Source organism: Leucoraja erinacea, chromosome 23 (assembly GCF_028641065.1).
Source record: "Leucoraja erinacea ecotype New England chromosome 23, Leri_hhj_1, whole genome shotgun sequence".
NCBI classification, from domain to species: domain Eukaryota; kingdom Metazoa; phylum Chordata; class Chondrichthyes; order Rajiformes; family Rajidae; genus Leucoraja; species Leucoraja erinaceus.
Window position 1 is genome coordinate 11,029,517 of NC_073399.1, and position 106,717 is coordinate 11,136,233.

General features: G+C 43.3%; 4 protein-coding genes and 2 long non-coding RNA genes across 6 annotated transcripts; 4 read left to right on the forward strand and 2 right to left on the reverse strand.

The window, feature by feature from the left end:
* The first annotated feature begins 10,546 nt into the window (after positions 1-10,546).
* LOC129708228 (synaptogyrin-2-like) lies at positions 10,547-31,435 on the forward strand. The gene is made up of 4 exons (XM_055653862.1): positions 10,547-11,062; positions 22,718-22,955; positions 28,475-28,611; positions 30,998-31,435. Exons 1-4 carry the CDS (start codon positions 10,964-10,966, stop codon positions 31,178-31,180), a joined length of 657 nt encoding a protein of 218 aa, XP_055509837.1. The 5' UTR covers positions 10,547-10,963; the 3' UTR covers positions 31,181-31,435.
* Positions 31,436-31,606: 171 nt separating this feature from the next.
* Positions 31,607-37,172, forward strand: LOC129708230 (uncharacterized). The gene is made up of 2 exons (XR_008725308.1): positions 31,607-34,359; positions 34,463-37,172. It is a non-coding gene; the product is annotated as an uncharacterized LOC129708230 (long non-coding RNA).
* A 1,462-nt stretch (positions 37,173-38,634) lies between these two features.
* tk1 (thymidine kinase 1, soluble) lies at positions 38,635-48,710 on the reverse strand. Its single transcript, XM_055653860.1, has 7 exons — positions 48,396-48,710; positions 48,058-48,089; positions 45,948-46,061; positions 42,922-43,015; positions 41,741-41,830; positions 40,439-40,558; positions 38,635-39,425 (listed from the first exon to the last, which is right to left on the reverse strand). Exons 1-7 carry the CDS (start codon positions 48,462-48,464, stop codon positions 39,189-39,191), a joined length of 756 nt encoding a protein of 251 aa, XP_055509835.1. The 5' UTR covers positions 48,465-48,710; the 3' UTR covers positions 38,635-39,188.
* On the forward strand, positions 48,096-92,579 carry afmid (arylformamidase). Its single transcript, XM_055653858.1, has 12 exons — positions 48,096-48,370; positions 61,730-61,787; positions 65,788-65,878; positions 67,462-67,566; positions 72,214-72,262; positions 73,173-73,258; positions 76,665-76,737; positions 77,567-77,664; positions 78,621-78,699; positions 82,245-82,380; positions 88,492-88,596; positions 90,187-92,579. The coding sequence occupies exons 1-12, from the start codon at positions 48,339-48,341 to the stop codon at positions 90,214-90,216; spliced, it is 942 nt and encodes a 313-aa protein (XP_055509833.1). The 5' UTR covers positions 48,096-48,338; the 3' UTR covers positions 90,217-92,579.
* On the reverse strand, positions 68,438-95,252 carry LOC129708231 (uncharacterized). The gene is made up of 3 exons (XR_008725309.1): positions 95,140-95,252; positions 78,851-78,926; positions 68,438-68,600 (listed from the first exon to the last, which is right to left on the reverse strand). It is a non-coding gene; the product is annotated as an uncharacterized LOC129708231 (long non-coding RNA).
* Positions 95,253-95,304: 52 nt separating this feature from the next.
* Positions 95,305-104,995, forward strand: birc5a (baculoviral IAP repeat containing 5a). Its single transcript, XM_055653863.1, has 4 exons — positions 95,305-95,538; positions 99,727-99,836; positions 102,461-102,578; positions 103,575-104,995. Exons 1-4 carry the CDS (start codon positions 95,431-95,433, stop codon positions 103,656-103,658), a joined length of 420 nt encoding a protein of 139 aa, XP_055509838.1. The 5' UTR covers positions 95,305-95,430; the 3' UTR covers positions 103,659-104,995.
* Positions 104,996-106,717: the final 1,722 nt, after the last annotated feature.

Here is a 106,717-nt window from a genome sequence, read left to right on the forward strand (position 1 = left end):
ATCCGACACGTCACCGCCTCGCGTTGCGTCGCGTCCCATTGGCGGACACTTTCTTCTTTCCTGCGATTCCCATTGGCCGAAGCGGGGGCGGGGGCGGGGCATAAGCGACTTCCGTTGCTAGGCAGCGCCTGGGCCTGGGCCGCGCCTGACAGCGGGGCAGCTGCTCACCTGCTCCCGGTGGTGAGTTACCGCCGGTTACCGCGTACCATACCATACGATACGATATAACTTTATTTATCCCAGGAGGGAAATTGATCAGTGGCGTCTGGGCCTCTGTGGGGTGAGAGTGAGACAGAGAGAGGGAGGGGGAGAGGGAGGGAGAGAGGGAGGGAGGGAGCGGAGAGAAGGGGGAAGGAGATACGCACTGAAGTGTGCGGAGCCTGAGCTTCATGGAAACATAAAAACAATAGGTACAGGGGCCCCCTCGAGCCAGCACCGCCATTCAATATGATCATGGCTGAACATCCAAAATCGACCACGGCGACCTCTGCCACTGGGGAGGGTTGCGGAGGATTGCAGTCCCCGTGACTCACACTCCTGACTCGGAATCACCCCGGCCGGTGCTCTGAACCTCGCCAGCGATCCACCCTCACTCCCTCCCTCCACCAGCAATCCCACACCAGAAGGACGACACGCAGGGAGATTCAAGGTCATCCCACCACCAACCTCCTCGAGTGCAAATGAGGAAGTCCCTTGCTGCCGCCTTCATCTTGTGTCTGCATCAAGGAGAAGGTCAGAGGAATAACATCGAAGATAAGACACAAAATGCTGACGTAGCTCAGCTGGACAGGCAGCATCTCCGGAGAGAGGGAATGGGTGACGTTCCAGGTTGAGACCCTTCTGGGACCCAGTCTGAGGACCCAGAAGGGTCTCAACCCGAAATGTCACCCAGATATAGGTGAAATGCAGGCAGGTGGGACGAGTGCAGCAGGCAGGTGGGATTCTTGATTAGTAGGGATGTCAAAGGTTATGGGGGGGAAAGCAGGAAGCTGGGGATGAGAGGGAATGATAGATCAGCCATGATTGAATGGTGAAGTAGATTTGAAGGGCCGAATGGCCTAATTCTGCTCCAAATACTTATGAACTTAGATGGGCATCTTGGTTGGCTTAAGCAAGTTAAGCTGCGGAGTCTATTTCCGTGCTACATGACCATGACAATGATTATAAGCACAATCGTACATAAGGAAAACTACAATTAAGGTAATGTTTAAATCGAAATGGGAAGCACTTCCCCCATAAGGCCACAAACCCAAACGTACTACTCGGTTTGAGTCAATGGCATTTGATTCTGTCATTCACTCTTCTGGATATTAGTGTAAGCTAAGTTGGGACTGGTCTGGGCGAGGTTTGTTTGACCAAAGACCTCAATGTTTGGGAAATCAGGTTGGCTGAATTTCCTGTGTGATGCCCCAAAGTAATTCCCAACTTCTGCAATATTGTGGTTTGGCAGAATCCTGCTGGTCTTCTGGTCACATTTTATTGCACTAGAATTGCCAAATGAATTTGGTTAACTGCCAAGACAATTTGGCAGGAAACCAACCTCTAGGTTTCAAAAGCTGGTAAATCTATTAGGCTGTGCTATTTCACTTAATCATCAGCCAGAATGATACAATCACCTATTTGTTGATAGATACAAAATGCTGGTGTAACTCAGTGGGTCAGGCAGCATCTCTGGAGAAAAATAATAGGTGATGTTTCTTAGGACTCTCAGTCTGAGAGTTACTGGTACTTTAAAAGGGACGGGGGAAGAGTATTGGATTGTTGATTGACTGACTGACTGACTGACTGACAACAATAATGAAACTAAAATCTCTCGTAAATGAAAACCGGAAAAAATGCAGCTGTTGGAAATCTGAGACAAAAACAGAGAATGCTGGAAAAACTCATCAGGTCAGCCAGCATCTAGGAAGGGAAACAGTCAATGCCAACAATTCATCACCAGAACCCAGAAAGAGGGGGTTGCCAGTAAATTGGCAGTTATTTGGTGGAAATGTGAGAGAGGATGTGAGAGGGAGTGTTTGTGAGAGGATGACTCAAATGGCTGAATGGGAGCAGTTCCCAGCACTGGCTCTTCTCAGTCTACATAATGAATTGTTAAATCGTAAGGTGGTGGGATCTCTTGACAGGCTATACGTGCATGTAACATAAGAAAAACTGAGCTAAAGTGGTATGAAAATGGAAAATGCTGGAAAAGCAAAGCAGATCAGGCCACACATGCGAATAGAGAAATAATTAATGTTTCAGATGAAGAATCCTTCAGATCTGAGAAAAAGGGAAATAATTAAGTCTGGGTGGCAGCAAAATATGGGTGGGACCAAGGGTGTGTTTCGGGTAGTGATGACGTGGCAGTCGGGATAAGGTATAATGGTTGCGACACTTTCATATGGAGGACGAAAGAGAAATAAATTTGCATTCATCTAGCTGGTTAGATGGTCTCAGTGTAAAGAGACAAGAGTGTTTAAATGTCCTTTGCATCTCTCTGAGGGATAAAATGAGTCTTATCCAAAACGCAGTAGAAACAAGAAACTGCGGATGCTGGGCTTTATGCAGAAAACCACCACATTCAACGGTGCAGTATTTCATAAGTGCTGCATTGGTATCGGCCAAACTTTCAGTTACTAGGATGGGTCTTCAACCCACACTCTTCTGCTAAGCCTAAGCTTTTCACTGTGCCTCGGTACACGTGATAATAAACTAACTCTGAAACTGAAGCCGTAACTGATACCGAAGATAGACACAAAAAGCTGGAGTAACCCAGTGGGACAGGCAGCATCTCTGGAGAGAAGGAATGGGTATTGTTTCGGGACAAGACCTTTCTTCAGACTAGAGTCTGGGGAAAGGGAAACGAGACCTATTCCTTCTCTCAAGAGATGCTGCCTGTCCCACTGAGTTACTCCAGCTTTTTGTGTCTAACTTCGGTTTAAACCAGCATCTGCAGCTCCTTCCTACTCATAACTGATACCACTGAGGGTAGAAAACAGAAGGCTGGCTAGAAGTGCGTTGGTATAGTTTTGAGTTAACAAAGACATGACTGAATGTTTCAACAGAAGATAAGATCAGGGTCAGGTGGGATTAGAGAGATAGTCTATTTCTGGTGATGTAAAGAGACTCGATCAGCCTCTATCAGTTGCAAGGAAGATGACGAAAGACAAAATGCTGGAGCAACTCAGCGGGACAGGCAACATCTCTGGAGAGAAGGAATGAGAGACATGTCAGGTACAGACTTTTCCTCAGACTGAGTCAGGGGAGAGGAAGACTAGAGATGTAGAAGGGTAAGGTGTGAAAACGACAGATCAAAGCAGACGATGCTCAATAAATTATATATTTAAGAAAGAACTGCAGATCCTGCAGAAGGGTCTCGACCCAAAACGTCACCTATTACTTCGCTCCATAGATGCTGCCTCACCCGCTGAGTTTCTCCAGCATTTTTGTCTACCATCAAGAAACTATAGAACGGTTCATTGGTGGCTGAGGGGAGGTGACTACGAGGCATACAATCAGTAAAATTAATCTGGACGGTGAAACTAGTGGGTGTGGGACGGAGAGAGAGGGAAAGAAAGGATTACTGGAAGTTAGAGAAATCATTATTCATACTGCTGGGTTGTAAACGGCCCAAGTGAAATATGAGGTGCTGGAAGATGATGGTTGGGAAGTGGAGTAGGTGGGGACAAAAGAGGGTGGTTTGGGACTTCCTAACATTTAGTTGGAAAAAGAAAATGCTTCCCAACATTGCTGTATGTTGGACAAACCAGGAGACAATCTGCAGACAATGAAGGAGTCAAGAGAGATGAAGGAGATCACAAGCAAATATTGTACATTACAGCCGATGCAGTGAGCAATAATCTTCCCTTCTTTCTTCCTCAGGGAGTGCTTTGACTACTTTCGACACTTTTCTCCAGTAGGATCAGGTGGATGCCAAGCTTGCCTCTTTCATTTTGCACATCTGGACTTGTACGATCTCTGCAGGTACTATCCTCTTGCCGAACTATCGCCAACAGCAAACGTTTTTTTAATCACTTCACAAACCCGAACTACACAGAAAACAAAGAAAACACCCAGACCCATCTTAAACATAAAGAACTAAAGAACGGGGGGAATGATCAACTTGGGGTAAAATGCAAACATCTGCCAATACCCCCCACCTGGTGCTGTGAGAGGGGGTGCCACAACTGTGTATGGATTTCATATGCAGAAGAAATGTCAGAATACTACCAGGATGCTGGACTAAAAGTCGACAAGGCCATTGACGAACACGTTAAAGATGAAAATCTGAAGGCGTTTATTAAAATGGAAATAAAATTGCAACAGAAATTGTAATTCTAAGTATCGGAGCATTTTTAAGCGTATATTTTATTTGAATTGCAGTGTGGCTCAAGTGAAGTAGGGACGTTGGATTTTACTGACTGCATGCCTTGTAGTCACCTTCCCCTCAGCGAACAACAACATGTTTTATAGTTTCTTGAGCATTGTCTGCTTTGATCTATCATTTTCACACCTCACCCTTCTATATCTCTAGTCTCCCTCCTCTGACTCTCAGTGTGAGAAAGGGTCTGGACCTGACACGTCTCTCATTCCTTCTCTCCAGAGATGCTGCCTGTCCTGCTGAGTTACTCCAGCATTTTGTCTATTGTCATCTTCTTCCTCGCAACTGATAGAGGCCGATCGAGACTCTTTGCATCATCAGAAATACACTATCTCTCTAATCCCACCTGACCCTGATCTTATCTTCTGCTGAAACATTCATTCATGTATTTGTTAACTCTAAACTATTCCAACGCACTTCCAGCCAGCATTCTGTTATCTACCCTCAGTGGTTATGAGTAGGTAGGAACGGCGTGTCGCTACACTTTTCCAAGCCACTGCATAATGCAGCGGCGGAGGACACTGTGTTTGACCGGGCCGACCCTGCAACGCCCGCCAGGGCAACGGGCCATCATGGTCAGGTCAAGAACCTTGCACTTATAACAATTGGAACTGGAAAATGGCGCCAAACTGGCGACTGCATACAGTCCCTTCCCATACTGCTGCTATACTCTTGTACTGTATCAGAGATGTTTATCAAAGATGTATGTAAGTGCTTATCTACAGTGATACTTGTACTGAACTGTATACAAAGCTGAATTTCACTCGAACACAGTCTTCTTGTCGTGTCGCTACTCTTTTCCAAGCCAGTGCATAACGCAGGCTGTGGCACATGGGTTGAAGACCTTGAGATCTTTTGGTTTGCAGGGCTTTGGGAGGAGGGGCAGGTACATAGGTGTTCCATAGTTTGGGTTGCCTCCTCGCAGTCATATTCGGTTGGTCCACCGTTATTGTACTCCCACTTCTGCATGAGGGCTTTGCACCGTCAGGCAATTGAGGCAGAGCCAGACTGGCCATGTCTCTCGCTCCCAATGGACTCCACAGGGTGTGGTGTCAGTGTGTGTGGGGTTTTGCTTGTAGGTGTGTCACCCAAGCATCTATCCTACAGGTGCGGGGATTATCATCCAGGGGTTGAACCATGTAGGAAGCTATTTCTAGATTTTTGGTGCCTGGACATGTTGGAAGAGTGGGTGACGAGGGTGATGCTTGTGCTTGGTACGTTCCACTTTTGAGGATACACTCTATCGCAGTACATGTGAAAAATAAAATCCCACACCATTACACTGATGAGATTGCATGGTGATCAGCATCTGAAAGTGAAAGCTAAGCTAACACCTTTCAAAACAATTAGAACCACACTTTAAATCAGTGAAGAGAAATCTACATTGTCTCTGGGTGTAAGAGAACATCCATGAAATAGAGAATAGGGAATTGATAAATGCATTCTTAAAGACAAAAAATGTAACCGCATAAGGAGTGTCGTGCACAGAAGCAATTATTGCACTTAACATACCAAGAGCTCGATGGATTCAAGATTCAAGAGAGTTTATTGTCATGTGTCCCAGATAGGACAATTAAATTCTTGCTTTGCTTCAGCACAACAGTATATAGTAGGCATAAATAAATACAGAACAGATCTGTGTGACCATATACCATTGAATAAATATATACAAATATATTCGAAAGGACAGAATAAAGGTTTAAGTTGTTTTCGTTTTGATGCTTTTAATTCATGTCATAAGGAATAGTAGAATTAGGCCATTCGGCCCATCAAGTCTATTCCACCATTCAATCATGGCTGATCTATCTCTCCCTCCTAACCCCATTCTCCCGCCTTCTCCCCATAACCTCTGACACCCGTACTAATGAAGAATCTGTCTATCTCTGCCTTAAAAATATCCACTGACTTGGCCGCAAAGAATTCCATAGATTCATCGCCCGTTGACTAAAGACATTTCTCCTCATCTCCTTCCTAAAAGAACTTCCTTTAATTCTGAGACTATGACTAGTGGAAACATCGTCTCCACATCCACTCAATCCAAGCCTTTCACTATTCTTTGCTATTAATAGATTGGGATGAATTTCAACAAAGTACATAAGTCTGGTTCTTAACTTTCCACAGTCCCTGATAGAACTGATCTTATCTCAGAGAAGGCAAGATAGCTCCGGATGTGGCAACACTTTGTGTGCTAGTCCTAGAGGATGATCTACTATCTGATACAATAGCACTCTTTTACGGGTCCGTCTGAAGAAGGTTGTCGGACAGTGCAGGATCGCTGGTCGGGGCGGACTTGGTGGGCCGAAGGGCCTGTTTCCGTGCTGTATCTCTTAAAAAAAGGATCCTGACCTGAAATGTCACCAGAATCTGAAGAAGGGTCCCGATCCATTTTTTAGAAATACCTAACCTTTTCGACCATAGATTTTGATCTTGGCTGGCCAGTAGCATGTTGGAATAGTTTACATATTAATAGTACAAATGTACCTATTAGTTATGGTTTAAATATTTATGTAACAATTTATCATTCATTGCCACAGTAGCTGCAGGGGAAGTTTTTTAAGGGGGATTTAATAGAGGTGATAAAACCACATACACTTGGTTCGAGTAAACAAATGAAAATAGGTGCAGGAGGAGGCCATTCGGCCCTTCGAGCCATTCATTGCGATCATGGCTGATCATCCCCAATCAATAACCCATGCCTGCCTTCTCCCCATATCCCCTGATTCCACTAGCCCCTAGAGCTCTATCTAACTCTCGTTTAAATCCATCCTAGATGGAGAGAAACTGGGTCCACAGGCAAGATGGCCAGAAACAAGAAGAATTGGGCTTAAACTATTTGAAACATAAATCCATGGAAAACAATGGGTTAATAAATAGTGTTTTATTGTCATATGTCCCAGATCGAACAATTAAATTCCTATTTCCTGCAGCAGAACAGAATATGTAAACATAGTACATATAAACAATATAATAAATGAGAGGGAAAAAAGTTCAGTGTGAATTTATGCACACATACATACACACAAAAAACAGACAATAGTGCAATCATAATAATAATAATAATAGTCTATTGTAGTTCAGAGCTTATTTGAAGTTGTAGTGAACAGCCTGATGGCTGTAGGGAAGAAGCTGTTCCTGAACCTGGACGTTACAGTTTTCAAGCTCCTGTACCTTCGTCCCGACGGGAAATGAGGGTGTAGCCAGGATGGTCTGGGTCTCTGATGATGCTGGCTGCCTTTTTGAGGCAGCGACTCTGGTAAATCCTTTCCATGGTGGGGAGGTCAGAGCCACTGATGGACTGGGCAGTGTTCACAACTTTTTGCAGTCTTTATCGCTCCTGGGCATTCAAGTTGCCGAACTAGGCCGTGATGCAACCAGTCAATATGCTCTCTACTGTACACCTGTAGAAGTACATGAATGTTATACTCTGCCGTGAATATTAGGTACTGCAACATGACTAGATTAGGCACTTAGAGCATGTGACTCGGGACTCGTTGCTTGTAATGGATTGCAGCGGGTGAGGCAGATAAAGCAGACTCTAGTGAATTGAATTGAAAGACACAGCATTAGAACAGGCCTTTCAGCCCACTGTCCATCGATTATCCGTTCACATTAGTTCCAAGTCATCCCACGTCCTCATCCACTCCCTACACTCTGAGGACAATTTGCAGAAGCCAATTAACCTGCAGATCTGCACATATTTGGAGGGAAAACCCCGCAGTCACAGGGAGAACGTGTAAACTCTACACAGACTTAAGAGATGCAGAGCGGAAACAGGCCCATCACCCACCGAGTCAGCACCGGCCAGCGATTATCCTGTACACTAACTATCCTACACACTTAGGGACGATTTACAATTTTACCAAAGCCAATGAACCTACAAACCTGTGCGTATTTGAAGTGTGGGAGGAAACTGGAGCACGCTAGGAAAACCTACAGGGTCACGGGTAGAAGGTACAAACTCCGTACAGACAGCACCCGTAGTCGGGATCAGACCTGGGCCTCTGGCGCTGTGAGGCAGCAACTCTACCACTGCGCTACCGTGCTGCCCCCAAACTGCAAACAATACTCCAAATGCAATTTCACCAAAGAGCTATAAAGTTGCAACATGACTTCCTGACTCTTACACTCACTGGAAACGGTATTCTACAGTTAAATGTTGGAACAAACCAAATGCTATGAATCTGAAGCAAAGAGAGAAAATGTAACAATGCCCTGTTTCCTTTATTATCATCACTTTTTTGCACATCTTCCTCATCTGTTCTATAATCTCTCCCTCTATATCTCTTGTTTCCCTTTCCCCTGACTCTCAGTCTGAAGAAGGGTCTTGACCCAAAACGTCACCTATTCCTCTTAGAGTCATAGAGTGATACAGTGTGGAACCAGGCCCTTCAGCCCAACTTGCCCACACCGGCCAACATGTCCCGGTTACACTAGTCCTACCTGCCCGCAGTTTGGTCCATATCCCTCCCAACCAGTCCTATCCATGTTCCTGTCTAACTTTCTTAAATGTTGGCTCAACTACCTCCTCTGGCAGCTTGTTCCATACGCCCACCACCCTTTGTGTGGAAAAAGTTACTCCTCAGATTCCTATTAAATCTTTTCCCCTTCACCTTAAACCTATGTCCTCTGGTCCACGAGTTTCTCCAGAGATGCTGCCTGACCAGCTGAGTTACTCCAGCTTTTTGTGCCTATCTTGAGAGAAAATGTTGGACATATTCTGGTCAGGCAAGAGAGACATCTTGAAAATCACTGTGGGCCGAAGGGCCTGTTCCTGTGCTGTACCGTTCAATGCTCTAACTGGAAGATTGGTGGAAAACGTGGATTGAAGCTGATTCACAAAATGGGTCAAATTGCTTCTCACTGACTCCTATAAACCGCCGCGAACACAAAGTGCTCTGTTTTCATCTCACCTGTTTCAGGACTAAAGCTTCCCCCCCGCTATTCAACTTAACGCCAGAAGCCCAACAGTTGAAAATGTGATTCACAACACTGGGTTCTTTGTCGGCTTCAGGTACATTTAAAAGCTATGGTCGATTACAATATCAAATACTCAAAATGGAAACATACAACAAACACTTATCAATATCAGGAATGTGTAGGGATGAACTATGCAGATGCTGGTTTAAACCAAAGAGAGACTCAAGATGCTGGAGTAACTCTACTGGGCAGGCAGCATCTCTGTGTAGAAGGAATGGGTGACGTTTAGGGTCGAGACCCTTCTGAATATCAGGAATGCTTTGTTAAATGCAGTCATTTCTATACTCTGCAGTAGTGCGTCTTCTTTTAGACGGACAGAGACATGGACACTGGGGATTAATCGCATTTACCATAAGCTTTAGAAACAAAGAACTGCAGGTGCTGGTTAACGAAGAAGGACCCAAAGTGCCGGAAGAACTCACCGCTGGGGGAACACAGCGGATCAAGCAGCATCTGTGGAGAACGTGAATCGGCGACGTTTCGGGTCGGGACACGTCTGCAGACAGTCGAGCGAATGGACAGACCAGTTTTCGTGTTGGGACCCTTCTTCCGATTGTTCCTTCCCACCATAGACGCTGCCCGACACGCTATGTTCCCCCAGCACTTTGTGTTTCGCTCAGGATTGCAGCATCTGCATCCTCGTGTCTCCATCTCAATTCTCTTATTTCTTCCTTCCACGTTGCTGCTATTTCCACGCCTATTCTCGCTATTCCTGTGTGTGTGTGTGTGTGTGTGTAGAATTTATCCTCCCTCATGCATTTCCTGGGGGCACGTTAACCATTTCTGCTCCCAGAAAAGCAGGAGAGGGGAAGGCACGACAGGTCACACAGTCATACAGCATGGAAACAGGCCCTTCGGCCCATCTTTCCCCACACTGGCCAACACGTCCCAGCTACGCTAGTCCCACCTGCCTGCGTTTGGCCCATATCCCTCTAAACCTGTCCCAATCCATGTACCTGTTTTAATGTTTTTTTTAATTCGTTGCGATAGCCCCTGCCCTCAATTACCTCTTCCGGCAGCTCGTTCCATACACCCACCTTATGTGAATAAAAGTTACTATTTTCCTATTCCTATTAAATCTCTCCCCCTTCACCTTAAACCTATGTCCTTTGGTTCTCGATTCCCCTACTCTGGGCAAAGAGACTCTGTGCGTCTACCCTGTCTGTTCCCTCCAGTTGTAATGGAGTATTTAGACCATGTCGCTTCTCCTGCTTCTGTTTACTCTAGATAGACACAAAACAAAGCTGCAGTAACTCAACGGAACAGGCAGCATCTGTGGAGAGAAGGAATGGGTCGAGACCCTTCTTCAGACCCGAACGCAACTGTTTACTCTAGTTCAGGTGCCGTCATGTGATGTGATGGTCCGGCCCTTCTCTCTCTCTCTCTCTATTTCTAAACTCTCTCTCGCCCTCTAACTCTGTGTGTGTAACTCGTTCAGTGCACTGACGTGTTGCGGATCATTGCATTGCGATCCGGGAGCTGCTGAGCAGAAGGACTGGCCTTCCACAATCCCTGGTCTCGGCCCGTTGCCCTTGCTTTCCCCCCTCCATCGCCGAACAACAAGGGGGGTAACAAGGTGAAACTCCAGCTTAAAACATCCTGCAGCAGCAGCAACGACGGGAGATGGAAGGCAACGTGTACGGCGCGGCCATGTCGGGCGGCTCGTTTGACCTGAGCAACTTTTTCCAGCAACCGCATGTAATCGCTCGGGTCGTGAGCTGGGTGAGTGTGAGCAGGGCGCGTGTGAGCCGGGTGCGTATGAGCCGGGTGTGTATGAGCCAAGCGTGTGAACTGGGTGTGTATGAGCCGAGTGTGTGAGCCGGGCGAGTGTGAGCAAGGGCTGGGTGAGTGTGAGAGAGGGTCGGGGCTACACTGAGAGAGAGGGTTAGATTTAGCTCTTAGGGCTAAAGGAATCAAGGGACGTTGCCATGATCATATTGAAAGGCAGTACTGGCTCACAGGGCCGAATGGCCTACTCGTGCTCCGATTCCTCGATGTTTTCTATGACTGGTGACCACAGCGAGGGTGACCGCGGCCCGGGTTGGGCTACAGGTTCAGTCTCGGGGAACGTGCAGGCACTCCAGCGTGTTGTGTCTAGCGTCAGTTTCAGGAAACATTGGCCACTTCGGGCAGTTTTAAAATTTCAGGAAGTGAGAGCGGCCCTTTGTCAAACTTCCAAAGCTGCGGGATATAGGGTTGATTCAAGGGGCACTCTCTATTATTGTGTTGTTTTTGTTTCCGCGCAACGTCAACTAGTTTTGGTTTATATGGCCCATTAAACCCAGGCCCGGCGCCGCGGCCACATCCGCGTTGCTCCAGTTACTTCCGCGTTGGCCCCCAACGCGCCTGTTACATGTCCCCGGGTCAACTCCACGGCCCAGACGGGTGGGGGAAAGGAGTGTAGAGAGAGGAAGAGGGTAAGGGTGGGAGGAGGAAAGTTGACAAGGGAGGGGCAAAAGGGGGAGAGAGAAAGGGAGCAATGATGCGTGCAGGGGAGGCAGAAGGTTAGCAAGAGAGGGGGGAGAAACAGGGGGGGGGGAGGGAGAAGAAGGGAGATAGAGGAAGGGGGAGGGGTGCAAGCTGTCTGCTTTCCAGCCAGGGTTACCGGGAAAGCAAAGGGAAAGAGAAAGTTAGGAAAGCAAAGGGAAAGAGAAAGTTAGGGGTGACATGTACACTGAGCGCTTGCCCCGGTTTCATACAGCATGAAAACAGGCCATTTAGCCAAACCTGTTCATGCCATGCAAGATGCCCCATCCACACTGGTCTCACATGCCCGCGTTTGGCCCATATCCCTCTAATCAGCAGAGGATGGGTCTTGACCCGAAACGTCACCCATTTCTTCTCTCCAGAGATGCTGCTGTCCCGCTGAGTCACTCCAGCATTTTGTGTCTTTCCCTGTAAACCATTCCTGTCCACGGATGCCCAAATGATTTTTTAGAAGTTGTTATAATGAGGTGTTGCATCTTGGGACGTCTAACAAGGGCGGGACCTACACAGTGAATGGTAAGTTTCTGTGGAGTGTTGTAGAGGAGAGGGATCTAGGAGTGTGGGTGCATGGTTCCTTGAAGGTGGAGTCGCAGGTAGATAGGCTGGTCAAAAAGGCTTTTGGCACTTTGGCCTTCATCAGTCAGAGTATTAAGTATAGAAGTTGGGAAGCCGTGTTACAGTTGTATGAGACCGCATTCAGAGTATTGTGTTCAGTTCTGGGCACCATGTTATGGAAAGATATTGTCAAGCTTGAAAGGGCTCGGAGAAGATTTACGAGGATGTTGCCAGGACTCGAGGGTCTGAGGTATAGGGAGATGTTGAGTAGGCTGGGTTTCTATTCCTTGGAGCGCAGGAGGATGAGGGGGTGATCTTATAGAGGTGTATAAAATCATGATCGGAATAGATCGGGTAGATGCACAGAGTCTCTTGAGTAGGGGAATCAAGGACCAGAGGGGTGAGGTGGGTTAATAAGAGGCAAAAATAAAAGAGGCAACACCCATCAAATGGAAAATTTGGAACAAGAAAAAAAAGAGTTTCTGATAGCAGGCAGCAGAGAATGCACAGCATTGTGTTTAACTTCTACCAGAATATGTTGTACAATGTCCGGTCCTTCTCTCTCGCCTCGATGGACTAAGCCGAGGTGTTCAGTGAAACGATCGGCAAGCCTGTGCTTAGTCTCGCCGATATATTTGAAGATTTTCGAGGATTTTGTCAGGTCTAGATGGTCTGAGCTACAGGCAGAGGTTGAGTAGGCTGGGACTCTATTCCTTGGAGCGCAGGAGGATGAGGGGTGATCTTATAGAGGTGTATAACATTTTGAGAGGAATAGATCGGGTAGATGCACAGAGTCTCTTGTTCAGATCGAATCGAATTCAACTTTATTTAACTGGCATAAAAAATATGTAGAAAACAAGAACTGTGCAAAATTCCTCCAACATTCTCTGTGACTGTACAAACTGTACATTTGTATTTGGTAATGTTCCCTAAATACATAATTATACCCCTCTTGTGGCCCCCTGGAGAAGTTGTTTCCACTAGTGGGAGAGTCTAGGACTAGAGGTCATAGCCTCAGAATTAAAGGACATTCTTTTAGGAAGGAGATGAAGAGAAATGTCTTTAGTCAGAGGGTGGTGAATCTGTGCAATTCTGTGCCACAAAAGGATGTGAGGCCAAGTCAGTGGATATATTTAAGGCAGAGATAGATTCTTGAGTAGTACAGGTGTCAGAGGTTATGGGGAGAAGGCAGGAGAATGGGGATAGGAGGGAGAGATAGATCAGCCATGATTGAATGGCAGAGTAGACTTGATGGGCCCAATGGCCTAATTCTACTCATATCACTTATGATATCCCTTCCCTTGTTTGATGGGTGTCTCCACTACACGCTGCCCCTCAATATCCAGCAGGGGAAGGACCCTAGACTGTGGTCCTCCCCCAGAGAGCCTTGGCATTGGCTGCAGCGAGCTTCTGTGCGTCCCTCAGCACGTACCCCTGCAGTCTGGAGCGGGCAACATTCCCCGATGGTCATCGATGACTCTATGACACAAACTATCCTGAGCTGAAGCAAATAACCCGAACATCACCAAGACCAGTTCCTCAACAGTCCTGAAGAATTGTTAAAAAACAAGTGGAGCTCGATGACCTTTTGAGACCAAGTGTGTCGCGGTGAGATTGTGCTGAGAACAGGAAGGGAGTGTTTCCTGTCCAATGACTTCCGACACTGCTCTGCAAGGAACTTCTATCTCTTTGATAAGCAACTGGTGTCTTCTTTTTTTTGTGTGTTTGCTCGCATTGTGAAGGGTCTTTTAGTGTGAGTGTGATGGGAACAGTGCTTCTGTTTGGCCGTGGAGCGGAGTTTGATTCCAGTGATGAACGCAACAGTCCACACTGCAGTCATCTGTGAGGGGCAATAGGTGCAGGATGGAACTGCAGATGCCGGTTTAAACTGAAGACTAGAGTCCAAATGCTGGAGTAACGCAGTGCGTCAGGCAGTGATATAGAGAGAGAGATATAGAAGGATGAAGAAGGGTCTCAACCAGAAACGTCACCCATTCCATCTCTCCAGAGAAGCTGCCTGTCCCACTGAGTTACTCCAGCTTTTTGTGTCTATCGTCTGCTGTGGCGTTGCTCTTTATTGTGTTCGGATGAATTAAGCTCCCATTCCTTGTTGGACTCTTTGACATTGTTCGTGGTATGGATATAAAGTGTCTTCAGATCTTGCAAAGAAAATACTGTAGAAAGGTATTAGAGTAACTCAGTGGGTCAGACAGCATGTCATAGAATAATAATGTGTGGAAACTGGCCCTTCTCTCCCACACCAGTCAACAATGTCCCAACTATCTGGAGGACATGGAAAGTCTGAAGAAGGGTCTTGGCCCGAAACGTTGCCTATTTCCTTCGCTCCATAGATGCTGCCTCACCCGCTGAGTTTCTCCAGCATTTTTGTCTACCTTCGATTTTCCAGCATCTGCAGTTCCTTCTCAAACATGGAAAGTGTTGTTTAGAAACATAGAAACATAGAAATTAGGTGCAGGAGTAGGCCATTCGACCCTTCGAGCCTGCACCGCCATTCAATATGATCATGGCTGATCATCCAACTCATTATCCCGTACCTGCCTTCTCTCCGTACCCCCTGATCCCCTTAGCCACAAGGGCCACATCTAACTCCCTCTTAAATACTCTAAATTAGTTTAGAGATGCAGCGCCTTGTGGCCCATCGAGTCCACACTGACCAGCGATCCCCGCACATTTACCCTTGTCCTACACTAACTCGGGACAATTTACATTTACGCCAAGCCAATTAATCTACAAACCTGTACGTCTTTGGCGTGTGGGAGAAACCCACGCGGGTCACAGGGAGAACGTACAAATTCCGTACGGGATCGAGTCTCTGGCACTGTAAGGCAGCAACTCTACCACTGCGCCACCCGATAGGTAATGTTTCAGGTCAGGACCCTACTTCAGACTGATCAATCAGGGTCTCGACCTGAAACATCACCTGTACATGTTCTCCACGGATGCTGCCTGACCCGCTGAGTTACTCCAGCACATTGTGCCCTTCTTTGCAAACCAGCATCTGCAATTCTTTGTTTCCAAACTTCATAGTTAACTCCAGTATCCCTTTCTGTTTACATCCAAATGAAGATGCAATGCATCCAACTGTGCTGTTTGGCTTGTGTTCAGTGCTGGCAGCTTGTGGGCTTAGTGGACCATGTACGGAAACGCAGGCAGCGATGTGTAAACCGAGATGGAGATGTAACGTAGAGGGCGTGTTGCTCAAGTTCAAATCTACAAGGACCAACAGAGGTCACGGCCTTGGCGGGCTGAGATACCGGCCCGCAAAGTCGGCCGCAGAAGTCAGCAATGGGAACGGCCGGAGTACCACAGTCTCAACCGCATGGTGGCAAATTCCACCCGCCAATTGGTGAAGAAGACCCGATGAGGTCAGGATCGGCCGCCTGAACCGGCCTGGGCACCACATTTTTGGGGAGACTTCCAGGGAGGGGTGGGGGGGCAATTTTGTCCGGATTAAAGGCGGGGTAGGGGGGCTCCACCAGTTGCCAGAAAATGGGTGGTGGACCTGTAGTTGAGAGCTTCAACTTCCTTGGGCGGTAACATTACCAAAGATCTATCGTGGAGCAATCACCGCTGCCAAGAAGGCAGAGCAAGGCCGTTGCTTCCTGAAGAACATGAGGAAACTGCAAATGCACCACAGAGAGCATGTTGTCGCATTGTAACACAACTTGGTTTGCGGAACAGCTCTGCTCAAGACCACAAGAAATTGCAGGGTTGTCGATGTAGCCCAGTCCTTCTCACAGACCGGACTTCCCAACATTGGGTCCGTCTGTACTTCAGCCTCCCTTGGAAAAACAGCCAAAATTATCAAAGGCTTGCCCCACCACCGTCAATCCCCCTCCTCTCTGCTTCCAGCCGTCAGAAGGTAGAGAAGCTTGAAAGCGCACACCACTAGACTGTGGAACAGCATCTTCCCCTCTGTTATCAGGCTTCCGAACAGCAATTGCGGACATTGCACTTTGTCAATGGACCTGTTGCGCTACAATGCTAAGAACGATATTCTACATCTATATCTTCCCCTTTACAGATGAACTTGATTGTATATATATGTATGTGTATATATATGTATGTGTATATATATGTATGTGTATATTTTTTTTTTTGAGTTTTAGTTTTTTACTTAAAGATGATAAACAGGCCATTCTTCGCTAGTGGCTAGGTGAAAACGAGTTACAGGCAATGAGACTCACCAAGACGACTTTGAAGCTTGAGCCATGACCAGGGTGGGGGAGGCGGGGAATGGAGAGAGGGGATGGGATGCAAGGGTTACTTGAAGTTAGAGAAATCAATATTCACGCCGCTGGGTTGTAAACTGCCCAAGCGAAATATGAGGTGCAATTCCTCCAATTTACGTTGGGCCTCACTCTGATAGTGGAGGAGGCCCAGGACAGAAAGGTCAATGTGGGGAACGGGAGGGGGAGTTAAAGTGTATGGCAGCCGGTAGATTATGTTGGCCCATGCGGACCTGAAGGTCTGGAGAAGGGTCTCGGCCCGAAACGTCACCCATTCCTTCTCTCCAGAGATGCTTCCTGACCCGCTGAGTTACTCCAGCTTTTTGTGCCTATCTTCGGTTTAAACCACCACCTGCAGTTCCTTCCTACACATTGACTGTATTTGATGCGTCTACTCTGTGAGGTTAGCATGCAAGACAAAGCTTTTCACTGTACCTCGGTACACGTGACAATAATAAACCTATACTTAATAATGATCATTTTAGAGTTTTGCGTAGCCTTATAGACCATTATGCAAGCTCTTTTCCCAGAAAATGGGTGGTGGACTGTAGTTGAGAGCTTCAAGTTCCTTGGGCGGTAACATTACCAAAGATCTATCGTGGAGCAATCGCATGAATGCCGCTGCCAAGAAGGCAGAGCAAGGCCGTTGCTTCCTGAAGAACATGAGGAAACTGCAAATGCACCACAGAGAGCATGTTGTCGCATTGTAACACAACTTGGTTTGCGGAACAGCTCTGCTCAAGACCACAAGAAATTACAGAGTTGTAGATGTAGCCCAGTCCTTCTCACAGACCGGACTTCCCACCGTTGGGTCCGTCTGTACTTCAGCCTCCCTTGGAAAAACAGCTAACATAATCAAAGGCTTGCCCCACCACCGTCAATCCCCCTCCTCTCTGCTTCCAGCCGTCAGAAGGTAGAGAAGCTTGAAAGCGCACACCACTAGACTGTGGAACAGCATCTTCCCCTCTGTTATCAGGCTTCCGAACAGTCCGACAGCAATAGCGGACATTGCACTTTGTCAATGGACCTGTTGCACTACAATGCTAAGAACTATATTCTACATCTATATCTTCCCCTTTACTCTACCGATGAACTTGATTGTATATATATGTATGTGTGTATATATATGTATGTGTATATATATTTTTTTGAGTTTTATTTTTTTACTTAACGATGATAAGGAAACAGGCCATTCTTCGCTAGTGGCTAGGTGAAAACGAGTTACAGGCAATGAGACTCACCAAGACGACTTTGAAGCTTGAGCCATGACCAGAGTGGGGGAGGCGGGGAATGGAGAGAGGGGAAGGGATGCAAGGGTTACTTGAAGTTAGAGAAATCAATATTCACGCCGCTGGGTTGTAAACTGCCCAAGCGAAATATGAGGTGCAGTTCCTCCAATTTGCATTGGGCCTCACTCTGATAGTGGAGGAGGCCCAGGACAGGAGGGTCAGTGTGGGAACGGGAGGGGGAGTTAAAGTGTATGTCAGCCGGTAGATTATGTTGGCCCATGCGGACCTGAAGGTCTGGAGAAGGGTCTCGGCCCGAAACGTCACCCATTCCTTCTCTCCAGAGATGCTTCCTGACCCGCTGAGTTACTCCAGCTTTTTGTGCCTATCTTCGGTTTAAACCACCACCTGCAGTTCCTTCCTACACATTGACTGTATTTGATGTGTCTGCTCTGTGAGGTTAGCATGCAAGACAAAGCTTTTCACTGTACCTCGGTACACGTGACAATAATAAACCTATACTTAATAATGATCATTTTAGAGTTTTGAGTAGCCTTATAGACCATTATGCAAGCTCTACTGTAATGGTATTTGGACCATCCGGTTAAAAAACAGACGTGGGTAAATATTTTTAGTATAATATCCAAAGTAACCAACACACAACTGGAACCAAACTCAAAATTAATAATACTCGGAATATTAGAATTAAATCAAACACTTAGCATAACACAAAGAAACTTTATCGATTACAGTTTAATAACAGGAAAAAAATTAATCCTAAAATTTTGGAAAGGCCCTACGGCCCCCACAATCAAAATGTGGATTATAGAAATGACGGAGACCTTAAACATGGAAAGAATCAGATTTTCCCTGTTGGATAAACAGGAATTATTCGTTGGAACATGGTCTCCTTTTATTGATTACTTAAAGGGTCAGAATAGTTCAGCACAGGAACCTGACTAGCACCCGGACTAAAGATTGGATGAAATGCTATACTTCGAAATGTACGAACATATCTCGAATGATGTTTTTAAACTCTAACAAATTTTTCCATTCTTCTTCAATTACCTCTTTCACTCCTCTTCCTTTTTTTTTTATTTTAGTTTTCTTTTTCCTTCTTCCCTCTCTCTATTTCATCTATCCCTTTAGCTCTATCTAGTTATAAAAAAAAAACGAAGAAAAATGCAAAAAGTATTGGAGACAATGTAATAATAACTGACAATATTATCAATTTAAAAATGATGTAACAGTAATGATGTAATAGATTATGTACCTATCTCCAATAATAAAAAAATTAAAAATAAAAAAAAAATTAAAAAAAATAAATAAATAAATAAATAAATAAATAAATAAATAAAAAACAGACGTCGTCTCTCGGCCAGTAAGTTTTTATTATGGACGTTATTTTCTCAACTTTAAAGCATGCTAAACAGTTCCTTCATTTAGGCTTTGATGTCCTTATCCCATGAATTGCAATTGGTCATAATAGAATTATATTGTGGTAATGAATTTAACTTCTGAAGAAATTATATCTCAATCATAACTTGGCAGTTAGGAAAGTTTAATTCTTTCAGTGAGGTCCAACTTTTAAAGTCCTTATAAACCCTTTTGACGTGTCTAATTATCTTAAATATTTCATGTGATTGAAATAATAATTTGAGGCCTGTACTTTTCATCTTTTGAAACGATATTTTGTGGATGGTGCTGTGCACATTCAAAGGAGTAACCTCTAAATGGGAAACAAACCTCTTAGTTTAGTTTCGAGGTGCAATGCAGAAACAGGCCATTCGGCCCACCGAGTCCGTGCCGACCAGCGATCCCCGCACATTAACAATATCCTGCACCATAGGGACAATTTACATTTATACCAAGCCAATTAGCCTACAAACTTTGGAGTGTGGAAGGAAACCGAAGATCTTGGAGAAAACCCACGCAGGTCACGGGGGGAACGTTCAAACTCCGTACAGACAAGCACCCGTAGTCAGGATCGAACCCGGGCCTCTGGCGCTGTAAGGCAGCAACTCTACCGCTGCGCCACTTTGCAGCCTGTCATCTTAGTAAAAGATTAAATCTTTGAATTTTTTTACTAAGATTTAATTATACAATAATCCTCAAGCAAACTGTCATATTTGTAAGAAAGACCTACGTCTCTTCCATACCCCGCAACACTGCTCTCTCTCCCCATCCCCGCACTCGCAACAAGGGCCGAGTCCCCCTAGTCCTCACCTTTCACCCCACCAGCCGTCACATACAAAAAGTAATCCTCCGGCAGTTTCGCCACCTCCAACGTGACCCCACCACTCGCCACATCTTCCCATCTCCCCCCATATCTGCCTTCCGCAAAGACCGCTCCCTCCATAACTCCCTTGTCAATTCTTCCCTTCCCTCTCGGTCCACCCCCTCCCCGGGCACTTTCCCTTGCAACCGCAAGAGATGCAACACTTGTCCCTTTACCTCCCCCCTCGACTCCGTTCAAGGACCCAAGCAATCGTTCCAGGTGCGACAGAGGTTTACCTGCATCTCTTCCAACCTCATCTATTGCGTCCGCTGCTCTAGATGTCAGCAGATCTATATCGGTGAGACCAAGCGGAGGTTGGGCGATCGTTTCGCCGAACACCTCCGCTCGGTCCGCAATAACCAAGCTGACCTCCCGGTGGCTCAGCACTTCAACTCCCCCTCCCACTACGTCTCCGACCTCTCTGTCCTGGGTCTCCTCCATGGCCACAGCGAGCAGCACCGGAAATTGGAGGAACAGCACCTCATATTCCGTTTGGGGAGTCTGCATCCCGGGGGCATGAACATCGAATTCTCCCAATTTTGTTAGTCCTTGCTGTCTCCTCCCCTTCCTCAGCCCCCCTGCTGTCTCCTCCCATCCCCCAGCCTTCGGGCTACTCCTCCTTTTCCCTTTCTTGTCCCCACCCACCCCCGCCCCCGATCAGTCTGAAGAAGGGTTTCGGCCCGAAACGTTGCCTATTTCCTTCGCTCCATAGATGCTGCTGCACCCGCTGAGTTTCTCCAGCTTTTTTGTGTAAACCTACATTTTTCTGGCGCCTTTCATTATGTTCTAAGGTGACTTTCAGGTAATAGGAAACTTTTGAAGTTTGGTCATTGTTGTACTGTGGGAGATGCAGTAACTAATTTATTTCGCCCTCCTACCATGGCCTGCACGATTATAGTCTAGTTTACCAGGTATGGCTGAAGAATGTGCTATATATTTATTTGTTACGGTACTCCATTCAATGTGTTTGCAGATAATGAGTTGGGAGTTTACAGAAGACATGTAGCAGTCCCACGTAGAGAAAGACGTGTACAAATTACATTTAAAGACATTGAGTGCTGGAGTAACTCAGCGGGTCAGGCAGCATCTCTGGAAAACATGCATAGGTGACGATTCAGTTTGAAACTCTTCTTCAATCAGAAGAAGGGTCCTAACCCCAAAGTTGTCTTATCCATGTTCTCGAGAGATGCTGCCTGACCTGCTGAGTTCCTCCAGCACTCTGTGTCCTTTTGTGTAAACCAGCATCTGCATTCCTTGTTTCTTTTCCTTGTTGTAAGGTATTTCGTGGCTGTATTCACTGGGATATTTACGTTGGTGGTACATTCTGGCATGTCGGTGAGTGCCAGTTTCTATTTGACTTGGATTCAGTACAGAGTATACTTTCAGTACATATATCGGAAGAATACACAGAAGAGTATACATGAGTCGAAGATAGACACAAATAGCTGGAGTAACTCAGCGGGACAGGAGGCAACTCTGGAGAGAAGGAGTGGGTGACGTTTCGGGTCGAGATCCATTTTCAGACACCAGTTTAATTTAGTTTATTGTCACGAGGTACTGAGAAAAGCCATTTTGTGATATTTGCAATCAGCTGACGAGTCTCTTTGCTCTCTTAATAAAGGCTTACTATTAGTGCAGTGATTTAATTGACTTAATGAAATGGCTTGATGCACTGCCACAACACTCTTGACAACGAAAACAGACATAAAAAGCTGGAGTAACTCAGCGGGACAGGCAGCATCTCTGGAGAGAAGGAGTGGGTGACGTTTCGTCAGTCGTCTCAACCCGAAATGTCACCCACTCCTTCTCTGCCTGTCCCGCAGAGTTACTCCAGCTTTTTGTGTCTATCTTTGGTTTAAACCAGAATCTGCAGTTCCTTCCCACACATGAGTCGCCAGGTTTTGGCACTATTTTGTGGTAGAGATGCATCAGAGTGTACCCTAGCTTTAGGAAGGATGATTGAAAAGCACGATAGAGGGGAAGAAGTTCGCCCTGAGTCTGATGGTGCTCATCTTTTTAAGCCTCTGCATCTTCTGCCTGACTGAAGCGAGGAGCAGGAGAAATGGCCGGCTGGAAACAAATCGACAGTCAGCCCAGCGGTGAGCCCAAAGAGCAGCACTTTGCACATTATGAAGTTACGGAAGACAGAACAAATTTTTCTGTGTGCAAAATAATGTCGCTTTTTGGGTGGTGAATCTGTGGAATTCTTGCCACAGAAGGCTGTGGAGGCCAAGTCCGTGGATATTTTTAAAGCAGAGATAGATAAATACTTGATCTGTAAGGGTGGCAGAGGTTATGGGGAGAAGGCAGGAGAATGGGGTTCGGAGGGAGAGATAGATCCCCAACCAGTCTTAAGTAGGGTCACCCATTCCTTCTCTCCAGGGGTGCTGCCTGTCCTGCTGAGTTACTCCAGCATTTTGCGTCTATCTTCGGTTTAAACCAGCATCTGCACTTCCTTCCTACACGATAGATCAGCGATGAATGAATGGTGGAGTAGACTTAATGGGCAGAATGGCCTAATTCTACTGCTATTCCCTATGACCATGTGGCCTTTCAATTTCTGTTGTGTGTTTTCTTGTAGATCTTCTCGATCGTTGTGTTTGCTTGCATCAGCAGCGAGGGTTACATAAACCTACCGACATCAGGAAAGCTGCAGTGCATCTTCAACCAGAACGTGGATGCCTGCCATTACGGTGTGGGCATTGGCGTGCTTGCCTTTCTCATCTGCATCGTCTTCTTTGCCCTTGATGTGTATTTCCCTCAGATCAGCAACGCCAACCAACGCAAGCACATCGTTCTGGCCGACCTTGCAGTTTCAGGTAGATAAAGTAACTGGTGTCTACTTTGGTTTGCCTTCGAGATACGGCAACGTGGAAACAGGCCCTTCGGCCCACCCAGTCCATGCCAGCCATCGATCAACCACCCCCACCCCCACCCCCGCTCTGAACATTGATCACCTGTTCATACCCAGTTCCACGTTCATCCCACTTTCTACACACCGGGGGGCAATATTCACAGAGGCCAATTAACCTATAAACCCGCACGTCTTTGAGATTTAGTTTAGAGATGCAGCGTGGAAACAGCCCACCGAGTCCGTGCCGACCAGCGATCCCTAGAACGCCAGCACCCGCTACACACACACTAAGGACAACTTACACTTTTTACCGAAGCCAATTAGCCTGAAAACCTGTGTTTCTTTAGAGTGTGCGAGGAAACCGGAGCACCCGGGGAAAACCCACGTGATCACGGGAGAACGGACAAACTCCACACAGACAGCACCCAATGAGTTACTCCAGTACTTTTTGTCCTTTTGTCTTTTACTCGCCTCAATTACCTCCTCTGGCACTTGTTCCAGATACCCTCAACACTGTGTGTGGAGAAAGATGTCCCTAGGGTTCCTATTAAATCTTTCCCCAACTCACCCTAAACCTATGCCCTCTAGCCCTTGATTTCCCTACTCTGGATAAAAGACTGTGCATTCACCCTATCTATTCCCCTCATGATCCAATACACCTCTCCATAAGATCGCCCCTCAGCCTCCCCAAAGTCCTAGCCTGCCCAACCTCTCCCTACGGATCAGGCCTTCAAGTCCTGGCAACATCCTCGTAAATCTTCCCTGCACACTCTCCAGCTTAGATATTCGGTTGCCTACTCCCCCCCTACCCCATGGTAGTTTGTGTAGATATTGGAGCTGTAAGCTGATTTTATAGCTGAGTCATTGAATGCTGGAGTTGATGGCCATTTTCTGAAGCAAGGTGCATGATTCAATTCAATTCAAAGCACTTTATTCGTCCCCGAGGGGCAATTTAAAAGGGCGCATTACAGTAGCTTTTTAAAAAGGGACACAATCAACAAACATAAGCAGCACGCATACTGCACAATCAACCAGCACACGCATTTCACAGACACACTGCACAATCACACAACACACACCGCACATCAACATTCAACACATAGCAATAGTCTTTAAAGTGCTTCCTAAGTGCTTCAATTAAAAAGTGCATATAGAAGGTTATTTCATTTCATATGTTCATGAGTCGGTGATCAGCATTAAAAAGCTGGACAGCCCTGGGGATGAAGGTTGCCTTCCTCCTCTGTGTCCGGCAACCCGGACAGCGGAGTCTGCGTCCTGAGGGGAGCCACTCAAACTCAGGAAACAGGATGTGAGAGGGGTCCTGAAGAATCCTGCGTGTTAACTTTACAGACTGTTGGTCGCATAGGGCAGTGAGAGTTCGGACGGGCTGCTCAATGATTTTTGAGCAGACCTTGACCACATTCAACAGGCGGTTTCTGTTTTGCAGGGTGATGTAGTGGAACCAGCTAGTGAAAGAGAAGGTTATTACATTTTCAATGAATGCGTAGTAGAATGTGGTGAGAATGTCTTTGTTAATCCCAAATGACTTCAGCTTCCTGAGTAGGTACTGTCTCTGATGGCACTTTTTAAGGATTTCCTCTATGTTAGAGGAAAACCTTAGCAGGTTGTCGAATGATTCATGCCACAGATGTATCAAATTACTATTTAGTTAATTTTCCACAGCAAACAATGATTCACCAAAACCATCACTATTACCGCCTCGGCCTACGTGATCTCTGGTTGCCAAACACTTTAACTCTCACTCCCATTCCCACACTGAACTTTCAGTCCTGGGCCTCCTCCACTGTCAGAGTGAGGCCCAATGCAAATTGGAGGAACAGCACCTCATATTTCACTTGGGCAGCTTACACCCAAGCAGTATGGATATTGATTTCTCTAACTTCAAGTAACCCTTGCTTCCCTCTCTCTCCATCCCTCCCCCATCCTAGTTCTCTGACTAATTTCACTGTCAATGTCACTCTTGATTAAACGTTACTGATTTTATGCTTCATTGTCCCTTCACCTTCCAACAATGAACCATTCTACATTTTCCTTGATCAACATCCCCTTTGATCTGCATTTTGACACCTTACCTTCCATATCTCTACATCTCTTTCTTCCCTGACTCTCAGTCTGAAAAAGGGTCTCGACCCGAAACATCACCCATTCCTTCTCTCCAGAGGTGCTGCCTCACCCACTGAGTTACTCCAGCGTTTTCCATCTATCTTCACTATTAACTTGAATCTTATTCAATAGTTTGAACTGCAGCAAATGCTGAAGTTTTTAGTTTAGAGATATAGCACGGAAACAGGCCCTTCGGCCCACTGAGTCCACGTTGATCAGTGATCCCCACACATTAACACTATCCCACATACACTGGGGACAATTTACATTTATACCGAGCTAATTAACCTACAAACCTGTACGTCTTTGGAGTGTGGAAACAGAAGATCTCGGAGAAAACCCACGCAGGTCACGGGGAGAATGTTAAAAGCTCCATACAGGCAGCATCAGCAGTGAGGCTCGAAGAACCCAGGTCTCTGGTGCTGTGAGGCAGCAACTCTACCACTGCGCCACCATGCTGCCAGCCCCACCCTTTATTGCCCTACCCCCCCTCCCTCCCTTCCATACCACTGAATTGCTGGCTCCTTTTACCATGCCCCATGTTATCCGCTCCCACCTTCAACTTGCAGTCCCAGCAATTTGCACCAACCTCTGTCTCCATGCTGGCAGTCTCTACTGATGACAACTGGGTTTGTCTCTGACCTCTGGTGTTGTGTGTGTTGGTACGTGTGTGTGGAGTTTGCACGTTCTCCCTGCAGTAAAGAAAGCAAACTCAATGCTAGCATTTATTTCAAGAGGACTTGTGTACTAAAACGGGGATGCAATGCTGAGGCTCTATAAGGCGCGGGTAAGGCCGCATTTGGAATGTTGCGAGCAATTTTGGGAACCATATCCGAGGAAGGATGTGTTGGCTCGGGAGAGAGTTCAGAGGAGGTTTACAAGAATGATCCCGGGAATGGATAGGTTAACGTTTGTCGTTTGTCGGCACTAGGCCTGTACTCGCTGGAGTTTAGAAGAATGAGGGGGGGACCTCATTGAAATGTACGGAATAGTGAAAGGCTTGGATAGAGTGGATGTGGAGAAGATGTTTCCACTAGTGAGAGAGTCTAGGACTAGAGGTCCTAGATTTGTCAAAGGTCATTAGGGATTTAAAAAAAATAGGGAACATAGCGCTGTGTACACGGAGTAAATTTGCTGCCATCTGAGTTTTTGTCATCTTTGAATCTTATGTTGGTTATGGCTGATCCAAATTACGATGATATGACACTGGATGATTTTCTGCGATGGAAAGTCGAAGCTTTGAAGCATTTTTTTAGCGGAGAGGGGGTTGAAAAAGACGGGACGAAAAGATGAACTCGTTGTTCTTGCTTATGCTGCACGGTTCACGAAGAAGCCCGTGCTAACGAGTGCCGGTGAAGAGAAACGTCGTCATGCTGCTCAATACAAGGAACTCTTGAAATGTGGAGAAAAAAAAACTCTTGCCAATCCCATGAGCGAACTGAAAGATGGACGGCTTGGTGAATCGAAAAGTCTAAACTGCTGGCCTCCCACATCCCACACCCATCGTTGAGCTGTCAAATCATCTTGCCAGTTATGATGGGGCTATTTATACAATCACAAGATCATTATCCAATGTAATGGGAATCAGAAGAGACGTGATTAGTCAGGAGACTTGTGACCTTGTACTACACAACTTTACTTACATGCAGAACTCATTCAGAAGTCAACAAACGTGGACACAGCCCGTGGACTAGAATAGTAAGAAGTGAAAACCCCATTAATACTCTTCATATCATCTATTGATATTTTTATCTCAGATATTTCATTTTATTCTCCGCCCCCCCAAAACAAAAACAATACAAAATGGTTGTTATTCATGGTCACAATCACTAAAACGTAAAGCAATAAAACCACCAAAATCATCGGAGTTTTGTACAAATCATCGATTTCTTACCTCCAAGAAGCAAAACTGAAACGCGGGTCCGTACACATACACACACACACACACACACACACACACACACACACACACACACTCACACACACACACACAAGCTCAGCTGGCGAGAATGTTATGCCGAATGAGCCATGACCTGGGCATGCGCAGTTGTAATACCGAACTCGCTTATTAAAGGACGTTCGTTTAGGAAGGAGATGAGGAGAAATTTCTTTCATCAGAGGGTGGTGAATCTGTGGAATTCTTTACCTGTGGTGACAAAGTCAATCAGTATTTTTAAAGACGGAGTTTGAGAGATTCTTGATTAGTACGGGTGTCGGGGGTTATGGGGAGAAGGCAGGAGGGAATGATTAGCTGATTAGTAAGGGCAACAAAGGTTACAGGGAGAAGGCAGGAGAATGGGGTTGGGGGGGAAAGATGGATCTGCGATGATTGAATGGCGGAGTAGACACGATGTGTCAAATGACCTAATTCTGTTAATACTGTGTAACTTATGAACATGAAATTATCAGTGCATGTAACCATCAGAGTCCACAACGCTCCAAACCTGTCCTATCCATGTACCTGTCCAACTGTTTCTTTCAAACAATGGGATAGTCCCAGCCTCAACTCCTCTGGCAGCTTGTTCCATACACCCACCACCCTCTGTGTGAGAGAAAGTTACCCCTTAGATTCCTATTATAATCTTTTCCCCTTCACCTTGAACCTATGTCCTCTGGTCCTCGATTCCCCTACTCTGGGCAATAGACTCTGTGCATCTACCTGATCTATTCCTCTCACGATTTTGTACACCTCTATAAGATCTCCCCTCATCCTCCTGCGCTCCATGGAATAGAGACCCAGCTGTCCAGTGTGCTATGTTTATATATTCTCTCGTGCTGCTACAAGTGCTCATTGGTGCTCCACTCCCTCTCCTGTTGGAGATCTATCAGAAGCGCAGCATCCACAGAGCCATCTCCATTATTAAGGACCCCTATCACCCATCTTCTCCATTCTGCCTTCTGGGAAGAGGTACAGGAGCATCAGCTGCAGAACCAGCAGGAAGCTCCACAGCTTCTTCCCACAGGCAATAAAACTGGTTAACGGACTGTGTCCCCTCCCCATACATCATACACCAACACACCTAACCTCGCCCATACATTGACAGCTAGACGCCTGCCAAAGCAAAGCCACTGTCCGGTCTGAATGTCTGTTGTTAGTTCAATTTTAAAGTCTATTTTAGATGTTAATTTTAAAGTTCTATGTATTTATTCGGTGTTTATTAATTGCACTGACAGGAACTGATTGAGAAACATGTTTTTGTTTCCTCTGTGTGTAAGTGCTCAGCGAAAATGACATTAAAGTAAATACTGAAGCAAGAATGTCATTGTTTATTCTGGGACACATGATAATAAAACCCTCTTGGCTCTAGTGACAGCACTGATTATCCAGGGGATCTAACGTGTGCTCTCTTTTGTTCCCAGCTCTCTGGACCTTGCTGTGGTTTATTGGCTTTTGTTTCCTAACCAACCAGTGGGTGAACACAACGGCAATTCCGCTCATTGGGTCAGATAGCGCTCGTGCTGCCATTGCCTTCTGTTTCTTCTCCATTTTTAGCTGGGTGAGTAGAAACGTGTCTAATCTGGCGGCATCTTGTCGTTCTTGTGTAACTTGGATGCGTTAGAACATGGCGGCACGGTGGCGCCGAGGTAGAGTTGCTGCCTTTACAGCGCTGGAGACCTGGGTTTGATCCTGACTGCGGGTGCCGTCTGCGCAGGGTTTGTACATTCTCCCCCTTGACCTGCGTGGGTTTTCTCCGAGATCCTCGGTTTCCTCCCACACTCCAAAGACGTTAATTGACAAAGCAGGTGAATTGGCTTGGTGTATGTGTAAATTGTCCCCAGAGTGTAGGATAGTGTTAATACGCAGGGATCGCTGGTCGGCGCGGACTCGGTGGAGGGCCTGTTTCTGCGCTGTATCTCTAAACTAAACGTAGGAGTAGTAACCGGCCATTCAGCCCATCGAGTCTTCTCCGTCATTTGATATTTTTCCCCCTCAACCCAGTTCTCCTGCCTTCTCCCTGTAACCTTTGATGCCCTTACTAATCAACAACATTCTCCGCCCAATATATCCCATTAAATCTTTTGTGGGTTGACTACGTTTTGGATGGAACTGTCAAAAATGAAATGACATACACGCGCATGTATCTGTGCAGCAGGCATGAACACCCATGCAGCACACGTGCAAGCGCATGCAGTGTCGAAATAAGGAGCTGCACATCGTCCTGTTGCAGACCTTCAGCCCTATTATTTTTCTATTCAAGGGCAGGCACCTAACTCTCGCCATTACCTTTCCGAAAGAAGTGTGTTGTAACGGTTCAGCAGTGCGTGCAATGATGCTGTCAGAAAGGAACAAAAAGAAAATGGGAGGATGCCATGAGTGACATAACTTCCTCAATGCGAAACGTCTTTTCTTTTTTCGATGTTCAGATGGAGTCACATTTATTGTCATAAGCATGTTAGTGCTGAGGGACAAGTACAGTGAAAATCTTGCAAGTGGCAGCAGATTTGGCGGTTCCCCTACCTGGTCCCCCCCTTTGTTCTCGGCGGCCCATCGCCTGGTCCCTTCGTTCTCCCTCCCCCCCTCCCCCGGGTCCCCCCTTCGTTCTCGGCCCACCCCGCCAAGTATCTCTCGGCAGCGCGGGTCCCTTCTCCCTCTCACCGCTGTCTTTGATCATCAGTAACGCACCACCAGTACTCTGCTGTCGGCACCTTTGGTCCTCGGCCGCGGCCGGCTCCGTTGGAAGGGCAGGTGCGGTGAGAGGATGTGTGTTTGGCTCGAGGCTGACGACAACACCTCCCTCTGCCAGCGCAGGGACTCCCTGGAGAACGGCAACAGAAGATTAGCTTCCACGCCAGTCTAAACAGAACCAGTCCTCTGGGATGGCGGGAACGATCCCTAGTGAAGTAATTAACAAGTCAGGCAGCATCTCTGGAGAACATGGATCGGGACGAGGCTAGGTAAAGTGTGTTAGACTGGCCAAGACGCAACCACCTATCCATGTTCTCTAGAGATGGATAACATAACACCCTTCTTTAGCTACAGGGTGGTGAATCTGTGAAATCCATTGCCACAGATGGCTGTGGAGGCCAAGTCAATGGGTCTTTGAAAGCTGAGATTAAGAGATTCTTGATTAGTACGGGTGTCGGGGTTTATGGGGAGAGTGCAGGACGGAATGCACAAAAGAGCGGTGGAAAACCTAGTTGATTAGTAATGACATCAAAGGTTACAGGGAGAAGGCATGAGAATGGGGTTGAGAGGAAAAGATAGATCAGCCGTGATTGAATGGTGGAGTAGACTTGGTGGGCTAACAATAGACAATAGGTGCAGGATAGGTGACAATTTTAATAACAATAGTTGTCTTTGAGCCAGCACCGCCATTCAATGTGATCATAGCTGATCATCCTCAATCAGTATCCGTTCCTGCCTTCTCCCCATATCCCCTGACTCCGCTATTTTTAAGAGCCCTATCTAACTCTCTCTTGAAAGCATCCAGAGAACCTGTCTCCACTGCCCTCTGAGGCAGAGAATTCCACAGACTCACCACTCTCTGTGAGAAAAAGTGTTTCCTTGTCTCCGTTCTATATGGCTTACTCCTTATTCTTAAACTGGGGCCCCTGATTCTGGACTTCCCCAACATTGGGAACATGTTTCCAGCCTCTAGCGTGTCCAAGCCCTTAACAATCTTATATGTAGTCCTTAACAATCTTATATATGTAGGGCTGAATGGTCTAATTCTGCTTTAGGTGTCTAGTGGTGTCTATGGAGGGACATGGATGGACAGTGTTTCGGGTCAGTTCTTAAGACTGAGGCGGGGGAGTCCTGACCCAGAACATCTCCTATGAGACTGAGACTGAGGTCCATCTCATGTCCATGGGGCTGTTTTCTACATAACTCCCGGATGGTGAATTGTGAACCTTACCCCTGGTCTTTGCCTTCCGTTGCAGGGCTTGCTGCTGGCGTTTGCCTACAAGAGGTATCAGGCTGGCGTGTCCGACTTCTCCGAGAAGTACACGGACCCGTCGAGCGACTACCCGCCGTACCCCAACGTCGCCGAGAACTACCAGCAGCCGCCGTTTGGTAACGCCGCGCAGCCGAGCACCGACGAGTACATCCCGCCCGCGTACTAAACCCTCTCCCGGGCGATCCTCCCAGCGCCACGCCCGGAACGAGTGTCCAACCGAGGAGCAGGGAATGACATTTTTTTTGCCACAATCCAAGCTTTCTTCCAATTTACGGGATGCGACTCTTTGCTTTGTCGGAAGGAACTGCAGATGCCGGTTTAGATCGAAGATGGACACAAAATGCTGGAGTAACTCAGCGGGACAGGCAGCGTCTCTGAAGAGAAGGAATGGGTGACTTTTCGGATGGAGAAGTTTTGAGTCTGAAGATGGGTCTCGACCCGAAATGTCACCCATTCCTTCTCTTCAGAGATGCTGCCAGTCCCGCTGAGTTACTCCAGCATTTTGTGTCTATCTTTGTTTTGTTTGGATCCCCGCGATGCTTCCTGATTTGTTGTTTTTCTCCCCTCTGGCCTTTCAGCCCCCCCCCCCCCCCCCCCACCCCCTCTTCCCCCACACCGAGATTCTTCTGACACCACTGGTCACCGAGGGGTCCCCTGTGAACACTCCCGCTCCTCCTGTGAAAAGGAAACAGGGCTGTGCCTAGCTTCTGCCTACCACAGGTAAATGGAGGAGAGCATGGGATGGAGGGAAGATCCCTTGACCCCCCCCCCCCCCCCCCCCCCCCTTCCCACCTCTTTCCCAACGCTAGTCTTTCAATGCAAGGTCTTGTTCATCTAAATACATAACCTTTTCCCAACAGAGATTAATCATCCAATTGCTTCCCAATGAATAAATCCAACTCGGACAGGAAAGAATGGCACTGGATCATGATTTGGGTGCTGTTGGTGGTCTCCATGTGATCTAGTATTAATCATTAGGGTTGCCTGATAAAGGCGAGATTAAAATGAACCCTTCAGAACTCGTGGCCATTCTTTTCTTAGCCTTTGATTGACCAAGTTTAAGGTCAGTCTCTGCATACATCCATAACTCGCCAACTCCCACTTTTCCTGCTGTGTCCCTAATTTTTCAAATGCCAGGAACGTTGACGCATATCTCCGCGAAGCTTCCCTGTTTCGGCACCAGTTCCAAGCCCTGTCCAAGGCCACACTGCCAGTAACAAAACAAAAGAACGAAGTGCTGAAGTAACTCAGCGGGTCAGGCAGCATCTCTGGAGAACAAGGAACAGGCGACGTGTCGGGTTGGGACCCATCTTCAGTCTTATCCAGAGATGTTGTCTGACCTGCTGAGTGGCTCTAGCACTTTGTATCTTTTTTTTTGTGAACTGGCATCTGCAGTTCCTTGTTTCTCCACTGTCAGTAACAGCTGTCCAGGTGAACAAGCCTAGACCCAGTGATATTAGAAGTAGCAAGCCCAGTCTTCTAGGTACCATGCCACAAGATACAGGTCTACCACTGATTTTCCGGCACCCTTGGTTCCAGATCTTATCTGGATATTCCCTTTTGTCGGATAGGTCATGGCCACCGAGAGGGGTCCCAACGATATGGGAACGGTCGGCCTAGGCTGTGATGCCGGCCCGCAAAGTAGGCCTCGGAAAAGAATGGGAGTGAAACTGCTGGCTCCGGCCAGGCAGGAGTTCCTGAGCTCCGGCTGCAGAGGGCAAATTTGTGTTCTCATGGTGGGTATTTCCAGAGGAATGTTGTCATTACCTCCATTCCTGACACTGCGAATGCTTATCATTATACTGTCCAAGCAGACACCAACCCTGAATCCTCACAACTGTTCTCCAGCTAATGGCTTTGACAGATGGAAGTTATTGTAACGTTTCCTTCTGTTCCATTGTAGCTCGATGGGAATAGTTGAAATGAGATAAAACAGCCTTCATAAATTTCTCCCCTGTTTTTCCCCGAAATACCACTGCCAAGAGTTCCCATAGATATTTGAGAGAAATCGTGACAAATTGCAGGCGCGTATGTGGCTTTTATAAACACTTTCACCCTGTGGAAACGAGATTCCATTCACCCCTACAGTTCAGGAGATAAAGCCAAGAAATATTCGGCCAAATAAATCTGTTGAGGAAGTTGAGGTTCGATGTTGAATTTTAAAGTCTCTGCTTCATGAACATTTGTGCAGTGATTGGGAAAAATCCTGAGGAAATTGAGCGCATCCATCGTTCAAATTAAGTTATGATTTATAACTAATCCAATGAATTGTGTGTTTGATTCAAAATAATCCCAAATGAAGCATCAATTTAGAAAGGCCAAATATTGCAAGCATGTTTGATAAAATCAAAAGGTAAACACAGCAGGTAGCTGGTCTAAGGTAGACACAAAATGCTGGAGTAACTCAGTGGGTGAGGCAGCATCTCTGGAGCGAAGGAATGGGCAACTTTTCGGTTCAACCATTCCTTCACTCCAGTGATGCTGCCTCACCCGCTGAGTTACTCCAGCATTTTGTGTCAACCTTCAATTTAAGCCAGCATTTGCAGTTCTTTCTTATATAGGTAGCGGGGTCTATATCAACATGATTTGTACATCGCTTGGGAAATGATCAGTGGGTCACTTTTGTGCTGTGCTTTCGTTGGGAACTTAACTTTTATTTTGCTGGAAGCTTTGAGCAGTCGAACCTCCACTGATCATGGTTCAGTTTGTTGTGTCCTAAACCAGTTGCGTTCTTAATATGAGGGAATGCACCAAACGGCAGTGGGACTTTATTTGTTTTTTTTTAATCTGCTTGGATAAAAAAAAAGTATGCTTGCCTATTTTGCGTTTATTAACATGGCAATGGGGATGGTGAACACGGAGTGCGTATTTACCGTGCCTTTGTAGATTTTCAGGTGCGTTGGTGCACCTGTGGGCATCTTTATTAGGTTGGGTTCTGGAGTGAGCACTCTTTGTTTGTAGGTATGTGGCATGCATCACAACTTGGGCTAGCACTGGCCACCCTCTATGTGTGTGTGTGTCCACTTTAGATGGCATAGGGAAATGGGTTATGTCATGTTATGGTTGGGTTAGGAGCTAGAGAAGTAACATGAAGGCTGTACACAGTGGAGAATCATGTTGGACATGCATGGCATAGGAGCTATGGGTTTTATTCAAAAGTCCTGGAGATTTTAAGGAGTTTATAAGTTCTCTTTGTAATGGAGGTGGTGAGAGTTGGAGTTGTGCCATCTCTGTTTTATCTGCCTCCACCCACCCCTTCCATGGCCAATATTGGCTGAAGCATCAAGATAACCCTATCTTCACTCTTCAATCAATAACACACACACATAGACACAAAGTGCTGGAGTAACTCAGCGGGACAGGCAGCATCTCTGGAGAGAAGGAATGGGTGACGTTTCGGGTCGAGGCCCTTCTTTGGAAGTCTGAAGGTGCTGCCTGTCCCGCTGAGTGACACCAGCATTTTGTGTCTGTCTGAAGGTGTAAACCAGCATCTGCGGTTCCTTCCTACACACTGAGCCTGACCACACTTCCACTGTTGAATGTGGAAACTTGCGTGCACAAAATGGTACCCTCGCTGTCCCACTGAGGGCATTTCAAACCGCACTGCGTTGACGGCAAGGCGTCTTCATGAATGCTGCTGAGGTTTGGGAGAGCTGTGTAAATGTTCTTTCCGATCTTCTGGACATTTGTTTTGTTTGACCCGCTGCCTCAGGCTGGATGAGCAGCTGGAAGTTGCAGTTACTCTCCTGCCTTCTAGTCACTAAAGTATCGGTGGTGGATCTTATCCGCTGATGAACGTGACCCCCCCATCTGAGTCTGTGTTGGGATTGCTTGTTCACTGGTTGGCTCACATTAATTAAGCCATCTGTTTTCACCTTCCCCCTCTCCACCCCAGCCTCCAGTTGTGGGGAAAGGCTGCACCCATTTTGTTGTGTGAATATCAAATATCTTCTGTTCACCAGCTGTGTGTATGGATTAACAAAAAGATCGGAATTATCAACTCGGAATAGAAGCTCCCTCCAAAATCCTCATATTGTGCCAGCATCATAATGTAGAAACGAGGAACTGCTGTTGCTGGTTGGTACACAAAGTGCTGGAGTAACTCAGCGGGTCAGGCAGCATCTCTGGAGAACGGGGATGGGCAGTGTTTGAGGTCGAGACCCGTCTTCAGATTGAACACGCTTTGGAGTCGAGACCTTTGTTCAGATTGGAGAAGGGTCTCGACCCAAAACGTCACCTGTCCTTGTCCTCCAGAGATGCGGCCTCACCCGCTGAGTTACCCTGGCACTTTGTGTCCTTTCGTGCAAGCACCACTACTGGTTGAAGAGAGGCTGCCCACTGTTTTCCTGCACTTCCTATTTTGACTTGTATGTTTCCCATCTCTCCTTGGGATGTTTTTTTGTACAAAGTAAATCTCGGCCAAACATTATTCCGGACTGGGTGGATCAATGGGGCGGCAAGGACAAAATAGTCCAGGCATAAAAATGTCCATCTGCACAACTTGTGTGACCCAGTCATGGGAGTGTGATTACTTATTTCATTTGTGAGAATTATTTTTTTTTTTTGGTTGTAGAACTTTATAATTGCTATTGCAACCACTTTTTTTTGTAAAAGGATGGTTTTGTATTCTTCATGTTGTGTGAACTACTGAAAATGGGGCTTTAAATTGTGGGCTGATGTTATTTTGCTTTTGCTTCACTGTGGCGTATGCTGATTGAATGTAAATAACTAATTAAACTACCATATCTGGCACCGCCTGCACGTTCAACGAGTTAGATATTGGTCGCAAAGTACAAGTTGAAGAGTTGACAGGCTGGAGGTATCGGTCTGAAGGGTCCCAACCTGAAACATCATCACCTATCCACATTCTCCAGGGGATGCTGCCTGAGATACTCCAGGATTTTGTGCCTCTCCAGACTAATTGCTGGCTTAAGTGTCGAATCCCTGGCTGGAACTGAGCTAGTGTGTGACGGGGCGGGATGAATCGGCCACGTTTCCCCATTATCTTGTGGTGCCAAATGTTCTTTCTAAAGCTAAAATCCCTGATCTTCCACCAGTTGCATATATGAGATCTTTAGAGTGTAGCATAGGACACACAGTGCAATGGCCAGAGTTGACCTCCACTACTATAGCTTGAGCTAATGCTGAATATTTGCACTTTGATCAGTCTGGTCAGCACTATGGTGCACGTGCCTTATATATCTGGCTCGTTATTGAGCAATGCCAAAAAGCAAGTGGTGAAAGACTGCTTCCTTCTGGTTTTGTGAGTGCTCCTCTCCTTTAGGTTTGCAGTCTGAAGCTTCTGCTCCTTTCTTAGACCCAAGCTTTCACCTCTGAAGCCTTTCCAGAAACCCACTTGCTGTCGGCTTGGGCGGCATAGCAGTGGAGTTGCTGTTCCACCGCGCCAGAGACCCGTGTTAGATCCTGACAACGGGCGTCGACCTTACAAAGTCTACGTTTTCCCCGTCACCCGCGTGAGTTTTCTCCGATGGTTCCGGTTTCCTCCAACACTCCAAAGACGTACAGGTCTGTACGTTAATTGGCTTTGGTAAAGATTGTAAATTGTCCCCAGTGTGTATAGGATAGTGCTAATGTACAGGATCGCTAGTCGGCATGGATTCGAGTGCGCTGTATCCCTAAACTATTCAGGCCAACTTCCTATGATAGAAAAGTACAAGTGCATGGCTACAGTTCAACTCAACTCTGCACAATGACAGTACGCGGGGTTGGTGCTTTAAGGATAGGGGAAAATAAAACTATACAGGTACTTTTAATTCACTGTATTGCATTTTACTTTCACTTCACGTTATGATTGAGCAATGCATTTTAATGCCCTTGGTTAGTTGCTGAGTTAATGTGGACAAAGGGTGTTGGTTGTTAGTTTAAAAAAAAATCTATATCAAAATCACATGGGCTGTATTCAAACGAAACATTTCTTCCACATTAATGTTTGAACCAAAGATTAAAATTTTGAAAATGTTTGATAAGCTGGCATGGATCTTTTTACAACAGCATTGTGTACTGATGCCTGTTCATTGTGAAGTTGTATTTGAGTTTGCGTGGCAATATATATTATTCTATCAAAAGCACACAAAACAATTGGCCACTGATCAACGAGTCAAAACTGCTGCACTAATAAACACATTTTTTTGAAAGTGGTGGCAGGTGTTACTGACTTTATATTTTAGAAGCCGAGTGCAATAATTGAATTACAAAAACGTAGCAACCTTTTGGCTCAATCTCTTGCCGATTACAGCGAAGACCGATCAGGTTTAGCTGTATGAACAAGTGTGCTTCCTCTGATGAAAGCCTCTACATACTTCCTGGACTCCCCATTATAGGCCTAGTCATACAGCATATTCAGACCCGCACGTCTGATGCATACAGACCAGGAATAGCGAGCCAGCAAGGAAGTATTCTAAATGAGCTGGTGTTAAACTGCAGTTGCCTTAACACATTCACTTGCATTGAACTGCGCCTTCAAATCAAGGGCTTTTAGTTTAGTTTAGAGATGCAACATGGAACAGGCCCTTCGGCCCACTGAGTCTGTGCCGAGCAGCAACCCCCACACACCAACAATAGGACCAATTTACATTTTTACCAAGGTCAATTAACCTACAAACCTGCACGTCTTTGGCATGCAAGAGGAAACCGGAGCTCCCAGAGAAAACCCATGCGGTCACAGGGAGAGCGTGCAAACCCTGTACAGACAAGCATCCATAGTCGGGTTCGAACCCGGGTCTTTGACGCTGTAAGCAGCAGCTCTACCCCTGCGCCACCGTGCCGCACAAAACTACAGGCAACCATTGAGCTACACGTCTCTATAACTTCAGTTTCACTTTGGTTCCTCATCTTGTGGAATGAGATTGAAGGCATGATCATTAACTTATATAAACTAGGGCATTGCCTAGTATAATAACAGGACAGCACAGTGGCGTTGCGGTTGAGTTGCTGCTTTTCAGCGGCAGAGACCTGGGTATGATCCTGACAACAGGTGCTGTCTGTACGGAATTTGTATGCTGTTCCCCCGGTTGCTTTGGTTTCCTCCCACACTCCAAAGACGTACAGGTTTGTAACTTAATTTGCCTTGGATAAAAATTCTAAGTTGTGCCTAATGTTAGCGTACAGGCTCGGTAGGCCGAAGGGCCCATTTCCATGCGGTATCACTAAACTAAAAATAACTATTTCTAAGTGATTATTTGCATGTTATCTAGTCAGAAACTGTACAGGAGCACGATGATGCTGATGCACACGTACAAAACAAATAACAGTACAGAATATACTATTATAGCATTGTAGCATTAATTGGATTGGGAAAAATATCAAATGAGTCACTTGTCAACAGGCTATTTATCCTCTGTACACATGTGGCTGAAGTATTGATCAATTATAAGCCACTTCAGATGCTGGTAATGATGGATTTAGCTGGGGATGGTGATGAGACATCTTGTTAAGATGCAACATACGACCCAGGAGGAATTAAAAATGGAATGGGAATTAATTTTAATTAACTCAGAACATTTTCACATGTTCCTGCCTACCGACACCTCTGGCATCCAGTTGATTCTGAAGTCACACTCATGTCAAATTAGGATTATACATTCACGACCTTTGAAGCCATTGCTTTCAATATTTTCAGCTTTAATATAAAATCTCAAACTGTGTGTAGCATGAGTGTCTCCAGTTAGAAAATAGTTTTCTTCCTCCTCTCAGCCCTATTCTGCGGCATCATTAATGGTCTCGAGTGTTGATAATTGCCGACCATAAATTAAAACAATCACACTAACAATGGAACCTCAAATGCATTTTTGACTGGAAGATTGATTAATGACTTTATGGCACCGATATTTGTTGCAAACCCCCCATGTGACCATTTTGAAAAAGAAGTCTGCATAATAATTAACGCGATTCTTAATCCACATTTTTTCCCTCATTAATAAGCTGACAATTAGTTCTTGTTGCACAACTACTTTGCGAACAGGGTGATTTTCAGAGTCTCTACTCACTGCTTGCTTAAGCTGCATTGGCAACAGAGAGCTTTGGACCCAGTCCGTCGCCAGTACGTAGAAGCTGAAGCAATTAACAAACCAAGAAATTAAAGCAGCCTCCACCACCGTCCAGACTTCAGAAGGTAAAAGGGCAAGCTATAGCAAATGTGGCACCCGAGGCAGACTTCAGGAACAGTGGCTGGCCATCGCGGAAGAAGGCTGCAAATTTTCAAAGAGTTTCCTTGTCAATTTGCCCTTGTCCCCAAGGGGGGAACAATTTGAAGGCAAGATGTGTCCGTTCTTTACTGGCCGTGAAGAGACCTCATTTTCTTTGTCATCCTTCTGGGCGGGCAAGTTACCTTCTGCAAAATAACAGCGCCTGCATGTGGCCCGATACATGTCCATGCCTCCAATCACCTCGACCTGGAGGAACAATGAGAGGAGTTAACGTTGAGAGCGTTTCATTGTCATACGTACCAACAATGGTACCCACCAATAATGGACGTGTGATGAGCCACTGGTTTGACGGTACTGGGCCTGTACTCGCTGGAGTTTAGAAGGATGAAGGTTGCCCTCATTGAAACTTACCGAATAGTGAAGGGCATGGATAAAGTGGATACGGAGAGGATGTTTCCACTAGTGGGAGAGTCTAGGACCAGAGGGCACAGTCTCAGAATAAAAGGACGTATCTTTCAAAAGGAGATGAGGAGGAATTTCTTTCGTCAGAGGGTGGCGAATCTGTGGAATTCATTGCCAGATGGCTGTGGAGGCCGTCATTTGGTATTTTTAAGGTGGAGATTGACAGATAGTTGATTAGTGTGGGTGTCAAGGGTTATGTGGAGAAGGCAGGAGAATGGGGTTGAGAGGGAAAGATAGATCGCCTATGATTGAATGAAAGAGTAAACCTTCAATGGGGGTCCGCCCTCATCCTTCTAAACTCCAGCGAGCACAGGCCTGGTGCCGCCAAACGCCAATCATACGTTAACCCAACCCCTTACTGGGATCATTTACATAAAACTCCTCTGGACCTCCTCCAATGCCAGCACATCATTCCTCACATATTGGGCCCAAAACTGCTCTCAATGTTATTAAGTTTCACTTGTTACTAAGCCGAGATCTCAACCTAGTTGCCCCTTAGTCAAGGCAGCAGTGGGTGAACTCCAGGCAAGGAGGAGCATTCATGCTTTTCACAATGCTATGAAATAGCAGTAACTCCACCAGCTCTCCGACACCTCACCACGACAGACGTGGATGCTGATCGGTTCCACAACCCCTCGGCATTGGTCCCTTCCTTGCCCCGATTCACAACACGTTGCTGAGCTCACGGTTGACAAGCGGTCCATTGACACCATGATGAGTGGATCTCAACAGCCGAGATTTCCGCAAGGGAAGAACTCAAAGCCATGAACTCGGACAGAGCAGGAACAGTGACAAACCTCCTTTTCGACTCCCAGCCTCTTGGTGTAGGCAGCCTCTCGGTAACAAATCATGCAAACAGCGCTCAGCTTCACCACGCTCTCTGCCAGTGGTACCAGGTTCAAAATGTTGCCAAAAGCCTAGAGAGAAACAGAATTGCTTAAAAAAACCTACCACATACTGAAAACAATGTCTCGATCAGGGGTTGGCAACCTTGTTCTGCATAGGGGCCAGGACCCATGCCTGTGAGTGGATGGCAGGCCACATCGATCACCATAGTGTGACACTTGGTGTTGTTTTTGCATTAGTTTTCACGTGTTTTTCAATGAGGTCCCTCGCGTGCCCTGGGACTGGCTGCAGTTCCCAGATCGCCTTGCCAGCCCCGGGACTGGCTGTAGCGCCCAGGTCACCTGCGCACCCCGGGACTAGCTGCAGTCCCCAGATCAGCTCATGTCCCCAGGACTGGCTACAGTTCCCAGGTCGCGAAAACGAATTGGGGGGAAAAAAAATAAATAAATAAAATATTCCTGCGGGCCGGATGATTTCGGGTTAGGGGCTGGCCCCGGTCCGTGGGCCCTAGGTTGCCGACTCATGGTCTAGATCTTGGCACTCTCACGTACAACATTCACTGGGCCCATCCCACAACAAGAGCCATCTAATACCGCCATCTAACCTAATCTGTATCTATTACCCTAATCAAAGAACAGTCTCACCCCAGTCACTCCCTCTCCCATCAGGCAAGAGGTACACAAATGTGAAAACACACACCTCCAGATTCAGGGACAGTTTCTTCCCAGATAACACCAGGCAACTGAAAGGTCTCCCTCATCATCTGGAATGTGATCCTGGCCTCCTATCTACCTTTGAACCATCTATAATTGGACTTCAATGTTATATCTTGCACTAAATGTTGTACCCTTTATGCGTGCACTGTGGACGGCTTGATTGTATTCAGTTTTTGCTTGCTATCCAGTCCAAGAAAACAAGCCCTTTTCACTGTACCTCGTTACATATGACAATAATAAACTAAACTGATATCCATCCACAGATGCTGCCCGACCTGCCAAGTTCCTCCATCAGTTTGCCCAATTTCGCTCCATGGTCCCTTGCGCCTCCAAGAATTCGTTACTTATACTTATCTCCGAGGATAATTCATGAAAACTATCACTATCCTGCCCAAGGCAACATCACATCAAGTGCAGCGTGGCTGGTGTTAAAGCCAGGGCTATTGCACTGAAGGGGCAGCTGAGTTTGCACAACATGACCCCCAGTGGGATTTCCAACCCAAAGTTCACTTGCCCTTTCTCTCGGTCTCCACTTACTTTCCGCTGGAAGGTTCCATCCAGAGCCGCTACAATCACCGTCTTCCCGTTGTTGGCCATTTCCTCGCAGAATTCAACACAATCTGGAAACTTGAGAAAGGAAGTTATTTAAGCATATAGCCACATAGAACAGTACAGCACAAGAACAGGAATGTTTAGTTTAGCGCCCTTCGGCCCACCAAGTCCATGCCATCCAGGATCCCTGTACACCAGCACTATCCGACACTAGGGACAATTTACAATCTTTACTGAAACCAATTAACTTACAAATCTGTACGTCTTTGAAGTGAGGGAAGAAAGCCGGAGCACCTGGTGAAAACCCACACGGTCACGGGGAGAATGTACAAACTCCACACTGGCAGCAACCGTAGTCAGGATTGAACCTGCGTCTCTGGCGCTGTGAAGCAACAACTCTACCTCTGCCCACTGTGCTGCATGCCTGTGCCAAGCATGATGCTAATACAAACTCTTATATGCCTGCACATAATACATATCCCTCCATTCTTTGCATCTCCACGTGTATCTGCCTCCATCCGGCAGCGTGTTCCTGGCACCCACCACCTTCTGTGTCAAAAGAAAGTCCCCCCCGTACATCCACTTTAAACTTTGCCCCTCTCATCTTGCAAAACACTAAGTTTGTGTTAATAAAAAAAACGTGGTCAATCCACTACTTGCTCTTCAATCATTGTAGGTTACATTAGAAAATGTATAATTCATTCATAAAGTATCATTCATTCATTCCAAGGCAGAAGCAGTGAGGAAAATTCAGTTCCAGGTCCAAGACTGGACCGTGAATAGACATCACCAGTTGCCTAATGTAGCCTCCAGTGTGGTACAATTTGTAAACTGGGGGAGAGAAATCAGGCCAGCTAGATATCTGAAATAATTAGGATCAGATTCTTGGCTAATGCCACAAATTTGCAGCCTAGCATTGACAGCTTGGTACACAATTGGGGGAAGAAAGCCGAGGAGTTAAACTATTAGTGTATGAAACAGCCTCTGCAAGTCACATTATCCTTCTGAAATGTTCAATTAAGAAAGGTTTTTTTCAATCCGAGCTTAATAGAATGAAAATACTTTGATCTAAGATTCAGTGGAACGATTTTGAATAACTGGACTTTTTTTAAATACACTGCACACTTTAGGTTTAAAATGAAATGAGTACCGTCGACTTTACTTACAAACTGCCCTTCATCAATTCCAATAACGGCAGATTTCAAAGCTTCGTGATGAACTTCGCTCAGCTTTGTCGCGGGAACCGCCTGCATTGTGAATCTATACAGGAAAAGAGAACAAAAGGTCATCAAATGTGATGTAAAAGAAGCAGTTTCAAACCACTGAGGCATTGCAATAACAGCCCCAACCAAGGGATAATGAAGGTGTGCAAACTGAAAAGACTAAAGAGAGCGAGTCAGAAAAGGTGTGAGATTACCATGTCAAACCATCTGAGAACTTGGACAAATTATATGAAATTATTATAAACTCAAAGGACCCGTTTCGACGATGTACAACTCTGACTCCAGATCGTTAATATTCTCCCCTCAACACCACCTAGATTCCTTCCTCTGGTTTCATAATTTTTACCTTTTAAGAACAGGAAATAAGTGCAGGAGTAGGCCATTTGGCCCTTTGAGCCAGCACCTCCATTCAATAAGATCATGGCTGATCACCCAAAGTCCGTACCCCGTTCCTGCTTTCTCCCTATATACCTTAATTCCCTTAGCCCGAAAAGAGCTAAATCTAACTATCTTGAAAACATCCAGTGAATTGGCTTCCACTGCCTTCTGTGGCAGCAAATTCCAGATTCACAACTCTCTGGGTTAAACCATTTTTCATCATCTCAGTCTTAAATGGCCTACCCCTTATTCTGAAACTGTAGCCCCTGGTTCTGGACTCCCCCAACATCAGAAACATTTTTCCTGCATCTAGCTTGTCCAATCCCTTAAGAATGTTATATGTTTCTATAAGATTCCCTCTCATCCTTCTAAATTCCAGTGAATATAAGCCCAGTCAATCCATTCTTTCATCATATGTCAGTCCCACCACCCCAGGAATTAACCTGATGAACTCCCTCAATAGCAAGAATGTCCTTCCTCAAATTAGGAGACCAAAACAGCACACAATACTCCAGGTGCGGTCTCACCAGGACCCTGTACAACTGCAATAGGACCTCCTTGCTCCTGTACTCAAATCATCTCGCTACGAAGACTGGTCAGACTGAAATCGAAGCACCCGGAGGAAACCCACGCGGTCACTGGGACAATGTGCAAACTCCAGAGACAGCACCCGGGGTCAGGATCGAAGCCCCGGTCTCTGGCGCTGAGGGGCAGCAGCTCTACCAGCTGTACCACGGAGCTGCCTTGTTAATTAATAAGTCTTTTTACGACTCTGCATTTTTCTTTTTAAAAGCAAACAGCACTCATCCTCTTTTCACCAGGTTATTGCTCACCAACCTGCTGGCCTTTGTAGTTTCTACTGAATGTACTCTCTGTCAAGTCATGAAATGTCCTGTACCACACAATGCAGGCAAGGCAATCCATAAAAGAAAAGCATTTATATTGGCTTTTTCTCAAACAAATTAACTTATTCAAGATAGACACAACAATAGCGGAGTAACTCAGCGGGTCAGGCAACATCTCTGGCACACTGTACTTGTGTGTCATTCTCCCCAACTTGTAACAACATCAAGTTCTCTAATCACAAAGGGATGCCACTGTGCCTTTTTCACTTTGATCAATACATCTTTCTTTAAAGAGCAATTGCTCCTGAAACAGTGAGTGCTTCTTTGGCTCTGAAGTCAATATGTCAATTTTACATCTAACATTTTACTGCAGTATGTTCCATTAGACGTTGTGAAAATATTGACTGGATACCACCGATAGACCTCATGTGGCTGTAAAAGGCATGAGGATGTTACATAGAATCGTCGAAAACAACGTTTCCCAGTTCATTTATTTTCAAGTCAGTTACTTTAAGGTGAGCTTTAAAACCTCCAACTCGCATCAGTACACGATTTTCAAGAATAAGGGAGATTGAGAAGAGACCTGATAGATGTAGAGGCAATAGACAGTCAGAACCTTTTCCCCACCAGACTGATAATGTCAATGACTAGAGGGCATAGCTCTAAGAGCGAGTGGGGCAATGTTTAAAAGGAGAGTACGTTTAAAAAATAAATAAACTTACTCGGAGGTAGATGCCTGGAACCTGCTGCCTGGGATATTACTGGAGGCAGATACAATAGTGACGTTTAAGAGGCTTTTAGATAGGCACATAGATATGCAGGTATATGGATCACGTGCAGGCAGATGAGATTATTTAAACACAAACATTGTGGGCTGAAGGACCTGTTCCTTATCTTTAGAGATACAGTGCGGAGGTAAGCCCTTCAGCCCACTAAGTCCGCGCCGATGAGCGGCCACCCCATACACTAACACTATCCTACACACACTAGGGATAATTTACAACTTTCAGAAGCCAATTAACTGACATACCTGGACATCTTTGGAGTGTGGGTGGAAACCGTAGCACCCGGAGAAAACCAATGTGGTCACAGGGAGAACGTACAAACTCTGTACAGACAGCACGAGTGGTCAGGATCCAATCAGAGTCTCTGGTGCTGTTTGGCAGCAGCTCTACCCATGCCCTACTGTGCTGCCTCATCAAGGGAGTGTAGACTATCTGATGTGACAGTAGAAACATCAAGAATAGTCTTTCCACTCAAGGAACTACCAAGGTTGGAGAAGCTTGCTTTGATTTCATTTTTATATCCTGATCCATCTATACAAAATAAGCTGTGGTTCACTGTAACCCATTTCCTTAATAGAGCCAATAAGTCTTAGAGCGTGGAAACAGGCCCTGCGGCACAACATGCCCCATCTACACTAGTCCCACCTGCCTGCATTTGGCCCATATCCGTTTAAATCCTTCCTATCCATGTACCTGCTTCAACTACCTCCTCCGGTAGCTTGTTCCATACATCCACTACCCTTGGTGTGAAAAAGTTACCCCTCTGGTTCCTATTAAATTTTTCCCCCCTCACTTTAAACCTACGTCCTAAAGTCCTTGATTTCCCTAATCTGGGCAAGAGACTCTGTGTCTACCTTATCTATTCCAAATAGGAAGGTATTAGGAACAGGAGGAAAGGCGAAAGAGAGTCGAGGCACAATTCACTTCAATTCTTGGTTATAAGGCAACCGTCAATACTTGCCTGTCATGTGTAGCCAAGCCTTCATTGCCGTACCGATTATCTTTTGCGTACTTTATCAAAAGACACTGGTATCGAGCGACCCGAAACCTTCTTACCCGGCGCATCAGTTCTGTACTGTGGTGTGAAGAGAACAGGAGTTTAATCAAAGCATCATAGACCAAGTTGATTTTAGTTCACACGTCTTATCAGTGTCAATGCCTATTTTCTAATAAAGTGCTGGAGTAATTCCGTGGGACAAGCAGCATCTCTGGAGAAAATGGATAGATGACATTTCACGCTGGAATCTTCTTCAGCCTGGTTTTCAAAATCTGAAGAAAGGTTCCGACCCAAACCCCCCCCAGGGATGCTGCCTGGCCCACTGAATTACTCCAGCACTTTGTGTCTATCTTCAGTATAAACCAGCATCTGCAGTTCCTTCTTACCTATTTTCTAATGTCAGTTAGCCAGCTTTGCCTCAGGTCTTCTGCTGCCAAAATCTACATCAGCAAGATCAATCGCAGAATGGGCAGTCACCGTGCCAAGCACCCACACACTGCCCGCAATGGCGATCTTGAACTCCCATTTCAACTCCCCTCTCCATCCCCACCTATCTGTCTGTTCTCAGCCTCTTCCACTGCCAGAGCGACACCAAATCACCTCAGCCTCCGTAACTATCTCCAAGCTCCCCCCCCCCCACCTGGCTCCATCTGCCCATCAACCCCATCTCACTTACAATACCAGGCTTCTTGATCTTCAAGCTGTTTAATTCAGATTCCTTACACTGTCAATCCATCTGTAACAGTGCTCACAACCGTCTTGGATCAAAGCCAAATTCTATGTCTGACATAACAATGCGCTCCAATGTTGAGAATTACTCTACACTCTGAATCATTCCCTTTGCACTACTGCACTTGATTTTGACTTGATTGGATTTGTGCATGACATAGAAAAAATATAGAAAATAGGTGCAGGTGGAGGCCATTTGGCCCTTCAACATATCTTATCTGTTTGGATAGCATGCATAACAAAACTTTTCACTGTGCGTTGATACACAGGATAATAATGAAACTTTAGTAATAAATTATATATAATAGATTATAATCATTATAAATAAAATAATAAATAAGTACAGTGGCACAGCAGTAGAGTTGCTGCCTTACAGCAGCAGACACCAGAGTTCGATTTTGACTACAGAGTTTGTACATTCTTCCTGTTTCCTCCTACCCTCCAAGATGTAGGTTTGTAGGTTACTTGGCTTCAGGCAAAATTGTAAATTGCCCCAAGTGTGCAGGCTAGTGTTGGTGTACGGGGTGATTGCTGGTCGGCGTGGACTCAGTAGGCCGAAGGGCCTGCTTCCTCGCAGTATCTCTAAAGTCTAAAACTAGCTCTGGATTACACATCTCAAAATGCTGCACCCACTTTTAAGACACTTTGGTCAACCAATCCCTTTGGCTGTATTTCCATTTGTGGCTGGATGGCAAACTTTGCCCAAGCAAATCCTCACCACTGTTCAAAATGTAATCCAAACTTTTTATTAACATCTACAACCCCATAACATAAAAATGACCTAGTGCCACACTGAGATGTTACCAAAAAATAATGACACTAATCCACACAAGGAACCTTTAGGACAGATGTGATCAAAAGTTTTATCAAAGCAGATTTTAAAGAAGTGACTTAAAGCAGAACGATTTAAGGTTGAAACTCCAGAGTTTGGCAATGTAAAGCTGAACTCTGCAACGATTAGTGGTGAGATTAATCTTGATGATGAGTAACACGTGATTGAATGACGGGAGCGGATTCGATGGGCCGAATGGCCTATTTCTACTCTTATAATTTGTGAACATGAGGTTAAACAAAAGAGATTAAGGGGGGAGATTAAACCTTGCAGTTTATCACTGAGTTACAAGTGGGAACGCTGGAAACTCGATGTTAAAACCGTTGTTTAAGCTACAAAAATAAAATAGAGCGAAAATATGAGCGGTTAGAGGTAGGTGAACGCGGGAAAATCAGTGAGACTAGTTGTTGGAGGAGGAGACACGCCATGGCTTGCAGTTACAGGACTACACAATGCATAGGCACTTAAATATTTTAAACATGCTGAAACAAAAAAAAAAATCAATCCTTTTACCTTTTCCCCGAGAACATCGGCCCGAAGATGATCTGCAAATTATTTTTAAAAAAAGAGGAAAACAATAAATTATTGCACAAAATGCTGGAGTAACTCAGCGGGGACAAGCAGCAGCCTCTCTGGAGAGGAGGAATGGGTGAAGTTTCGGGTCGAGACCCTTCTTCAGAAATAAATTATTTCAGCTGACTCTGCCCAAATTTGGCGCGCTTACTGAAAGAAAGCAGAAAGCAGAGAAGTATGGGGGGGAATCAGAATTTACTTCACATCCTCGCTCCACGACAATGCGCCAGAGGTTAAACTTACGAGCAGAGATGTAAGTGATTTTTTTTGTTGCCTACCTGTATCTGCCCCTTCACTTTGTTGGGAGACGACGACAACAGCCCGTCTGGAGGGGACAGACAGCTCATTTTTCCAAGAGAAAATATAATAAAACGAAAATAAAATCTTTAAAGGCACAAAATAATTTAGGCCCACTGGATTAAAGATTTCAGGAGAAGGATTCCAGTGAGGAAGGAGGTAGGTTTCCTCACTTATTTAAAAAAAAACGTTGCCACGTAAAAAGTTAAATAAGAATCGAAGAGCACAAAGTAAAGACGGCTTCAAACTGCAACACCAGTCAGGAGGGGCAGAGAGAAATTCAAACCAAAGATCTTATAAGATTCAAACCACCAATTGCGCCAAATGCACGTCGCTGGTGAAAGCGAACCAATCATCTCACACGCTATATTTGAAATGAACCACACGAGCAAGATCTTTGCACACAAGATGGTGTATATGTAAATTTGCCACTAGTGTGGAATATCTTTAGGCCCACTAAATCCGTGTCGATCATCGATTACTCGTTCACACTAGTTCTTGACCTACACACAAGTGGCAAATTTACATAAGCTTACATGGATAGGGCAGGTTTGGAGGGATATGTACCAAATAGACCAAGTGGGTTTAGTGTAGCTGGGACATGTTGGCCAGTGTGGTCAAGAAGGTCTTGTTTCCACACTGTATCTAATTCATACCCTAATTGATTCACCAAACAAACCTGCATATATTTGGAATGTGGAAGGAGACCAGAGTACCCAGAGAAAACCAATGCGGTCACAGGGAGAATGTACACACTCTGCACAGACATCACCCATGGTCAGTATCGAACCAGGTCTCTGGCATTGTGAGACAGCAGATCTACCAACTGTGTTACTGTACCACCCCACTATAATTTTAATTTTTACAGGATGTAAATGAAAATATCAGGGATCCCAAGGTTATGGCAATTTGCAACTTATCACACACTTTTTGTCCTTTCATTTCTGGCCTTTGCTCAACAGTCTGCCTATTTAAAACTCCCTCACCTGCATTCACCTGTCCCTTGCAAGGCCTTGTCCTGTCCCTTCCTTTTTCCAGTTATCTTCCCCAACCCCTCAATCAGTCTGAAGAAGGGTCCCGACCCAAAACGTCACCCATTCCTTCTCTCCAGAGATGCTGCCTCACCCGCTGAGATACTCCAGCATTTTGTGTCTACCTTTGATTTAAACCAGTGTTAAACTGAGTTCTTTCAATCTAAAGTCAACTTGACTCAAACACTTGTTGCTGTTAAAATCAATTCTTTATTCAGCTGAGACTAGTCTCTTGAACCTTCCGACACAGAGCTAATGCTCTGGGGCGGGTCCAGAGAGGAGTAACTTTGATACAAACTCATGGCATTTATATAGGTATTAGTAATTTCAGATACAGAGGGTATGACGCTAGTAACCAATCATCTGTCCTTCTGGTGATTTACAACATCAGTCACATGATCCCCCTTCCCTGGCCTCATTACAGCCTTCGTTTGCCTGTGCTTTATAACTGTTTTAGAATTATTTTATTTCAACACAGCAAAACCCCAGTAGGCTCTTATGAAAGACCACTCCTCAAAATACAAGATATGTATATAACACAATGATCACACAAGTCATACAAACTTTCTATACCAAGAGAAAATATATTTCTATAAATCTAAACAATTTCTATGTCTAAAGTGTACCTTTCTACTAAGACAATACATTTCATAATTGGTGTTACTATAATTTTACACATTTTGACATACCATTACCTATGTCTTTAAAACATTAATTATATAAGTTTGCTGAATTACAGTTTCTATGTTCAAAACGCACATTTCCATCTCCCATCCAAAGATACATGGGTCGTAAATCTGTCAATTTACTTAATTAGTGTTTGGTTCCAGGATACAGCTTCATTCACTTAACTTACAGACTTCATGCAGCTTAACTTACAGCCTCCCCTTTTCCTGCTATCTCTCTACAAGGTCTACAACTACTCCCCTCGTATCCATCCGAATTCAACATAGCCAAGGCTAACTACAGGGCCTATTATCTCACACTCAGCCCATACCTCACAGCTCAAGAATGTCCACAAAGGAAAGAACAACTAAGAATAACTGACCTCTGGCCTAAGATGAGGCCCCTTTTCAGTTATCTATTCTTCAACACAAAGTCATATCAAATACAATTTCCTCCAGTGCCTCAGCAATAAACCTAAGCTAAGCAGATTCAGGTTCAGGCCTCCATGTTTTGATTCATCTTTGCCTGTGTGTATCTGTCTGTTTGCACTTTATTTCAGTTCAGGAAAACTTTGTTTTTCTTTTGCAAATTACCTAGCTTATATAAAAGTAACTATCCAGGCAGTTCTATTTATATAATATTTCCTCATTGTCCACTTTGGTCATTCTATGACCACTAATAAGATAATAACACAAGGCAGAGATTAATCAGCATTGGCTTATTAGTCATTCAAGTTTATACCTAGCCTCGAGATGCTTTATAGCCCCCAAAACCTGGACGACGTAGGTCAGCAGGCTGGCTTGTTGACACCAATGCTGTTCCCTACTTCTCTCCTATGCTTCATAACCTAGCCCTTAGGGTGCTCAGCTATTCTGGGTTCCATACCACTGATCTGTCTCCATTTTATTCATTCTAATACATTAATCTTCTAATAATTCTTTCTCAACCTGCGCATTTACCATCCTTTCAACTACCTCATCATTCAACATTAGAATGTCTTCTTCTAGATGTTGCAATAATATCTTCTCACCAGTTTCCACATTACCCAAGGCTGTCATTAGTCTAGAAATAATACATTTAACAAAAACAATTCCCACAAACAAACACAAAACCACTATTGCTGCATATATAGAAACATAGAAAATAGGTGCATGAGTAGGCCATTCAGCCCTCCGAGCCTGCACCGCCATTCAATATGATCATGGCTGATCACCCAGCTCAGTATCCTGTACCTGCCTTCTCTCCATACCCCCTGATCCCTTTAGCCACAAGGGCCACATCTAACTCCCTCTTAAATATAGCTAATGAACTGGCCTCAACTACCTTCTGTGGCAGAGAATTCCACAAATTCACCACTCTTTGTGTGAAAAATGTTCTCCTCATCTCGGCCCTAAAAGATTTCCCCCTTATCCTTAAACTGTGATCCCTTGTTCTGGACTTCCCCAACATCGGAAACAATCTTCCGGCATCTAGCCTGTCCAACCCCTTCATATGAAAGTCCTGACATCCAAGGAATCAGTCTGGTGAACCTTCTCTGTACTGCCTCTATGGCAAGAATGTCTTTCCTCAGATTAGGAGACCAAAACTGTATGCAATACTCCAGGTGTGGTCTCACCAAGACCCTGTACAACTGCGGTAGAACCTCCCTGCTCCTATACTCAAATCCTTTTGCTATGAACGCTAACATACCATTCGCTTTCTTCACTGCCTGCTGCACCAGCATGCCTACTTCCTTAAGTACTCTGGGATGCAGCCTATCTGGCCCTAGGGATTTATCGGCCTTTAATTCATTCAATTTACCTAACATCACTTACCTGGATTTCACTCAGTTCCTCCATCTCATTTGACCCCCGGTCCCCTGCTATTTCCTGCAGATTATTTATGTCTTCCTTGGTGAAGACAGAACCAAAGTAGTACTAATGATCCAATTATAAAATCCCCCAAATCCCCAGTCTCCCCATTCAATACCCTCCTGTATTCCATCGAGCAGTGTAATAATGTCATTTTGATGTTTGTGATGTTACTGTTCTGTCCTGAATTCCCATCATACATCTGTCTTTCACAATAGCACATGTCCCTCCCTCATGTGCCAACAGATAGTATAAGGCATATCTATCCTGTAAAGAGAACAGACGTATTTCTGATAGTAGCAAGGTAACACACAATTTGTCCTTTACCAAATAGTTCATTATGGGCTTGTATAAACATGTTAGAGTCTGTTTCTTCCAATGCCCATTTTCCCATATTTTTCTCATGTTCTTTCTCCTGTAAATAAGGGTAGACCTCTAATGCTTCTCAATAGCATAATCCATCATACAAATGTTCCTTTGCCGAGTTGTCTTCCAAAGAATACCGTTTGCAGAAAAAGTCAAATTTGCACTCCAGAGACCAATAGGGTAATTCCCATAGGTGTCGGTTATCTAAGTCTACCTGCCAATCGGGCTGATGCTGTATCCCATTGCAATAGTCAATCTTGGTGACATCCCAGGATCCAAAGGCATCTGGGCCATTGCACTGTACCACATCTCTTTTGCAGAGGTGATAGACTCTGCTTGTTTGTCCCGAGACACATCGTCAAATTTTTCCTTCATTTCCCTCCACTGTAGTAGCATCAGGATGCATAGCAGGATGAATCGCTTCATGTTAATTTATCTGAAATATGTAAAGGCTCACAAAAAGCTCATTTCTTACTTAATTAGCTTAAACAACTATTCACTCAATTTCAACGTCCTTCAGTCAGTCAGTCCAGCAATCAGTCGCATATTCTTAACCATATAGCAAAATAAGGATTCAAAACTAAACTTATAATAATACAACTAAACTTATAATGGTACAACCAAACTTATAATGATACAACTCCCAAGCAAAGCAGAAAAGTAAAAACTAAAAACTCTTGAGTTAAAAATAAAATTACTCTTCTCCCCCTTTTTGATTGGGCTCCCCAATCAATTTGCAGTGGTTCAGATGAACCCATGTAGCACGACCCTCGACCTTGGCAGCAGTCGGATTGGGTCCACGTGCTTAACCATCCAGTTCCTGACCAGCACATAGCAACATGGCTCAATATTAGATGGACCTTTGACTGCTGGCTACTCACCATATGCAGTCCTGACCTGTAAATGAGTTCGCAAAGCACAGGTTAAATTTAATACATAGGATTTCCGCAGGAGTTATTCATGCTGTACCAGATGGAGTGGTCTGTATTCTTATTCTGCCCCTCTTCTATAGTTCTCCATACTATCCAATACACTGTCTTATTCTGAAAATTTCAGCAAACAATCAAATCAATCCACTTCGAAATCTCAGCTGGATTGTCACATAATTTCTGAAATGTCCTCATTATTCAGGGAACGGGGGTTCCCCTCCTCCACCATAAATGAGGCTCGCACCAGGGTCTCTTCCATACCTTCGCAACACTGCTCTCTCTCCCCATCCCCCCACTCGCAACAAGGGCCGAGTCCCCCTAGTCCTCACCTTTCACCCCACCAGCCGTCACATACAAAAAGTAATCCTCCGTCAGTTTCGCCACCTCCAACGTGACCCCACCACTCGCCACATCTTCCCATCTCCCCCCATATCTGCCTTCCGCAAAGATCGCTCCCTCCATAACTCCCTTGTCAATTCTTCCCTTCCCTTTCGTACCACCCCCTCCCCGGGCACTTTCCCTTGCAACCGCAAGAGATGCAACACTTGTCCCTTTACCTCCCCCCTCGACTCCGTTCAAGGACCCAAGCAATCGTTCCAGGTGCGACAGAGGTTTACCTGCATCTCTTCCAACCTCATCTATTGCGTCCGCTGCTCTAGATGTCAGCAGATCTATATCGGTGAGACCAAGCGGAGGTTGGGCGATCGTTTCGCCGAACACCTCCGCTCGGTCCGCAATAACCAAGCTGACCTCCCGGTGGCTCAGCACTTCAACTCCCCCCCCCACTCCGTCTCCGACCTCTCTGTCCTGGGTCTCCTCCATGGCCACAGCGAGCAGCACCGGAAATTGGAGGAACAGCACCTCATATTCCGTTTGGGGAGTCTGCATCCCGGGGGCATGAACATCGAATTCTCCCAATTTTGTTAGTCCTTGCTGTCTCCTCCCCTTCCTCAGCCCCCCTGCTGTCTCCTCCCATCCCCCAGCCTTCAGGCTCCTCCTCCTTTTCCCTTTCTTGTTCCCGCCCACCCCCGCCCCCGATCAGTCTGAAGAAGGGTTTCGGCCCAAAACGTTGCCTATTTCCTTCGCTCCATAGATGCTGCTGCACCCGCTGAGTTTCTCCAGCTTTTTTGTGTAACCTGTCACATAATACTGTTTGCATCTTAAAAACAGGTATAATACGGATTAAAATAAACCCAACAAACTTTCAATTTTTCTGTCAAACAGGAGTGATCAAAGATATATTCCAGTGATTTAGTAAAATATCACTTTAACTCATGACTAACCCATTATCAGTCAGTTCCCTTTTTCAACCAGAATGTTTATCTAAACAAACCACTAAAGCTGGTTGTGGTTCAGCAATTAACTTATTTCCCCTTTGAAATTGAGAGGTTAACCTCACAGCCGAGGGTAGCTGTAAAAAAAACTTCACCCCCCCTGTTTACAGTTTTTTTTAAAGGGACACACACCTACACTTATAACATGTGATTTACAACAAATAAAATACTTAACTTCAGCATTCATTCAAAAACCATAATGCTATCACACACATGAGAGGCGTTTACACTAATTATTCATTTACTAAAAACATCAATAATTACAAAAACATACTTATAACACTGAAATCATTCCAACTCAATGTAGTCCATTTGAAAGGTCTCAAAGGGACCTGCTGGTAAAGGAGTCTTAACTGGTTCACAGGGCAAGCCTTTACTTGGGCTTCTCTGTCTCCAATAGGACCGTTTTTCCAAAAGGCTTTCACAGCTCTTGACACCCTGATCATTCCAAATTATTGGTTTAAATAGCCATTGCGACGCTGGAAGGCAAACAGTTCATAACCATAGCACAAAACTGTGGCGAGTCATTTCCTTGCTGATACTGAGTGTCACCCGATTGGTTACCGTAGATGGTTTTAAACCTTTCCAGAAAATCTTCTGCAGCTTCACCTTCCTCTGGTTTCATATCCAAAACCTTTGATATATCGATTGGCTGCTGGAGAGTGAGGCCCACGGCTGCCAGCATAAGCTGTAATCGATCCTCATTGTTACCTGCCTGTAGCTCCCAAGTAGTACACGAGGCTCGAGATCGTGGTTAAATACGGGGTTTATTTTCGGCTCCAACCAACCCGTGAGAACTGAGCCAAAAACAAGGCAACAAAAAACAAAAACAAACAAAATAAAAATGCAGTTTACAAAATACATGCATGTACGTCCATACAGCAACACAACACCACACTAACCAAGCAAATAAACAACATACCTCGTCCACTGCTTACTACTTAAGAGGTATTTCTTGGTTTCTTCTTAGTCATGGCTTCTGTGTGCGCCAACAACCGTGCACCCCGGAAATTAAGTCGGCAATTAGTTCCCCCCTTAGGAACGCTACTATTTAGGTAGGAACCAAAAACCGTGAGGTTCAGAATTTACCTAACTGCCGTTGTGGCCTGGGTGCACCGCCGCTAGGGCTGCATGGTTGTTATAGGTTAAATGAGCCAAGAATCTGGTATACTCAATCGCTGTTAAGACTTTCTGAACTAGTACCCATAAATCTCAGGAATCAGCGTAATATACATATATCGTCGTTCTTAAAAATTCAATGAAAGCTTGTGGATTCCGTTTCTTAGGCACTCCCAACAAAATTGCCATCATCTCATGTGGTTTCCACAGCAGCCACACATTATTCATGCCTGTTTCGCCATTGTCTTGTTGATTGGGTGGAGGAGGTATTAGGGCTCTGGGGTTAGGGACTGTTCTGACAGGATATTGGCACCTGGAGGATGCTTTCTTATTCCGTCTATTTCAGCACCTTCTCTAGACTGGGACCTAGTATGCCTTGCTACTAAACTGGGGCTTCTCCTTCTTCTTGGGTCAGACACCCGAGGTGGATGCACTGTCGGTTCCTGACTCTGCCATGGGTAAACTTTGGTAAATTCCTGTCACCACTGACTAGGGCTCGGACTGTGACCCGGGGGCTGATAGGGAACAAATTCCAATTATTTTCCTATACCTCCCCTTCGTCTCCCACTGCTAATTGAAGGCCAACCATTTGAACTGCACAGTCCTTTCTTATCTTCCAGAATTTCCAGCCTGCTTGTTTTCAGTCTTATCTCTCTCTCTCTCTCTCTGTTGCTTATTCCTCTAGTGTGCACACTCTCGTCTCAATACCTCCACTTATTAAATTTATCACCTTACTACAATATTCACACCCACTTATTCCATATGCAGTATTAATATTCTTATGCTTTATTCTTACAACAATATAATAATGACGTTTTACTATTTCTTATTTAGCAACCGTGACATCATTGGATCTGAATTCAATTGTTTCCCACCATTCCAAATGATTCAAGATTAATTTTGCATTGTCAGTGTTTAGCCAACCCTGTTTCCAAATCTTTAACCCCCCTCTTGCCATTCTAAATGACAAGAGGAAGGATCCAGTTCAACCCTCTTGCCATTCCAAATTACCAAGAGGAATTTAGCATTTTAAAATTATTTTATTTGTTTTTAAATCGTTGAATGGGCTCGCCCCGCCTTACCTCTCTGAGCTGCTCCACCCATACGCTCCTGCCCGGTGCCTCAGGTCAGCTGATCAGCTGCTCCTTGAGGTACCAAGGTCTAAGCGGAAGCTCAGAGGGGATAGAGCCTTTTCTGTTGCTGCTCCGGCACTCTGGAACACCTTGCCATTGCACATCAGACAGGCCCCCTCACTGTCCATCTTCAAATCCACCCTAAAAACTCATTTTTATTCTCTGGCTTTCGACACTGGCTGAGACATTGCTCCTGTTTTTAGTGCTTTTAATGTCTTTTAACTTTTACTGTTTTATAGTCCTTTGTTTTACGGTTTTTAATGGTTTGTAATAACTTCTTGTCCATGAGTTCTTATGTACAGCACTTTGTGGCAACTGCAGTTGTTTAAAGTGCTTTATAAATAAAGTTATTATTATTATTATTATTATTGTCAGTGTTTAGCTGACAGGATCCAGTTCAGCCATCATTTACCATCGATCATTCCCAATGACCAAGTCTCCATTCCAAATGGCAGAGTCTTTCCATTCCCAATGGACCAGTCTGTTTAAAAGTCTATCTTACCACTCAACAAGGTTTGTTAGATTGACTTGATTCTGTCAGGACCCCGTTCAACACAAGAACGAAGGGTCGACTACGCAGAGAATACGGAGAAGAGGAAGACAGAGTGGTGTTTAACTACTCACTTCTGCTTGGCAAATTCATCTGGTCTGATCAGTGCGCAGTTTGACTCTTATTTTCGTTCCTTGAGTTGTCGGTTATCCATCTAAAATCCCACTTCTGACACCAAATGTTAAACTGAGTTCTTTCAATCTAAAGTCAACTTGACTCAAACACTTGTTGCTGTTAAAATCAATTCTTTATTCAGCTGAGACTAGTCTCTTGAACCTTCCAACACAGAGCTGATGCTCTGGGGCGGGTCCAGAGAGGAGTAACTTTGATACAAACTCATGGCATTTATATAGGTATTAGTAATTTCAGATACAGAGGGTATGACAAGCTAGTAACCAATCATCTGTCCCTCTGGTGATTTACAACATCAGTCACATGATCCCCCTTCCCTGGCCTCATTACAGCCTTCGTTTGCCTGTGCTTTATAACTGTTTTAGAATTATTTTATTTCAACACAGCAAAACCCCAGTAGGCTCTTATGAAAGACCACTCCTCAAAATACAAGATACGTATATAACACAATGATCACACAAGTCATACACACTTTCTATACCAAGAGAAAATATATTTCTATAAATCTAAACAATTTCTATAAGTCTAAAGTGTACCTTTCTACTAAGACAATACATTTCACAATTCGTGTTACTATAGTTTTACACATTTTGAAATACCATTACCTATGTCTTTAAAACATTAATTATATAAGTTTGCTGAATTACAGTTTCTATGCTCAAAACGCACATTTCCATCTCCCATCCAAAGATACATGGGTCGTAAATCTGTCAATTTACTTAATTGGTGTTTGGTTCCAGGATACAGCTTCATTCACTTAACTTACAGACTTCATGCAGCTTAACTTACAGCCTCCCCTTTTCCTGCTATCTCTCTACAAGATATTTTACAACGACTCCCCTCATATCCATCCGAATTCAACATAGCCAAGGCTAGCTACAGGGCCTATTATCTTACACTCAGCCCAAACCTCACAGCTCAAGAATGTCCACAAAGGAAAGAACAACTAAGAACAACTGAACTCTGGCCTAAGAAGAGGCCCCTTTTCAGTTATCTATTCTTCAACACAAAGTCATATCAAATACAATTTCCTCCAGTGCCTCAGCAATAAACCTAAGCTAAGCAGATTCAGGTTCAGGCCTCCATGTTTTGATTCATCTTTGCCTGTGTGTATCTGTCTGTTTGCACTTTATTTCAGTTCAGGAAAACTTTGTTTTTCTTTTGCAAATTACCTAGCTTATATAAAAGTAACTATCTAGGCGGTTCTATTTATATAATATTTCCTCACCAGCATCAGCATTTCTTTCTTACTCGTACACTAGTTCTATCCTACACTAGGGACAAATTGCAGAAGGCAAATCTATCTATCTATCTATCTTATCTATCTATATATATCTATCTCTATAAAACTCTGGGGCCATCCGACCGACTGCCGACCGGCGCCCTTCCTGCCTTTCGATTCGCGCCCGATACTCGCAGATGTCCAATCGGAATGGCCGATGCTCGCAGATGTCCAATCGGAATGGATTCATTTGCATGTACGGCTGCCGGCTGTATTTCTTCCTTTGATTCATTGCCACGCCCAATCCAGACGCTCAATCTCCGAGATATTTTCCATTTCGGTAGAGATTTCGCTTTTCTTTCTAAGTATCCGCTCCTCATTTCATTTTGTCGAGTTGAAGTGCACGTTTTTTAATCAAATCCTTCTCCCCCCCCCCCCCCCCACCCCCCCCCCCCCCCAAGTATTTCAAAAATGTCTGTGGCGAGGAGTCGGAGCCTCGCTGCGTGGGAGGGAGAGAGGGGGGGAGGGAGGGAGAGAGAGGGGGGGGGAGGAGGAGAGAGGGAGAAAGGGGGGGTTGAGAGAGATGGGGGAGAGAGGGACGGGGAGGGGAAGGGGAGAGAGAGAGAGAGAGGAGGAAAGGGGAGGGGCAGAGAGAGGGGGAGGGAGAGAGGTGGAGGGAGGGGGAAGAAGGAGGGTGGAGGGAAAGTGAGATAATATTTAGTGAGATTGCAAAATTAAGGTAGGTTTTAGAGCAATTATATTTTCTCCTCCATGTGAATAGTATTAAACAATTGGAACTGCTTTCTTTCCCTTGACTGAAAAATATGTATTCCATACTTTGCGACTTTCATTTTGCATCATATTTTTAACGTGTGCACACTAACACAGTCGAACAGTCACAGGCAATCAAATCAACACACAAAACATTTTCTAAAAGAAGATTTTATTTACTGCAAAAATATACAGTATTTTATTTGCAGTGTTTACATGCTTCTTTATAACATTTTACAGTACAACTTGATTATTAAACCAAGGACAGCTTCAATTCTTGATTTAAAAAATGTATACAACAATGACCCCAGTTATCCCATTCAACTCACTCATTACTCTTAACCAAAATTAATTCTGAAATATTGGTCATATATTTGGTGCAAAATGCTCCAAAATAAGGCTCAGAATGCACCAGAGAGCATCTAAAACCCCAGAGCTTCCAGGGCCCTGGACTCCGGCCGCAAGGGACTTTGAGCTTAGCACTTGTGATATGCACTGCATGCACTTATTTCACATAAAATGTTTGTAATCCGGCCATGCACCCCCCCCCCCCTTTTTGAAAAGCTTTGTACGAGCCTGGTGCATAATATTTTTGACACTGTCATAGGCCTTTCTCACATATGGTGTCACAACGCACTGTAGTCTCTAAACAACACTTCAGTAATTTTCCTTGCCCTCCATTTTAGAATAATAGTGTTTTAAGCCGATAACTCAACACTAGCACTGGCAATAAATAAAAAGCGCAGCTTTCCAGCCCTTATCTCATTGGCCACGCTCGGCTGCACATGGCGGACACTTCCTCTCGTCTGGGAGGGGCCTCACAAGTGGAATAGCCTAGAACCTCTCTTCATTTAAATCCGCCCTGGTGGTTTGGCGCAGTTTGCAGTGTAGCCTTTTCCACGTGTTATCTGCTCAGGACAGTCTTATCATTATGATCGTGACTTTTGAACAGCTTTATTTGAACAAATATTCACCAATGACATGTGGTTCCTAAACATTCCATTGCTTTGGATTTCAAAGTTCAACAAGCTAAGCACAGTTGTCTGGTAAGAGCAAATCTAAAGCTTGCAATTATAGTTTAATTTCTTTGCTTGAAATCACAATTTTTAGTTTAGTGCTTGCTGCTCCAGGTTGAACTTTCTTTTGCCTTAATTCAAAGGTATTTGTTCAATGGAGCCGGGGGGGGGTATGCTGTAAGATTATGGGCACAGTGGTGCAGTGGTAGAGTTCCTGCCTTACAGTGCCAGAGACCTGGGTTCGCTCCTGACTACAGGTGCAGTCTGTACGGAGTTTGTACGTTCTCCCCATGACCACGTGGGTTTTCTCCGGGTGCTCCGGTTTCCTCCCACACTCCAAAGACGTACAGGTTTGTAGGTTCATTGGCTTCAGTAAAGATTGTGAATTGTCCCTCGTGTGTAGGATACTACGGGGATCGCAGGTTGGCACCGATTCGGTCTAAGTGTCTGTTTCCATGCTGTACATAGGAGTCACGAAGATTATTAGGAGTCAGACTAACAAATCTGGAATTAAGCAGAACATCAGTATTGGGTTGGAGAGATGACAAGATGGGGGGCAGGCATAATATCAGAGGGAGTGGGGATGGAATTGAGGCAGTTGATGTGAGGAGATGGTTGGGAAGATGATTAAGGAAGATAGTCATTGGATGGGTTCCACATAGACAGCTGTGGAGGCCAAGTCATTGGGTGTTTTTAAGGCCGAGATTGACAGATTCTTGATTCGTAAAGGTGTCAAGGGTTATGGGGAGAAGGCAGGAGAATGGGGTTGAGAAGGAAAGATAAATGAGCCATGACTGAATGGGGGGGGGGGGGGGGGGGGGGGGGGTAGACTCGATGGGCTGAATGGCCTAACTCTGCTCCTATGACATGAACATGATTTTGAGGGATGTACGACTGATGATACTAATTGACATTTAAGGTGTTAAAAATTAAAACATGCATTGATGGGCGTACTTGAGTTGCTGGGAGAAAGCAGTAAGGTTTATTTTATAGGAAGTTTATAAAAACCTCTGCTATCAGCAGAGTAATGACGTAAACCATACAAATGTTTGAAGTGATACATTTGACTGGATGAATGTATATTATTGTTATACTCAGCTAAAAGTGTCTTTTGGAAAGAAATGCTATCAATTGCTCATCAGTACATCTGCTACAGTAATTATTTTAATTCCTTTGACGATTCCACTCCGGAACAGATTTCAGGGATCTAAGATAACTGGCAGAATGAGCTCTTGGAAGAAAATGGATAAAGAGGTCAGTCAATTTTTTTTCTCATATCTTTCATCTCAAGACAGAAATCATTTATCGGGGTTGCATTTCAATGCCTCCGGTCATCCCAACTCTTTCACGGATAATGAAGCATTCATTTAGCTTAGTTTATTATTGGACATTGAAAAGCTTTTGTTTTGTATGCTATATAGTCAAAGAAAAGACCATACACAAATATAATCAAGCCATCCGCAGTGCACAGATAAAGGATATAATATTTTGTGCAAGATATAACATTGAAGTCCGATTGATAATAGGCCAAAGGTCTCCAATGAGGTGAATGGGAGATGGACACAAGATGCTGGAGTAACTCAGCGGGTCAGGCAGCATCTCTGGAGAAAATGAATAGGTGCCAGTTCAGGTTGAGACCCTTCTTCAGACAGAGGTAGATGGGAGGTCAGGACCACTCTACAGCTGATGAGAAGACTGTTCAGTTGTCTGATAACAGCTGGGAACAAACTATCCCTGAATCTGGAGGTATGCGTTTTAAAACTTCTGTACCTCTTGCCCGATGGGAGAGGGGAGAAGAGGGAGTGACTGGGGTGAGAACGGTTCTTGAATGTGCTGGCGGCCTTGCCGAGGCTGCGTGGAGTGTAGTGGGTTATTATATGACAGGTAGAACCCTCGCAGGCTCATCCAGCCCAGCTCAGTCCCCCACTCTCTTCCTATATGAATGTAAGTTTGTTTCCCTCAAGTGCTTATCCAATATCAGTCTGAAATCATCGTTCATTTCAGCTGCTGTCACCTTTGCCGCATAAACAGATCGCCCTCTTGTCTTTCCTGCCTTTCTTATCCAAAACCAGTTTTCCTCATATTTGGAACAGCTTTTCTTTGTCCAAACTATCCTCAGTGGGACCGCTGATGTAAGAAAAGAAAGACTGAACCAATCTGTGCACTGTTGATCCCTCAAAAGCAACATGATATCCTGTTTATGTCACTTTGATTGGGACATGAATGGTAAAAGAATGATTCACCTGTTCTTTGTTGAGACTGTGCCACAGTATCTTTTACCTCTTTGCAAGTTGGAGGATTTAATAGGAACCTGAAGGGTTACTTTTTCACACAGACAGGGTGGAAAGACATTTGGATAGGTAAATAGTTGGGAAAGGAATATAGATCATGTGCTTGTAAATGAGATTAGTTTAGCTTGACGACGTCTTTGGTGCGGACATTATGGGCCTTAGGGGCCGTTCCTGTGCTGCACTGTTTCATTTCACTGTACATCTTGTATGTGCATGTGACAAATAAAGTTGATTTGACTATATTTTATGTTCCACTCGGGACCAAAGAATTACGATTATGAAACTATATCGGTTGAAGTTAAACTGAAAGGTGTTCGACTTTAGGTAATTAAAATTAGGAGACGATGGGAATTATTTGTTTTCCTTTAATGAAAGGACAATTACTCCGAGGCATGGACTTAATTGGTAAAAGGATTAGATTCAGATTCAGATTCAGATTCAATTTTAATTAGAAGGGATTTGAGAGAAAAAAGGAACTCACTGTAAAGGGTGGTTATATCAGAACCCGTGATTGAATTTAAACAGTAACTGAACATTACTTGGTATTAGTGTAAATTGTACCTAGTATGTAGGATAGTGTGAATAATAATAATAATAATAATAAATTTTATTTATGGGCGCCTTTCAAGAGTCTCAAGGACACCTTACAAAAATTTAGCAGGTAGAGGAAAAACATGTAAGGGGAATGAAATAAATAGTAGAGACATGACTAGTACACAAAGTAAAGACAGAATTCAATACAAAACACAATATGAGGCAATTAATGCATAGATGAAAAGGGAGGGGGCGTGGGGCTAAGGATAGACAGAGGTGAAGAGATGGGTCTTGAGGCGGGACTGGAAGATGGTGAGGGACACGGAATTGCGGATCAGTTGGGGGAGGGAGTTCCAGAGCCTGGGAGCTGCCCTGGAGAAGGCTTGTCCCCAAAACTGCGGAGGATGGACTTGTGGATGGAGAGGAGACCGGCTGATGTGGATCTGAGGGACCGTGAGGGTTGGTAGGGGGAGAGGAGGTCAGTGAGATATGGGGTTATTGATTTTGCTGAGTGTGGCTTTGGAGCCTATGAGGAGGAATTCTGTCTTATCGCTGTTGAATGTGCAAGGATCGCTGGTTGGTGCGGACTCAGTGGGTCAAAGGGCCTGTTTCCACGCTGTATCTCTAAACTAAACTAAATTTAAGGTAGAAACTGGGGAAAAAACTTGCAGTAAACGTCCATTTTTTGATAGAATGCATTGAATGGCCTTTCCCTGTGCTGTCAACCCTTGAGTCCAGGATCTTGAACGGCAACAACACCCAATATGCTCTAACTCGAGCGTCGTCTAACTCGAGCATCGTAGTGAAGGGAAATGTTGAGAGAGAAGTGAACGTGACACTGCTCGGAGGTGACAATATATCAGGAATATTATATTAAGTTGCTATATTTCATCATGTTGCACCGTGCCCAATTAGGGTGGAATTTTACGGTTCCTGGACACAGATCCGTATTCCACGTCAGGATGTTTTGGAACTCCTTGTCCTTTGCTCGAAGCAAGACGTGATCAGATCGAGTAAACAAAAGTTAAAAATAACACAAGAAATCCGAGATCTCTCCTGCTCGGTGAATAGTATTTACACGATTAAAATAGCAACATGTATCACCGAAGCAAAAATACTTGGCATGCTCCCAAGGTCTCCATTGTGGAAATGTAGCAAGTTTCACAAGGCAGACATGTTAGGCCCACCAGCTATTTCACTGCCCCCTCCAGTGGCCATGGCAGCAACATGACCGGCAATCCAACAATCATCGTGTAGAAACAAAGAACTGCAGACGCCGGTGTATACCAAAGACAGACAAAGTGCTGGAGTAACTCAGCAGGTCAGGCAGCATCTCTGGACAAAAAGGATAGGTGACGTTTCGTGTTGGGCCACTTCTTCAGACTGAAAGTAGGGGGTGGGAGGAGCGGGAGGTGAAAATAGTAGAATAGTTTCTTTATTGTCATTGTAACATGAACCATGTACAACAAAATTTAAAAATGTCGGCCAGTCAGTGCACCATTCAAACATTTCTAAAAGCTAACGATACATACAAGGTAAAATATTTAAAAAAGATAAACAACTAAAATAAATATCATGAAAATAGCACGCATAAACACCCAGCCCTACATCCTTCTGTCGATTTCACAGTGTACCACAGTCCCTTAGTATGTATCGCCCCTGCGTTCCTTGGCAGCTACATTTAGTGCTTTTATAGCAGTGGGGTAAAAACTGTTTTTAAGTCTGTTTGTCCTTGTCCTTGTAGAGCTGGAGGCGAGAAAAGATGTTCCCTTTCCCACACTGATTTTTCTGTCCTGGGCCTCCCTTCACTGCCAGAGTGAGGCCACACGGTTTGGAAGTCTGGTATCAATAACATGACGTGCCCGATGCTGATATCTGATTATAGCTAGGGCTTCATATGGTTGGCTTTGTTGTGGAAGGGGATACTACTGTTAGTCCATTTTCTTTTGCAATGAACACAGATAAGTTTACAGAGATAGCATTGGTGGTATTTTCCTAGTGCCTTGTAGTATATGCTGTATGTAGTTCAAGTCTCGAAAGCATATAAGTTTAAAGTTTCCTGAAATTTGTGTGTGATCAACCAGCATCCAGCCATGTTTCATAAGAGTTTAAATGAAGTTATGGACCCATATGATCTCCTTTACCCTTAACTAAGACAGCTAGGTTTGAGATGTTATATACGTGTGGTTCCAACACTTGTACTTCACGTTTATGTACTGACTTCATATTTTTTTAAATTTTACTTATTAATCTAAAAGTAAAATACAGTTGAATTGGGGATTTGTTTCATATAAACCAAATAAACTATGATTGAAAATCATTACTTTTGCAGATAATAGCAACATAACTGTATTCAGAGTCAAACGGCTTGACCATCTCACGTGCTTAGGTGCAATAACTATATTTGTTTGCACATTTATTTGGTGTAGGAACTGGAAAAGGAGTACTCTCCCAGTTGCTGGTCACACCGTATGGACAGATCTGCGGTAATAGAATCTCACATCAAAGAACTTACCAAAGGTTAGCTATTCAATGGATGCATATTGCAATTCACAGTTATGTATGTGTAATATAAGTGTCTGGTAACATTGGGCATGTACTTCTTTAAGCATTGTAGCATCAAATCTATTGCTTTTGGTATATATTATGTCAATGACAAACCACCACGAATAGCTGTGTGTTTTAGTTTTAGTTTTATTTTTAGAGATACAGGGTGGAAACTGTCCTTTGGTCCACGTCGACCAGCGATCACCCGCACACTAGTTCTATCCTATACAATGGGGACAATTTACAGAAGCCAATTAACCTAAATACCTGCACACCTTCGGATGTGTGGGAAGAAACCAGGGCACCTGAAGAAAACCCACACGGTCACAGGGAGAATGCACAAAATCTGCACAGACTGCGCCAGTTGTCAGGATCAAACCCAGTTCTCTGACACTGTAAGGCACCAACACTACCACTGCTCCACCATGCCGCCTGGTTTGTTTCTGTAGAGTAGTCAACAGCAGAGAAAAGATTTTTGACTTCCTTAGTTTATTTTATTTAATATTGTTAGTTCCTTTACCAAATCTCCTGCAGTTTCTTAGAATGACGCTGATATTATTATTATTACATTACATTCGTGGGTTTTCACCAAATACGATTTGAGCATTTTCTTCAGTGTAATTGGTATCAGGTTGAAGGCATTGCTGGCAAGACCATACCTATTGTAGGTGGTCATTTAGGGAACACTCCATACCTGTGGATCAGTCACCTGTAGGCCAAATAGGATTGCCAGCATCGTACATTGGCTGGGTTATCCTGGATCACATATGATCTCCTTAACCTCGAATTAAGACAGCTAGGCAAATTGGAAATTGGCTGAGTGAAGTCGTTCAAGAAGAAAGGGTGAGCAGATAGGACCTACATTCATGGAATTTTTAAGAATGAGAGATGATCTTGTTGAAACGTATAAGATTGTGGCAGGTTGGACAAGGTGGGTGTTGCGAGTGATGGGAGATAAGGGATTGTCCATTTCAGGTGCAGATGAAGAAGAATTTCTTCCCTCAGAAGGTCATGACTCTTTGGAATTAGTTTAATTTAGAAATACAGCATGGAAACAGGCCCTTTGGCCCACCGTGTCCATACCGACCAGCAGTCATCCATACACTAATTCTATCCTACGCACCAGGAACAATACACAGAAGCCAATTAAACTACAATCTCACACGTCTTTGCTACTTTGCTAGTAGGTTAATTGGCTTCGGTAAATTGTCCCGAGTAGAATGTGTAGGATAGTGCCAGTGTATGGGGTGATTGCAGGTCCACCTACACTGGAAAAGAGAGGTGGGCCAAAAGGCTTGTTTCTGCGCTGTATCTCTAAAGTTTAAGGTCCACGTATCCTCCTCACAGCTCACCAAACCAATTTCCGGGTATCCACATGTGGGGACTCTACCGCACACTTCCCTCCAGTCTGAAAAGCATCCTTTCACTAATTATTATTACTTAATTTTGATCAAATTATTGAGAAAAAATCTGAATTTATTAAGTTGTAGAATTGAGCCATTTAGCGTAAACAGAATGAGTGAAAGAATAGAAATGTTCCTTTTATTACCCTTCAGGCACCATGAAAGGTCGCAATGAAGCTCATACAAAGTTAGATGAAGCCTACGGACAAGGGGAATGTGAGAAGTTAGACATATATCTCCCTCCAACCCCATCAACAGGTTTGTCCAGCAACATATTCCAACAGTAGAGTTATCTTAGTGCATTCTTATTAAATACCCAGTGTAATAAAAAGGAACTGCAAATGCTGCAAAGATAGGCACAAAATGCTGGAGTAACTCAATGGGTCAGGCATCATTTTGTGTCTATCTTTATCAAATGCCTGCTGTTGTCGTTTTTATAAATCATGCTATGACTTTGTGGGCATGAATGTGTCATGAACTGTGTATCGTGAACTGCATTTACAAAGCCATCTTTTAGCTGCCAATTTTTTCCACTCGCCTCTTCTGACGTAAGATCATAAGTAATAGGAGCAGAGTTAGGCCATTTGGCCCAAGTATACTCCGCCATTCAATCATGGCTAATCTATCTCAAGGTTTCAAGGTCAGTTTATTGTCACATGTACCAATTAAGGTACAGTGAAATTCGAATTACCATAGAGCCATACTAAAAAAAAAGCAACTAGACACACAACTACATAAAAGGTAACATAAACATCCACCACAGCGGATTCCACACATTCTTCACTGTGATGGAACACAGTCTTTAACCAGAGACCGTGAGCTCCGTGATGCCAAAAGTCCGCAGGCCCCCGCGGTGGAGCTCTCGACATTGGTCTCCAGCAAAGGCCGCCAACCTCTTGATGTTAGGCCCAATGCGGATGAAGATACGATACGGAAATAAATCACATCTCCGTCGAGGTAAGATATTTTAAAAGATTTCCCCAACTCCCCCCCACATAAAACAAGCTAAATAACACTAAAAACATACATTTAACACATAAAAACAAACAACAAAGAAGGAAGGGACAGACTGTTGGCGGGGTAATATTAAATATTAGAGGACATGGCTTTAAAGTGAGAGCAAAGTTTAATGGGGATGTATAGGACAAGTTTTTGTACATAGAGTGGTGGGTGCCTGGATATATTCCTGCATAGTCAGAATAGACAGTGGTCTATTTGGCCATTTTTCCTGAACAACATTATCTTTTCCAGGCTGAGATGAGTTATGAAATCAAACATTGAATCCTACAGATCTGTATGGAAAAAAAGAAACAAGAGTATTTACTGACAACACATCATCAATGAACCAGAGATGAGGCTGAGTTTGCGACTTACAGCAATCTCTCCAGCGCACAAATAAAACAATATATTCTGAAATCAATGTCTAAAGAGCAAAGAGCCACATCTTTCGAATAAAAGCAGACACATTTTCATGGAGTGCATATTACCATCAAACTATATGCACAAAAATATTTTTTGGTCACTTACAGGAATGTGGCCACAAAATTTTAATGATGAGAGGGTTACACAGTCATCTCTGGTCCAGCAGTCTATAAAGCATTGTCACTGTATGTAGATCTAAATAATTGATTTGCATAGATACTACTATCCATGTGCAGTCTAAAGCAGTGTCAAATTAATGAGGTGCTTTCTGAAAGTAGTCACTGTTATAATAAAAGAAACATGGCAGACAATATTAGCACAACAACTCCCAAAGCAGCAATGTGATAATAAGAAGCCTATCTGTTTTAGTGATTAGTTTAGTTTGTCACATGTACCAAGGAACAGTGTAAAGCTTCTGCTGCATGCCAACCAGTCATTGGTGTTGGCTGAAGTATAAAAGTTGGCTCAAGATTAGTTATTTGCCATGTATTGGCTATTTTCTATGTGTCAGCATTTGCCTGGGTCAGCATCAGAATCTGTTTCAATACAATTTATAGATACCCATACATTATATGAACACATTTTTGCTCAGAGTGTACTACCTAAACCTTTATTGCCTGTTGAGAAATGGAATTGAATTGAAAGAATTGAAGAATACAGCTTGGATACAGGAACAGAACGAGCAAACTTCACACAGACAACACCTGAGGTCAGGATCGAACTCTGGCATTGTGAGGCAGCAGCTCCACTAGCTGTGTTATTGTATCCTGTGGACAAAAACAAAGTTCATGGTGTGATTTGGAGAAAGTCAAGAGGTTAAGATCATGCGATACCAGCTATATTTTGGTCAGTAAAATACATAAACTGTGATTATGAATCAATACCTTGATTTGTTTTAGTCGTTAAAAGGCTTATCAATTAAATATTCTTTGAATTCTATATATCAGAAATCAGACTCAGGAATCCACGCTGAAATCCAAATTAGCTGGTTTATGATTCTTCACCATATTTATGATATATCACCATAAGTGTTACATGAATTTTATCTACAAAACTCTCAGTGATCCTGGTAGGTTAGAGAGTCATAGAGTCATAGAGCATGGAAACAGGCCCTTCGACCCAACCTGCCCATGCTGACCAACATGCCCCATCTACACTGGTTCCACCTGCCTGCGTTTGGTTAAGTTGCAAATTAATAACACTCTACTGGTGCAGCATGTAACACACTGAGCAAATTAAATAAGACAAGTAGCAAACAACTCCTTTGTCACCATAGGCTGTGAACTCTTGTCAATATGACTATTGTCAATTCTCATTTCCAAATTAAATTTAGGTCACTTTCTGTCAATGACATTAATCCAAAATTTTTGCTGGATTGTCTGAGGCCATGAGCAAATTCACTGTTAACATCGGTAAAAAGCCAAAGAGAAAGTCAACAACAGGCACATAATGCACATAAAGATTTTCTCTCAGTGAATCAGTGAATTTGGCTTTGAGGTCCCTGTCTGTAATCACCCATTAAACATGGTGTTTCGTGCTCCTTGTGTAAACTACATGCATTCAATACAATGAAAATGTAATATTTTATGTAATAAAAGCTTGTTAAAGGTTAATGAAAAAAAGAGACAAAGTGCTTGAGTAACTCAGTGGGTCAGGCAGCATCTCTGGAAAACATGGATAGGTGATGTCTTGAGTCTGGACCATTGTTTAGGTTAGAGAGGCTTCTGGAGCTTATTTTCCGTATAAAATACCTCAGAAGTAGAGCCTTAAGAAGCTTCTTGCTGGGAGGAAATATTAGATACACTGGCTGCATCCAGCTACCGAACCTCCAGTGCAATGAAGTAATTTATTTGTCGGAAGGAACTGCAATTGTTGGTTAAACCGACGATAGACACAAAAAGCTGGAGTAACTCAGCGGGACAGGCAGCGTCTATGGAGAGAAGGAATGGGTGACGTTTCGGGTCGAGACCCTTCTTCAGACTGAAATGCCACCCATTACTTCTCTCCAGAGTTGCTGCCTATCCCGCTGAGTTACTCCAGCTTCTTGTGTCTATCTTTGAAGTAATGTACTTGCTTAGTAGTGGGAGTGGGAAGCCAACAGGGATGGTTCTCCTCCACCCCAATCATGTTGATGATGTGTAGGAGGGTATAATGTGTAAGGTTAGGATTATTCTCCTTAAAATAGTCCAATTTCAATTCCTGCCCATGCTCTTGATTAGGCTTTCCAATAGCTGTTGAACAGTGCAGAGCACCCTCTCACTTTTAACAGTGGATGGAGAATCAGAATTCAAATAACATCACGTAGTTACAGGCTGCGAGATTAATGAAAGAAATGCAAGATTGAAGGAGGTGTCATCTGAAGGTCCTTATGATTAGTTCTTTTGTTGGTCAATGATAGCAGAAGATATCCTGGCCCTGGTGAAGCTGTGCACCAACTATGAGAGAAATAGATAGGGTAGAAATTCTGAACCTTTTTCCTGCGATGGAAAAAAAATCAAATACCAGAGGGCATTGTTTTAACGTGAGAGGGGCAAAGTTTAAAGGAGATGTGCAGGGCAACTTTTTTTACACAGGGTGGTAAATGCCTGGAACACGCTGCCAAGGTTGGTGGTTGAGGCAGATATGATAGTGGCATTTAAGAGGCTGTTGGAAAGGCATATGGATATACGGGGAATGGAGGGATATGGATTATGCACAGGTAGATACGATATCTTGGCATCATGTTCAGCACAAACATTATGGGCTGAAGGGCCTGTTCTTGTGCTGAATTGTTCTCCGTTCTGTGTTATAACCAAGATTTGGCTGAAGAGCCTGTGAAATCTGAGCATCTAAGGAGGTTGTGCTAATGTAACCAACAATCCGAGATAATTTTAACCATTATTGATTCTTCTCTTTTCCACTGTTGACTTCGGCAGCAGCACTCATTTCTTCATTAATTTTTTCAAAATCAACTTGCTGAGGAAATTAGTGGCAAAAATCAGGTTTTCTTAAACATTGGAGATACAAAGAACTGCAGATGTTGGAATCTTGTGCAAAACATAAACTGCTGGACATACTCAGCGGGTCAGGCAACATCCGTGGAGGGAATGGACAGAACGATTCTTCAGACTGATAGAACTAGGGGGGAGAACGCTGGAAAAGAGAGGTGAGGATGAGACAAAGCCTGGTGAGTGATGGGTGGATACAGCTGAACGGGCCTATTCCCAAGATCTACTTTTCTATTTGCCCACCTTCTGGTTCAGAAACGTAGATGGAGAGGAAACTAGACAACAACAAATAATTAAAATAAAGTGTTAGTGGTCGAAATGTATGTTAATCTTAATGTATCAGCAAATATAAAAATGCATCTGCTGCTATGGAGTTTGTAAATACCAATGCCCCGACACTGCAATTTAATATTAATAAATCATTCATGATGTTGATCTTGAGAAAACATGGCTGAAAAAACAAGTACCTAAATCTAATTTTTTTAAATAACTGCAGCTTCAGCTTTGCTCATCTACATTCACGGGGGATATTGGACGATGCTGAGGTGAGTTCTGAAAAACCGTGCTGAACTAATCTATATTAAAGCTCTTCTGATGTTTCTTCCTGCTCTGTCAATACCAATGTACTGCATGCCCACTTTGTTTTCTGATGCCTTTTTATGTGACAGATCAGCAAGTGGAGAATGTGACACTCAAAGGATTGTTCAAGTCCATTTGCAACACAATCAAACAAAGAGATACCGTAAAAATAATCCTTTAGTTGTGTTGAACCTTTACCCAATGGTGCTATGGTGTTCAAACGTTGAGAATAATTACAATGGTACTGGTGGCCAAAAGCAAACTTCTGCAGATGCTTGAAATTTGAAATCAAACCCAAATTGGCATCTGGTTATGCACAGACATTGTGGGCTGAAGGATCTGTTCCTTTGCCGTACTGTTCTATTCTCTATAAATTACTGAAAATCTGTGGAGAACGAAACCGAGTTAAAGTGGGAGTTTCAAGAGGGATGATTCTGCACTGTATTCAAAGACTATTTATGATTTGTGCAAGGCTATTGGGAATGCCGAAAGAGGTCTAAAACAAACTGAATCAAATGGATGCCAGGTGATTGTGGCAGGGCCTGAATACCATCAGGTATTTCTACAAGCCAAAATCTGAGACGATCTCTGGCAATGACGTGTCTCTACCTTAATGATTTTACTCTAGTTTTGAACAGGCAAACTAATTTCTACCTAGGCATGTCCTCGCTCGATAGCTCTGTAACATATAAACTCATTCCGAAACTTCAGTACCTGTACCATGAAATTAGAAATGGTAGAAATGGCTGATGGGTCTTTATAGTCTGGATTTCATAGCCCCAGAGTATATAAATGGTTTTATGGTATTCTTTGCACATCATTACACTAGTTCGCTGATACCACACATTTAATCCAGTTTACGTATTTTCTTTGCAGTAAAGAATTGTCTGGTTTTATGGTGCCCCCACTAGTTAAAGCTGGAGTCATTGTCGTTGCTGTGGACTATGTACTTGCACCAAAAGGTAAGTGCAGCTCAGTGACTGATAGTCATGCTTTTTATATTTTCAAGTTCTAGATTTTGAAACTTTTATGTCACTCCTTCCGCAAAAAAACAAACAAACATTTCACAGTGCCTTCGGTACGGGATAGTTACTAAAATTACCAAAATAGGTATCACAACAGTACCAAATTACTGTAAAGATGAATTCAGGCAATAAAAGCTAAAATTAAGCATCAATTCTCTTTATTAGTTATTTCCCCCTCTATAGCTTTTATTGTACTTTATTTCTAATTAATCTTATTCTATTTGTTTCATATTCTTTCATATTCTTTTTTACATATTATATTTTGTAAATATTATATATGCAAGATCTCGACTTCCCAGTTGAACGTTGACTCCAGTATTCCGATCTATAAAATAATCCTCTAATCTATAAAAACAAGAGTAACTCTCTTGGACCCACAATACCTCAACTCTGGTCAAGAAGGCTCACCAGCGTCTCTTCTTCCTGAGGAGACTAAAGAAGGTCCATCTAGCTCCTCAGATTCTGGTGAACTTCATCGGGAACATCCTTACCAACTGTATCACAGTATGGTATGGCAACTGCTCTGTCTCCGACCGGAAAGCACTGCAGAGGGTGGTGAAAATTGCCCAACGCTTCACTGGTTCCTCACTCCCCTCCATTGAGTCTGTCCAAAGCAAGCGTTGTCTGCGAAGGGCACTCAGCATCGTCAAGGACTGCTCTCACGCCAACCACAGACTGTTTACCATCCGGGAGGCGCTACAGGTCTCTCCGTTGCCGGACCAGCAGGTCCAGGAACAGCTTCTTCCCAGCGGCTGTAACATTACTCAACACTGTACCTCGGTGATTGCCAATCACCTCCCCCCCCGGACACTCCTTCCACCAGGAAAAAAAAACTGCACTACTATGACTGTATGCACGTATATATATTTATCATTGCTCATATTCTATCTTGCTCTTCTAATGAGATGCTAACTGCATTTCGTTGTCTCTGTACTGTACACTGCACAATGACAATAAAGTTTGAATGTGAATCTAACAAGAGTAACAAGATGGCGCCTGGGACAATGACAATTGATCTGAGTAGGTCCTGAACAATAGCAGCTTGCATTTATATTCCACCTTCATAGAATCATTGAATTACACTCATTAACCATGATGCAAAAAAGAGCAATTCGTATTATACATAATGCCAAGTATCTGGGTCATACGAATCCATTATTTTTAGAGTCAAAATTATTAAAATTAGAAGATTTGGTTACATTCAAAACAGCTCAGATAATGTCTAGGGCCAAAAATAAAAATTTACCTGGAAACATTCAAAAATTATTTAACGAGCGTGTGGGAGTTACAATTTAAGAGGAATATTTAATTTTAAGAAACAAAGAGTCCGTACGACTAGAAAAACCTTTTGTATTTCGGTTTGTGGAGTGGGAGTGTGGAACAAATTGAACGAGGAATTAAAGCAATGTACAAACATGAATCATTTTAAAATGATATATAAAAAAATAATTTTCAAGGGGTACCGGGATGGAGGGGATGGTTGACAAGTGGGGGTTAATGTTTATCTATTGCTTTACAATTGTTTACTTATGTTTGGTTACTTCATATATGAAGTTTGTATGTGTATAATAGTTGTATGTATATATATGTCTGTAGGTATTATGGGAAATTGCCTGGGGTAGTATTATTATTATTATTAATTAATTGATTTTTAAATATGGTAGAAGTGTTGGGGAAAAGGGGTGAGATTTAATAAGTTATTCTTCTTCTCACTCCTTTTCGAGCTTGTACAGACACAGAGTTGGACATTGGAAATTTGCTTTTTGTTCTTTTCATTGCTTGTAAATATTGATTGTAATGTCCAATTGTTTGATAATTTCGATTTTGTTACTATTAATGTCTTTGATGTCTTTACTTGTTCGGAATAAATAATTTAAATAAATAAAAAAAAAAATAAATAAAAAAAAAAATTGTTCGAGCATAGAAGACCATCAAATTTCTCCAGCTCCCTTTAGAGACATATATTCAGTCCCATTTCAGTCTTGTAAGTTGTCTTTGATCCAGAGCCTTTGAAAGCCATTATTAACTGTTTTCGCCCAGGGTCAGAGGCAGCAACTTCCAGATTTACCACTCTGAGTAAAACAATTTCCTTGCAATCCCATCTGTATCTTTTACCCTTCATCAAATGCAATGATATGCAAAGCCATGTAAGTAAAGACTAGGACAGATGACAAAAAGCTTAGTCAAGAGAAAGATTTAAGCGATCTCTTGAAGGAGACAGAGGTTTTGGGAGGGAATTCCAGAGTGGAAATCCTGCTTAATGAAACCAATGGCAATGGTGGAGCAATGTAAACAGTAGATAAGAAATGGAGAAGGGCAGCCATCTTGGAGGATTGCACTTGGAAAACAAAACATTCTGAGTCAGAAATGGATACCAAGCCATGTAAGAAATAGTTCAGGAGAAGTGACCAACGTCGGAGAGGTCTTGTAAACACATTGCACAACTTGGAAATTTTGGAAGAAGAGTATTGGGGGAAGCTGAAACCAGAGTTGGTAAAGGCATTAATGAGCAGTTTAATGAAGTACTAATTGAAGGGAACATTTGCAGAATTTCTAGTGCGAAATAAAGAGATATCAAACGTCAAGTTGCAATTGAGAATTTACTATCTAATAGCAAAACAACCTCAACCTTTTGACAGGCATCTTACCAAACACAGTATGATACAAAGTTACAGCCACCTAAGTAATATTAATATAGACAATATGTGTATGGAATAATCGAGGAGACCAACTGTGAAATTTTATTACAGATGTCTATGTATTTTTAAAACCTGAAGCTAACTAACTTGGATTGCTACCCAATTAACTGAAATATCAGTCTTGCAAGAAGTTCAGAATTCAGCTTTAAACTAGAAACTTAAAAAGTCAGTCATTAAGCTATGTTTATTGAAAATGATCTCTACTGCTTCAATTAAAGTAAGTTGTTAAAGTTAAAGAGCGCTCTTTTAGAAAGGAGGTGAGGAAGAACTTCTTTAGTCGGAGAGAGGGTAGTTAATCTGTGGAACTCATTGCCACAGAGGGCCGTGGAGGCCAAGTCAGTGGATATTTTTAAGGCAGAGGTAGACAAATTCTTGATTAGAACGAGTGTCATGGATTATGGCGAGAAGGCAGGAAAATAGAATTAGGAGTAGTAGTCTCGATGGGCCGAATGGCCTAATTCTAGTCCTATAACGTGAACTTGTTAAGTTCCCATTCATTGTTCCACTTTAATCAACTCCGTAAATGTTAGATTATCCTAGCTTTGAAAAATGACCTGTTTTCCCGCTATTTAAAAAACAGTAAGCAAAATAAATTCCAATTCCAATACAAAAAATGTGAAGACATTTATTTTCTTCATTTTCAGGTAACATGGACTTGATTCTTTCTCAGGTCCGGCGTAGTGTGGCCTACATTATACAGCAGTATTCTGCCGTGAGGTAAGATCTGCCAAAATGTTACCTAAAGTATAGAGCACTAAACAGTACAGCACAAGAACAGGCCCTTTGGCCCGTGATATCTGAACATGATGCCAGGTTTCAGAAGAAGTCCTCGTAGACTATGAACATAACTATGGAACTATTGTGGTGGGAGAATTGTTTCTGTGCTGTAATTATTTTGTGGCACTTAACCACAAAAGAGTTCAGTCTTAATTTGAAGGATCAATCCAGTGGAGCAGTGTGAAAGTTGAAGTCAGTCAATGTGTTCAACATGACCATATTTTCTAAGGCAATCAACTTAAACTCGTCAATATGAAAATTATTGATTTGATACATAAATTATGCAAGGGTAGTTAGTTAGCCTTTGATAACTGTAAGGAGTTACTTTAAGAAAATGTTGATTACTTAATTGGGTTTTCTTTACATTGTGAAGCATACTGTGAAACCTGGAGGGGGAGAGAATTTAGCCAATTCCAGTAAATATTTTTTCGTTATTAAGAGTAACGGGTAAGAGGGAATAAGCCCTATGTTTCACTCCCCACTGAAATGTGTTCCGAATATTTAGACACTAAAATTACTGTTTAGATATTTTCCATTTAAAAAGAATGCGTGATAAAATTCAGTATGGTCACCCAGATTAATCAGAACGGCAGAGCGAAGTGTGGTTTGTTGGGAAAGAAGTCGGCATTATTTCTGGAGGGAAACTTGCAGTTTCACTGCTTCCTGAATAAAGTTTTCTTTTTTACAAGTAGGGATGGGAGGAATTTATTGTTTTCATTTTGGAGACATCTCACAGAAGACTGTAAGTCTCTCTTTGACTGCCTTTCAGTGGCGTTTACGTCTGTGGGCATTCTGCTGGTGCACATTTAGGTGCTATGGTGCTGTGCACGGACTGGACAGAGTACAATGTTACTCCTCATATCAAAGGCAAGTGCTGCTTTACTTCCACTAAATCTGCCTTTTGTGTGAAGTGTTCTTTCAAAAAAACTCTCAGTTATTTCAATTACAATAAGAGAAAAGTTCTTGGGAACTGAATTTAATTGTCACCCTGCCTGGAAACACCATGAAGTTCAAGCAACCTTTTTTCTCATGTTCCTCAATAGCAATCATTAGTGGGTTTCTAATCAATTCTTTTGTACAACAAGTTGAGTCATGTCAATGCTGGGAATTAAATCCATTTCTATTTTGGGTATCCACTATCTACAAGCCTTCTCCAGAGAATAGCTTTACCTTATAAAATGAAATGCAACACAATGGTAGGCAAAAGTGCTGGAGAAACTCAGCGGGTGCAGCAGCATCTATGGAGCGAAGGAAATAGGCAACGTTTTGGTTCTTTTTAAGTTGAAAACACCTATCATGCACTAGCCACAATGCACTTTGCTAAGTTTTCAGCCAGTGTTGCACAAAAGTGGAATAAAATGTTGAAGTGCACAAATATTGATTACAGTGAACATTTCCACCAGGCCTAGCAGAAAGGTTTATACTTTGACCAGTAAGTATAACAGATTGCTTGTTAGACAAAGAAGGGTCTTGACCCAAAACATCACCTGTTCCTTTTCTCCAGAGATGCTGCCCGTCCTACTGAGTTACTCCAGCATTTTGCGTCCATCATCGGTTTAAACCAGCATCTGCAGTTCCTTCCTACAGATTGCTTGTTAACAGAATGTTCACTCAGGTAATCTGAAGATGTATCATTGGGATGTTTTTTTATGGTAAACACACATTTAATGCACAACACACACCAGGCCCGGTCATTTATTTATGTAATTCACCAAGATTTTTGGGTGCTTGAAGGATATTCTTGTTTCATAAGGATTATTGCAAGGATATTAGGTCATTGTTTGATGGCACAATAAAGAATACAATGTTTAATATCTTCACAGGTGCTTTGCTTGTCAGTGGAATTTACGATATCCGTCCAATTGTCTACACCAGTGTCAATCATCCCCTGCAGATGACTGAGTATGTTCATCGAGTGATCACGGCTAGTGGAAATTGATTACATTTGCATAGGACAATTGCACAGGCAATTGTGTAGTAAATTCCCTGTTTATACTACATAAAACTGTCAGCACAAAGTGTAAGGATTCCATTACTTATGCTTCACACTTACCAGATGGACTTGTCCACTTTTAGCTTTCTGAACGTGCCAATGTAAAAGAGTCAAGAGTGTTTTATTGTCATATGTCCTGAAACGGTATAATGGGATTCTTACTTGCTATAGCACAACAGATATATAAATATATTGACTCAGCGGGACAGGCAGCTTCTCTGGAGGGAAGGAATGGGTGATGTTTCGGGTCGAGACCCTTCTTCAGTCTGAAGAAGGGTCTCGACCCTAAACATCGCCCATTCCTTTTCTCCAGAGATGCTGACTGTCCCACTGAGTTACTCCAGCATTTCGGGTCTATCTTTGGTTTAAACCAGCATCTGCAATTCTTTCCCACATATATAGACATATTACTCTGTAAAACCCATAATAAACAAAAAAAAGTTCAGTGTATATAGATATATATATATAAAACAGACAAATGAATTCAATGATTCAATCAATGAAAATTTGAATATATAAAATAGCAAACAGACAAATAAATAGACAGATAACCAGACAATAGTAGTGCAGTACAGATATTCTGATACTTTCACTTAGTCATTCATTTTTTGAGATCTGGTAACAGCTGGCAAAGCCAGCATGTATTACCCATGAAGGGGTGGGAAGACACCTTCTTGAACTACTTCTGGTGAAAGTACACAATGCAATCAGAAAGTGCTGGGATTTAGACCCTTGTGACGATGAAGGAATGGCGATGTATTTCCAAGTCCGAATGGTGTGCGACTTGGTGGGGAATATCTAGGTAATGGTGTTCCCATGCGCCTGAAGCCATCGTCCGACTTGGTGTTAGCATGTTCAGAAGAGGCTGTTGGATTGGCTTAGGTGAGTAACTGAAATGCTGGGTTCACACTGCTGACCTGTTGCAAGGGTGGTGAAGGGAATTGATATAAAAGTGGTGGATTAGTACCAATTGATCGGGCTGTTTGTCCTGGATGATGTTAAGCTTCATGGTTGTTGTTTTAGGTGCACTCCCACTTTCCCTGGCCCCCGCCTTTGCGATGTGTTTGTGTGTGTGTGTGTGTGTGTTGACGGCCGATCCAGCTCGCGGTTTCATCGCTGACGGTCGATTCAGCTCGAGGTTTTTCAGGCGAGTGCCCTCGAGCTTGAAGGTGGAAGACAGTCGCTGAAAAGTTGCGTTAGTGCGACAGGCCCTTAAGTGTGTTGGTGAACCAGTTGAGTTTCTGGTCGATGGTGACCTCCAGAAAGTTGATGGTGGATAACTTGGCAATCAAGTTCAAGTTCAAGTTCAAGTGAGTTTATTGTCATGTGTCCCTGTATAGGACAATGAAATTCTTGCTTTGCTTCAGCACACAGAACATAGTAGGCATTTACTACAAAACAGATAAGTGTGTCCATATACCATGATATAAATATATACACACATGAATAAATAAACTGGTAAAGTGCAAATAACAGAAACTGGTTATTAATAATCAGAGTTTTGTCCGAGCCAGGTTTAATAGCCTGATGGCTGTGGGGAAGTAGCTATTCCTGAACCTGGTTGTTGCAGTCTTCAGGCTCCTGTACCTTCTACCTGAAGGTAGCAGGGAGATGAGTGTGTGGCCAGGATGGTGTGGGTCTTTGATGATACTGCCAGCCTTTTTGAGGCAGCGACTGCGATAAATCCCCTCGATGGAAGGAAGGTCAGAGCCGATGATGGACTGGGCAGTGTTTACTACTTTTTGTAGTCTTTTCCTCTCCAGGGCACTCAAATTGCCGAACCAAGCCACGATTCAACGTCAGCATGCTCTTCAATGTGCACCTGTAGAAGTTAGAGAGAGTCTTCCTTGATAAACCGACTCTCCGTAATCTTCTCAGAAGTAGAGGCGCTGATGAGCTTTCTTGATAATTGCATTAGTGTTCTCGGACCAGGAAAGATCTTCAGAGATGTGCACGCCCAGGCATTTGAAGCTCTTGACCCTTTCAACCATCGACCCGTTGATATAAATGGGGCTGTGGGTCCCCCTCCTACTCCTTCCAAAGTCCACAATCAGTTCCTTGGTTTTGCTGGTGTTGAGGGCCAGGTTATTGCGCTGGCACCATAAGGACAGTTGCTCGATCTCTCTTCTATACTCTGACTCATCCCCATCAGTGATACGTCCCACAACAGTGGTGTCGTCAGCGAACTTGATGATGGAGTTCGCACTGTGATTGGCTATGCAGTCATGGGTATAGAGTGAGTACAGCAGGGGGCTGAGCACGCAGCCTTGAGGTGCTCCCGTGCTGATTGTTATCGAGGCTGACACATTTCCACCAATACGAACAAACTGCGGTCTGTGAATGAGGAAGTCGAGGATCCAATTGCAGAGGGATGCGCAGAGACCCAGTTCTGCGAGTTTGGTAACCAGCTTGGAGGGGATGATTGTGTTAAATGCCGAGCTGTAATCGATGAATAACAGCCTGACATATGAGTTGGTTTGACTCCTTCTTGGTGGAGATGGTCATCACCTAACACTTGTGGTGAGAATATTTCTTGCTATTTATCAGCCCATGCCAGAATCTGGCATCCATATCTAGCTGCAGACAGGTGTAGAATGCTTCATGTTCTGAGTTCAATGGTTCTCTTATTGTCACGCGTACCAAAGGTACAGTGAAACATATTTTTTGCATATAGACCAGTGAGATTACTGCTATACATAAAGACAATCCCCGATGAAGTACCCGTTGTATAGAAACAGCCCACTGAGTCCATATGCAATAGTCGCCAGATTTTGGCTCCATTTTCCACAGTCCAGGCTGCAGCTGGCCAGAAAGGCCCATTGAAGCCAAACCCTCACTTAGCTCACAGTGACATGACATTCAGTTGTGAATGAAAATGTATTGCATATTCATCAGTGAACATCCCCGTTTTTGATCACATGATGGAATGAAGCAGCTGAAGTTGGCTGGGCCCGGGGACACTGTTCTGAGTCCCCTTGCAGTGATATCTGGCAGGATTGACCTCGAACCACAACTATCCTCTGTGCGAATTATGAATATCACCATTGGTGTCTTTACTCCTTGAATTCCCCGAGCCTTGATTTTACAAGAGCTCCTTGATGCCTCACTCAGTGAAAAACTACTTTAATGTCCAGGGCTGTCAATCCCACTTCATTTCTGGAATTAAGATCTTCGGTCCATTTTTGGGCCAAGATTATGACGAGGTCCAGAGCCCTGTAGCCCTAGTGAAACCCAAACAGGCCATCAATTAATCAATTATTGGTCCATAAACGCTGCTGGGTTGCACTGTTCATAACAAATTCCATTGCTTTGCTGATAATCGAGTAATTTGGTGGATTTGATTTGTCCTGCATGTTCTGAACAGATATATGTGCAATTTTCCACTCTGTCAGGAGCATGACGTTGGTAATTATACTGGATTAGGTTGGCTAAATGCGATTTTTTTTAATCACAGGGATGATGCTGTCCGAAACAGCCCGATGGAGTTTGCAAATGCAATGAAAGGAGTGGCTAAGAACTGTGAGATTGTGGTTGCTGTGGCTCAGTATGATTCAAATGAATTTAGGAGACAATCACAGGAATATTACCAGGTACACTTTGATTTAATTTACAGGATATCATACACCTATTAAATGTCTGATCTTGGATGTGTGTGTGTGTTTGTTCGCGTGTGTGTTTGTTTGTGTATAATCACATCTTCTCGAAAAAACCAACGGGTCTGCACTTGGATTAGTATTTTAATAAAAGTCTGAAGAAGGGTGTAGATTCCATACATCATCTATCCATTCCCTCCACAGATGCTGCCTGACCCACTGAGTTATTCTAGCACTTTGAGTTTTGCTCAAGGTTCCATCATCTGCTTATTCTTGTGTCTACAGATATTTTTATAATATTTAACTTCCATTGGCCCCCAATTTTTTCATCTCATATGAGGTGTTATTTGTGCAGATTTTGAACAATTTGGGAATCTTCACAGAGGCGGTAGTCCCATCAAAAGGTTAAATGTGAAGCCATGATCATATTGAATGGCGGTGCAGGCTCGAAGGGCCGAATGGCCTACTCCTGCACCTAATTTCAATGTTTTCTATGTTTTCTATTTCAGCTTATTTCTCCAACTATGAGATCCGAGCAGAGCTGAAAGTGATCCCAACATGTTGGTTGACCTTTGTTGGGAGGCTACATTTCTCATTTAAAATAATGCTTTTGGTCAAAGTTAATACGTTTTGGGGTTTCTATCAGGATTCTGAATGCAAATATGGAATAATGTCTTGAATATATACTGCCATCTATTTTGAATTTGAGGCAAATCTCTCAACTTTTGCTGATTATGTCTAAGAGCTATGATAATCAAGTAGATGTTTTGTTGGCATGCAATCCAATCTTATTTTCATCAATGGCCTGATAATAGATATGTATTCAGCTTTTTCCAATTGAAAACGGATTATTTTTCTGAGTGCATTGTGATAACAGCCATGGTAAAATGTTGTGTGTCACTCTGAAAACAGCCATTTGCTAGTACGAGTCAATCTTGCACCCCGAAGATGATTTTCACACAAGGAACAAAAGAGTTACCATTAGATGATGCCTAACTTGATGAACTTCTCCAGTATTATTTGACTTTGCTTCAGATTTCTAGCTTTTTTTTTTCCCTTTTCTGATCAACTGCAAAGTTTCTTAATTTTCTAGTCACTCTATCCTTAACAATGAAATCTAGAAATTTCCCACCTGGAGACATAAGATGGATTGGTCTATAACTCTATGATTTCCCCCTCGTACCTTGATGAAGTGAAATGGGCATTGACTCGTTGTAATGTTGTTCTCTCTCCCCCCCTCTTTCTCACTTCCCTGCATTTTTTGTTTCAGATTGCTTTTTACAAATGTTATTCTTTTTAAAGCCCCCGCTGTAAACTTGGCTGACTCCAAAATAGATGAACCATATTTCCAAATCTAGAAATGGTGCCAGCATTTTTACACTTCTATTGTCTACAATTTAATTCAAAAACAATTATACCAGAATGATATGAAAAATATAAAGAGAAACAAAAGCAATTATTTACTTAAATGACAATGCTGGAGACCCCAATGTATTCTGTGCCCCCTCCCCCCCCTTAAACAAACACACACACACACACTACTGAGCTGTATAATATTAAAAAGGGATTTTTTTTCTTTCCCTTTTGATATATAATGATTTTAATATATAATGTTTTGCACAGCAATTTTCTCTAAATGTAGAAAAATGCCCTAAAATGTAATCTATTGTAAATCTTTAGAATGGCAATCTAGTTAATCACATAAATGGTACCTATAATTTTGTGGTTTAGCACAGGAGAAATGGGGAGAAATTTAATTATGATTGATTGAAAAAAATTTGTTTTCATTTGGCAATGTAATAACTGCTTTAAATCAGAGAATCTTCGTTTTCTCCGAGATCTTCGGTTTCCTCTCACACTCCAAAGATATACAGGTATGTAGGTTAATTGGCTTGTGTAAAAAATTGTCCCTAGTATGTGTAGGATGGTGTTAAACCGTGGAGCATTTTGTAATGTTCAACGGTGTTAAATCAGTAAAAGGGTAGAGTGGAATTAGGTGGGGTGATATCATTGGTGTTTGTGAACATAACCATTTCAGTGGCTAGAATTGCATGGGTTTTCTAATAGCTATTATACTGACATGGGGATTAAAGCTAGATAGCAGATTGTATCCAACTAGCACTTGCCAGGCTTGATCCCATCTCCACCTCTTTTCCAGCTTTCTTTCCCTCACTACAATCAGTCTGAAGACAGGTCCACACCGATCCATGTCCCCCTGAGATTCTGCCTGACCCACTGAGTTACTCCGGCACTTTGTATTCTGTGCAATTTCATGAGTTGTGCTAGGTGCACACACAATATTGGGTTTTAAATAATATTTGATTGTTTAGAACATAAAATCATTTTGCCATGCAACAGAATTTCTGGGTAGATATATAAAGTTGTCGGGGTGTAGTAACTAATGGCTTTCATAAAATGCTGTTTTGATTATTAGCAAATAAGGAAAATACATCACTGCAGAATTCCTTCGACCAGTGTCCTATCTCGGCCATAAGCTCCCATTAACTACTGGAAAATTAATTTCTATCCCAGTCACCAGAAAGAGGCAACAGATTTGTCAGGGCCTGGTGTGTCATAGAGTGATACAGTGTGGAAACAGGCCCTTCGGCCCAACTTGCCCACATCAATCAAGTGTGGCCATGTCATGTCTCAGCTACACTAGTCGCACCTGCCCATGTTTGGTCCATATCCCTCCAAAGCAGTCCTATCCATGTACCTGTCTAACTGTTTCTTAAACGTTAGGATAGTCCCTGCCTCAACTACCTCCTCTGGCAGCTTGTTCCATACACCCTTTGTGTGAAAAAGTTACCCCTCAGATTCTTATTAAATCTTTTCCCCTTCACTTTGAACCTTTGCCCTCTGGTTCTCGATTCACACTACTCTGGGCAAAAGACTCCGTGCATCCACCCGATCAATTTGTCTCCTGATTTTATACACTGCAAGGTATATAGATGGCATTAATCCTACACAGCTGCAGTCCCATGAAGTGATGAGAAAACCAGAACATAGAACAGTACAGCATAAGAACAGGCCCTTCAGCCCACAACATCTATGTCAAACATGATGCCTAGACCATCTTTCATCGGCTTTCATATCATCCATATTCCTCCATTCCCCGCATTTCGATGTGCCTATCCAAATGTCCCGTAAATGCCACTATCATATCTGCCTCAAACACCACCCTCGGCAATTTGTTCCAGACATTTTTTTTTAATTTCACGTTTGTTGCAGACATTCACCACCCTCTGTGTCGTAAGTAGTAGTAATTAAAAAAAACATGCTCTGCTCATCTCCTATAAACATTGACAATAATTGTATATACTTCTATCAGGACTCCCTGCAATCTTCGGTGTTGCGGAGAAAACAACCCAAGTCTACCCAAATACCAAGGAGAGAATATTCTTTACCACAAAACCTCGGGAAGGAAACCATTTCACCTGTTGAGTGCTTGCCAGCCCACATTGCATTTCCATCTGTCTCCCTTCCCCCATTTATTTCTCCGTAACCTATTCTCTCTCGCATTCTCATCAACTGACACTCCTATCACACACCGGGGGCAATTTCCAACAGCCAATTACCTGAACAGCATGTGTTTGGGTTGCAGGAGGAAATCAGAACACCTGGGGAGAGCCATTTGATCATAGGAAGAATGTGCAAACTCCGCAGACAGCAACTGATTGCTGGAGCTGTGAGACAACAGCACTCAATGTTGTGTGCAGAGATGCTGGAGTGGATTCACTGTTGGATTACAAGGAAACAACAATTAGTTTCCATGCAGCAAGATTGCAGAAACACCAACATGATGGTAGTCAGACTTCAGGCAGATTACTTTGTGCTTTTACTGCCTGTATGTGATCAATATCCCTCAGTTCCCTGCATATCCATGTGCCTATCCAAAAGCCTCTTAAATGCCATGATCGTATCTACTTCCACCACAATGTCTGCACCAAACATGTTCCTTTGTCCTACCCCCTCCCGACATCAGCCTGAAGAAGGGTCTCGACCCAAAACGTTGCCTATTCCTTCTCTCCAAAGATGCTGCCTCAATGCTGAGTTTATCCAGCATTTTGTATCTGACTTTGATTTTACCAGGATCTGCAGTTCTTTTTAAAACATGATGCCAAGACCATCTTTTATCTAACTCCACAGAATTCATATCCCTCCATTCCCTACATATTCATGTGTCTATCCAAAAACCGCTTCAATGCCACTATCGTATCTGCCTCAACCACCATTCCTGGCAGCACATTCCTGGCACCCACCACGCTCTGTGTCAAAAATCTTGTCCTGCCCATCTTCTGAACTTAGCCCCTATCATCATAAAGCTATGTGTGCCCTCTAGTCTTTAATATTTTCATGCTGGGAAAACTATTTTGACTGTCCAGCCTATGTGCGCCCCTGATCATCTTATATTCTTCTGTCAAGTATTCCCTCAGCCTCCGACGCTCCAGCGAAAAAATACAATTAAAAAATAATAATAGGGGGAATGAAACTGAAGCATGCTTAATTCTGACATGGCTAGGACAAGATATGGGAAGGATATTTCCCATGGCTAGGGTGTCTAGAATGATGGATCACAGTCTCAAAAAACAATGCAAGAGATTTACAACTGAGGGAGGAGAATTGTTTTCACTCAGAGGAGAGTGAACCTTTTTAATTTGGTACCGCAGAGGGGTGAGTGGCTAAGTTGCTGAATATTTTTAAGGGCACAGATAAATTTATAAATGCAAATTACGTCAAGAGGTATGAGGAGGAAGTCGGAAGGGTTATTGAGACAGAAGATCAGCCATGTTAGTATTCAGTCGCAAAGCTGGTTCAAAGGGATCAAGTGACCTGCACCTGCTCCTATTTCTGTTTCTATCACTCCACCTCTCGGATAGAATTTGCAGATCTCCACTCTCAACTCCACCTCTCAGATAGAATTCAGAGTGTTCTCCTTGCTTAGAGTTTAGTTTACAGATGCAGCGTGGAAACGGGCCCTTTGGCTCACAGAGACCATGCAGACCGGCAATCACCCAGACACTAGTTTTATCCTACACACGAGGGATAATTTACAGAAGCCTACAAACCTGCACGTCTTTGGAGCATTGGGGGAAACCGAGCACCCGGAGAAAACCCATGCAGTCACAGAGAGAACACACAAACTCCATAAGGACAGCGCTCTAGTCAGGATTGAACCCGGGTCTTGACCTTCCATATTTCCTTATTGCATAGAAGGAAACTATTTGACCCACTGAGTCAAACTGGTTCTCAGAGCATTAGTTCCATTCCATGTAACCTATTCTCTCCTGTATACTTAGCAATGCCACTCTGATTCACGACCACCCACCCACAAGCAGAAATGAACCAGCCAATCAACATGTCTTAGGGGCGTGGGAGGAAACCCATGTTGTCAGAGGATGGACCTGTAAACTTTAGACTTCAGGATCAAACCCAGTTGCTGGACTGTGAGACAGCTTCCTTATCGATTGTGCTATAGTGTCGCCTTTAATGGATCACAGCATCATTTTCACCATCACCAAATGGATTTCACTAGCTGACACATTTTCCCCTCTCCTCTTTCAGCATTCTGAAGGGACTTTTCTTTCTGCGACTCCCTGCCCCACCATTTCATCATCACCTGCCGCTCCCCTTCTCTTAGCACTTAGCATGCAATGAAAGGAGGCATAACATATAAACTTTTACCACTTTCCTTCTCACCGTTCAGACACCTGAACTAACCTTCCAGATGATTCAACTGCATTTCCTCCAATTTAGTGTATTGCATCTAATGCTCTTGATGTGGTCTTCTTTACATGTTCTTTCAATGTAGCTGAGTCTAACTAGAACTCCTTACTCGATGACGCAAAAAGGATTTCAGGAAAAAAGGAAAGTGGCTCACCAATTCTTTTCATGGACAATTAGGGAAGTGCATTACTGTCAATAAATTAAAGAATAAAGTACTCTTTAGGTTAGTCCATTAAGCTAAGAGGCTGGGAGAATTTCCGCTACACTATTCTTCTGAGGTGTTTGAATCATTTGAGAGTGAAGAGTTCATCAATGAATTTATTCCGCAGACGAATGAATTGGTGTTTACATGATGTTATTTTGAACTGTTTGTTCTTGCAGGCTGTTAAGGCTGCTGGATTCAATGCATCTTTTCAAGATATATCAAATCGTGATCATTTCGATATTATAGAGAAACTGGTGGAAGAGAACTATGTTCTAACACAGGTTAAAAACGTTTTAGAGTACTTTATGTCTCTTGTCATCTTTGTATTGCTGAATTAAATTGCAATTTCATTTGAGCTATTTTGGTGGAGACAAGTCATTCTGACCCATCCTCATAAATTTGGCGTGTACCAATTTTACAACTTGCAGTTAATCAGCCACCTTGCTAGTTTTTCTCTGGCATTAAAAAATGGGGCTTCTAGGTTATGACTGTCATTTGTAATTTAAACAGATATATCTGAAAGACTGCGATGGAAAATAAAAACAGTTTCATACATGCGGCTGAAGGAAAGACCACAGTAAAAGTCCCGTTGACACTCAGCTAACACAGTATAAATACAAGTACTCCTGTATATAGGTCAAGTTTATGGGGTCGTATACCGCAGCGCAACTGGTATAGCTGCTGCCTCGCAGCGTCAGAGAGCTGGGTTCGAATCTGTGCTATCAGGTGCTATCTGTGTGGAGTTTGCCCGTTCTCCCAGTGGCCACATGGGTTTCCTCCCACATCCCAAAAGATGTGCACATTTGGAGGTTAATTTACCTCTAGGTTTCCCCTAATGTGCAGGAAGTGGGCGAGAAGGTGGGATAACATAGAACTAGTGTGAACGGGTGATCGTTGGGCAATTGGAGCTCATAAGTCATAGGAGCAGAAGTAGGCCATTTGGCCCAACAAGTCTACTCCACCATTCAATCACAGCTGATCTATCTTTTCCTCTCAACCCCATTCTCCTGCCTCCTCCCTATAACCCTTGCTAATCAAAAATCTGTCAATCTCCACCTTAAAAATACCCAATTGCCATCTGTGACAATTAATTCCACAGATTCACCACCTCTGACTAAAGATATTAACTTGGTGAGCCTAATGGCTCTCTAAAGTTTCTGTATCTCTAAAAGAAATATACTACTTTATTTTTTATTTCTAATCAATTATTCCATCTGCATTGCTATTAAACCTCAAAATATTAGGTCACAGCAAATGGAAACAAAACAGGACCACAAAGGAATCTTGCCTCCATAAGGCTGGTGCTAACTATTTCTATATGTTCAAATTAGTTTTCTAGTTCAGATTATTTTGTCATTGAATTGGAACAACTATGTTTCAATGAAATATAAGAAATAAAAAATATATATTATGCAATTTTGAAGTCATATCCTTGATGAGATTTTGCAAGAACTAGACTTCCAAGTGCATCCGCATCTGCTGCAAATTGATCTCCAGAGAAACCTCATTAAAACTGATGGTCTTGCTTATGGCTAGTGAAGAACGCATGCACCTTTATCCATCAGCTATGTTCCACTCCCCTCAAAGGGGAAGTGACTCTGGAAACAGCACACTGCAAACCTATCAACATCCTCCACACTCAGACTGGTTCTGAAATTTAGAAAGGAAGACTCCAAGGCCTTGCCATAATTTATTAAATATCCTCCAAAATTTGTGATGAATACAAAAACCATTTCATACATGAGGTCTTATTTTTTTAATGTTCATAAATTCCAGGGGCAGGCCTTTTATTTTAAAAAATAGACATTTTTATGTGGTTCAGATATATATAATTCAGAGTGGTAATCTAATATCATGTGTCTTTCTTTTAGGTTCTGTTAAAAATGATGACTAGGAAATGAACAACGAACTACAAAACGTTTAGGTAATACCTCAACAGTTCCCAATCAAGTTCAATGAAGTTCTGAGCTTATCACCTACTGGTCTCGTCGAATCATGAGCATGCTCAATAACTCAAATTATTTGTTCTCAAAAATGCAAGTTATAAATGAAATGGTTGTAATATTTGGTTATTTAAATTTAAGCTCTACCCACTCCAATGATCAATCATGTATAACACAGGGTGCAGGAGTAACTCAGCAGGTCAGGCAGCAGCTCTGGAGGGAATGGATAGGTAACGTTTCAGGTCAGGATTCTTCTTCAGTCCTTGTTCCAAACATACATTGTCACCATTCCCCAACTCTTTCTCTACTACATCGACGACTACATTGGAACGGCCCCCTGCACCCGTGCAGATGGCGTTGATTTCATTGGCTTTATCAGTCTGAGGAAGGGTCCCAACCCGAACCCTAGTCATTCCCTCCACATGCACTATGTTGCCTGATCTGCTGAATTACTCAAACACTTGTGTTTTGCTCAAGATTGCAGCCTCTGCAATTCCCTGTGTCTTTATTAGTTATGTAATCTCAGCTTTGATAATGTATAGGTAATCAGACTTGCCCATTTGAAACCCTGTGCCTTAAACAAACAGGTTTTAGAGCCCTTTAACTGGGCCTGTTTACACATCCAATCATGCACTCTACCTGCCTATGCACACAGCAGCATAACACTTAATTTTAGTATATCCATTTATGGTTGTGGGCCTTAGTATGTTCTCAAGAAATTGTGCGATTCACAACTGTTGGCCCACCAAATGGGTTTTTGATGGGTTTTGAGTAACATACTACAGGGTTTCAAATTGCATTACTCCTTAGGTGTCCTTGGTTTTCAATGTGTGGCTGGCTGTTTGAAGTTTTCTGTCTTCAGTGAAAAAAGAAACCCATCTTCAGTTCGCATTTCCAGCAGTTTTCTACCACAATGTAATGTGTTTCTTCTTCAGGTGCGACTGCAGAGAAAACAACAGTGGTAGAGTTGGTGGTAGAGTTGCTGCCTCACAGCAGCAGAGACCAGAGTTCAATCCTGTGCGGAGTTTGCTCCTTCTCCCTGCGACCGCGTGGCTTTCCTCTGGGTGCTCCATTTTCCTCCCACATGTCAAAAGGGTGGGTTTGTAGGTTAACTGGCCACTTTATATTTACCCCATGTGTGTTGGGAGTGGATGCAAAAGTGGGATAACATAGAACCAGAGTGAATGGGGGATCAAAGGTCAGCGTGGACTCAGTGAACAAAAGAGTCTGTTTCCATGCTGTATCTGTAAAATTAAATTATTGTTATCTTCTTTCTGCAGGAATAATGCTAGGCATTCCTACATCTAGCCATTTGTATACAGTAATGGGAAACGCTTTCATATACTGTATCAAGAAAAGTATTTTGATGTTAAATACGATACCACTATTAAACACTAATTACAGTACAACATTGCAACCGTACCATAGTAATATGTTTAGTTTAGGGATACAGCATAGAATCAGGCCTTTCGGCTGACCGAGACCATGTCAAGCATCGATCACTTGTTCACGCTAGTTCTATGTTATCCCACTGCAGTAATTCTCCAGAAATAATTTTGAATCGAATCAAGAAAATAAAAAGCTCTGTCCAACATGCAGACTTGCACCCTGGAAGATATATTAATTTACACACACCACACTGGTAGGAGATGACCAGACATGGACCAGGAGTGTTTTTTGAGCTTCCATTCAAGCAGTCACATATTTTGATGAAATGAATTCCTCTAAAATGCCTGATTTTTGTGATGCTATTGTCTGCAATGCCTTTATTTAGTAAGTTATGGTCATTTTAATGCAACATAAGAGGCAATGAATGCACCTTGTGTTTCAATTTTGTGTTAGAAATTGTGGAGACAATTATTTTAATATAAGCGTGTATTAATTGAGCGTGGACAAATAAAAGGAATTGCTCTGAACCACACTGGTGTCAAGCTGAATCATTGACCCCACAACAATTTTTGACTCAGTTTCAGTTTTGTTAATTGTTCTGTATACCGAGGTACAGTGAAAAGCTTTTGTTGTGTGCTATCCAGTCAGCAGAAAGACAATAGATGATTACAATCGAGCCATACGGTGTAGTGTATTTACAGTGTATTACAGAGTACAAGGGAATAACGTTTATTGCAAGGTAAAGCCTGCAAAGTCCGATCAAGGAAGGATCAACCAAAGAGGTAGATCGTTAGTGTAAGAAAGAACTGGATAGTTAGCGTAAGAAAGATGCTGGTTTAAATCGAAGGTAGACACAAAATGCTGGAGTAACTCAGCGGGACAGGCAGCATCTCTGGAGAAAAGGAATGGGTGACGTTTCGGGTCGAGACCCTACTTCAGACGCATGTCAAGGGAGTGTACGGGACAAAGATAGCATGTAGTCGGAGACAGTAAGACTCCCACCAGTCTTACTGTCTCCAACTACATTCTATCTTTGTCCTGCCCACTCCCCTGACATCAGTCTGAAGAAGGGTCTCGACCCGAAACATCACCCATACCTTCTCTCCAGAGATGCTGCCTGTCCCGCTGAGTTGCTCCAGCATTTTGTGTCTACCTTTGAGGTAGATAGTTAGTTCAGCACTGCTCTCTGGTTGTGGTAGGATAATTCAGTTGCCTGATAACAGCTGGGAAGAAACTGTTCCTGAATCTGGAGGTGTGCGTTTCACTCTTCTATAATTTTTGCTCCCTCTGTACGAGATCAAATCTTACACTACTGTGTATAAATTCCAAAAGTATGTAAGAAAGCTATTTTTGGAAACCAGTGTTTGATATACAAGTAAACACACTGCTGATTAAAATAGCAGTTTGGTACTTAAAACTCTTTGATTTTGTGAGGTAAAGTGACTTGCCAGTTATTATTTTATTGTCAAACTTATTCTTTCAGGGTGATTCTAAACAGCCATGTGTCTTTATTGGTTTAAGTGGAAAGACAAAAATACTTTTCCAAAATCGTAACAGTTGACAAGGAATTTTAACTAAGATGAATGTTAATCTATAATTGTGTTATTTTGTTTGCATACATGTTAGTAAGACCGAATGCAGGGGGAAAATGTTTGATCATGGCTGATCGGCCCCTTTCAGTAACCTGTGCCTGCCTTCTCCCCATATCCCTCGACTCCACTAGCCCCTAGAGCTCTATCTAACTCTCTCTTAAATCCATCCAGTGACGGCCTCCATTGCCCTCTGTGGCAGGGAATTCCATAAATTCACAACTCTCTGGGTGAAAAAGTTTTTTCTCATCTCAGTCTTAAATGACCTCCCCTTTATTCTAAGACTGTGGCCCTAGTTCTGGACTCGCCCAACATTGGGAACATTTTTCCTGCATCTAGCTTGTCCAGTACTTTTATAATTTTATATGTTTCTATAAGATCTCCCCCTCATCCTTCTAAACTCCAGTGAATACAAGCCTAGTCTTTTCAATCTTTCCTCATATGACAGTCCCGCCATCCCAGGGATCAATCTTGTGAACGTATGCTGCACTGCCTCAATCACAAGGATGTCCTTCCTCAAATTAGGAGACCAAAACTGTACACAATACTCCAGATGTGGTCTCACCAGAGCCCTATACAACTGCAGAAGAACCTCTTTACTCCTATAGGGGGCGTTGCACATAAGGTCACTGGGTCATAGGGCTTGACGCACAGAGCCGCTCAATCCATCTGGAGGACATCCGTCACTTCCGGTATATGTTATTAATGCAAGAAACGCGTACTTTCCTAACTGTGAAAAACCGCCAAAATGTTGAATTTTTACGCTGAAAAAAATTGTGGAAGTCGGGGTAAGTGTGAGAGACATGTGCCCAACTTTAGAATTCCAAAAGTGAAGCGAAATGAAGATAAAGAGCAGAGCTGAAGTGCTTGGAAAACATTTGCCATGCAGATATCGGAATTGAAAATATTGGGAATTATCGCGTTTGCTCACTGCATTTCATCAACGGTAAGACATTATTTGTGTTTTTTCTTGATTCCTTTGATATCTAAAGTCTCAGAAATGATAAATCTGGCTGTAAATTTTTCTTCAGATGCGTTTTCATTTTGTATGTAAAAACCCACTTGAGAACCATGGGCAATTAAAAATGTTTACAGACAGATTTATCATTTCTGAGACTTTTTAGATGCCAAAGAAATCAAGAAAAAACACAAATAATGCCTTGCTGTTGATGAAATGCAGTGAGCAAACGGCCAATGTTCGCTAAGCACTCTGTCTGTTGTTGTCCCTTCAGCTCTCACTTCTATCTACTGTCATATCTCCTCACTTTTGGAATTCTGAAGTAGGATAAATGTCTCACACGCTTATCCCAATTTCCATAATTATTTGCAGCGCAAAAATTGACATTTTCGGCGGGGTTTAACGGGCCCGCTACGCTGGAAACAATGGTAAGTGCCTACCTGCAGTACATCGCGTGTACTCCATTTAGAGTAGCGTAGCAACAGTACGGGTCATGGGTCGTGACCCGACTGCCGTGAAACCTCCCTGTACTGAAATCCTCTTGTTATGAAGAACAACATTCCATTAGCTTTCTTCACTGCCTGCTGTACCTGCACGCCAACTTTCAGTGACCGGTGTACAAGGAAGCCCAGGTCTCGCTGCATCTCCCCCTTACCTACCCTAACCCCATTGAGATAATAATCTGCCCCCTTGTTTTTGCCGCCAAAGTGGATAACCTCACATTTATCTATATTATACTGCATCTGCCCACTCACTCAACCTGTCCAGGTCACCCTGCAACCTCCTAACATCCTCTTCACAGTTCAAACTGCCACCCAGCTTTGTGTCATCTGCAAATTTGCTAGTGTCCACAGATGCTGCCTAACCCTGTCTAGAGAGTTGCGCAACCCAGCACTTTTGTGTACCTTTATCCTGCAGTTTTTTGCCTCTTTCATATTCACTTACTTCTCCACAGACTGTGTGAGAGAGTCTGCCATCGAAATACAAACGCTTTGTTGACGACTACTGCGGGGCGGGGCCTCCGGGCTTCCATCTTCCCGTCATCGGCCAATAAGCGGCGGGGTTAGGGGGAGGCGGGCGGTTTGAATCTTTGAATCGTCAACGGCCAGAGCGCGCGCTCAACGGACAGGCGGGCGGTTTGAATCAAAGATACTCGAGGAGCGCTATAATCTTTGGTTTGAATCAAAGACGGTTTGAATCGGCGGCCTGGGCGGGCGGACGGAGAGAGGCCCCGCGATGGAGGTCTACCTGCAGCAGCACCGCAAGTACTATTTCTTCCAGGAGCGGCTGAACACTTTCAAGAACTGGCCCTTCCTCGCCGGCTGTGGCTGCACGCCCGAGAATGTGAGTGGTGATGGCGGCAGTGGGCGATACTAACATAGGTCGTAAAGTCATAAGGGACAGGAGCGTGTCATAAGGCCGTTCATCGAGTGATACAGCGTGGAAACAGGCCCTTCGGCCCTACTTGCCCACACCGGCCGACAGTGTCCCCGCTGCACTAGTCCCCACCTGACACCGTTCGGTCCATATCCCACCAAAACTCCTCCATTCGGCCCATCGAGTCTATCCCACCATTCAATCATGGCTGATCCATCTCTCCATCCTAACCCCACTCTCCTGCCTTCTCCCCATAACCCCTGACACACGCACTAATCTAGGATCGATCTATATATCTCTGCTGTAAAAATATTAATTGAAAATATATAGCAATGTTACAAATTTTTGAGATTTAAAAAATCAAGTCTGCAATTTATCCCATCAGATAAAGCATAAAATGAAGTTTAATTTGACACCTAATTCACTTTCATATCTCAAATATTAAAAAAGTTATGGCCATTTTCATACTCGGAAATTAGCATCTTGTTCCCTACAGGGTGATTTCACGAAAGGTCACTGGAGCGTAGATCCGCACCCACGTGACCGAAAATCTCAACTGGAGTACATGTTATACATCGGTACATGTTAGTGAATGGGAAAACACGCACTTTCCCACCCGTTAAAAACATGGAAAACAGCCGATATTTGAGCTGAAATTTTCTGTGCTAGTCGGGGTGACCGTGAAGCACAGCGACCTAAATTTTCAGGCAAAAAGAAAGATAGAAAGTAAGGTAATTACAAGAGGGAACTGAAGGTGGAAAAACAGCGGAAGTGCTTAGCAGACATTTGCCGTGGAGATTTAAAGATCCAAAATATCAGGAATTATCGCGTTTGCTCGCTGAATTTCATCAAAAGTAAGGCATTATTAACTTACTTTTGATGAAATTCAGCGAGCAAACCCGATAATTCCATGTTTTCCATGTTTTTAACGGGTGGGAAAGTGCGTGTTTTCCCATTCACTAACATGTACCGATGTATAACATGTACTCCAGTTGAGATTTTCGGTCACGTGGGTGCGGATCTACGCTCCAGTGACCTTTCGTGAAATCACCCTATTGATTTTCTATGGACATAACAAAAAAGCTGTGATCGTGGACAGTCAAAAGCCCATAACTTTCTTAAAAATTAAGAGAACTGAATGAAATTTTCAGTTATCATAGATTGAAGCATTCTGAAACAAATATAAAACAATCTTACTTGGATGACCTGAAATTAAAGCATATAATTAGTTAGTTACCCAATTGTAGCTAATTCCAAACTTCAATTACTTGATCTAAACATCTATCCATTTCTTAAGAAAAGATTAACATTTTTAAATAGCCTAAATGTCCAAATAACATTCACAAAGAATTCACCATAAAACATGATTTTTAAATCTCATTTACATTAATTTATAGGCCAAATGGAAGGAATTTAGTGTTCAATTGCTGTAAATTAATGGCCATTTAAATCAGCTTTCGAGTGGGATCCTGCAGAACGCGCTGGTTTAGAACGTTCACATTGCGGTAGATTTGTGCCCCAAATGCCCAGAAAAATACTGCGGGATATAATGGGGCCCCAAATTAGCTACTCGCAACATAAAACTTTGTATAAAGGGATCTTAAGAAGCCCTTTTTAATGTAAAAATCAACAACCTGCCTTCCGTTGTCTGTTGTATGAGATCCGGCCCGTTGTCGGCGGTCGCGGGTTTAGAGGTTAATTTTTAACTTACTATAATAATGAAATAAACCCGTAAAATGTAAAAATAGCTCCCGCGAGCGAAACTCGAAGCGATTTTTCATCAGCAACTTAGTAGGCTGAACAAGCTCGATTTGACCAGCCTAGGGAAAATCGCATTTTAAACCTGCTCCCCTTTAAACGGCTCCATAATCGCACACACGGGCTGGGACAGATCTTCAGCGACGCTTAAGGTAGGTTTTGCAACATACCTAATCTATAGAACATCTTTAGAGCCGCACTGAGTCAATTTATCCCGGGGATGGTTGGGTTAACATACGAGGAGTGTCTGCACTCGCTGCAGTTTATAAGGACGAGGGAAGGGATATCTAATGTCATAGCGGCACAAACTCATAGTTTGAGTTTTGTTTATTGTCACGTGTACCAAGGTACAGTGAAAAGTTTTTGTTGCGTGCTAACCAGTCAGCGGAAAGACAATACATGAATCGAGCTACCCATAGTGTACGGATACAGGATAATGTTTAGTCCAAGATGAAGCCAGTAAAGTCCGATCAAAGATAGTCTGAGGTTCACCAATGAGGTAGATAGTAGATCAGAGCCGCTCTCTAGTTGATAGAATGGTTCAGTTGCCTGAAAACAGTTGGGGGAAAATCTGTCCCTAAATCTGGAGGTGTGTGTTTTTGCAGTTTTATACCTTTTTCCTGATGGAAGATCAACTTATCCTTGATTATGCTGCTGGCATTGCCAAGGCAGCGTGAGGTGTTGATGGAATCAATAGAAAGGAGGTTGGTTTGTGTGATGATCTGGCTGCGTCCACAATTCTCTGCAATTTCTCGTGGTCTTGTATGGAGCTGTTCCCAAATCAAGCTGTGATGCATCCCGGGTTGGTTGGGTTAACGAATGAGGAGCATTTTGATGCCTGTACTCGCTGGAGTGTAGAAGGATGAGGGAGGAGAGATCTCATGTCATAGGAGCAGATTTTTTTTTTAAAAAGGAGACGCAAGAGACTGCAGATAATGGGTCACAAAGGACAAGCTGCTGGAGGAACTCTGTGCATCAGGCAGCATCTGTGGAGGGAAAATGACCATAAGACATAGGAGCAGAATTAAGCAATTCAACACATTGAGTCTACAATGGCTGATCTATCTTTCCCTCTCAACCCCATTCTCCTACCTTCTCCCCATAACCCCTGACACTCACAAATCAAGAATCTGTCAATGTCTACTTTAAAAATATTCATTGATTTGGCCTCTACTGCTGTCTATGGCAACAAATTCCACAGACTCACCACCCTCTGGTTAAAGAAAATTCCCCCTCGTCTACATTCTAAAGGTATGTCCTTTCATTCCGAGGCTATGCCCTCTGGTCCTTGACTCTTCTACTAGTGGAAACATCCACTCCACATCCCCTCTAATCAGGCCTTTCATTATTTGGTAGGTTTTAAAGAGCGAAAGGCTCCCTGCACATCTTTAAACTTTACACCTCTCAGCTTAACACTATGTTCTCTAGTCTTTGACATTTCCATCACAGGGAAAGATGTTCTGACTTCCCTATCAACGCCTCGCATAGCTTTATAAACATTGGAAATTTCAATGTCAGGGAAAAGTATACATGCCAACCCCCTTCCACAGCTTTGATGTGCAGAGGATTCTTGGGTCCAAGTTCATGGTTCCCTGAAAGTGGCAACACAAATAGATAGGATGGTAAAGAAAATGTATGCAAACTCAATGCTAGCACTTATTTCAAGAGGGCTTGTATACAAAAACAGGGATGTAATGTTGAGGATCTATAAGACGCTGGTAAGGCCGCGTTTGGAATATCGTGAGCAATTTTGGGCACGATATCTGAGGAAGGATATGTTGACTCTGGAGAGGGTCCAGATGAGGTTTACAAGAATGATCCCAGGAATTATTTGGTTAACCTATGGTGAACGTTTGTCGGCACTCGGCCTGTGCTCGCTGGAGTTTAGAATAATGGGGGGGACCCCATTGAAACATACAGATTCAATGAGGTTCTTCAGACATGCCTGCTTCTGCATTTTTGTGTAAGCCACAGTTTACATTCTAGCCTTTGGTAGAAGGTTGTATGAAGTTCAAGTTCATATTTATTTGTCACATGCACAAATTAAGGTACAGTGAAATTGCGTTGCCATGCAGCCATACAATCAAAAAGAACACAATACACTATAGAATTTAACATAAACATCCACCACAGTGGAATCAACATTCTTCACTGTGATGGAAGCCAATAACGTTCAGTCAATCTTCCTCCGTTGTTCACCGTGGTCGGGGCCATGGACCCTCTGCAGTCGCTGCTACGGACAGCTACGATACATAATGCTTACTTTTGATGGCAGCCAAGTTAACATTTGAAGCTGGAAGGAACAGCTGGTCTGGTTGCTGATGCTTGATTCTCTAAATCTCCCTTTGACATTAAGTAGACAGCAGATCAAATTGAATTTATTTTTCTTGTTATCAGATGGCTGCAGCAGGGTTTATTCACACCCCAAGTGAGAACTGTCCTGATGTTGCTCAGTGCTTCTTTTGTTACAAAGAGCTGGAAGGTTGGGAACCTGAAGATGAACCTTTGTAAGTACAAAACAATTATCTGGATAATTGCTTGCATTTAAATGACAGTCAGTTGTCAGAAGGATTCAGTGCTGTTTATTTGTTTTACTATTGTCACTTGTACTTAGATATAATTGGAAAAAAAAAGAAAAACTTTGTCTTGTATGTCATTTAAGTAACTCATACCATACATAATTACATTGGTACATCGGATAGCACAAAAAGAGAAGGGAAATAGTGCTGAATATTCTGTTACAGCTCAGAGAAACTGCAGTTTAAATAAGTACAAGAGCCCAAGCAAGATGGATTGGGAGATTGGGAATCTTTTTAGGCCCCTCTCAGTCATGGCTGACCATGGGTGTCTCTAGGGTGTTAGTCCCTATTTGGAGGACGCCTGTGCGTGACTTTGTTTAACGTGGGGAGATTGGAGCATAGACAGCCATCCCACAGTCCTTGACAGATCTGGGTCAGGATCCAGTGGCATGGAGTCCAAGACGACCGGAGACCCTTTTCTGCTGCAGACTTCATCTGCCTTCCCAACCGTTGTGACGCTTCACTAAGGTCAGCCATCATCCTCTGCCTGTTCCACCGTTGAGATCTTGGTTGGATTGCTCTTTGTCAGAGACCTCCCCCTCTACCTTACCGCCATGGAGTGCTCCACCTGGAGCATAGCTCCAGACGGCATCGCTCTCATGATCTCAGGTCTACACAAGCTTCTCCACCATGACAAGGTGATAATCCAGGGAGAAGTGAGATTGGAAATGCACCCTTGGTTTATGAGAGGTCTGTGCAAGTGTCTGATAACAGCAGAGAAGAAACTTTTGGAAACTGTTGATATGTGTTTCCAGGTGCTGCCTAATGGGAGAGAGGCGAAGAATGAACAACTGGGGTGTGAGTGGTTCCTGATTATGTTGGCTGCTTCCCTGAGGCAGTATAAAGTGCAGATTAAGTCAATTGGTGGCGGGTTGTGGGCGGAAGCTGGTTTGCGTGATAGATTGGGCTGCATCCGCCATTCTGCAATCTCTTCTGGTCTTGAGCAGTAAAATTGCTGGACCAAACTGTGGTGCATTCTGATAGCTTGCATTTTAGAAGTTAGTAAGAGTCATTGAACCACTGCCAAACTTTCCATATTTCCAAAGGGGCTCGGAGCATAGCCATGGCTCGTTTTCTTTGTTTGCCTGGTAATTACATCCCATTAAGAATATTTGTTTCATGAATCTGATGTTGGGGATGCGAATGATGTATCCTACCCAACATTGCTGACTGCATTACTCAATAGACAATATACAATAGGTGCAGTAGGCCTTTCGAGCCTTTCAATGGCTGATCATCCCCAATCAGTACCCCGTTCCTGCCTTCTCCCCATGTCCCCTGACTGCTAGTTTTAAGAGCCCTATCTTGCTCTCTCTTGAAAGCATCCAAAGAACCTGCCTGCACCGCCCTCTGAGGCAGAGAATTCCACAGACTCACCACTCTCAGCGACGAAAAAGTGTTTCCTCTTCTCCATTCTAAATGGCTATTCCTTATTCTTAAACTGTGGCCCCTTGTTCTGGACTCCCCCAACATCAGGACCATGTTTCCTGCCTCTAGCGTGTCCAAACCCTTAACAATCTTGTATGTTTCAATGAGATCCCTTCTCATCCTTCTAAACTCCAGAGTGTACAACCACAGCTGCTCCATTCTCTTAGCTATAGCTCTTGGAATAAAGCTGTTTCTGAGTCTGGAGGTTCGGGCGTAGAAGGCCTTGTAACGCCTGCCGGAGGGAAGTAGTTCAAACAGTCCGTTACAGGGGTGTGATGAGTCTTTATGGATGCCGACGGTTTTCCTGAGGCACCGTGTGTGGTAGATGCCCTCCAAGGCTGGTAGCTCTGTCCCAATGATCCTCTGTGCTCTGTGGACGACTTGCTGAAGAGCTCTACTCTCCGCCTCCGTGCAGCTGAGATACCACACAGAGATGCCATACGTTAATATGCTCTCTGTGGTGCAGGGTAGAACGTTGTCAGCAGCTGTTGGGGCAGACCAGTCTTTTTTAATGTCCTCAGGAAGAACAGTCGTTGCTGTGCCTTCTTGACCAGCGCAGCGGTGTTGGTGGACCATGCGAGGTCCTCTGAAATGTGAGTGCCCAGAAACTTAAAGTTGGACACTCTCTCCACACTTTCCCCGTAAATGGCGATTGGGGCGTATTCTCCATTATTGGACCTCCTGAAGTCAATAATCAGCTCCTTGGTCTTGGAGGTGTTTAGTGACAAGTTGTTACGTGTGCACCAGTCCGCCAGTCTCTAAACTAAACTAGTTAGTTCAGGTCTCGGAAGTAAATAGGATGGCTGAGATCACTGCTGCCTGGTATACCATGTTTTGTGCCAGGTTTGAGAACTTGATTGTAGAAACAATAAACTGCAAACTTCATCTGAAGAAGGGACCAGATCCGAAACATCATCTATCAAAGTTCTCCAGAGATGCCTGACCCACTAAATTACTACAGCATTTTGTGTCTTTCCTTGAGGTCTTGATTGTTTAAACACGTTTCTCGAATCGACAGAAGGATGTGATAATGCATTGAAGGTGGCAATGGATTTTGTCTGTCAGCATGTGACCATCCTCAAGAAAGGAAATGTCTGACTATTAACTTTTACATTCTCTCCCAGAGTTGAACATAAAAATCACTCACCAAAGTGTGCTTTCATTGCACTGAAGAAGGAGTTTGAGCATCTAACAGCTGAAGAGTTCCTCAAGCTGGACAAGGAAAGAGTAAAGAATATCACGGTTGGTTATTTTGTCATCATCTTCATCAGTAATATGGAATGTATACAAAAATGGGGAAGAATTTGCAGCAGGCAGAATTTTTTTAAGAAAGGTTGCCACCCCATAACAAGAATAACTTGCGTATATCAGCTTGTGTATTTCCTGTCACCTCTGTTTTAGAATCAATAGCTACACTAGGCAAATAATATTGGTGATTAATTTTGTTTTTCTAAATTAAATCTTTTTGAACAAAAAATAATTTTCTCATTAATTCCAACTCCTGGCATTTTAGTTTCTTAATGCAATTTACTCTATCAAACCATGACCCACAATTTTCGAAATCATTTTTGGTTTTGATTCTGAAGTAACAAATTCAATCGAAGCAGATTGCTGGAGTTTGGAAATTTATATCCAGCTGGTGATTAAGAGAAATTTTAGTTTTTTTACATTTACTTAGTCTATTTTGTTGAACTATTTGGAATTTTAATATGGAATGTAGAAATTTAACCAATTGATTCTCAATTTTGCTGATTTTGATTAACTTGAGTCAAACACAATAGAAGTTAGCTTTGGGCATTTCTGGTATCTCTGCTACTTTGGGCATGCTTTGCTGTTTGTATTAGAAACGAGCAGCTCTGATGCAAGATCATCTTCCTGTAATATTTAAAACATGCTACCAGATCTGACCAATTTCCAAATTTTTCTCTACTTCCAGTAGCTGCTGAATTTCTTCTGATAATCAGTTTTCTGCTTCCGCCATATCATATTCTTTTGTTCATGTGTTTGATTACTTTTCCAGTTCTGATAATTTATCAAATCCTTGATTCTCTCTTTCCACAGATGGGGAGAGAGAAAGTTAATGCGTACCTCTAAGTATTTCCATTTTCTGTTTGTATTTTGGATGTTGTGTCAGCTGTGCTGTGAATGTGAATTTAGTAACTGAAGGGAAAGGGGAACTTAGTGGGAGAAAAAATTACCTGTTTGTTTTTTAAAAAGTGATTTTTATTTCCTTTCCAGAAGAAACAAGTCTCTGAAATGATTGAATCATTTGAACAAAAAGCAAAAGTTACAAGAAGTGCAATTGAAGATCTTGTAACTTAGTAGAGATGTGGAATATTCTCCTATTACAGTGTAATTTAAGCTCAACTTATTTAATCGCTCCTCAAACTGAGGATCATGTCATGTCTTCTATCATTTTACTGGGCTAGAGTCATAGAAGAAGGCCCATCATGCCAACCAATTGCTGGGCTAATCCTATTTTCCTGCACTTGGCTCAGAATCCTCCTATCCATATATCTGTCCAAATGTCTTTTAAAAATCATTATTGTCCAGGTATTTATTCTTAATTAAGGGGTTAATGTTATTATTGTTTTGTTCAGGACTATGTAAAAGGACATTCGTATCTGCAAGCATCTTAAGGATTCTATTACAAATTCTCCAGAGGTCGTTAGAATGATTAGTGGTTTCTCATTTTGTCTGTTTAAATAATCATTTTTATGGCATTCATTTTTTTGTACATTGGAGAAGATGGACTTTTGAAGTGTAATTGCTCAAGCTTTTGTAATATATTGTAAATATGCCCCCTCAATTTGACGATCTTTACTTTTATTTTGAATCTAGAATAGACTGGCAGCATAGTGGCTCAGCTGGTAGAGCTGCTGCCTCATTGCACTGGAGACCCAGGTCCAATCCTGACTCCGGGTGCTGCCTGTGAGGAGTTTGCATGTTTTCCTTGTGACCGTGCGGTTTTCCTCTGGGTGCTCTGGTTTCCTCCCACATCCCAAAGACATGCGGGCTGGTAGGTTAATTTACATCTAAATTGTGTGGGAAGTGTATGTAAAAGTGAGGTAACATAGAACTAAAGTTAACGGTCAATGGTCAGCATGGACTCGGTGGGCCAAAGGGCCTGCTTCCATGCTGTATGTGCAAACTAAACTATTTCTCAATACATTTGTTTATTATGATAAGGGTGTGCACCTGAACTGTTGACTGAGCAAGGCATTTTCAAAGCCTTTGACTGTCATGGTGAGAACGTGGCAATTACAGCAGTGAATGGCTCTAAAAGGATGCGAGTCACTTTATACATTGTATGCAACCAAAATGAATTAATCCTACCATTGTCAAAGCTAGTGGAGTCAATTCCTTGTGCCATTAGCAGGTTTGTTTGAAGGTAGGCTATCTGATTTGTCTCTCTGATCAGTAAAGCATAATGTCATCATTTTCTACTTCACCTGAATTGCATGGATGATTTTAGCAATTCTTTGAGCTCAAGTATCAATCATTAAAGTAATGATTGAGGTAATCTGAGAAAATCAACACTTTCTAAATTTGTGTTCCAATCTCTGATAGCTTTTCCAAATGCTGGTACAAAAATAATTCTGGATGCTTATGTGTGTGCTCACATGCAGAATGATATTATTAAAGATTATTTTCTTTCACGATTGCTTCAGTTGTTTTTGTTTGGGGTTTTGTAATATCTTTAAATCTAAAATAGAATTGCTCTGTAGTGAAATTGAAACATAGAAAATAAGTGCAGGAGGCCATTCGGCCCTTCAAGCCAGCACCACCATTCATTGTGATCATGGCTGAAACAAAGGAACTTTTAAATTATTTCAACAAAACAATACATTTCCTTCAAGCTTGCTGTCATTGTTGTAGGATAGGAGTATCAAATGGAGCAACTGTAGGTATATGGATTCTGACCAGCACGGCAGCACTGCCATTAGAGCTGTTATCTTGGCTTCAGCGGCCCAGGTTCAAACCTGACCTCTATTACTGTTCGTACAGGTGTTACAACTGTTTAGGTTACAGAAAGCCACCGTCACAGAATTGAAAACTTTGAGAAGTGGATTAATTGTTTTTTCCAACTCTTGTTTCTTGATGAATGTGCAGATAACGTGACTGGGAATTAGAGTCAAGAATGTAATTATGGGAACTGACAACAGAACTATGAAATTCTGATTTGCAGCAGCTTAACAGCTTTAAACCCAATAAACAGATTATTTATTGAATTTTTAAATTATATATTAATAATCGTAATATTAAGTATCCATAATAGCACAACAATTTATACTATGACTAAAGACCCAAAGACAAAGTTCATAGTTGCTGAGGTTAGTATTGCGCAGTATTCAAGAGCCTGATTAGTACATAGCAGGGAAGAAGCTATTCTTGAACCCTGTGTTCACGGTTTTCAGGCTCTTATACCTGAAAGTTCAATAGAGCATTAATCGTCATACTGAATCTCTTCAATCTTCTCGGAAAGTAGAGGCATTGATGAGCTTTCTTTGTAATTGCATCAACGTTTTGGGCCACGATGGAGGGCTGTCATGGTGGCTCAGCGGTAGAGCTACTGCCTTACAGTGCCAGAGACCCGTGTTTGATCCGGACTACGGCCGCTTGACTGTATGGGGTTTGTACGTTCTCCCAATGACCTGCGTGGATTTTCTCTGAGATCTTCGTTTTCCTCCCACACTCCAAAGACGTACAGGTTTGTAGGTTAATTAGCTTGGTATCAACGTTAAAAAAAAAAGTCCCTAGTGTGTGGGGTAGTGTTAATGTGTGGGGATCGCTGGTCAGCGCTGACTCGATGGATGGAAGGGCTTGTTTCTGCGTTGTATCTTTAAACTAAACTAGTCAAATTTGCATGCCAGGTTTGAACCTGGGCCGCTGAAGCCAAGGTAACAGCACTAATGGCTGTGCTGCCGTGCTGGTCAGAATCCATATACCTACAGTCGCTCCATTTGATACTCCTATCCTACAACAATGACAGCAATTCAGAGATTTGCATGCCCAGGAACATGGACTAGTATTAAAATGGCACACATTAAATCTTGTGACAGATGAATGAACTAGATGGCAGTTATGGGGCAGAATTTGGCTAAATTGATATGTATATTTGAAGCAGATTAATTAGTTTTGAAGGACTGCTTGTACTTTTCAAAGCTTACCTTGGTACATGCCTTAATTTTATATCGAAGTAACTTAATTTGCAATTTTAGAAATTGTATCTTGGTCATGCTTTAGATTCTGCCTTCGCAAGCATATGTCTATGATTAGGTGGCTTGTAATAATTATTAGGTTCAGGCTAAATTAAATAACTTGGATGGAATTCTAAACAAGCCTCTAACGGAGCTGATTTCAGCTGGATAACTTGTTTA

Bases quoted from the DNA above. Each gene is read 5' to 3' on its own strand.
- LOC129708228 (XM_055653862.1), top strand. From the start codon at position 10,964: ATGGAAGGCAACGTGTACGGCGCGGCCATGTCGGGCGGCTCGTTTGAC. The intron at 11,063-22,717 runs GTGAGTGTGAGC...GTTTTCTTGTAG, and splicing joins TCGCTCGGGTCGTGAGCTGG to ATCTTCTCGATCGTTGTGTT. The intron at 22,956-28,474 runs GTAGATAAAGTA...TTTTGTTCCCAG, and splicing joins GGCCGACCTTGCAGTTTCAG to CTCTCTGGACCTTGCTGTGG.
- afmid (XM_055653858.1), top strand. From the start codon at position 48,339: ATGCGCCAGAGGTTAAACTTACGAGCAGAGAT. The intron at 67,567-72,213 runs GTTTGTCCAGCA...AAATAACTGCAG, and splicing joins CCCTCCAACCCCATCAACAG to CTTCAGCTTTGCTCATCTAC. The intron at 77,665-78,620 runs GCAAGTGCTGCT...ATATCTTCACAG, and splicing joins TGTTACTCCTCATATCAAAG to GTGCTTTGCTTGTCAGTGGA.
- tk1 (XM_055653860.1), bottom strand. From the start codon at position 48,464: ATGAGCTGTCTGTCCCCTCCAGACGGGCTGTTGTCGTCGTCTCCCAAC. The intron at 48,090-48,395 runs GTAGGCAACAAA...AATAATTTGCAG, and splicing joins AAGTGAAGGGGCAGATACAG to ATCATCTTCGGGCCGATGTT. The intron at 39,426-40,438 runs GTTTGTCACTGT...TTGTTCCTCCAG, and splicing joins GGCTGGGAGTCGAAAAGGAG to GTCGAGGTGATTGGAGGCAT.
- birc5a (XM_055653863.1), top strand. From the start codon at position 95,431: ATGGAGGTCTACCTGCAGCAGCACCGCAAGTACTATTTCTTCCAGGAG. The intron at 95,539-99,726 runs GTGAGTGGTGAT...TCTTGTTATCAG, and splicing joins GTGGCTGCACGCCCGAGAAT to ATGGCTGCAGCAGGGTTTAT. The intron at 102,579-103,574 runs GTTGGTTATTTT...TTTCCTTTCCAG, and splicing joins AAAGAGTAAAGAATATCACG to AAGAAACAAGTCTCTGAAAT.